This window comes from Lissotriton vulgaris, chromosome 9 (assembly GCF_964263255.1).
Source record: "Lissotriton vulgaris chromosome 9, aLisVul1.2, whole genome shotgun sequence".
In the NCBI taxonomy this organism is placed as follows: domain Eukaryota; kingdom Metazoa; phylum Chordata; class Amphibia; order Caudata; family Salamandridae; genus Lissotriton; species Lissotriton vulgaris.
Window position 1 is genome coordinate 675,613,490 of NC_141697.1, and position 144,179 is coordinate 675,757,668.

A 144,179-nucleotide genomic window follows, 5' to 3' on the forward strand; every position below is an offset into this window, starting at 1 on the left:
AAAAAGGTCCCTATCCCTTTGCCGGCAGACCCGTGGGTAAGGAAAGGCATTGCATCAACTGAAACCGAAGCATTGCCAGCGTTTGTACCTTTCAGCGACGCGCAGCCTGTTGGAGAATCCTCAGCGCAGCAGAAAGACTCTGTTGAACAATTGTCATCAAAGGACTCAAGACCAGAACACCTAACTGATCAGCAGGACGCTGTCTCTTCAACGGATCCTTTGTTCGACGAGCAGACACGTCTTGGGAAAACCCGATACTTTCTGCGATCTCGTACTAAGAACTAATAAAAGATCCTGTTTTGTTGTATTGACAACTGCATTACCCCGTTTTCCGTGATCAGTTTTGAACATTTATATTACTGTAATTATTCCTATACATATATATTAAGCTTCATTCCTTATACTTTTTGCTTCCACAGCTGAGAGACTTTGTTTTTTGCATATATATATACATATTGTGCATTGAAGGCCGTAGGGCCGCGCGCGTACTTCCTTCTGGATAGTAGGTCTTGACGCTAGGTTAAAGGCCGTCGGTTCCTGGGAACTCCTGGGGACTGACTATTGCTACACGGAACGAAGTGCGTCAAGAAACGTTGCAGACGGTCGTAGGGAATGGCATTCTCGAAGCTGAACGATTTGGAAGGAGCACAAGCTCATAGATTCAAGCTGCAACAACTCAGTCGTACCAAATGTTTTATATTCCAACTGTTTGTATTGTTTTTGACTGCTTCTGCATTATTGGCGGGTGGGGTGTATTACACGATGTCTTACTTCTTATCTTCTGCTACACCTACTCCTACTTCTGATCCTACACTTACCTCTACTGTTTCTCCTCATTCCTTTCATATGTTACCGGAACATGAGCAGGCTAGACGTGTAGAATTCCGCAACAATTCCTTCATTCAGCTCCTTCATCAGCATCAGTTAGTGGTTAACACTACTAATTGTTGGGTGTGTGGGTTGATGCCACATACTACGGATAAGGGAATTCCATATCTGGTGTTACCATATAGTTCCCAAGGGTCTGCTCGAGCATTTCAGACAATGTTTCGAAGCGCACTGGGTTTCCACCCCATTCGAGAACCACGTTCTCCCTACTCTGGTCCTACCTCGTATCAAAAACCTTTGTCAATAGCAATAGAGGATTTAGATAGCGATATCTATGATCCCTCGCTTATTCCCGAAGAAGAGGTACAAGCCTATAGGGTCCTAAGTAGAGGTGAATATAGTGCGTTCACTAGCGAAAAGCAGCTTAAAAGCTCGCCTCCAATATGGGTCGTACCCCACACTGGTAATTTTTGTCTCATGGGTCGTGGCCGAAGATCACAAGCCCGACTTGGAGCAAGTGCTTGCACTGAAAATTACATTCTGCCAATGTTCTCGTCCCCTGTGTTTCTGGCTGCCAAGGGTACATACTTTATCTGCTATGATCGTGCATATGCATGGTTGCCCGCTGACTTCATGGGCTCATGCTTCATTGCAAATCTGTTGCCTCCGACGTTCACTGTAGATGCCGATTATCACAAGACTAGAGTTGTGAGAGGCGTAATTAGCGAAAAGGATACTGCCGGTCAAGAAGCAGGAGACTTTTTCAAGGGTTTCCTCCCGTTTTGGGGACCTATGGTTAATAGTAGGAACCTGAGACAGTTGACTCGAGTGGTAGAATCGACAGCTAATATTACTGCCAGTGCCCTTGGTAATATCACCACTGAACTTCAGGCAGAGAGACTTATGACGTTACAAAACCGTATGGTTTTAGATGTCATCTTAGCAGATCGGGGTGGGGTATGTAAGGTGATCCATTCGAGCTGCTGCATTTTCATTCCGGATAACGCTCCGACTGTCTATCAAGCCATCTCGAGGTTACATAAGATCTCCGAATCCATACACGTGGATGTAGGGGATTGGACGTTACTTGGATGGTTTTGGGGCCTGATGTCGACTTGGGGTTGGAAGATTCTGATGATCATCGGAGTCGTTGTGGTGTTCCTGTTCACGTGTTGGCTTTGTGTACAGTGCGGTCCTGCCTTATGTGGCCTCTGTGCTACAACGTGTATGAGACAGCCACCTGTTACCAAGGGGACTCGATTGGACAGAGCTATGCTACAGCAACATCTCGATGGTCTGATGAATATCGAATATGATTCCGACTAGTGCTTGCCTACATGAGGGCAAAAGGAGCGTCTGAGGTTCCGTGACAATTGTAAGTGGTGTTTTCGACTCGTACGAATATGGTCGAGTCTGGTATCTAAGAACCGCAAATGACGAGTTTAATAAGTGTGCGCAGTTTCGCTGTGCTAACTTAAACCGTTCATTTGTTATGTGGGTTTTTCATCTGTACCCACGGGTTCCATCTTAGATACGGCATCCATTTTGTCTCTTGCCCTCAAGTAGCCAGCGAACGGACGCTGTCCGCTTCGCGACCCTGGGACTCCCAAGATATTTGCGGAAGACACATGTCCTTTGTAAGTGTCTTTATGACGAGGGGGATGTTACTGTAAGGCAGATGGCGCCGCTCGAGGCTCATCTTGCTGCACGGACTTATTGTCTCAGCCGTGCATCTCATTAGGCACGTCCCTTTGATGCCTGTATCTCGTGTTTCCCGATACCTCCCCTTTTACACCCTTTCCGATCTCCCCACTGTCTCCGTCTTCCTCTGCACCTGTCTTTGTTCCTATTCCGATCTGTTTTACTGCCGATTGGAATGTACTAATGTTGGGAAGATGGGTTTTTACAGTTGGGAACCGCCAAATGTTTCCGCACTTATGTTCCGGACCTTGTGTGTTTCAAAGTGACCAAAGCGACCCCTCTGGGGGATGATGGTGGGAACCGGGTTGTAAACTTTTGTGTGCCATGTTGTCTTATGGGTAAAAACTGTATAAAAGGAGCGATCCACAGAACCAATTTGAAGCAGTCTCCCCGAACTACACTCGATGTACTTCCTGTGATATCTGTGTTCCCTGCAGTAAATAAACCTTGAATCTTTGACGCCGAAGGAAGTGTCCCGTGTCTCTGTGATTCGTACGCCGGAGCAGGTTACCCACGAAGGTTTCAGGTGTTGTGCCCTGGCACCGCTGGGTCCTACAGAACCCAGTCCTTCACACCCTTGGGATTACGATGCTCGATCTCCAGCAGGATTTCCATGTTGGCCTGTCCGACATGGAGAGACTATTTGTAAAATGGGACCGTACACACCGGGTTACGTGCACATTTACTACAGAGTAAACAAGACGTTGTTTTTCAATAGACTAATTTCCACCAACTAACTTATGTTGAGTATTTCTATTTTTTTTTTTTAAGTGTGTAGTTTTTCTTAACATGTCTTATTTCATCTATACAATTTATCAAAAAAAATGTTTGCAGTTTTTTTACATATAACACATGACATTAAATTTACACTGATTAATTCATAAATAACTTATTAATTTTTAACAGTTCATGATTTCATTTCTTAAATACAGAATATATTCCCTTCAACGCGTTTCGGCCGATTGCCTTCCTCAGGAATTCTGCATTTTCTTTTTTGCATAGACAGTAGCTGTACTGCACAGGTGTGCACTGAAGCAGAATATCCAGTTCAAAGAATCAGAACGTCGGGGCGTGGCTTGGCGGGCGAAGATGGCGGCGCAGCCTTGTAGAGCTCCCGCCGGCCCGGACTTAATTTGCTCATTTATCCTGGCCCGAGCCCGCAGTTGGTACCTTGTGAGTGGCATCGGTACAGGAGGGTGTCCTGCCTTCTTCGGTGTCTTGATCCCGTGATTCCATCTTTTCTGGGACCCTGAGGCGACGGCGGCGACGTGAGGCCTAGTGACCAGCCGCGAACCGGGGACCTCGATTTTCAGGACGCGAGTGGCGGTTGCAGGCACGCTGCTGAAGGTGGCATCGACGGCGCGGATTTCGGCCCTGCAGCCTCAGTTGCCCACGGATCGCAGAGGTGCCCTGTATTCCTGTGCTGTGCCTTGGGAGGACACTTGTAGGTGACACGGCGTGGTGGAGGCCTGCCCCGCCCTGGTGAAGCCGGGGCCTCGAGTTTCGCGACACCGGGACTGCACTGGCCTGGGGGCTGCCCCTGTCACTCCTTCCTTTGAGGGCACCAGTGCCGACGTCCCGACCCGGGGCCGGAGGCCTCCTGCGCCCATAGCTGCGGACTTGCTCCCGAGGGCCTACTGAGAATCGTCGCGGGTGGTGTCCGCCCCGCCCAAGGAGAGGGCCCACTGAGCCTGAGAGCGGCCATGACCAGAGCTGGTGGAGGAGGCCCGCCTAAGCATGGCCCTATTGATAAATTTACGGGGCCCGGTGGTGGCTCCGGGGCATCTGGCGGCGGTGGCGGGCCAGGGCCGGACAATGCAACAATCCTTGCTGCCATCACCCAATCCCGGGACATGCTTGATGCTAAAATCGGGGCGGTGGGAGCGGACGTTACACTGCTGCGCCAAGACCTCCGCAATGCGGTGGAGCGGATCACTGAGACCGAATCTCGAATCTCGGTGACCGAAACGGACATTGGCGCTCTGAAGAAGAGAATGGCGGAGGTGGAGTGTATCCAAAAGACTCTAGCGGCCCGAGTGGAAGATGCTGAAGGGCGCGCACGGAGGAACAACCTCCGCTTTATCGGTTTTCCGGAGCGGTGTGAGAAGGATGGCATGGAGCGGTTTCTGACTCGATGGCTGGAGAGCTGGATCCCCGAAGGGACACTGTCCGCGTGCTTTGTGATCGAGCGAGCGCACAGGGCCTTGACTCAGCGGCCACCGGAGGGTGAGCGTCCTCGGCCTGTTATTGCTCGGCTTTTGAACTACCACGACCGCAATGTCATACTGCGGGAGGCGAGGAACAAGGGTTCGCTCACTTATGAAAACCACACCATTATGATCTTCCCGGATTATACGAAAATGGTGCAGCAACAGAGACAATCCTTTGTGGCCGCCAAAGCCAAGTTGCGGGGCCTGAAGCTCCAGTACTCTCTCCTGTACCCGGCCCACCTGCGGGTGGTATACCAGTCCCGGACGCACTTCTTTGATACGCCCGAGGAGGTATTTCGTTGGACCGACGAAGCAGTGAGACTCAGGCCGCACGCCCAACCGGGGCTGGACCCGGGCGGGTCCCAGGGATCGTCGCCGGAGCGGACAAACCGCCCAAACCGAAAAGGACGACATCAGAGGTCCAGATCGCGGAAACGGTCAGCCTCCGCTAGTGCCACACAGACCAATGGCACGAGGGATTCTGAACACTCCGATGCTGGCAGTTGAAATCTGGTGGGGCCTGGACCTTATTCCTGTCTGGTAATGTGTTGCCCTACATTGTGATGGATCGGCTGGTGAGACTGTCATATTGAGACTTGGTTCATGCCGGTCTGTATACGTCTGAGACACTCTTAGACTATGGGTGGGAATGCTGTGGGGCTCGGGAGGCGGCTTCCATGGGCCTTAGACCCTCACGAGTTGTGGGTGTAGTTGGGGGGGTGGTGAGTGTGTGATGATCGGGGTGTTGGGATCCATTGGTATGGCGGGCCCTGGGTCCTCTGTTTTGGACCCGGGACTCTCCATGCCGCGACAGATACTTCAATGTTCTCTGAGGTATAGGGGTGGGGGGAGCGGGGCGAGGGGGGGTGTTGTTCTGTTGTTGGTGTTTGGGGGGCTCGGACCGGGGGTGGACTGGTGGGTGTTGGGGCTGGGGGGGTGGGACCACACATGTTTATTGTTGCTGACTCGAGTGGATGGTGGGGTGCACCGGGGTGGCGCGGAGGGCCTGGTGGCGGGGACTGCTTTGATGATGGCTGATCGTACGTCCGTGTCTCCCAATAAGGCCATTCGTGTTGTGACGTGGAATGTGAGGGGGATCCTTGATAAAATCAAAAGTGGGGCTGTGTTGCGCTGGGGGAAAAGGGAGGCAGTAGATGTGCTGTTGCCTCAGGAGACCCATATGTTGGGCTCCAAGGTCCATAGCCTCCAGAGATTCGGCTTCCAGCAAGTGTACCATGCAGGCTTCGCGAGGGGCTCACGAGGGGTGGCTATATTGGTTCATCGCAGGGTGGCGTATGTGCATGAAAAGCAATGGATTGACCCTCAGGGCCGATATGTTTTCATTAAGGGGCTGATGGGTGCCGAGCCAGTGGTCTTTGGTAGCGTTTATGCCCCCCCCCATGCAGTGGGCCCTGTCTGAGAGACTGTTTATGTTATGGGACGAAATTCCGGATGTGCTGACTGTGGTTGGGGGTGATTGGAACGAGGTTATGGATGTGGGCTCGGACCACCAGAGACGGGTGCCTGTTGCTGTGGATCCCGCCCCTGCAGCTGCACACACTAGATTGCGTGCAACGGCGGATAGCTTGGGCTGGGTCGATGTTTGGCGCCACTTTCATCCTGCTGCGCGTGAATTCACGTATGTGTCGGCGGTGCATGGTTCCTTCTCGAGACTTGACTATCTGTTCATGCCTGGTGCCTGTTTGAGTCGTGTAAGGGACGCTGCGATACTCCCCAGGGGTCTGTCTGATCACTCCCCTGTTGTGGCTACTATAGACCTCCCCTCGAAGCGACAGCTGTTTCGTTGGCGGATGTCTTCGTGGCATCTACAGCAGCCCGAGTATGTGCATCACCTGCGTGAAGCGATTGATAATTATTGGAGAGACAACCTAGTGGAAGATGTGGATGCAATGGTGGTGTGGGAGGCGCTGAAGCCCACGATACGGGGCGTTGATATTGCTTGGTGTGCGGCTGCACGGCGGAAGCACCGAGAGGCCATTACAGCCGCCGCCGCTCGAGTGGTGGAATTGGAACAGCGTGGCCGGGATGGGGTCGGCGAGGACGTGGTACGGCAGCTCTTGCAGGCACAGCAGCTGTACGCCTCGGTCCTATATGACGAGGCCAGGCAGGCGTGGCTCGCCACGCGCAGCAGGGTTTATCAATGGGGCGACAAGTCCTGTACGATACTTCACAGGTTGTGCCAGGCGACCTTCCAGCCTCTCACGTAACCGGGTCTCACGGAGGAAGACGGTTCGGTAGTGACGAGCCCAGCCATACTTGCTGCTAGCTTTGCCCATTATTATGAGACGCAGTACGCCTCCCGGGACCACCTAGAGTCGGAGGAGATCTCTGCCTATTTCGATGACCTGCTGCCGCAGGCCGTCTCTGATGAAACTAGGACTGCGCTAGACGCCCCGCTCACGGCTGCGGAGCTCGGGAAGGCTCTGGGACAACTAAATACAGGGAAGGCACCGGGCCCGAGCGGCTACCCGTGCGAATTCTACAAAAAGTTTCACCTCCAGTTGGGGCCTCAGTATAGGCGCATGCTGGAGGCGGCGCGGGCCCGCGGGGAACTGCCGCCCGACTGGCGCCATGCCGAGATCGTAGTTTTCCTGAAGCCGGGCAGGGCGCCGGACAGGCACGACTCGTACCGGCCCATTTCTCTTTTAAATATCGAGGCCAAAATTCTGGCTAAGGCCTTGGCGAACCGACTGCTGCCCCTTATTACTGACCTGGTCCATCCTGACCAGGCCGGATTCATGCCCTGTAGGGCCACTCGCCATAATATTCGGCGGGCGCAAGCGGCGGTTGATGCCATGGGCGCTCGGGATGAGCAGGCGGCACTCCTACTGGCAGATATGGACAGGGCCTTCGACTCTGTGAGCTGGGCATACCTGTTTACCCTATTGACCCACCTTAACCTTGGCCCGGTGTTCCTGTCGTACTTGCGATTGCTGTACACCAACGTCACGGCCTCTGTCCGAGTGGCCGGGGCCACCTCCGGGCGTTTTCGAATTGGTCGGGGCACTCGGCAGGGTTGCCCATTGTCCCCATACTTGTTCGCTCTTGCAATGGAGCCCCTGGCGTCCCGAGTGAGGGCAGATGCTCAGCTACGCGGGTTTGTCTGGAATGACGACCTGGTGGATAGGATCGCACTCTATGCGGACGATGTCCTCTTCTTTCTCACCGACCTACAACGCTCGGGTCCTCGGGTTCTGGAGGTCATGCGCGTCTTTGGCGAGATCTCCGGCCTTCGACTCAACCTTCATAAGTCGACCCTGTGGGTGCTGGGCGGCGGAGTTGTGACTGACCCCTGGGCTGAGGGACTGCGGGTGGCGACGGATGGTCTGAAGTATCTAGGCATATTCCTATCGGAGTCGCGCGTTGTGGCTTGGGCTCGTGGCGTCCTGCCAGTGTGGGAACGGGTCCAGGCCGATGTCAAGACTTGGTCCAGAATGCCGCTTACTATCTTTGGAAGGTCGGCCATCTTCAAAATGGTGGCGCTTCCGCGTCTCCTGTATCAACTTCAGAATTTCCCGTACCCTATCGGCCCACAGTTGTTTCGTCAAGTTAACTCTGTGCTGGGTCGATTCCTATGGGCTGGCGGTGCGGCCAGGGTGGCGTTGAAAACGTGCTTTTTGTCTACTTATTGTGGTGGCCTGGCCACCTCTGACCTCCTCTCCTACTATCAGGCTTCCCAACTGCTTATTCTTAATGAATGGTGGTACAATGATAGGGGGGACCCGGCGTATGCCTTGGAACGGTCGCTTATGGGCGATAATACACTCCACACCATTCTGTATTCAGCTCGCCTGCGCCGCGTACTGCCGTCGGTTACCAGAGTGGTCTTTGCTGTGTGGAGCCAGGCCCTACGCCGCATGGGCTGGTGGGGCAAGTTAACAGCCGAGACGCCGCTCTGGCACAATGGTTTGCTCCCGGAGCTGGCGGCCCTGACTGGTTTTGAGGGCTGGGAAGCCATAGGTATCACGCTACTGGGCCAGGTCATGTCCGGCACTACCCTTAAATCGTTTGAGGAACTCCGCACAGAGTTCCAAATGCCTCAGTCCCAGTTCTTCCGTTACTTGCAGCTGTGCCATGCCCTCACCCCGAGCATCGCCAATCTAGACTCCCTGCCGGAGTTCAGCCCGGTTGAGGCAAAAGTGTTTATGGGGGATCTGGGGGACAGGAAGGTTTCCCGGATATACCAGACGCTGGTCATTCATTGCTCCTCTACCCTATCCTCTCTTCGGGCGGCATGGGAGGTGGATGTTGGCCCTCTTGATGAGGACGATTGGAGGGAGGCGCTAGAATCCCCACGTGGGACCGCCATTGCTGTCCGGCTCCGACTCATCCAATTTAAATACTTGCATCGGGCCTACTATACTCGTGAACGATTGTGGAGAGCTGGGTTGATAGCATCCCCGGAATGTTTGCGCTGTGGGGCGGTGCCTGGGTCCCTGATACATACTGTGTGGTCGTGTGGTCGGTTGTCTGGTTTCTGGAGGGGTGTGTGGAGTTGTCTGTCCGAGGTCCTGGGCTGGGACCTTCCAGGCACCCATCGGCTGGGATTATTGCACGTCATGGATGGCATTGGTGGGAACATTTATAAGCGCCATCTGCTGCTCTTGGGGCTTGTTGTTGCCAAGCGGGACCTGGCCCGGGCATGGAAAGCGGTGAGGGCCCCCCCCCTATCTGCGTGGAAAGCTGGGCTGGACTATTTCATGGGCCTGAAAAGGCCGATCTTTGAGGCGAGGGGCTGCCCGCGCAAACACTACAAAATTTGGAAGCGATGGGCCGACTACCGGGGTCTGTCACTGGATCCCCCAGCGGAGCGAGAGGAGGACATTTGATGGCAGAGACATTGTTGGCCCGAGGCCGCGACGCTCCAGTTGCGCTGCACCTACACCTTTTATTCTGTTGCTATATGTACACGTGTGGTTGGGGGGTGGGGGGGGAGTTTGGGTGTTGGGGGGGTCGGGTTGGGGGGTGGGGTAGGTTGGGTTTTTTTTTAATATTGAGCCTATTCTTAAGACCTGCTTGAACATTTGCTACCTATGTGATCTATTGTACCGATATTGTCGTGGTGATCTCCGGACTTGGGGGTGCCACGTTTTTATTGCTCATTTGCTCAATAAAATTGGTTGTGAAAAGAATCAGAACGTCTCTAACGGCGTCAGTGTTTCTGGATACAAAGAGGGAGATCCGATATTTTCACTCAAGGTGCACGATGTATGGGTTTGAGATAGGTTTGTAATGTTCAAAGGTGGAGGGTTTAAGTCCCGAATTCCTGCTCCTGCTTTAATACAAGGCCAAGTCTCCGTTATGATGCTGCGTTCTGATGCTGATATTTGGAGATAGTGCTTCTCAGATCATATGGCTGTATATTCGCGAGGGTCATCTGGATTTCTAGGATGTCTTGAGTTCCAGCCCTATCTGCGAAGTTCTTGAAGCGCTGTGGCTCTCTGGATACCCAATATCTTCGCCTCCTCACACCCGCCGCCTCTCGGAAAGCTGGTTAGATGTTAAAAGATGTAAACAGCATGCCGTCGGTCCTGTATCACCGCTCAGCTCTTGCCATTATATTCAACCTATGTTGTAGAGCATTGTGGCTGCTGTGCAGTATGTGGAAAATGTAGAATAAAAAAGTGTTATAATAATTTTTGCTACCAAGAAGACATTGGGTCTTATTATGATGCTCCCTGTAAGGCTCCGACCATAGGTCGGAGCTTTTCCGGGCTCCATCTCAGTTTAAGTTCCGACCACCACATTGCAATGCTGGCGTTAGGAATTTAAACTGGCCTGTCATTACGGCTGACTTCCGATGGGCTCAAAGAGCCAGTCGGCTAGTCGGAGGCCGTCCCGTAATCCCAAAGGGTGGCCCTTCCACCCTTGGGATTACGATACTCGATCTCCAGCAGGCTTTCCATGTTGGCCTGTCCGACATGGAGAGACTGTCAGAGTAAGTATGGGGGCCACTAGCAGGGCTCCCTTGCCTCTGAGGCCTGCGGTTGGGGGCCGAGGGGTCACCTATGCCCCCCTGTTCATCCCTGCTCTGTGTGACAGGCACCTCAGGTGCCTGCCACATGGTGCAGGGATGAACACAGACTCCCATTCCTCTATGGGAGCTTGTGTTATGGCCGGTTTACTGTGGCGACACAAGCTCCAATAGGGGAAAGGGAGTACGCGACTGAACATTGTTCGGTTGCATCGTGATTAGGCAGTTGGGACTGCCGACCTGAGGTCGGTCAGTCCCATTTCTGCGACATCGTAATCAACCCCCTTTTGGTACAACTGAACCACCTTAAAAAAAAATCAACATACATTTTTTTAAATCTAGTTTTGTGATTATTGTCCTACTACTCTGGCAGCTAAATTAAGATTTAATTTTTATGGTTGTGTGTTTACAGGGGCAGATTAGGTGTTATTATATTGCAGCACACATTTTCAAATAGGGAAGTGTGTTCTAATAAAAAACACATATATAATGATTAAAATCCAAAGAAAAATGGGATAGTGTGTACAATATGGACAGCAATGTTTCTTAGAAGGGCTGGTGGGGTTGGCACATAGTAAGTTCATTTTTACAACTGTAGTAACACTAATACAATCCCTTAGGGAAAACAAAGAAGCTTTGCACAAAATCAATCAGTACTTCAACAATAATTATTGTGCTGATGACTAAATAGCAATACTGTCATTTATAACGCAGTGCTTCGAATGCTTCATCCTTCTTTCCAGGGCTTTCACTGGGAGGAAAAAAACTGGGGCGGGGGGAGAGGTCTCTCAAAGGGGCGTGGCTGAAGTAATTAAGGGTGTGGCTTAAAAATACTTAGGCTAAAAATCTGTTCTTAGCTAGCATAGTGTGAAGTCCGACTGGTATTCGGCTGCTTCTGTTATTGCATCCAGATATATAATACAACATGTAACATTGCACCTACAACAAGACAGGACTATTGGCTTTGCCAATGGTTGTTATTTGCATATGATAAATAAACAAGTATTTTACAAAGTAAATGCATGCGCTATACAAACATTAATTTCCGATATTTAGGGAATTTTAATATGAAGCACTGAAGTACCGAAAAATATTTACCACCACCTAATTAGAGTTATACTTACAACCAGTCCCATTCCCATTACCAATAATCAGTGGTTGGCAGTGTAGAAGGTCCAATCGTTTATTATAACAAACAAACTCTGCCAGAGGAGCTCCTTGCGACCTAACCCCACGAGGTCCGCCAAGAACACTGCTGGCACATTGTCAGAACATCACATATATACAGTTACATTCTCGAAACCGTTACCTAAGATGGAAAAATACAAGTTGGTACAGGTTGGTGCAGAGGGAAAGACCATATATGGGAGACAAAGCGCTCTTGGTTTAGCTCAACCTAGATTAGCAAGGTCGTACGGGTGACTCCCTTCTGCTAACTTCGAGAGAGTCCTTCTGCACCCCTCCCGGAATGGGCCTATCGGGCCTCCTCCTTCTACCTATAACCTTGACAGGCCTAACGAGCAGAGACAGCAGTTTTGCAACAGTTGGGCTATTTCTCATGGGAACGACTTCGGTGTAAGAATTGAATGGGGTCTGCTAATGTAGGGCTTCGAGCGAGGCCACAAAATGGCGTCGGTCAAGTCAAGCAAGTGTAAAACGTGCAATGCAGTGTATGTTAGAACCCTAAATTACTGCAATTCGGGTGTATGCTAGTGTTTGCGTACTTGAGGTGAGTAATCTAGATACATCATGCTAATTCTTGAACATCGATTATATGCTTTACATAACCGGAAATCAATTCCGGTTCCTCAAACCCTCCTTTTAGCGTGATGTAGCTAAAGAAAAAGGGACAGAACAGAACCAGAGAAGCAGGCAGTTCTCCACGGCAAAATAGTGAAACAACTGTTTCCACCGGGAGGACATGACGAAAGCGCCCCTGGTTCCATAAAAAGCTTTTAAAGAGAAAAGACGTCATTAGACAAGGAATAGTGTTTGAGATACAGCACGCCTATCTTTCAGGACACCCAACAAACTATTGAAACCGACTGCTCATAATTAGGAGAGAAAAACGAAAAACGAAGCTAACCCTATATATCTGAGCAAAATACAACGTTTCAATAGACCCTCATTTGATCATATCCAACGGATAGTTTTAAGGGTGATCTTACTGACCCCAGAAACTCGACAGACAGAACGTAGTGTCTTGACAAAGGTGGCCCAAAATCACATGTACCACCGAAACGCGTCGACGCATTTCAAAGTATAATTCTTCAACTCGGACACCTGTGTTGACACATTAACAGACTGTGCATAACACATGGGGGTTAGATAGAGTTTGAATATACACCCAGTATTGCACAATTGGATGTCTCACTGTTGTCTGTCCCCCCTACTTGTTTCAATTTTGCTGGTCAATCTTGAACCCCATGTACTTTGACTATTTTTTCTTACTTTTTTAACTGGTTTTACTTGTGTAAAGTGGTGCTATTGTCCACTTGTTATTTTAAATATATTGTGTAAATTTAATAAATTGTAAAACATTTTTTGAAAAATTGTCTTGATTTTATGTATTGTGCTATTTGCTTTGAGTTTTAAATTGTTTAATTGTACATTCTATTCAAGGGAACACTTTCTGTCTACTGGCTAAAAAAAAAGGGAACGCTAATCTTGGAAAACCTCCTCATCAATAGCCATTAATTCGTGAATCTCCTGTTGGAGCATCTGAATCTTGGCGGAAACTGGGGCAGGGACGCACATGGTCGTTACTCTGGAAGCACAATAGGAGCAACAAGCCGGACCACATTGTATTAGGACGCAACAGGTGAAAATGACACTGGCCGCTTCACCCTATATTAACAACACTTTCCATCCCCAAGTTGTCAGAAGCCCCCAGAACCAGCCGGACAGTGACCAGGATCCATTTTCGGTATGCATTTCGGCCGCTATGCGATGCAGCTTCTGAATGGCCAAATGAACAGTGGGGGCGGAGTCTGGAATATATACACAGCAGGAGCTGCCAATCACTCGGCATGCCCCGCCTCGATCGGCCAAGATAACGTCCAAAACCATACGGTTTTGGAGCGAAACGAGCCTGGTCGCCTGAAGCTCTACCGTAATATTGGTCATGATATCATATCAGTAGTGATATTAATGACATTTTCTACTATTCTGGACAACCTTCTTATTTCTCTGCAATTAAATATAGGTCCCCAGAATGGGACCAAACCTTTGCTAAAATCTGTGAACTGCTGCAAGGAGGTGTCAGTCTGATCAACTTCCGTTGCTATGAGCTGACTACGTTGCCCATTGGGTACTGCTCTTGCTGAGTGTAGCTGGTGTGTTCTATGATAGTCGGACGGTGCTATGTATACAGGCGGGTACAGGAAGGACAGATAGCAATGCCCAGCCCAACCTCGGGGTAACCATGTGTAAGCATTTTCCCCGCATACAAAATACAAATTGGGTGGTGTCAATAATGGCGGGCTACTAAATATCTTCATGCGATAAGTGTAATTGCAGATACTGTCACCAACCTGTACATGCCCCATCCCCTGTACACAGAAATCGGAGGACGTATTTAAAATAGGAATGGGTACAATGCGTTAGCTGGTAACATTTCTAACAACAAAATGCTGGAAGTATTGGGAATCATTAAAATGGACAAAATCATAAAGTTCATCCTGCAACCAGGTACTATTCTCAACCTCAGTGTAAATATTCATAGAGGCTTCTGGATCTAACGATCCCTGTCCCTCATTACCTTCTGGGTCAAATCCCTGGTGCTTTTCAATATATGCTAGGACCATATTATAATCTTTCTCGTGTACTGTTTGGGATTTTCTACATAATGATTGTACATAACGGAAAACATTTTAAACCAGGCATCACAACTTCCTAAATAGGACAGGGGTAGCGAGAGGAACAGATCATGTTTGTGCATAACAGAAGGCAGAAGCCCACAAACCCAGCAGTCAGTAATGTTGGTAGCACTGTGCGTCTGATGGAGCATTTCTACAAATACATTTTTCGATAGGTCTGGCGATGTCGTTCTTTGTGGGGTGCTAAGGTGAACATAAAATGCTCAGGCGGTGCAACAGTAGATGGTAAAAGAGTTTGCAAAGGGTATTTATGCTCTAAATATACGAATAAGCCCATAAAAATAGCTATTATGACAGTTATAACCAACACAAAGGCTACCTTGACCCTCGTGGTCCAAGTTGAAAACATTGGTTCATAGAACGGCACGTATCGAGGTGCAATGGGATGGATGGATGGATGGATATTTGTAGAGCGCTAACATTCGCTCCGAAGGGAGCATCTTGGCGCTGTGATCTCCTGAGACCCGATCAGAGGAAGGAGGGTGGAGGGATTAGATGGCTGCTTTAGTCCAGTCGTCAGAGAGATTAAAAATCCACGTTTTAAGGTGCTTCCTAAAGGGTTTCTCCTGCGTCTGAAGTCTAAGATGCCTTGGCATACTGTTCCATGCTCTAATGGCCAGGGTACTAAGAGTTTTTCCGCCTTTGGACTTCAGGTTGAATTTGGGGGGGGTCATGAGGTTTTCTTGGGAGGATCTGAGAGTGCGACCCGGGATGTAGTGAGGGAAGCGTTTCGCCAGGTAGACTGGGCCGGATTTGTGGTAGGCTCGGAAGGCTACAACGAGAATTTTGAAGAGTATTCTCTTGTGCAATGGGAGCCAATGGAGGAATCTGAGGGCAGTGGAAATAGAGGATTTACGTGGGAGTTTTAAGACAAGACGCGCGGCAGTGTGCAAGACACTTTGTAGTTTCAGTCGGGTGGATTTCTTGGTCCCAGCCAAGAGGCCATTGCAGTAGTCCACTCGAGAGAGAATGAGGGCTACCGCAATGGTCTTTCTGGAATCGAGCGGGAGAAAGTCAAAGAACTTTCTCATGGATTTTATAATGCCAAAGCATTTACCTGCTACAGTTGTGGCATGGGAATCAAAAGAAAGATCGGAATCGAAAATGACTCCGAGGTTTCTGGCCGACGAAACTGTCTGGGGTGGGGCAGCAGAGTTGTCAGGCCACCACAGAGCGGGACAGAAGGATGCGTTCTTTCCAATGGGCAGGATCTCGGTTTTGCTGGAGTTACAGCGAAGATGGTTGGTATCCATCCATTGAAATACCGCTGTGAGGCAGCATTTAAGGTTTAGTTCAGCCGAGTTGGAATTGTCGTCGAGAGGGATGACAAGCTGGGTATCGTCGGCATAAGACGTGACAATTATGCCGAACGATTCTATGAGTGAGAGCAGGGGGATGAGGTATATGTTGAATAGAAGGGGACTTAGAATGGATCCCTGGGGTACTCCACACGAGATCTTTTTTTCTTTGGATTGAAAAGGGCCCAGTGAGATGGATTGAGACCTATCACTGAGGAAGGAGCTGATCCAGGCTAGGGCTGAGTTGGTGATGCCGATGTTCATAAGTCTGTTGAGCAGTATTGAGTGGGAAATAGTGTCGAATGCCGCCGTGAGGTCAAGAAGGATCAGGATGGCCTTCTTCCTCTGATCTTGAAGGTTTTTAATAGTGTCGGTCAGTTCGATCAGGGCGGTCTCGGTGGAATGTCTGGACCGAAAACCGGATTGCTGGGGGTGAAGTAGGTTGTGGGCATCGAGGAAGGCCTTGAGCTCTTTGTGGACTAATTGTTCCGTGATTTTGCCCAGTGCAGGTAGCAGGGTGATGGGACGGAGGTTAGTTAGATCAGAGGGGGGTTTGTTTGCCTTTTTCATCAGAGGTTTAACCACACCTCTTTTCCAGGCGAGCGGGACAGAGCCAGATTTGAGGGAGAGGTTAATTATTTCGTTAATGATGGGGTTTATTTCATCAATGATGGTGTGAAGGATCTTGGGGGGACAAGGGTCAGAGGGAGAGCCTGATTTGCATGAGAGGATCGCTTCTCTGGTTTGAATTAGGGTTACCGGAGAGAGATGAGTGAGGCAGTTTGTAGTCGGGCGAGATTTGTCAAGCTCCGAAAAGAGGATCACCGGAGGGGAGGGGGGGAAGTTGATGTGGATAGAACTAATTTTTTCCTCAAAGTAGTCGGAGATCTTGTCGCACAGCTCTTGGGACGGGGGGATCTCTGGTTGGAGGGCTTTTGGTTTAGTAAAAGACTTTACTATGGAGAAGAGGGTTTGTTGTTTTTGACTGGCGTCATTAATGGCGTTTACATAGTAGGTTCTCTTTGCTGATTTTATAGATGAGAGATAATTTTTTCTCTGGAGAATATAGTTGCTACGGTCATCGTTGTCGTATGATCTACGCCATTTGCGTTCTGCTTTCCTGCAGAGGAGGTGAGCGGCGGTAAGGTCAGGTGTGTACCAAGGGGCTTTGGTTTTCGGTTTTTTTAGGGTGTAGTCTTTTTTGTTAGGTGGACATCGTTCAGAGATTTCTTGAGAAAGCCAGTTGTTAAAGGAGACTGCATCATTATCGATGTTGCCAGAGGAAGGGGGGGCGTTAGAAGGTGAGAGGGGATGAGAGATAAGACTTGCCTGCACAGTTTTCCAATTTATGGAGTGGGTGTGCTGGCGAATTGGTTTTTTACAGTTGGAAGGGAGAACATTGAGAATGTGGAAAGGGATCAGGCTGTGATCCGACCATATTTGGGGAATGGGAGGTGAGGTGGAGATAGCTGGGAAATTAGAACAGACACCGTCCAGGGTATGCCCAAGGGAATGTGTGGGCAGCTTGACGCTTTGTTGCAGGTCAAAGATATTCAATGTCTGCAACAGGTTACTGGTGGAGGGGTCAACCGGTATTTCTAGATGCAGGTTAAAGTCGCCCAGGAGGGTGAAATGAGGGTACCGGAGTAGGAAGTGTCCAAATGCGTCATTGAGGGAGCCTAGGAATTTCGCCGCATTTCCAGGGGGGCGGTAAATCAGACCACCTGAAAAAGAGAGGGTTTGGCTAAGTTTGATGGAGAAACCTAGTCCCTCGGCCTCAGTGAGGGGGTCGAGGCAGAAGGTGTGGCAGCTGAAGGAGTTCCTCAGAATGACAGCGACACCTCCTCCTCTACCTTTCAGTCTATCCTGTCTGTGGAAGGAGTACCCTGGGGGGAGGGCGATGGCTATGTCCGGGTTACTGTCTTCAGTAAGCCAGGTCTCTGTGATCATAAGGCAGTCCAAGTTGTGGTCGATAATGAGGTCGTGGATGTCCTGACTGTGTTTACACATGGACCTGGCGTTAATCAGTCCTCCAGTGAAACAAGGTTGCTTAAGAGGAGTTGGCTGCTTGGTAGCGAAGTTAAGAATCCAACGACAATTATTACAACTGGTAGGACCGAATACATTGGAGAGATCAAGTTTGCAGGGGCAATCAGATCTGCCTTGGAGTTTGCGCAGGTCGTTGGTTGCATACCTGGTGTTTGGAGGATGTTGGGCAGGGGGTCCTGCGCCTGGCGCGGTCTTGGCGCGGACGGGCGCAGACGGGCTTGCCTTAGGCGCGCCTTCGGCGCGCAAACGGCGCTCCCGCTGCGCTCGTCCGCTGCGCTTCCTGTGCATGCACATATCTGGTTGCGGGGGGCGTGGCCTCAAGGGGGCGTGGTCCGCGAGCACGCCAGAGGGAATGGCGGCCGCTCGAGTAAACAAACAAACGCTACAGCGTTCAAGTCGGCTGTGCGTTAGGCTGGGCGGTAAGCTCTGTGTTCTCAGTGCTCATTAAAACATAGCGGATTAAAGTGACACAAATACAATTTTTAAAAGATAAGTAACCAGAAATCGTACCGCCACCTCCCGGCTTCCGCCTCAGGGGTGGGTTAGGAAATCGACGAGTGCGCTAGTGTTCAGCGTTTATGTAGGCAATGCGGGGGGCGTGGCCTCAAGGGGGCGTGGTCCGCGAGCACGCCAGAGGGAATGGCGGCCGCTCGAGTAAACAAACAAACGCTACAGCGTTCAAGTCGGCTGTGCGTTAGGCTGGGCGGTAAGCTCTGTGTTCTCAGTGCTCATTAAAACATAGCGGATTAAAGTGACACAAATACAATTTTTAAAAGATAAGTAACCAGAAATCGTACCGCCACCTCCCGGCTTCCGCCTCAGGGGTGGGTTAGGAAATCGACGAGTGCGCTAGTGTTCAGCGTTTATGTAGGCAATGCGGGGGCGTGGCCTCAAGGGGGCGTGGTCCGCGAGCACGCCAGAGGGAATGGCGACCGCTCGAGTAAACAAACAAACGCTACAGCGTTCAAGTCGGCTGTGCGTTAGGCTGGGCGGCAAGCTCTGTGTTCTCAGTGCTCATCAAAACATAGCGGACCAAAGTGACACAAATACAATTTTTAAAAGATAAGTAACCAGAAATCGTACCGCCACCTCCCGGCTTCCGCCTCAGGGGTGGGTTAGGAAAATGGGAAGTTCTTCTTCAAGTACAATACGACCAAAAGGGTACATTCCTAGCTAAAAGTCCAAAAAATAAACTCGGGCCTAGCAGTCCGTTCTGCCAGAGGGTTCTTCTCCCTGTGTCCGTCAGAGTCTCACAGGCAGACTCCTATCGTTCATCTCAAGAGAACAAAGATTTGTGGTCAGAATGATCCCATTGTACAACCTGGCCGTTCACAGGAGTCAGTCTTTCTTTCTGAACAGAGCACAGTGATCAAAGTTCCAGCTCTCAATGGGTTCAGTCCAGTGTCTCGCTCAGTACCTCAGACCTGCAGGCTAGCAAACCCTATCTATTCAATCAAGTCTTTCCTTATCTCCTAGTGGTGGGGTCTGAGGCACCGTGATGTTTTCTCGGCCGCAGGTTGTATCGCACATGACCCGGAACTTCCTGATCAGAAAACAGTACTGTAGGTATCTCTTTCTCATTAGAACTTTCGCTTGCCGGGGTATTCAAAACATGATTTAAAACAATTGCAGATTCAGTAGAGACCGGTTCACCCGATCTCGTCACTACCTCCTCTTGCCTTTGTTCGGTCTCGCAGGCGTCGGAAAAGGGTACGAATGCAGAAGCTCTCTCGGTTTCCTGTGTCAGAATTCCCCCTGGGCGTCGCTGATCATGTGGAAGTGAAAGCGGCAGCTTTTTCAGATGGGAGACGTGGATCCAATGCTTTCTCCCATCCACTTTGACAGCCGTCCGGGTGGCGAGCAGGATCTGACGTGGCTCGGACCACCTTGGAGCCAGGCTGGTGTCGCGTTCAAACTTCTTTACCAAAACCCACTGGCCGGGTTGTAGTCGATGTCCGGGGCCCTCTGGCAGAGGCTGCAGTACAGATGCTACCTGCTAATGAATAGAACGGAGATCTTTAGCCAGGGCATACAGTTAATCGATCAACATAGGATATTCTATATCAGAAAAGGATCGTGGTCTGGGCACTTCCCATATATTAGCGGGCCGGCCGAATGTTATCTCCTAAGGAGAGAGACCAGAGCGAGAATGCGGGGTAACCCGTATTGACATGAGGGCCAAGGGCAAGGTGTCAGGCCATTTCAACCCTGTGCTTTCCTGAATCTTAGCCATTTTAAGTTTTAAAATCCCGTTGTATTTTTCCACGAGCCCTGCTGATTGTGGATGTCGGGCCGCGTGGAATTTTTGCTTTATTTGCAGGCCATCACAAATATGCTTAACAAGGGCCCCATGGAAGTGTCCCCCATTGTCTGACCAGATCAAACGGGGCAAACCATATCATGGTATAAACTCTTTGAGAAGGGCCTTTGCGGTGGCCAGAGCAGTATTCTCCTTGGTAGGGTAGGCCTCAACCCATTTGCTAAAAGCGCAAACTACTACAAAAACGTACTTCAAATTGGTAACACACTCCATGTGGATATAATCCATCTGGAGTACTTCAAAAGGTAACGTTGGAGGTGCAAAGTTCCCACTCAGGACATTTTCTCCCTTCCCCGGATTGTGTTGCAAACAGACCATGCAGTATTGGACTAACCGGACAGCTGTCCTTTGTATGTTAGGGTTATTCCATACTGGGTCCAGGAGTCCACAAATACCTTTGGCTCCTACGTGGGCAGGGCCGTGGGCCAGAGTTACAACGGCCTGCATGAATGCATTGGGTAGCAACCACCTCTGTTTTTCTGTCAGCTCAACCCAACAATTGTTCTCGTCCAGTCTCCCTACTTCCTTTTCCCACTTCTCTAATTCCGCAGGGGTGGCTTCCTTCTGTAATTCTCTCACGCTTTCCATAGTATTATCAAACAATTCAGATTCTTCCACCCATCTTGCGGAGGACATCACAAACATAGCTGACATTGGGTATTGAGATGTCTGTTTGGCCACCTGATCTGCAAAAGCATTCCCTTCCCCCACTTCATCCACTATTGCCTTGTGTGCACTGCATTTGATTATGGCTAATTTCTTGGGCAGAGTGAGGGCATCCAACAATCGTAATACCAGGGGGCCGTTCTGTATTTTCTGGCCATGGGAAGTAAGGAAACCCCGCTCCCTCCACAGCCGCCCAAAACTATGGGCCACACCGAAGGCGTATTGGCTGTCTGTATAGATGTTAACTTCGAGATCTTCACTCAATTCACAGGCTCGTAGTAAAACCACTAGTTCAGCAGCTTGGGCTGACCGGTGGGGTACTCGAAATGTTTAGACTACTGTCTTCAAAGTCGTAATTGCATATGCAGCTGTTGTTGTTCCATCTGCTAATTTATTAAGACAGGACCCATCCATATATAACTCCCCCTGAGGGTCAGATAGAGGAATGTCGGTAAGGTCAATTCTTCCTTTTGTTTCTTCTTCGGTACGGTAGATGCAATCATGTGTATCATTGGTAGTTTCACTCGGAGGGAGTGGTTACAGTGTAGCTGGATTTAGTGTTGCACATCGTGTGATCGTGATGTGTGGGGCAAACAGTGCCAATTCATACCCAGTGAGGGGTGCGCTTGTGAGATGCTGTGTTTTTGTTTTATTTAGCAATGTGTCCACAGCATGCAGCACCATCACTGTCAGATTGGAATTTAGAATGAGTCCTTCCGACTGCCGGATGGCCACCTCAACAGCTGCTGTGGCCCTCAGACAGCTAGGAAGAGCTCTGGCGACATTATCCAATGTAGCTGACAAATAAGCGCAAGGTCTTTGATTACCACCAAATTCGTGCGTTAACACAGAGAGTGAGCAACCGTCGACCTCATGCATGTATAGTACAAAAGGTTTACGGTAGTCAGGAGTGCCCAAGACAGGAGCAGAACATAAAGCAGTTTTTAAAGAGTCAAAAGAGTGCTGACATTCATCCGTCCAGGGGAGGGGTTCATGCACGTCCTTAGTAGTCAGATGCAACAAAGGTTTAGCGAGAAGAGAAAAATTAGGTATCCATTGGCGACAGTAAGAAGTGATGATAAGAAAAGCACGAACTTCGCGCTGAGTGCAAGGAACAGACATATTAGAGATGGTAGTAATACGTTCAGGGGTTAGTCGCCTACCCTCCTTCGACAGTAGATGACCTAGGTAGGTTACCTCCTGTCGACAGTATTGGAACTTAGACAAGGATACCTTATTACCCTTTGCTGCCAAATGATGTAATAATTTAACAGTGGCAGCCTTGCAGCCTTCTTATGTGTCTGAAGCTATTAACAGGTCATCCACATATTGCAACAGCACGTTGCCTTCTGGCAAGGCCAGGTCGTCCAATAGAGCCTTAAGGGCTTGGCTATAGATGCTCGGACTTTCAGTATAGCCTTGAGGTGCGCGACAGAAGCGGAAGCTTCGGCCAGATAACGAGAATCCGAAGATCTGCCTGCTATCGGGATGGATAGGGATACTGAAGAAAGCATTCTTCAGGTCTATGACTGAAAAATACTGGGCAGTTGGTGGAATCATCGTGAGGATAGTGGTGATGTCCGTTACCACAGGATACTGTGGCACAACAATTTTATTAACGGCTCTGAGATCAATCACAAAACGGTAAGCATCACCATGCCCCTGTGTACCGGAGTCAGAATTCTTTTTCAAAATCGGGCGAATTGGGCTATTACAAATATTGGCAGCAGTTTCTTCCACTACCCCTTTGTCAATGAGATCTTGAATAATGGACAGCAGAGCCCGTTCACCGGCTGGTGCAATTTTATACTGTGGGATGAGTGGTAATTTCGCGCCATTCTTCAACGTAATATGAACCGGTGGGATATCCAACTTACCCACGTCCGCATCCCCAGTTGCCCATAAGGCAGCAGGTATGCCGTCAAACTCGGGGGGAAGATGTTCGTTTTTAGCAAAACATTGTTTCATGCAGTCAGTGTGGGGTTGTATCGTTAAATAAACCCCATCAGGGGAGCAATGTATTTTGGCATTCAACTTTTTTAGCATATCCAAGCCCAGAAGATTCTCCCCACAATGCGAAGTTAGTAGAAAAGGTGATTCAACAGTGGAGGGACCGATCGTAAAGGGGAGGGGTTTGGAGATGGGACTGACAACTGGGACTCCCGAGAATCCCACGGAAACATTATTTTGCCTGGACAGAGCTGCCCCTGGAACCAATGATAGTGCAACTGAACTATTCATTGCTCCTGTGTCAATTAGGAAATTCTCAGAAGTCCCCATCAATTCCCCTTTTACATAAGGTCCCTGTTGATTGACTGGGATCGACACTTGGCCCTACTCTGTCCCTGGCTGTCCTATGCGTGGACATACGCATCCTGATCCTCAAATGCGTAATCATCATGATAATATTGCCTGCCTTGGTGACCATCGAAATGATTTTGTGCAGACTTGCCTGATCCTTCCTCTCTTCGCATATCACTCCGATCGGAGCCGCCTCGTCCTCGTCCCCGCCCTCCGACTGTGCCGTTCTGGGCAAGCTACAACGGACACTGCGCTTTCCAATGTCCTTCCTCTTTACAATATGAACATTGGTTTATCCCTATCATCGGAGCCTGGCCCGTGCCTCGGCCTGCGCCCGCCCCTCTGGACAGGGGGCCCTCTGGCTCCTCTCCCCCCTCCTTGTCCTCAGACAACTTGCTGAAGCAGCACCCGAGTTTTGAGGTCTTTGGCCTTTTTCTCTACTTTATCCTTACTTTCATTTTCTCTATGTTCGTAGTACTGAGCCATACTCAAGATCAAGGAAGGGGTGGAGGTAGTCCAGGTACTTTCTGCAGCCTGTAACCGCGCAGAAATTTCCGGGGCCAAGTTCGTTACAAATCTGTTCACAAACAACCTAATTTCACCCTCCGTGGCTAAATCTTGCCCACTAAAGTCTATGAAGACTCCTTTGAATCTAGTGAAGAAGTCGGATACACTTTCATCCTTTTTCTGCCTACAAGCTGTCAGTTTATCCCAGTCAACTTTTCGCGGAGGTATCAAGGTGTGCATATATGCTATTATTTTTGCCGGCAAAGAAGTTATTTCATTCCTAGGCTTATCCCCTGGTTTACGATCTCGGTCCCAACCTCTCAATTCTTCCCGGGTCCCCCCTAGTTCAGCATGATCAGTGTCGTGGACCTGCCGCCATATATCAACGGGAACTAGTAACCCAAAGAATAACTCAACATCTGCCAGGGTCATTACGGCAGAGGCCGCAGCCTCGGTCAGTTCCTTGTAGTAGGCGGTGGGATTCTTATGGGGGTCAGGTAGTTGGGATTTCAGAGCAAGAACTTTGCTTCTTTTCCACGGAGTGTACACCCATTGCTCCTGGAACCGGGCATCTACCCGAGCCTGTGTTACTTGGTTGGCAGCATCGCATGCTTCTGGAATTTCGGTATGGTAAATAGGGTGTACCTCTCACATGGGATGTTGGGAAGTCCAATTGGGACTCTTTAAAAACATCCTGCCTCGATACTTGACCAATGTGTCGACGTTTTTATATACCTCCTGTAGATCCATGTTGAATTTATGGGTCCAATCTCGGATGTTATATAGTGTCTGAGGAGCACTTCCATCTCGGAAGCTTACTTCCCAAGCTCCTATGAGGAAATTAGACATTTGGTACAGTGCGTGTTGCTGCATCACCGGCTCTAAATCCCTAAGAGTTCTCCATATGTCGGCTACAGTATATACATTGTTCCGCATCCATTGGGCGGCCTGATCTGCTAATGCTTCCTTTTCGCCATACTCCTCAGATGCTCTAGTGAACAGTTGCTTACCGTCCAATCCTCCCGGTCCCCCTTTTGGTGTCTTTCCCGATTCTCCGGGCATTGTGCCGGCTGACTGGGAAGTCCATACGGGTCTCGGGACACTTAACAGTGCATGGGGTGATTCCAGGGCATGCCTGGGGTCAGGGACGAGGGTGGCCAGGTCTCTCACTGAGGTAGGTGGGGCACTGATATTCCCCAGAAAGGTGAGAGACCTGCGTTCCTCCGGTAGGAAGGCTTGGGGCGCAGTCACCACTTGGAGGGGTACCGCAGGATATATGCCCTGTGGAGCATACGGTGGGGGAGGTCTTTTATCTAACAAATCCTCTATTTCATCCTCTGTCTCATTCCGTGTTACATAAGTCTTATCCACCTGCAACCTAAACTGTCTATCCGCGTACTCAATATTTTTCTCGGTCTTATTTTTGTCGTGTGCAATGGCTTTTTGGTTTACAGTCTGCCCTTGCTGTATTTTCAGAAGTTTCTCAGACCGAATGCTTCTCCTCTTTGCCTCTTTCTGCCATTTGTTAAGGGTGTCAAACATAGCCTGTCTACTGCGCTTTGCAAAGAGACGTTCTTGCAAATGCTGAATCTTTTTCTCGTCAAAAGACCAAGTTTTCAGCCACTGTAATTCCACATTATCTTTGGTGTATTTTTGCCATAAGGTATTGAAAAGAAGGGGACCTATCCAGTGCTTGCAATACATATCATGGCTGGGTGTTCCTTCTGAAGGGGCTGGCTGGCTTTCGTCTAACCTCGTGCTCCCTCGGTGAACACAGCCAAAGCATAATTTACTAAAGCACGGCATTGCCTCTTTCTACCTAATTTGCGCTGAAAAGGAATCGAGAGTTATTGTTCATAACACAGAAGAATCAATGATCATTAATCATAACACTCTCATACACATGGCCATGTTTTCATTCAAAGTCACTCTTTCATCGAAAAACAAATCTTCAATTTGACATCAACAAACGGAAACACAGATATGTGCAAACAAGAGGTGGAGCCGGTCGACTCCCACCTATGGAGAACCCTTTCCAAATTTTCAAAGCTGCAAAACGTCTTCTTATAACAGTCTTGTCCTTAGACTGCCTAGAGATAGCTACACAGGTTTCTAAACCACAGACTGACCTACGGGCCATCCGACAGCATTCATGGTTCACCTCCCAAACTATTCTGGCTAAATAGGTTGGTGCAGAGGGAAAGACCATATTTGGGAGACAAAGCGCTCTTGGTTTAGCTCATCCTAGATTAGCAAGGTCGTACAGGTGACTCCCTTCTGCTAACTTCGAGAGAGTCCGCCCCGCACCCCTCCAGGAATGTGCCTATCGGGCCTCCTTCTTCTACCTATAACCTTGGCAGGCCTAACGAGCAGAGACAGCAGTTTTGCAACAGTTGGGCTATTTCTCATGGGAACGACTTCGGTGTAAGAATTGAATGGGGTCTGCTGATGTAGGGCTTCGAGCGAGGCCACAAAATGGCGTCGGTCAAGTCAAGCAAGTGTAAAACGTGCAATGCAGTGTATGTTAGAACCCTGAATTACTGCAATTCGGGTGTATGCTATTGTTTGCGTACTTGACGTGAGTAATCTAGATACATCATGCTAATTCTTGAACATCGATTGTATGCTTTACATAACCGTAAATCAATTCGGGTTCCTCAGCGCCACCGCTGGCAGGCGAGCAAGGCCATAAGTCTATAAATTGTCCCGTGCGACCTCACCTTCCTGCTATCGGTCATCTATCAAAGGCCCAGGTTGAGCACCTTGAGGCAGGGCAGCTGCGTGATGTGCTCCAAGCCGCACTTTGTGATGCGGGTGCAGCCGTACAAGTCTATCCCCATGAGCTGCGAGAGATGGTCAGCAATCAGCTCCAGCCCCTTGTCCGTGATGTGCACACACTGGCCGATGTTGAGGGTGCGCAGGCCCTGCATCTGGCGAACCATGCGATTGATGCCATTGCCGCTGATATAGCAGGAGCAGAGGGACAGCGACTTGAGCCCATCCAGCCCCTGTGCTATGTAGGCCAAATTCTGATCCCCCACCTTGTCGCAGAAGGAGACGTCGAGGCCCGACAGGCGCAGACTGCCCATCGCCAGGTGCATGACCCCCATCTCGCTGATGTGGTCGCAGGAGCGCAGGTTGAGAGCGCAGGGCCGACATGTGCGAGAGGTGCAGCAGCCCTGCGTCCGAAAATCCTCCGCAGAAGCTAAGGTTCAGCACCCGCAGCCTCTGGAAACGTGCTTGAGCGCCAAGTCGGTGAGCTTCTGGCAGTCCTGCAGGGTAAGCTGCTCCAGGCCCAGGCAGCCCTCGGCCGCACTGCGGGTAATGCTGGCCAGGTTTTTATTTTAATTTTATTTATTTTAAAAGTTTTATATAGCACTAGCTTAACCCGTAGGTATCAGAGCGCTTTACATACATCCTTGTACTCTTTCATAAAGGTCGCATAATTTGTTTTTGAGACAGCATACATTAGGATTCTAAACCAGGCTTACATGTGATCCTTGACAGAATAAAATAAATACGAGTCAAATTTATCTTAAATAACAAAATTTGAAGCGCGTAGAAATAAGCCAACCCCTAGTATTGCTGGCGCAGGACCCACTTCTTGGTACACGAAGTTGGGACCAACAGGGGGCGCTACCCATGAAAAAACACAGCGTAGCGCGCACAGTTATCTGTTATGTTATGTTATGTTATTACAATTTATAACGAGCACAGATATTCATGAGTGTCCCGGCGCGGAGCCACAGGTATGAGAGAAAAGAGGGGACCGAAAGAAAGGAGGACAGGAAGCCAAATTAGACAAACAAGTGGGTCTTCAGTTTCCTTTTAAACAGTACTGTGTCCTGAATGGAGCGAAGTTCAAGGGGAAGTGCGTTCCAGGCTGAGCTGGCCTTCACAGTAAAGGAGCTACCTCCAAGCCGCTGAAGCATGTATCGAGGAACTCGGGCCAAGCGAAGGGACTGAGAACGAAGAGCACGTGCAGGAAGATAAAAAGAGAAGCGTCTCTGCAGGTGTACAGGGCCAAGCTTATGGAGGGCACGGTGAGCCAAAACCAGAACTTTAAACCTGACTCTGTACGCCATAGGGAGCCAGTGAAGAGAACGCTGTACACTGATCCTAGACAAGATACCCAACAACAGTCTAGCCGCTGTGTTCTGCACAACCTGGAGTCGCTTTAACAAATAGGCCGGGATGCCAATGTAGAGAGCATTCGCATAGTGCAAGCAAGATAGAATCAAAGCGCAGATGACCGTCTCTTTCGCTGCTTGCGGAAGCAGTTGAAAGAAAATCCTCAGGGTTTTAAAGAGGCCAAAGCAGCAACCAGTCAGTTTATTAATGTGTGTTAATAAAGAGAGGGGCTCCTCAAACCACACCCCACATTTTTGGCAGGCTGACCCGTGGAGGATGGCAGCAATGAGTCTGGAGGCCACTAGAGTTGGTGAAAGTTAAATGGAAATTTGCCAAAGAGCAGGATCTCTGATTTTCGTTCGTTGCATTTCAGCTGGGCATCCGCCAGCCAGCTGAAGACTGGAGCGAGACAACACTGAGCAGCTGTAACATCTGTGGGCCAGTGTTGGAAACTATCCAAACAATAGCTTCGGGGAGTATCCAGCGGACAGACTTCAGACGGTACCCGGGCTCAAAATGTTGCGTATTTTGAAATAACAACTATTCTGAAATTGTATTTAAGTTAATGACGAGGATCCGCTTTAAAACACTCACATTTTGCAGTGCACATGGAAATGGCCCCTCATGTGCACAAGATCAAACAATTCAGTCAAGCGGAGAAGCCGCTGTTACACTAAGGTCCTGCCCACAATCTCAGTTTGTTCTAAAGGAGTAGCTGCGACTATCATCTGGTCTCAAACCACGCCACATACCTCTCCCTATGAAATGTAGTGGGACAGAATACTCCCCTTTACCAACACTACTTTTAAGTGAATGGGGTGCCGCCCTTGCGTGGGAATAAATCCAAAATGCAGCTGCATCATTAACCTAAAACGCTGGACTGGCACTCCTAAGTATTTATGTTTTTGAATGTATGTATTTTCCAGAGAAGTAATTACTCAATCACAACTCCCTGACCAACAAAAAGTAACGTAACGGGCGAGAGTGGATGGCCCGCCAGCACACTTTCTCCCCGCATCCTGTCAATGAACGCATCCTTTGGCTTCTCACGCAGAGCAGCATAGCAGGTGCACAAAGTCACTACTAAAGCAGCTGTGACCCGAAATCAGTGGTGGGTGTAGCTGCGCCACGCCTCACTCCCCCACACCCCAAACGAGTCGGAGGCGCCTTCCTACCTGTGATGGTCAGTATGCCGAGCATGCTTCCTCCCCGTGGTACTCCCCTCGCTTAGTGGTGGTAATCTTTCCAGAGGCACCCAATGCCAACCCTTGGTAGTGCATAGTAAGTGGTGGGTCAACCCCTCGCTCGTGCAAGCAACTTCGGGAATGGTCTGCCCTAAATGCCCCTCTAGAGTCCACTCAAGTGTTGCCCTAAGACAAGGATCCCTTGCTGCGAAGCACAAAGGTGTGTGCCAATATATGTGTGTATGAAGCCCCTACTGGTGAGGATTCCCACCCAGCCACCGTGACACAGTATCTCAGAGGTGGTATCCCTTAAAGTCTACTTTATCCGTGTCTCCCACTAACATCCGACCAAGAACACTGCTGCAAGACCTGCTTTCCTCTGTGGCTGATGAATACCAGTCCAGGACAGTAAGGCTTGATAAATTTGCCCTCTGGTGGCTACACAAGGCCACTGCCTGATCTTTAGTGTCCCTTACTTCAAGGCCAATAGGGACCAGACTAAGCATGAGCGAAAAATCCGTTCCGCTCGCGGATTTTGCGGATTTTCGTTAAATTTGCAATCCGCGAGATTCGCGAAATTCCCGCAAAATCCGCGAAAGGAACGGATTGGGTCAAAAGTTCAAGCTGACTTTTGTAACTCTTTTAGAATGGCGCCGGCAAGCTGCCAGAGCCATTCTAAAATAGTTACAAAAGTCAGCTTCAACAGGAAGCTCTAATAGATAAAGTAAAGCAGGTGCTGCTCAAATTCAGTTACACAATCATGAATCACCCCAAACTTGGGGTGATCAATGATTGTGTAACTTAATTTGACCTTCAACTGGAGCACCTGCTTTACTTTATCTATTAGTGCTTCCTGTTGAAGCTATTTCTAGCTATTTTAGAATGGCGCTGGCAGCTTGCCGGCGCCATTCTAAGTGGGGCTGAGGGCAGAAGGGCACAAAAACAAGTGGTACAGAGGGCAGATGGGCATAAAAAACGAGAGGGTGGCAGTGATTAAGCAGGCAAAAAAAAAACCTGCGAAATAGCAAAGCGCCTCGCGAACACCCGCGAACACGCAAAAATAAAAAAATCCGCAAATTTGCACGAATTCGCGAATTTTGCAGATTGCCAATTCGCAAATCCGCAAATTCGCGAATTGCCAATTCGCAAAATTCGCCCATGCTTAGACCAGACCGCATACCGACTCCAGCTCTGCTACTCTCTGGCGGGACCAGCTCATGAAGGTTTCTAAATTCAGGTTTGAAAACAGTCAAAGGAAAAACTTCAATGCACTGATATAACCTGATGCAATAAGGTGAAACGCCTTTGCATGTTAATAAAATACACTTTCTTGAATTTCAAAGGGACTTTCTGAAATTCTTAAACGTGTGTTGTAAGATGTCTTGAAGTGAAGAGCGGTGCAGGACACCTGTGCTTTTTTTATTTTTTATTTTTTACTTCAGCCGGCCTGTATATAAATAATTGCTGTTTACTTAACATCTTTATGGATGTTAGTTCTCTGCAAGGCAGGCAGCAGCCCATTGTTGCTGTTCCCTGGGGGCCGTAAGTAAAGGCCAGAAGAGCCGCAAGCCCACCCCCCGGTAGATCTTTGAATATTATTGCCCTGTAGGGACCTTTGTAGTTTAATTCTCGAGTTTAATCATCTCAAAATCTGGATTTGACGCATACATGCACAGCACGTCTTGTGCTTCAGAAGTCTGAGGGTTGAAACCCACATGCTTGGGTTTAAAGAAGTTGAGATGCTACAGAGCCTAGCATGCGGGAAAGAATTGTGTTTCAATGGCTGGAGGTTTGCACAAGCAGACTAACACGCTGACTCGAAGAGGGCTCAGAGGGTGCCAGCGTAAGGTTTTAACATTAAGAGTTGGGATACTGAGAACCAGATGGGCTGCATTTGTAACCCACCCAATGTGTGCCTGGACAGGAGATGACCGTGCGCACAACAATGACGCAGTAGACAGTTTGTTTAGTCTCTTCTCCAGCAGCTTCGTGTTGGCCCAGCAGTGCTAATGGATGACAAAGCTGGAGACCAATTCACTCCCATACAGCCGTGTCCTTCCAGAAACTGACTGCGGCCTGTAGCAGCGTCAACCCACACAGCTTCCTGTGAACGCACCCGGGGATTCTGCCAGGACCAAAGGCGCGCTCGATTTAGTTAACTTTTGGAGTCAGGCAATGAACAGTCAGCAAACACAACCCGGAGTACATAGTAAACCAGGGACCAAGTCAACCGCGTCACTTACACGCTACCCAGAGAGATTGACATTGGATGTAGACCACAAATGCACGCCGAAGGCATAAAAGTGCAACTGGAAAGCACGAGCAGCATAGCTAGAGGTACAGCGTCTTGCCAAGCGGCAGCCATCTCTGCACCCTCCGTCAGTGAACTGGCAGCAGGGAACAAACGCAGCTGGTGCTGTGTGGCATGCCAACTGTGTTTTCCTTACAGCATTAGGGCTCACCTCTTGCCAGACACCAAATGCAATTTATTCTTGATACACTGTAGGAAAATCTTGGGGCAATCACCGCTCTACAAAAACGCAAAGTCCATCTAATTAACTGGGATATCGCGACACGGATATGCTCATCCCCCATTATATCCGATACTTTGGTCTGGTTTGTCCACCGACAAAAAAACCAGACAGCAAGATCAAGAATGCAACTCACTGGGACACGAAAGCTCGGGGCAAACCATAGTGACGTTGAGCCCTAGAAACATATGTAGATGGATGGGCAGGTAAAAACAGTTGCATCTTCTACCGTTCTGCCTCAACCTGCGCTCCTGCCCACATCCAAGACGTGCCGGCATGAGCGCAGGTTGAGGCTCTTGAGGCCGCGCAGCCCCCAGGCCACCAGCAGTAGGCCCGTGTTGGTGATGTTGCTGGTGTGTAGAAAGCGGCCCGCAGGTCCCGAGTTCCGCTCACATCTGGGAGCTTGGCAGAGATCGGGAGAAGGCGAAGGTGAAAGAGGACTAGATTCTCACAGGCCCTTTCTATGCAGGGAGGATGGCACACACCATCCTCCTCTCCCGTATCGGAGCGGCGGGGATCGGGGGGACCGCCCTGGTCTGGTTGTCCTCCTTCCTGAGCGACCGCACCCAGGCTGTTCGCCTGGGTGACTTCACGGCGGACGTCCGGAAAGTTCAGTGCGGGGTTCCCCAAGGTTCCTCCCTTTCTCCTCTCTTGTTCAATCTGTACATTGCTCCCCTAATCTTCTCCCTTCAACAGATGGAGGTCGGCGTATTTAATTATGCGGACGACCTCCAGCTTGTCTTCAATCTATCTTCTCCTTCCTCTATTCTAAACTTTCAATCTGTTATGCTTCACATCAGGGACTGGATGAACCACAACCACCTTAAACTCAACCCCGACAAAACCGAGTTGGTGTTGACGGGTGGTTCATCCAGCCCCTGGTCCCCTCTTTTCTGGCCCCCTTCTCTTGGCCCTCCTCCCACCCCCGCTTCCTCAGTCAAAACACTTGGTATAAAACTTAATTCTCAACTCACCCTTCACTCCCAGGTTAGCTCTGTGGTATCTTCTTCCTTTCTTTCACTGCGCACTATACGCAGGGTGTCCCGTTTCTTCACTTTCTCTGCTCTAAAGCTCATCATCTTGGCCATGGTGGTATCCCGCCTGGACTATGGCAACGCCCTGTATGCCGGCATCCCCGCCTACAGTCTGCGTCGCCTACAACAGATCCAAAACCAGGCGGCCCGCCTGGTTTTCAAACTCCCCAAATTTCACCACTCTACCCCGCTCTTGAAATCACTTCACTGGCTCCCTGTGCGAGCCAGAATTGAATTCAAGCTTGCTTCCATCACCTTCCGGGCTCGACACGGACTCGCACCTGAGTTCATCTCCTCCGAGATTGTTTCCTATGTTCCCACCAGGGAACTTCGTTCGTCCTCCCAGTCCCTCCTCACCATCCCACGCTACCGGAGAAAGAAGTGGGGAGGCTCTAAATTTGCAACCCTCGCCCCTACCCTCTGGAACTCCCTTCCCCTTGAACTCCGCACCATCTCTCTCTACCCACAATTCCGTAAACAACTCAAGACCTATCTATTCACGAAATCTTTCGAATAATAAACTTTCCTGTTCCCCCAGCTTTTTAATTTAGGATCCCGTCAGTAATAGCGCCAAGAAACCGCAGGTATACGTGCGCTCTATAAGAAATTTAAATTCAAATTCAAATTCACAGCCCGGAGCAGTCAGGCCTCACTCTGAGCTGCCTGCAGACCGGTCCATAGCAGCGGGTGGTTAGTCCTAAACACCGAGGCTCGCCAGCAGGCTGAACTATGGAAACTCGCAGAACTCTCTGTTCCGGGACGGGGGGAGGGGGTGAGTTCAGTGCAGCGAACGATAGAGAGTTTTCTCTTTTAGAGCCCAACTTCCTGCTGGCGTAAAAGATTCCTTATCTTCTTTATGGGGCCATCTGTTGGCCCCATAAAGAAGATAAGAAAGCTTTTACGCCAGCAGTAAGTCAAGGAGCCCCGTCTGAATAGGACGGGGCGTAGAGAGAAAGGACCTCTTCTCCAATGGCTGGCCACTGTTTAGGTGGCCAGCCAATGGAGAAGAGGGGCGGGGCTTAACCCTCACTAGTGAAGAACTCCTCAAGACATAAAATCTCGCGAGCTCGACTGCGCATGTGCGCAGTACGCCACACAAGACCTAAAAACAACAGCAACGGCTTCATTGTATCGAACATTAAAAATGATTCAGTACTAAAGTTATGAGAGTGTGAAAGAACTATAATCAATGTCTTTGAATTTACATCAAAGGCAATGCCGAGGTAAAAATGGAGAGCGTGATAGGGACCCTTTTCAGCACCCCCCTTTTAGAACTGCTGGTGCAGAACACCGGCAGGACTGGCCTACTTAAAGCCCTGCTTGGAGCAAACACACCTAGATACTTTTTCATGCCTGCACAGTGAAAGCTCATTCTACTGTGAATAATCCTTTTATGTTGAGCCTCGTATTCCATAGCAATACTTCCTGTGAATAGGAACATGTGAGTCAAGGAACCCAGAGTGAGTGTGCATTTCCAGAGACACTTTTCCATGTTTTTTTTTGGGCACAAATTTGTAACTGTCGGGGGAGGGATTGAATCAAAGTAGCCGGCAAGGAGAAGCACACATTCGAGCCAGGAATACTAGGGGTACAAAGAATCACACAGGGTAGAAAGCTGCACTAGGGTGACCAACGGTCCGTAAATTTCACGGACTGCCCATTATTTGGGATCCTTGTCCGTTGTCTGTGAGCATTTCTTTCACAGATGCCTTTTGTCCACAATGTGGGGGATGACAACAAGCTGTGCTATTCCCCTGTGACAATCAGAGCCAGCTCTTACTTCTCTGAGGCTGCAGCAGCCCCTCCCCATCCCCGACCTTGCTTAGTCTTTGTACAGGCCCATTGTCATTCGGATGTGGCTGATTACCACCTAAAGATTGACAATGGGCCAAAGGTGTAGGGAAGCACCGGGGGGTGAGATACGTGTTTCATGGCCCTTCCTAACTTTGATCTGTGACTCACAGATCAGCACAGGGCTGAATAACAAACACATGAAGCAAGAATAATCCCTGTGATGCAGCTGTATGTGTGTGTGTGGGGGCGGCAGGGGGGGTGTAGAGGGGCCGTGGGTGCTGAAGTAACCAAAAGCGGCGACAGAAAGAAATTATGATAATGGTAAATCAAAAAGAAGCACAAGGTAAATATAGTGTGAAAGTGAAGGAATAATAGAATGCAAATAATGAAAGAAAGCTAGAAAGATAAACAAATATTTAGATTTAACAATGGAAGGAAAGACAAGAGGATGATCAAATGGAGAAAAAGGAAAACAAAATGAATGTGAATGTGGAATATGGAAATATGAAAAGAAAATGAAATATGAATTTAAAGAATAGAGACTAAATGAAAGGATGTACAGACAGAAAGATGGAAAGAAAATGTAATGGAGGCTGTAAAAAAGAAAGTAGGGAACTCAGGTGGATAGAAAGACATTTTTGGACCACAACAAAAAAGTCTATTGAAGTCTGGTGATTAATGTCTCTATTGGAGAGATCTGAGTTTTTACTAATCCTGGTTTTGGCTCATCATAAAGAAGCATAATGCGCCTCTAGTAAGGCACAAAGTGTAACATGCAAACATGAAGAGCAAAGTATTCATTTGTATAATAATTATAAAGACAACCCCAACCACTATGTTATGTGTTATATCCTCAGTTTGTATTTCGGGGTCACTGGAATTATGCAATTGTGCGGCTTCAACAGTTTTCGCTGAATGTATCTGAAGATTCTAATTTAAAAACAGTTTCTACCTCAAGTGGTAAAAAATAACTAAAACAGCAGTTATGTGTGGCAAAGGCCCTTTGTAAAGGTTGACTGGTCACCTTCTTTTGCATAACTATATTTGGGTATTATACGGGTACTAATGAGGGGCAACCTATGACCAGAAAGTGTTCAAATGTGCAAAAATGAGAAAATAATATGGTAATACTATGACAAAATTTGCAGCATTACGCTGCATAAATTCCCTTTTTTTGCCAAATAAATTAGTCAACCTAGCAGCATAATTTGGCCCTCCCTGCTGTATAATTCCAGTGGCTCTGCATATAGTATTGATCCTATGTGACTCCTACACCTTGTAGCCCACCCTTGTCTTAAGTAACATTTCCTATGTTTTGATTTACATGCTTATATGAGTCATTGTCTCTAAAAAATAAGTGTGTGAGCTAAAGCGCTCAACACCCTACATTGGGCTGGGCAGCACTGTAAAATAAATGACATACACATGAGCGAGGGTCTATATGGAGATGATGGGCACCCTGGGAGGGTGACAGGGAGGGAATCTGTGCAGAGGGAGGTCTTTGGTGAAGGGATGTAATGAAGGCTGAAGGCCTCTGCATCCCCTGCAGTGTGAGTGGACAACACTTCAAAGGAACCCCAAACTGTAAACAAAATATCATATAAAATACCAGTCAAAATGCAACACAAATTCTGTCCAATTTAGCTGTACTCAGCTCTGCTCCTTAAATATAAAGTTAAAGTGGTGTTATAAATACATAAAGGTGCATGTAAGATGTTGAACAATTAAGAAAGGATGCTTCCTAAGCAGCAAGCGGAGGTGTTGGGGGAAGGCGCGAGGAGATTGGAGGCAGCGCCATGTAACCACGAGTGGCAAGGAAACGGTGTAAAGAAGAAGCATTTGCAATGCAATAGGTCTTGCATTTGAGAGAGTTTGAGCTATTGGCATTGTAAATGACAATGCTTTTTATTTACGTGTTGTTTTTTTTTTTCACAACAAATTTTATTGATTGATCAGGTAAAGGCATAGATACAGTTCTCCACAATCAGGAGATCACTGCAAAATATCAGCACATGTATATCATGGTAGCCCAATCAATGAAAGAAACATTTCTCCCTTACCCCCCCACCTCCCACAACCACCCAGTAACCCCACTACCCACCCCTTATCCCTCCCTAGCCCTGTACACGCGATCACATTAAGCCTCCTGTAAGGGCTGCTCATATGCCAGGCGCCATGCGCCACTCTAGGCCTAGTGCCCATCACCCAGATCCAGATAGCCGTCAGGTTCTGCTGGGGGATCCAGAGTCAAACCCCTGTAATCAGCTCACCGTTTCCAGATATTGTAATGTTTCCGGGGGCAACCTCTGGCCTCGAACACTGGGCGCTCTAGCCCCATAAAATAATCCAGTCCAGACTTCCATGCACTCGGGGGGGGGGGCTCGCTCATTCTTCCACGCTCGTGCCAAGTCCCGCTTGGCCACCACTAGGCCCAACAGCAAAAGGTGGCGTTTGTAAATATTCCCTCCCACGCCCTCTAGCACATGAAGGAGACCCAGACGATGAGTGCGGGGGAGATCCCAGCCCAGTACTGCTGACAAATAACTCCACACACCATTCCAGAACCTAGTCAAGCCAGCACAAGACCACACAGTATGTAGCAGGGAACCTATCTCAGCTCCACAGCGCAGGCACTCCGGGTATTCAATCAGGCCTGTCTTCCACAGCCGCTCCCGTGTATAGTAAGCCCTGTGCAAATATTTGAATTGGATTAGTCGGAGTCGTACCGCAATAGCGGTCCCACGTGGGGACTCCAATGCCTCCCTCCAGTCATCCTCATCCAGGGGCCCTACGTCCTTTTCCCAGGCGTCTTTCAATGGAAGCAGGGAGGAGGAGCAGTGGGTGACCAGCGTCTGATAGATGCGGGACACCTTTTTATCCCCAAGATCTCCCATGAAAACCTTCGCTTCCACAGAGCTGAACTCCGGAAGCTACACCAACCCAACCAGGCTAGGCGCCAGTGCGTGCCAAAATCGTACATATCTGAAGAATTGAGTGTTAGGCATGTGGAATTCATCCCGTAATTCCTGGAACAACTTGAGAGTTACACCGGACATAACGTCTCCAAGCGAGGAAATCCCTATAGAGTCCCATCTGCCAAACCCCGCCAGCGAGGCCAGCGCGGGAAGCCGCCCATTATGCCACAATGGGGTCTCCGCCGTCAACCTACCCCACCAACCCATGATGCGACGCAGCGCTTGTCGCCAAACCGCAAAGACCACCTGCGTGGCAGATGGCAGCCGCCTCCGGAGCCCGGCCGAGTACAAGATTGTATGCAACGTGTTGTTCCCCATCAGCGAGCGCTCCAGAGCATATGCCGGGTCTCCTCCATCCCCATACCACCATTCATTTAAGACTAACAGATGAGAGGCCTGGTAATATGAGAGGATGTCTGATGTAGCCAGGCCACCACAATATGTAGATGTAAAGCATGTACGCAGCGCCACTCTGGCAGCACCTCCGGCCCACAAGAAGCGGCATAGGACGGAATTGACTTGCCGGAACCACCGAGGTGCGATTGGGTGAGGATGGTTCTGCAATTGATATAGGAGGCGCGGAAGGGCGACCATTTTAAAGATCGCAGACCTGCCATATATGGTAAGGGGCATTCAGGACCATGTTTTAACGTCCGTTTGGACCTTCTCCCACACCGGTAGCACGTTACGCTCCCACGAGATCGTCGCGGGCTCGGACAAGAACACTCCAAGATACAATATGCCCCCGGCCGCCACCTGCAAGGCTGACGCCCACGAGCCCGCACCTGCCCCGTCTCCCAGCACCCATAGGGTGGACTGACGCGGGTTAAGGTAGAGGCCCGATACTTCGCCAAATATACGCATTATCTCCAATACTCGGGGGCCCGATCCATGTAAGTTAGTAAGGAAAAAGAGGACGTCGTCCGCATAGAGGGCGATTCTATCAGTAAGGCCCCCATCCCATACAAAGCCCCGTAGCTGCGCATCAATGCGTACCCAAGAGGCGAGGGGCTCCATAATCAATGCAAAAAAATACGGGGACAGCCGGCAACCCTGACGGGTCCCCCGGCCGATGGTAAACCTCTCTGAGATCGCTCCGGAGACACGTACGGACGCCGTGATGTCCGTTTATAGAAGTTTGACATAGTAGATAAATACCGGGCCTAGATTAAGATGGGGCAGGAGCACAAACAGATAGGTCCAACTCACCGAGTCGAAAGCCCTGTCTATATTCGCCAAGAGCAGGGCCGCCCACTCTCCAGTGGTTCTTATCGCGTCTACGGCTGTCTACGCCCAACGAATATTGTGTTGCGTCGCCCTGCGCGGCATAAAGCCCGCCTGATACGGGTGAACTAGATCGGCTACTTACGGGAGGAGACGGTTCGCCAACGCCTTAGCCAACAGTTTAGCCTCGATATTGAGCAAAGATATAGGGCGATACGAGTCGTGACGGTCAGGGGGCCTACCCGGTTTCTGAAACACCACCACCTCAGCGTGGCGCCAGTCAGCTGGCAGCCTACCCAATTCTCGTGCTGCCTCTAGCGCAGCCCTGTAATGGGACCCCAATTGGAGATGGAATTTCTTATAAAATTCACACGGGAAGCCGCTCGGCCCGGGTGCCTTCCCTGTGTTGAGCTGCTCCAGTGCATCTCCCAGTTCCTCCGCCGTGAGGGGAAGGTCCAACGCCGCTCGCGTCTCAGTGGAGACTGCCCTCGGGGGCAGGTCGGCAATAAATTTATCAATTGCCTCAGCCGGAAGGCAATCCTGCAGTGCATACTGCTCCGCATAGTAACGGGCAAAGCTAGCTGTACGTGTTGGTTTTTAATACATAAATAAAAGGCATTGTCATTTACAAAGCCAATAGCTTAGATTCTCGCAAATGTGAGACCTATTGCATTGCAGATACTTGTTGGCAAGTGGGCGGAGAGGGGGGAGGGGAGGAGTTGTGTCTGCACGGCGCTTGTCACCGCGTCCTGTCCACCAGCTCGGGTGAAAGGGGGCGGGGGAGGTGAGGTGGCCCTTGAAGCCACATGTCCTGCCTCGGTCAAGCTTGCTGAAGAAACACCGTGACTTCAGCAAGCGGTACCTACATTTTCTTTCCTCCCTTCATTAGTTCCGCTGTGAAATGGATTACTTGAGTTGTGTTGGTGTAACACAGAGAGGGCAATCTGATTTGTCACATTTCATTGACATATTAAAGAATTTAAAACCACCTAACTAATATATTTCAGTTTGAGCTACATTGACAGTGAATGTTATGTCGATGTTTAGAGACATTTCACAAATATAAGCGGTAACTAATCATAGTAAACCAGTTTGTTGAATGAACACATTTATGCCAATGGTGTATGTATATAACTGAAATAGAAATGGAGAGTTTTTCGAGAGCTTTATGCTGAGGTAGGATCCCTGAACGGAGAAGCAAGAGGAATGTAGCAGATAAACAAACCAGAGGGATTCGAACAGTAAGCTTAGGGTATGCTCAAAAAGGCAGTGTTCCACACTTTCTTTATTTTATTGCTGACGGTTGTGGTACTGACTGATGTGGGGATCTTGGCAGTATTGACAGTCACTTGAGTAGACTGATAAACTACCGGGGTATGGAGAATGGTGGAGCATCCTCGAGCTGTAGCAACTCCTCCCAGGAGTGGCAGTCAGACAGCCTAATAGCACTGTTATTATGGATGAAAATAAAAGAGAACAGATTCACTGAATGTTTTATGTTTACCGATTGAAGCCCATGACTACAACTGACATTAAGACATTTACTAATGTATCAATACATTTAGTTATTTAACCCCTTTCATGCTCATGACGAGCTCAGCTCGTCATGCAGCACAGTGCTCGTGTGCTCATGACGAGCTGAGCTCGTCATGACCACACCCGTTTTAATTGTGGTCCAGCACAGGAGGGGAATCTTGCACGCAGCGATGTGGTTAATGACACTACACCAGTAAAAAAGAATGTTTAATGAGAATGTACTGATATATTAAAGCGTTCAATTTACTTCCCCAATATGGTGAGACATTCAGTAATGATGTGCGGTTATTTTGGTAAAGTGCCATTACACTGACAGATTAGTATATGTAGATATTTAGTGAGCTATGATGACGTAAATATTTATGATATTTGTATACTTGCAATTAAAATAAACAGCTCTTTAGTCAACTGTGCAGTTGATGAAAAATCTGAAATACCTAATCAAGGGGGAAGCCAAGATACAATGCAAGTATATCTTTCTTTAGTGAATTTATGTTGAAGTCGTTCATATATTGCTAAACACTGAGATCTAATTACCTGAAATCGTCATGGTTTAGGAATCATACATTTTAAAGGATTAAAAAGTGCAAAAGAATGGTGGGCATGACAATCAAGAGAGAGAGACAGCGAGAGAAAGAGAGAAAGAGAGACAGAGAACGCGGGAGGAGAGAGAGAGAGAGAGCGAGAAAGATCCTGGAAGTGAGACACGAATCCAAGTTCTGCTTTTACTTCCTGGGAGCTCACATGAGAGAGAGGGGGAGCAGGAGGTGAGCCCGCTGGGAGTGGTGCGCACACAGTGTGCTCTTTTTAGAAGCACATACACGTGCTTGTGGCGCGTCCCTGCGCGAGTATGTGCTTCTAAAAAGTGCTGAATGACGGCTAAAGGTCTCCTATGCAGTGCATGTGCGCTGCGTAGGCGAGACCTGAAATACGGCTCGAAATATGGAAAAATAACGTAATAAAGCAAAATAGTGGCCACAAATTGACCAGAATGTTTTCACTCATGCGCAAACACATTAGCACCACTTTACAGAGTGGGACAGTTAAAGCGTTACTTTCGTTTTCTCTTCTTTCCTGAAACAGCAGCTTTCCCTTGCTTCTGCCTTTCGTCTTCCAGGTTTGACACATTAAGGGGATGCAGTGCCTTTGCCTGAAATATGAAGGACAAAACTTCTCATGTTCAAACCCTTCGTTGAGGACACTGTGCATCTTTCGAGCTAGACTATTCTTAACCAGTTACTCAGCTCAGTGGGTAAAATAGCCAGCACCAGAGAGCTACAATGCAGGTCACAAGTTCAATTCTCAGGAATTCAGTCTTCAACCCTTAAGAGATTCATAAAACCGAGTACGACTAAGGTAGATGATATTAAGACATATTATTCTCAAAGCATTAGTAAACAAAACGTTTGTGTCCTCATTGGTAGTGGTATAAAAGACTATTGGTGTGTATCCCTGTGTCACCTTTGTCAAGATATAGATTAAGATGGTGGCCAACAACATACTGCTTTTTGGGACATGAGAGTCTATGAACATGATGAGAATGCAGAACTACAAGTTCCAGAATGCAAAGTGTTAAGGGTTAAAAAAAACTGTACTGGCCGAAGATGTCCAACTTGTTACGGGGACACTGCAGATGTACATGGGGTAAATATTGTGTGTGAGTAAATCATGCCTGGGCAGTTTGGTGTATGTGGCAGTATTACCTGCCCAGCTGTTATGCAGACACCCAATCTGCAGAACAAGTACCCCAGGGGCTTATCAGGTCACTGGCATGGCAGGGGGATTCTCGGATCTTTGAAGCAGTTTTAAAATTGAAAGCGCGCTTGGCATGCTACATGAAAGGAGAGCATGTCGTGCCTGCAGCAGGGCAAAACCCATTGAAGGAAATAGTGCTTACAACCAATTCAAACATACCCTGTTGCAACAGAAGTAAGAGGGCCCACCATGGGAGGTTTCAAAAGAAGACAAGGCAGGACTAAGTGGGGACTAACAAAGCGATGAAGGAATTGGAAGGCAGCATTTACGAATTAAAAATATCGGCAGAGAGTGGGCAGAGCTGCCTACACATCACTGACTCAATACTACATGCCTCACCATGCCAGCGCATGCGCGCTTCCCAGGCTCAACCTAAAAAGTAGTGCAGTAAAAGAAAACTTGCGGCCACTACGGAAAGGATCCATGTAGCAGGGCGATTACCAGGGCAGTAACAAAACAGATATAAGGCGGGACACATTTTCACTCTTCACCAACGCAAGCAATGGATTTTGTAAAGGTAGAACTAGCAACCTATCAAAAACTGGTAGGCTTTTTCAAAACCCACAGAAGGATTATGTCATGCCTCGCAGAGAAGGGCGTGCGCACTGCCTGTAGACTCGACCTAAAAAAGAGCTCACTGTTGATGCTACATTAATCTTTGAAGGTTAAGCTGCTTAGCTGACATCTGGAGAAGGAAATATTCACAGGACATTTAGTGCTATTTTGCTCAAGAAAAGCATTACTTACTGATAGTCCTGAACACATGAAAAAGTAGAATGGGATGCACATAGGGTCTGGCAGACCTTTCCAGGCACCCCACTGATGTCTTCTCTTTATTTAAGGGCCTTTTTAGGTCGAGCCTAGCCCAACGCGCATTTGCTGCTCAATGGAAGGCTTTTTGTAAGCACTCCCAACTCCCTAGAGCTTTTCCTGTGTGTTTAGGTTTCGCCTGGCGATCCGCTGCACAGCAGCGTTCGCACAGGCGAAGTCTTATGTTGGGACAGTATGTGGCTTTGTCCCGCCTATCTCTTCCATTGGCTAGCTCCATAAATGGAGGCTAGCCATTGGAAGAGAGATCTGTCTGTCATTGTCCGAGGCGATTTGTGGGCGTTCTGGCGATTTTTTCCCTCTCCGCTCCTTTTTTTGATGTCACGTAGAGGTGGGCCCATTGTGGGTGTTTACTCATTAGAGATGCAAGGGGAAGCGTAGAGAAAAAGGGTGCTAACATGCAAATTTGCGTGTTAGCACCCTGTTGCTGATAGGGAGATAATTTTATCTCCACTTTCTTGGCTTTTAAAGCCAAAAAAGCGGAGATAAATCCCTTGATAATATGCCCCCAGGTTCGGTCCGGTCTGGCTGTGACCGCACTTGCAGCCCAAAAGCAGACGTGCCTGGCACCCGTGCTGCACAGAAGTGCTCCCCCCACCCCGCCCCAGTTAGCGTGCGGGGCACGGACAGCCGCAGGAAGGCTGCTCTGGAATGACGGGCCAGGTAAAGCTTCGGGTGACTATGGGATCCCTGGCAACTTTTATTCTTTATGCCTGCTGAGGACAGGGGCCCAATTCGATTGGAATGAAATGCCCTGCTGCAACCCCAGGCAACACAATAGCAAAGCGCCGGCCATTACTCCTCACTGGCATCTGCCAAGGCATGGCGCTATTATCACGTCCTACGGAGGTGCCATTGTGGGATCTAAGCAAGAGAAAACAACCTCCTCCCTAAGCATGAGCGGATTTTGCGGATTGGCAATCCGCGAATTTTGCGGATTTGCGGATTCGCAATCCGCAAAATCCGCGAATTCCCGCGAATTTGCGGATTTTTTTTTTTTTGTGTTCGCCCGTGTTTCTGCCAGTTCGCGAGGGTTTTTACAATTTCGCAATTTGCGAACTTACCTGTCGGGTCGCAAGTTTTGCGAACTTGTTGTTTCTACGTGTCCAGCCTGTTTGGGACACTCTTCTTCATCACTGCCACTCTCTGTCACCACTGCCACTCTCTGACTACTCATGCCACCCTCTGGCCCACCCATGCCACCCTCTGTTTCATCACTACACCCTCTGGTTGTCCAGTGTACATTATTTTCGGCAAAGCAAAGCACACCTTCCCTGCCTCAAGTGACCTGAATTAATTTGGGGCTGATTAATGTGTCACAGAATATTTTTTTAGCTGGCACCTGCTTCCTTAGTGCGCCCTGATTAGTGATCTTTTGCACTTGCTAAGTGCTTTCATTGTTGCAAAATTAGTTACAACACCTGCCCTGCCCCAACTGACAATAATGAATTAGGGGCTGATTAATGGATTTTAACTTCCAGCCTGGCTCCTGCTTGTCTCCCTTAGCTGTAATTCAGGACCTTTGTGGCATATGTGTAACTATTCTGAGGTTCAGAGCAGGGTCACATAATAGTTTCAACTGGCAACTGAACTCTGGAGGGGCCCCTCAGGAAGCACTACAGGAAATGGCTACTAATGATGTGCCTGAACTTTTGAACCTGGTAAGTAGTTACTTTCAGTTTTGCCAAGATCGTATTTCTGCAATTTTGCACTTATTCGCGGGGCGCGAACTCACGCGAACAGTGCGAGCAGTGCGAGCAAAATCCGCTGCTCGCGGATTTGCGGATTTTGCGGGAAATTCGCAAATCTCGCGGATTGCGGATTTCCCGAAAATCCGCAAAATCCGCGAGCGGAACGGATTTTCCGCCCACGCCTACTCCTCCCCCCATGTGGAATCGACTCAGCAACCCCGTGGCTGGATGGAGTGCCGCTTGATTGGTGCGTCAGGTTTAGTGGCACTGGGGCTCAGAGGGAGCCCCTGAATGCCGAATCTTGCTATATCACAGTTTAACCAGCGGCCGAGAGAGCTGTTTCCTTGCTTGTATTAGAACCCATGACGCGCAGGCAGGAGTCATGGTATGGAGTATAGTGACCACCCCGACTCTTGTCTCTTCTAGCATGTCTGTTTCCCATCTAGATGCGCCGCCTGGTCCATTCAAATGATCAAAACCGGGACACCGCACTGGTGAACCCTGGCCTTTATTCCGCCAGTGATATCAGCGCTCTGTAGTATGAATAATTCCGGACCAGCACTTGATTTACGGCACTGACCCTCCCCCGCCGCAGCTGTCACTGGCCTATCTTCCTTCAACTGGCCCTCCACTCACCTATTATTACAGGCAAGGGGTTCTCTGCATAGTGCTTGTGTAGAGCTTACAGGGCAGTGTGGGGCACGGGCAGCACTTTGGCACTAGAGAAACATGCATTTGCAATGCAATAGGTCTCACATTTACGCAAGTTTGAGATATTGACATTGCAAATAACAATGCCTTTTATTTTTATTTTCGTTTTTAAAACATAAATAAAAAGCATTGTCATTTACAATGCCAATAGCTTAAACTTGTGTAAATGCGAGACACATTTCATTGCAAATGCTTGTTATTCTCTAGCTTTAGACGAGCTGTTTCAGTACTAAGGACCTCAGTAAGTCTTGGCTGTGGAAGACTTTAATACAGCCCTTCTCCCACTTCACTAAGCCTGTGGTTCTCCAACCCCATTTGCAGGTGGAGGGACTACTGGATTACTGTTTGCTCAGGCTCCACAGGCTCCACAGACACAGACAACTCCCATGCGTTAGGGTAATCTTTTAGTTTTTTTGTTTAGCAAACACAAACTCCCGCTTCAGTAGTTGTTTTCTCTGAGTTTAAAAACTTGCCTGCTCGGCAAACCTTCAGTGAGGTGAAGGGAGCTGTAGTGACAGGTGGGATCTGTAACTAAAGTGGTTGGTCCTCCACCAGGATAACTGAGGCCATGGCATGTGCCCATCTGGGTTTTCATGACCGTCTACCTTTCATAATCCAATTTTCTGTGGATTTTCCCCAACTACTTATAGTGTTGCATGTTTACCTACCCTTTCTATAGAACATAGGGGAAGATTTACAAGACCCCTGCGCCACTTTTGCGTCGCTTTTCCCATGTTAAAAGTGACGCAAAAGTGGCGCAAGGAGCTTGTAAATCTGCCCCATAGTTTCTAAGTTAACACAAGGTGCGGCCATCTATAATGACAAAAAAAACAGCCACTTGCATTGTGGTTGTTCCCATTATAAATGTAGACAGTGATTTGAAAAAGAAAGTTCACCCTGCAAGATTTCATGCTTTTTGTATAGAAGCATATCTGACCTTCATCTAATTCTCACTAAGAACAAAAAATAAGTCTAACTTCATGTGACTACACACCCAAAGTTCACTCTGTCACAATCTATTATACAAAAACATCATCTAACACTTAGAAGCCTTGCATGAAAAAATGCACTCTAAGGGGCATATTTACAAGCCCCAGTCGCCACAGAAACATCACTTTTTCTGAGGCCCCTGTGGCGTGAGGGGCTTCGCCTTATTCACAGGGCACCACCTTGGGGATAAGGCCCCTTTTCACGCTACACTTAATGTGAAAGGGGTGGGCAATGGGTGTTGCGGTGGGCTATCAACTTCAAAACACCCAGTGATTTTGATGTTGCCCCTTATTTAGGAGGGTGGCATAAATATGGGGAGCACCAAAATCTAAAGCAGAGAAAACCTGGTCTAAATGGCGAAATAAGGAAAAATGCTTTATTTCTCATTGTTTTTGCTGTTTCTATATGTGCTTCATTCTGCAGCACACATAGAAAGAGCAAAATGCCAAGAATGATTGTTTATGTGCAGGAAGCTGACCTTTACTGCACATAAACAATCATTGGAAAAATGACGATTTGCAACCTCTATGTGTGCTGCATTCTGCAGCACACATAGAAGTTACAAAACAAAATTACTGATTGGCAGGAATGGCCACTGTCCTGCACATAAACCATCTTCCCATGCAACGCAGGCCCCCTTGCACAATGTTGTAAGAGTGCCTGTGTTGGCGCTAGGTAGCCACATTTAGCGCCAGCGCTAAGGGAAAGGCAGGGGTGCGCCATATTCTTGTGAATATGGCGCATCCCTGCATTTGCAAACTGTTGGAACGTGGCATAAGTCTTCTGTGCTTCACTCCGACAGTTTCCTAGTAAATATGCCCCTAACTGCTTCCATGTCACCTAAGATTCTTAGAACCAGTTGTTCTCAAACAAGTACATATGACTATTTGATCACCTGGAAGTGCTATCACCTGCATTGAAAATACGGTAATTTTGATACGTCTGACTTGACAGTCCAAATGTCTGCTTAGCTTAGCATTGCCAATCCTTTCATGGACGCATAGATTGACCTTTGGCTCCTCCTCAAAGGATTATCAGCCTGATTTATCAAGCCGAAATCTGCTCGCAAAGGGCCAGATTCTGAGAATCTGGCCCTTTGCGAGCTCTATTTTTGCATTTGGGATTCATCATCCCAAATGCAAAAAACGGTAATAGCGATTTCGCAATTTAGCGAGGAATTACATTTAAGGAATCTCTATTTGAGATTCCTTAAATGCAATTCATCATCCATTGAAAAATTACAAATTCGCAATTTTGGCCCGCTATTTACTGCGAGGTCAAACCTCATGGTAAATAGCGAATACTTAGAAAAATGTTTTTAAAAGCATTTTTCTAAGTTGCATGTTGCACACACACATGTCCTTTGGACATGTGTGTGCACAACACCTGTTTCAATTTGCATTTAAGGGGTGCTACAGGGTGTCCTTTGGACACCCCTGGCACCCTTTAAATCGCTATCTTATTTGCGATTAGCTAATTGCTAATCACAAATAAGGAATACTCCCCATTCATTCCTATGGGCCTTTTGGCCCATAGGAATGAATGGGGAGTTATTCCTTATTTTGGCCCATAGGAATGAATGGGGAGTATTCCTTATTTGCGATTAGCAATTTGCTAATCGCAAATAAGGAATGTGTAGGAATCGCAATTCTTTTTGCGATTCCTCCATGAATCCCGTTTTGCGAGTCTGTTATAGCGATTCCTTATGAATCGCTATTATAGACTCGCAAAACGGGTCTTTGATGAATCAGGCCGTATGTCACTCACACTATATGAAATTGGCAGTTTGGTGTCTCATTCCACCTGTTATAGAGTACTTGCATTGCTATACATGAGCGACTATTTCACATCTGAAAGGTAAACTCAAACATTACACATACAATTTTTTTGTCATGCATACACTGTATCCTTCTGCCACTTTTTCACTGTAGCAGCCTTTTCTAATGGTTTTGTCGCCTGCCAGTGCGCTGTTTAAACATTTTCTTCTCTCCATGTTTGAAATGGAAAGTTTAAAATGTTTAAAGTGAATTTATCTCCTGCCTAATGGCTATGTTGTCTGCCTTTGAATAAGGCGTTGAGTTCCCTGGGAGACTTGTGTCTTTCGAGTTTTGATTAAAAAAAGAATCTTTAATTAATAAAAAAAACACAATGTTAATGTAGAGCAGTTTTTCCAATGTAGTATAATCCAGCAGAACACACGTGTTCGTATTTTTAATGCTAAGCAACACACAGCTGGAGTTTAACTTTAAGAACTGTGTCCGTAGACTACATTTTCCAGAAGCACTCTATCCATCTCTTACACTGTCTCACTTAGAAGAACATACTGAATGTATGGAGCATACAGCCAGAGAGTCCTCTAATTTCCCTTCATTCAATCAGCGGGGAAGAAGAGGGTTCACACTCGAGACATAGTCGACATTGAGAAGGTAGAAGGAAAAGTCCACAGTGCATGACATATGGATATTTCAAGTCTGGTGCAGCTTGGGGCACCTGGCCGATAGGGTAGGAAGACAGATCATTTTGTTTAAAGATTTAATATTTTTTGTTTGAAGACAATGTTTTCTAAAGGTATGAGTTTGAGGTAAAGGGAACCAGCACGCGGATTTTTAAAGCATACAAAAGGTTATTAGCTCTCTGATGTGGAGATCCTCGGTTATAAATTGTCATGTCTCTGCATCATACAATAGAAATCGATAAATTCCAAATGCATAGGCAGCAGACATATATGTAAAACCAAAAGGTCTGACCTTTCCTGGCTAACTCATGTGAACATAAATTGTTCATTGCTCTATTTGCACGTTGTACCTTATGAAAGTCTGGTCTTTTGATGTTGTCAATGCTTGTTTAGTGTGGTCTGCAGCATTCAGGCTTGCCAACATGCCTTGGTCAAAAGTTATATGTGGTAGTTTGAAAGAAAAAATGGTTCCTGCCCCCCTGTTTGAGAAGAAGTATCATACCCATCCTAACCAACATCAAGTCCATCATTTCAAAGTAGAAAAAGTTGGCACAAATTGAGAAAGCTGAAGATGACTCCCATATGAGGCAAGGAAACAGTTACAAATTGTCTGCATGACCCACAAAGCAATACATTACAACACACTAAGGTACTTGGCACAAAAGCGAGAATTATCTGGTGGATGCAGATCCTCTAGAAGCAACAGCACATTATTACTGAAACCACCGAAATTCTGTAGAAAGAAAACTTGCAACAGAGCCTTCTCGGGTATTGCCCTGAGAATTTAGAACTCCCTACCACCCATAGACGTCAATTCACCAAAATACTGGGGGTAGCAGAAATGGCATCATATACCCTTTGACCTTAATGATATCACAGGAATTAACATCATTGACCTTTGACCTTAAATCATCCCAAGAAGAGATGTTACATGACCCTAATTCAGATGATATCACAATAATTAACCTTGCTGAAGTTGCATAATTATTGCACAATTAATATTCTATATTCTTCTAGGAGAGAACAGAGACTGTGGGTTTCTCTCCCCTGAGAATTTTGGGAGAAAAAAATTGTTTTACTGGTGCATTTTAATGCACAATTTTCACATACATTTGCTAAAAAGTCACAGGCTTTGAAAAGACACTCACTAAATATTTAAATCCTTTCATGGCATGCTAAACCAATGAAACCTGTAAGTCCCATGAGTTCACCCAAGTATGTTTTTCAAATGTCCTCTGGAGGACCCTTATGTCAAAAAGTACCTCCATTGCTAGGATCAGCATTTTGCTATGGTGGACCCTCTTGCCCAAACATTATATGCAGTATACCAGTGCCAGAATTGTCCTAATACTGCTTCTATGGATGTCCCTTATGTCAAGGGTTATGTGCAATATATTGTGGACCACATTTTGTCATGGATGGATCCATGACATTGCCAAAGTTGTCTCGCTTATGGCAGAAAAAAATTCCAACGTGCCATCACCAACAATTTGCCACAGGTACAATGAATGCCAAGGATTTCCTCCAGTAGTCAGCAATGACATTTTGTTCATGGGTGCCTGGTGCCAACATTTACCTACAGTGTGCTAGCATTTTGCTGAGGGTATCTCATATGTAAGTATTTCCTCCAGTATTCCAGTGCCAACATTTTACCAAGGGTGCTTCTATTCGCCAAGAGGCATGCCAGGTACAACAGCGGCTTCGAAAGCATAAAAACACAGGCTCACTTACATTCACTTACTCACATTCATTCTCTCATTCACACTCACTTGCACTAATTCATTCTCACCTAGTCTCGTGCACTCACTCTCACCCAAATCACTCATCTGCACTCTCTCACTTACTCAAATTCTGACTGATTTATATTTACTCACTCAGTTTGGCACATACACAACCACAATCTCATATGCAAACATACATGCTCCATGTTAGACCTGGCACCCTTGGCGTGGGTCTCCCTTCCATTTTTTCACTGTTGCCTCCTGTGATTTTACTATGTTTTGCTGGTCTACATGCTTTGGGCACTTTGCCACTGCTATTCAGTGCCAAAGTGCAAGTGCTACCTATTGTAAATTGTTGTAGTGGATTAGTGACTCCATGATAGACTTATTTGATTTACTTGTCAGACCCAAGTACAGTGCACCATGTGTGCCTAGGGCCTTTAAATCAAATGCTGCTGGTGGGCTTGAAGCACTGGTTGTGCCACCCACAGAAGCAGCTTGTAAAGTGTCGCTCAGGCCTGCCATTGCAGAGCCTGTGTGCAGTCTGGGACTGCCATGTCGACTTGGCAAGTGCACCCACTTGCCAGTCCCTAAACCGTCCTGTTTCTGCATATTAGTCACCCCTAAGGTAGGCCCAAGGACAGGATGCATTGTATGTAAAAGGTAGGACATGCCCTGATGTGTGTGGCATGTCCTGATAGTGAATTACAGCCAACTTTGTTTTTCACAATTGCAAGGCTACCTGTTCCCATAGGTCAAAACGGGCAGTTTGATTATAAAATCTTATAATCCTAACCTACCCAGGGAACAAGGTAGGAATTCAAGTTTATTATGCCTGAATGCAGAATCTTATAATACATCTTTTAGTGAAGGTGGTTTTTACATTCTGTGTTCGAAAATACCACTTTTAGAAAGTAGGTATTTCTTGCCTAACCATCCAGCATGCCTCTGCTAGGTTTGTGTATTCCATGTCAGGTTTATGAGTGACACTGGGCTGGGGAGGACCTTGGCTCCAACAGTCTGATGGGTCAGGGCTGGGCTGAATAGGACCTGCATTGATTAGAGAGTAGGGAGCGGAGATTTCCGTTCACTGACCTGAGCCCTCATAGAATAGAGAGTAGGGGGAGGAGATTTCCTTTTAGCTACCTGGGCCAGGTCTGCTCTCAAACAATGCTGTCTCCACCTTCTGCCAGGAAGCTGCACCCAGGAGGACAGAACTGGTTTTGGCTGGGCACAGACACCCTCTGCCTTCAGAGGACAAATGATTTTGCAGTATAAATATTAGGGCCCAGACCCCAGAACTTTTGATCACTTCTGGGAATCAAGACGAACCTTTGCCAAGGAGAAGAACCAAGAAAGCTCAAGGAGGAGACTGCCCCTGTGCTGTTTGCTATTTCTGAGGTTGGCCTGCAGTGGTTACTTTATTTGCCAAGGAAAGGGGAAAAGGACTTTTGTGAACTTTTCATAATTTGAAGAAGAATCTCCAAGGGCTTGAAGTGTCAAGACTGTACCACCAGCTCCCCTGAACTCCCTTGCTGGGAAATCTACCTGCAGAGAGGTGCCTACTGTTGTTTGGGCCCTCTGAGAAGACTGCGTATTGCTGGGAACTGGAAGCGCGACACAATGAGGAGAAGCGTGTCACCGCCACAGCAGTTGCCGTTGCATCGCCGAAGAAGTGTGCCGCCGCTGCAGCTGTCCGCCGTCGCTTCACAGACGTGGCGTGTCGCATCACGGAGACGCGTGTTGCCGCCACAGAGGTCACTGTCGCATCACCGGAGAAGCGTGTCACAGGGCCTGTTGCGGCTCAGAAGTTACAGAGTTCGCCGCAATGCCGTCGGGTGTGCACACATCACATCCAACGTTGTTGCATCGCATCAAGGACGCCATTTTGTCGCATCACACTGGATCATTGCATCGTATCGAGGCACCATCTTCCCGCATCGTCACCAGGCCGCAGTAAGAAACAACACATCAACTCCCCACACAGTAAGGAAGCAGCACTTTGCCTCCCCTGCACAGCAGTAAGGAACCTACGAACCCGCTTTGAGAGTAAAGTGTCACATTTACCATCTACATTGAACTAAGCTATTTTCTACCATTTTAAAGACTTATTTTTGATTACAGTATTGTGGATTTTTATTGTTTGGTCTTGTGTTAAGTCTAGTAAAGATTACTTATTTTTCTAAACTGGTGTGGTGTCCATTTGTAGTGTTTTCACAGTGTAACTGTATGTGTTCACAAATTATTTACACACTGCCTCTGAGATAAGCCTGTCTGCTCGTGCCAAGCTACCAAAGGGGTAACCAGGGGTTATCTAGGAGTGTATCCCCCTTATCCTGACTAGAAGCAAGGGTCCCTATTTGGACAACGGTATCTACCTCTGCCAACTAGAGACCCCCATTTCTAACACTCACACATGTACACGCTTGCACACAAACTCACTCTCATCCATTTTATTTTTCTTGCCTAAGATGCCAGTGAAGTTCCAGATCTTGCTGCTCCACTTTGTATTACACTAATAGTGAATAATACACTATTATTCCCCATTAATGTAATAAAAATGAGCAGAAAACAAGGTTAGAGCCTGACTCTGATAATACAAGTCACTCTTGTGATTTTGCCACCTATGAGGCCAGGGGTTGCAAAGGCAGTGCCCGGGGTAGCAGGGGCAAGTTAGGGGTCTCAACCGCTACCCCTGGCAACTCCTAAATGATGTCCATGCTACCACCTGCAATCAAACTGATTCCCTCAACTGCATCTTAAAAAAAAGAAGTTAAATAACTACTTATGAACACATTCCTGCTTTAAGTCATACAATTCGACTCAAGATCTACACCCATGATTACCACTAGACTTTGCGACCATATCTATTGTCTTGATGACTTGTCGTAAAGACATTACCTTCTGCATTTCATGAACTTGCACACTTGATACCTCTCTTGGCTATGTTGTTGTTTGCTTTCCTGTTTTTCTTATTTCTAGGCATATGTAGAGTGCTCTGATACCCTCACAGGTCGTGTTTGCTCTATATAAAACTTAATAAATAAAAAGAAATTGTTTAGAATCCACCAAGTAGTGTGTAACCCAGCAAATTCACTCAAATATCAAACCTATTGATGCTCCTAGAGAATGCAAAGAACCTCTAATCCGCACCAAAGGGTCTAGGATCAAGGGCCATATGTATCAACATATTTCCCCATAGACACAGAATGGGCAAAACCCTTTGATACATCTGGTCCCAAATGTTTTAACATTAGGAAAACCGATTTCTCAATTATAATTCTACCTGAATTGCAATTAGGTATTCAATATCCCTAATGTATGGAACTCTTTTGAGTTTCATTTGCAGTTTCTAGTGAGTCACAAATAGACCCACCTGATGGATAATAATGAGGTAGGTAGCAATTTGCGACTCATTAGGAATCGCTACCATCACAGGGATGGTGGCCTGCAGAGGTCAGCAGACTACCATGTCTGTGATTTATTTTTATTAAAGCGATTTATTTTACAATGCAGCCAATTTTCCATAGAGGAAAATAGGATGCATTTAAAAAGAAAAAATGTGACTTTGCAGTTTCATTTTTTAAGAGTAAGCAGTGGTCCTTGGGGCCACTGCCTGCTCTAAAAAAATATTTGTTTTCCATTTTCAAAGGGGAAGGGGTCCCCTGAAGACCCCTTCCTATCTGTAAATGGGTTACCACTTCCTTTAACACCATCAGTGCTCATGACTACAGTGGTGCTGTGCTCATGACGAGCTCAGCTCCTCATGACCGTTGCGGGACGCCCACGAGGGGATAATTCCCCTGCTGTGCTGAACCTTCCACGAAAACGGGCGTGGTCATGTCGAGCTCAGCTCGTCATGAGCACAGCGCCACCGTGCAGGGTGACGAGCCGAGCTCGTCACAAGCACCGCGCGTAACACTTCCCTCAGAAAAGAGCATTGCGGCACAGCTTAGGTTTGCAAAAAAAACCACAAAAAGTCACAAGACATCTGAAACTACAGCCTGATTCATCAAGCCGAAATCGGCTCGCAAAGGGCCAGATTCCGAGAATCTGGCCCTTTGCGAGCGCTATTTTTGCATTTGGGATTCATCATCCCAAATGCAAAAATCGGTAATAGCGATTTCGCAATTTAGCGAGGAATTACATTTAAGGAATCTCTATTTGAGATTCTTTAAATGCAATTCATCATCCATTTAAAAATTGCGAATTCGCAATTTCGGCCCGCTATTTACCGCGAGGTCAAACCTCGTGGTAAATAGCGAAAACTTAGAAAAATGCTTTGAAAAGCATTTTTCTAAGTTGCATGTTGCACACACACATGTCCTTTGGACATGTGTGTGCGCAACACCTGTTTCAATTTGCATTTAAGGGGTGCTACAGGGTGTCCTTTGGACACCCCTGGCACCCTTAAAATCGCTATCTTATTTGCGATTAGCTAATTGCTAATCGCAAATAAGGAATACTCCCCATTCATTCCTATGGGCCTTTTGGCCCATAGGAATGAATGGGGAGTTATTCCTTATTTGCGATTAGCAATTTGCTAATCGCAAATAAGGAATCAGTAGGAATCGCAAAAAATATTGCTATTCTTACATGAATCCCGTTTTGCGAGTCTGGAATAGCGATTCCTTATGAATCGCTATTTCAGACTCACAAAACGTCCCAATGATGAATCAGGCTGTAGGTTCTCTATTTTTGTAAACAAACTTTATTGAGTTTTATATCGCAGTGCAAAACAAAAACATAGACTTTTCTGGTTAGATTACCACAATACTCCATAGTCACTGTCAATAATAAAAGTCAGCTGTACCTCTAACCACCATTTTTTAACTGACACCCTCCTCCCTTCCATGAGTCGCAACTGTGTACATTCATGGTGCTATGTCAGAGTCACTTGTTAAGTTAGCATTAATCCCAGGGAAAAATCATGCAGCGAACCTATAGGCCTCTCCCCGTATCAGGATATAAAGGGCTCAGATGCACATCATGGCTTTGGGTGAGTGTGCAATAACTGCTAAGAACTTGCTAAGTGGGGGCTCAGAGAAGCCAAGTTATGGATCCTTTAAGCTGGCCACTATAGTTTCCCAGGCCTGGGCCGTATCAAGTGAACCAATACCTTATCTATCCTCTCTCAGTAGTACTCCTTCATCGTACCCCATCCATCTTTTCAATTTCCACTCCCATGCAGGTAATCAGGGTTCCCCTGTGGCCGTCCAATGCCTTGTAATTTCCCTTTTTGCCAAAAGAAAGGCTAAGTCTTGAAATTTGCTGGTGACTTGGTCTTGGAGGTATGTGGAAACCAGCCCAGCAGACAATGACCTGGGGAACAGGACATTTCCTTCTCCATGACTTTGGTATCAACTTTAGGTATCTCTTCCTAGTAACTTTTCAACTTTCCAAAGCATATGTAAAATGTAATCTTCCACCTCCCCGCACTGTGGGCCTGCTGCATCTGCTGTGTAGAAGTATTTATTAATGCACCCGGGGTAAGATACATCCCATGCAATATGTAGAAGTTAATCAGTTTGAAGTGGGCATTTCTAGATATCCTGGGGATTCTTTCAACTATGGGTGCCCAGTCTCCATCTGTTATTGGGACTCCTTGATCTGCTTCACACCATTCCCGCAAGGTTTATAGTGGTTGAAGCATGTCCTCCCGCATTGCCCTAAATGGGCATGTGATAACTTTAACAGTGCCCCTGGACAGGCTAATGTATTGGCAGGCTTTGTCGGTTCTTGGTTCTGACATACCTTTCAGTGATGGTGGATGGCCACTATCATATGCTCCATGGAGCGAAAAGTAGCCCTAAGGAAGACTGAATTCTGAACAGAAGTCCTCAAAGGGGAAAAGCTCTCCCTCTTTGAATAAATTCCCAGTATTCATTGCTCCTGCCGATACCCATTCCTCCATCTTCCTTCACTCTCTGCCATAGGGTAAGACTTTCAGCATGAGCAAGTCAGGTGAGTACGGGGCTTGACTGTGTGTCTTCTGGAGACATCTGTTCCAGCATCACTGCATTACTCAGAACTCTCTGGTGTCATCTATTATAGGATGGCATGCCTTAATAACACCCCAACCAGCATGTCAAGTTCTGGGGAAAAAAGTTCCCACTATAAGGCCCTGAGACTGACCATCAAGCCACTGAGTGAACCATTGGAGCTGCTCTGCCAAATAATAAATATCAAAGTCCAGGACCGCCGCCCTCATCTGTCATCGGATGTTTTAGAATTGATAGTGAAACCCTCTTCTGGATCAACCCCCAAATAAAGGCAGTGATCAGGGAATTTAACTTAGTGAACCATGCGCTAGGGATCCAAATGGGAAGCATCACAAAGACGTACAGCAGTATAGAAAGGGACACCATCTTTAAAAATGCTACTCTTCCCACTACCAATAAGGGCAGCGTCTTCCAAAAATGTGCATTGGATCGCAATAACCAACGGTTATCCCCACATACCCCTCAAGAAGATGTGTCTGGTTGTGAAAAACCCAAACCTACAGATAAGACAGGCAATGAGGCTCCCTCTTTAGGATCTCCAGTTCTCCCGGTAGGTCGTGGTCTCTCGTAGTCGGGAACAATCTGTGTTTCTGCCATTTTACTTTTTGGCCCAAATGGGTGCTGAACTCCTCCATCATTCTCTTAGCTCCCACCAAATCATGTCCTATATAGCAAAGAAGGATCAACAAATCAGCTGCGTATAGTGCTATATGATGGTGATGTCCTCCTAGCTATATACCCAATACTAACTTCCAGTTCTGGCCAGGATGGCCCCGGGTTCCATGGCTAGCGCGAAAAGCAAGGGAGACAGGATGGAGCCCTGTCTCTTCCCTCTCTCCATGCTGCAACATTCCAATATTGTCCAGCCCATGCAACCCCTAGCCAGAGGGTCTATTTAAAGCAATCTAACACATGTCAAGAAGCCTCGCCACAATAGCATGCGTTCTGTTACCCCATACAAAAAGTACTATTTGAGGCTGTCAAAAGCTTTTTTAATATCTACGGCAAATACAGTCTCCTCCTCGCTATCATAAGCATTAGCTTCCAGCAACAATAAGAGTTGCTGTAAATTGAGCACCGTATTTCGGCATGGGATAAATACTATCCGAGCTCGGCGGCGATGGGTAGGTGACGCAGCGTGGACACAGGAATTGTGAGCCACACCAGAGGGTTCCAACCTGATGTACCAACCCGCCGAACGTTCATGTGGCAATTAATCCCTGGCCATTAGGCATAGGAAAAAGCCACAGAGGTAACAAACAACCACACTTTTGTTATTAGACACATGACACCAGCATGTTGTTGATTGATTGTAGACCCTGTTCTTATCTATCATAGGTCCTGATGAATCGTGGGCAACTGCCCAAGCGAGAAACATGTTGACCGAATCCTTTCTAATCTAATCTAGGACCACTATAGCTAATCGGCTGATACCTAGTGTGTTAGATTCACGTTTTTAATTGCAGTAGGGGACCCCCAGAATAAAGTAGTTTCCGGTAACCTCTACTACATTTTAAATCACTTCCCAGGCTACACATTACATCACCCGCACACCCGCACTTCACCATAAGGCAGTTGGATTAAAAGATCTCCGCCAAAGAGCCCCTCTCAGAGGTGAGCCCGTCGGGGATTGCGCCGCCTCCCCGACGAGGAGCAACGCCAATGATGAAGCATGACACCCATATGGGTGTGTGAGGCAAAAACATACACCAAATACATACACATACATACTTTCACCTCCGGCTACGCCAGATACACACAGTCCTTTCCTTAAGGAACAGTCCAGCAACCCATATTGTTTATCTATAAATACTGCCTGGTCAGGGTGTATCAGTTTAGTCATATATGGGAGGAGCCTAGAAGCTAAAATTATTTTCAATATTTTCTTAATCCAGATTGAACAACGACATTGGGCAAAAAGTTCTGCATTCATAAGGTGGTTTACCAGGCTTTAGGAGTCATACTACCAGGGCCTCTTGTGTGGAGCCGAGGAAGCAGCCTGTTGTTCTGGCTACAGTGTAAAGGTCCACTAATTTGGGGCCAATTCCCAAATGTAGGCGGCATAAAATTCAGCTGGGAACCCATCTGTTCCTGCGTTTTACCCTTTTCCAGTCCCATAATTACTGCTCTTACTTCCTGTATGGTGATATCCCCACCTAGCATCTCTGCCTCTTCATTTGTGAGCTATGGGAGAGGCAGTGGGGTGAGAAAGTCTTGACTCAACCCTTCATTGTGCCTTTCTCTGCTCTTATACAGGCTGGCCTGGAATAGTAACTAAAGAATTGCTGATTGATCTCCTCCTGCATATATCTTCCAAGCCCTTCCTCGTCTTTGACTTCAACTATGACAGAGACTCACTTTTTTGGGTTATCTAGCTAAGCTAGTAAAGATCCTGTGCGGACCCTCTCAGCATGGGCTCTCTCCATGTAGTGCCTGTAATTTAAGCACCGCAGCCTTTCGGGCTGAACTGCCACTCACTCTTTAGTGTCTATCAAGGTTTGGTTTAATACTGGATGTTCTGGTCTTCGTTTTTCTATGTTCCTCAATGCCTGTTCTACTGCACCCACCTCCATTAACAGAGTGTTTCTGACTGCCATCGACACCGCTATACACTGACCCCTAATCACTATCTTGAATGCATTCCACTGCAACTGAGGGGAAGATGCTGTGTCAGTATTGTCAGCAAAATATTGTACAATCTTCTCCATAATCTCCTCTTGGTACACAGGGACTTCTAGGAATTCCGTTTTTAGCTGCCAGGTAGGAATGCGTGGTTGAGTTACTTCCATCTCCTCTGTAAAGATATTGGGGTTGTGGTCTGACATGGTACAGGCCAAGTATTTCATGTTGGACTCTAGGCTATGGATGTCGGAGTGCATAGGAATGTGTCCAGCCGTATATGCAGTTCATGCAGTTGTGAAAAGAAGGAATAATCTCGGACCTTTAGGTGAGTTTGTCTCCACATATCTATTAGCCCCCATCTTGCCTGCCAGTCCGCCAAGGTATGAGCAGTCTGGTGGGCTGATGATTCCCTTTGTGGGGGGTGTGAGCGTTCCACCTGAGGGTCTGCTAAGCAGTTATAGTCTCCTCCTATAATCATTGAACGGATCAGATACAGTGCTAAAGGAACCAATAGACCTATCAAGAAAGCCTCCTGGTCTACATTGGGACGTCCACATTTATTATAGCCACATCCCGGCAGTCCAGTCTGCCGTTCAACACAGTATACCTACCCTTTGTGTCTATTAGATCCCCCTGTGTGCTGAAAGGGGTAGATCACTCAGATGTAAACCAGTGTATCTCTGGCATATTTGAGTAGGTTGCAAATTAAGTCTGACCTCTCCAAATGCTCTGGAGTGCTGTCTCCTCTTTGAATAATTGTTGAATCTCATGCAAGAGAGCAATGCGGATACCACTCCTGTTCAAGTAAGGAATACTTTATAATGTTTGGACATTGTGTGCATCCCTCTAATATTCCAGGAGAGGTCCTTGTAAGTCATGGGGGCAGCCATGTATTTAATTCCTGTTCGGTTTGGTGTTTGTCCCACCCTATAGCATTCCTCAAACTATACAAAGGTGACCCCTCGTGGGCCCTCAACATATCAGTCCCTAAGCTGCAACTCGTGGTGGCCCACCTAACCAAAAACAACTGGTACCCCAACGCCCATGCCCCAGGACAAGTGGGTGATTACCCCATCCAAAAACTTGTTACATTTGCAATTTACAATATCCCGTGGAAGTACCCACAATCTACTTTAGAGTAGGGGTGAATACAAGGCTTAGCCCCCATGGTGGTTCCACCGACCTAGTGTGTATAATCTTGGAAGCTGCCTCAGACTCAGGAAATGAGTAAGGCGTACCCCTCTACCCACATTGTATACCATTATGGACCAGATTTCTCTGTCTCAGGTACTCTCCTTTACCATCCCTTGCTAAATAATTTCAATGCATGTTTCTGGAGTTACTCTAAGGAGACCTTGTCTCGAGCCCCCAGAATTGCTAGAGCTATGATTGGAGTACGAGTCTTGTGCTTCATACTTGTCCATTGGCGACGCCATGCACACCCTTCTGCCACTCAGCGAAGCGATCGCCACCATCAGTTTCCTTCTCTCCTGTTAGGACATGGCCCTGGATGGAGCCGTTGAGGTACGAGGCCCACATGTCTTCTTTGCATCTAGGTGAGTGGAGCGTTGAGATTGGACTTTTCTGGAGACGTCTGAAAAATTCTAACAGTACTGTTCTCCACAAGAATGACCCCTTTTGCTGGGTTGGTTAAGGATGTGGCCGCAGTCCTTGTAAAACAGAAGTCGGGCCTGGAACAATGTCCCATTTACTTACGAGACCAAAGTGGAGTTATTTGACTGTATAGTACAACAATTTATCAGGAAAAAAAGACAACCAGTGCTTACCACCAGAAAAGCCTCGTAGCAACTATTAAGAACTGTGGTGGAGAGATGATGATTTGGGCCTACTTTGCAGCAATGTGGTCTAGACACTAACAATCAATAAGACCACTATGAATTTCATTCTGTACCAGGGCATTCTAGAGGAAAGTGTGAAACCATCTTTCCAAAAGCTAAAGCTTAGCCAGAAGTATTTATGAAATATGGCACTCATCCCAAACACACAATTACATTTATGGCTGAATGGGTAAAAAAGAATGAATATTCGAAGTGTGACCTTACAAGAGCAGTCCATAAATAAATGCCCTTCAAAATCAAGGAGTTTAAAGAGGAATGGGACAAAATTCCTCACAGTTGAGATGAGAGATGGATAAACTCCTAACAGAAGTATTTATTTCAAGTGTTTACTGGTAAAGTGGGTTCCATACATTACAGAATCTTAAGGCGCACTTACTTTTTCAGGCTCCTAAATTTTGTCTCATATTCATATTTAATAAAAAAAATGACACAGAGAACATTTTGGGGCTCATTAGGATGGCAGGCGGAGGCACCTCCGCGATGCTGGCGGAAAATGTCATTTTCCGCCCTCCAGCAGCAGTCCTCGCGGCCGCCATATCACAATGGGCAAACATGGCCCATCTCCTGTCCACCGCTGTGCGACGTGAACCGCCATAAAAATGCACCCACCACCATGGCGGTGAGAGCCAATACAGACCCACTGCCGTGCGGAATGACGTCCCATCCGCCGTACAAATCACGATGCCCCAAACAGCCCGTCACACCCGTGCAGAGAAACCACCCAACCGGAGATGGCGGAAGCATGACAGCGGAGCGCCAAACCAGACTCCCAGTCCCTTCCACCCGGTTCGGACCGCAATGGATCCAGCTTTGCAAGCCTTTCCTGTGCTGTACCTGATCCACTACCAGCAAATAATGGACCGTCGTGGACAACGCCGCAGGTACGCAATCACACAACTCTGGGCTGATACACGGTTCCTGGCTCCACATCAGACACTCTGGTGGAGACAGGAACACATCCCCAAGTGTACCCACACATGCCCTACCTGTCACAAAATCACCCCTCCGCAACCGGGCCACCCATCAACCACAAAATCACAGCAATGTCCCGGTCACGTCACCACAGCGGTGCAGACGCTGGAAAACCTACAAATAATGTAGTAGACAGGGCCAGCGCCAGGCATGGGCAGTCCACAATGATTCACAGGGCCTCACCTCCACCCTTCACACACTACGCCCCCACAGCCATTTGGCGACATGCTGTGGGCTCCTCCTGTGCCCCACTGTACAATTACAGGTGTACCCAGACCCTGCACCACACACACCAAACAACCAGAGAACCTGTCTTAGACAGTGGGGGTGAAGAGGAACACCCTGCACAGAAGCTCAGGGGCAGGCATTCCTCCTCCCCCACCTACCCTCCACTCATGTCAAGCAAACTGAGTCCAATCACAAAATGAAGACTCACACTGCATGTGAACAACCACTGAACTGTCCACACTGCCTGTCAAGTCACACACAAACACCCAACACTGATACCCAGACACATATTCATACCATAGGGCCGCAGCAATGGAGGACAATAAATGGGCTAGCCAAAAGTGAAGTGGACAGTGCTGGAAAGCCATGGAGCAAGCCCCAAAGCACGTGTACATCACATGCAAGAGAAGGAACATATCACACTATCCTTAGACTATCAAATCAGACATGGGTGGCACAGTGAGTAGAATCAAACCAAAGTGACCTCTGTGCAACAACTCAGGGAGACATCAAGGCAAACCATGCATAGGCACAGGAATTATAGGAAGTGTCTGAAGTCAAACAGTGATCAGCCACACATCTGTCTCAACTTACTTGACATGTGTATGTCATCAGCACAACACACATGGCTCATTGTCACACTCCCTGACTGTCAAACACAGGTTGGATCCTTCACACATGCCCCTCCTCTACTCAACTCAAACCTGCAGCACTCAACACCACACTGCAGTTGGCATTGCAGGGGTACACACACATCAACACTACTGACAAGGTCACCCCTTCACACATCATGACCACTCAAGTGCACACATTCAAATGTACCCATGTGACTAGGAAGACAGGCCATCACAAGATGACCATACATCAACACTGCTGTTCACACATAATTAAAGATTACACAGACATGATGGACCCTGGCCAGCCTGCCTGTAATGCTGTGGATAGAATTCCCCTCTGTGCTGGTAGTGCATCCTAACATGACATGTGTACAATTTAGCAAACCTGAGCATAGAATGATTAGGATAACAGTAGATCATCACAATCAACCATCATTGCACCCCAAGCCTCGGAGTCAAGAAGAACTGAAGTGCCTGTCACCTCTGGTAAACTCTGAAAAAGTGAAACAAGCACCTGGCAATGTCAAAGTGGCATACAGAGCATGTGTCACATGAAACCATAACCATACAGAAAAGTTTTTATTAAGCAAGTACACTGACAAAGCAGACAACAGGAGTAACTGTCTTTATTACAAATTACCCAGAAAGGCATCACAACTAGACAACAGCAAGGCCTGTGGCCAGTCCATAGTTCAAAGTAGGCATATGTGTGCATGAGAACCTGCACAGGGAGCGTGCATCCTAAGCGATAAACAGCAAGGCCACTGGCCAGTACAAAGAAGAATAAGGTACATGTGTGCTTGAGAAACTGCACAGGGAATGGGCATCCAAAGTGATAAACAGAAAGACCATTGGCCAGTACAAAGTAGAATTCAGTACATGTGTGCTTGATAAACTCCACAGGGAATGGGTATCCAAAGTGTTAAACAGCAAGGCCACTGGCCAGTACAAAGTAGAATAAGGTACATGTGTGCTTGATAAACTCCACAGGGAATGGGCATCCAAAGTGTTAAACAGCAAGGCCATTGGCCAGTACAAAGTAGAATAAAGTACATGTGTGCATGAGAACCTGCACAGGCAAAGGGCATCCTAAGTGAGAAACAGCAAGGCCACTGCCCAGTACAAAGTGCAAAGTAGGTACATGAGAACCTGCACAGTGAATGTGCAGCCAAAGTCACAAACAGCAAGGCCAGTGGCCAGTCCTTAGTTCAAAGTAGGCACATGTGTGCTTAAGAAACTGCACAAGGAAAGAGCATCCTAAGTGAGTAACAGCAAGGCCATTGGCCAGTACAAAGTGCAAAGTAGGTACATGGGAACCTGCACAGGAATTGGGCATCCATAGTAACAAACAGAAAGACCAATGGCCAGTCCATTGTTCAAAGTAGGCACATGTGTGCATGAGAACCTGCACAGGAAATGGGCATCCATAGTAACAAACAGCAAGGCCAGTGGCCAGTCCATAGTTCAAAGTAGGCACATGTGTGCATGAGAACCTGCACAGGGAATGGGCATCCTAAGTGAGAGAACGGGTATATGTAAGACTCACGCACTCTAGTTTATTCAATGTTGTGAATGTGGAAGAAAAGGTGGGCAGTGCGGATGGGTTAATCCTCCTGAGAGTGAGGATGTCCAATATTAAAGTAGCGCTATCCTCTAAGATAGAGGGGCGTCCCCCAATTCGCACTCAAGCAATGAAGTATTTCAATTTGTTAGTCGGTGAACAAAAGTCGATAGTTTGTAATTCGTCAATCTTTATCTTTATTTGATTTCAGTTGAATTCTATGAATACATGATGTTTTTCTTATTCCAAATCATTAACCTCTTCGCCGCTAATGACAAGGGTAACTCGTCATGGACTTTCCATTGATTTCAATGGAAATTATATGAGAAGCAGAATAATGCCTTAGCAGCCAAGTGGTTAATGTATGATTTTTGTGAAAAACGTCAGTGTGTCCTGTTGCCCAATGCATTTCGGGCTTCTGCCCTTCCTCAGGGACATTACTGCAAAATTTAAGAAAATTACCAACAATCAGTTCAAACACAGGGTTTCATATCAATATCAATAACATCACTGATGACGAAACGTCGGTGTATTGATAGTAAAGGTGAACAAAATGTGAACCATATCCATGTAGCATATGCAAGTGGTAAAAATAATGTGATAAATTAAGTAAACAGAACATCGTGTGCAACTCGTGATTACAGTGAAAGTCGAATACTGGTATAATTAATCGCACGGGTGTAGGAGGGATAAACAGCTCGCATTTGTGAATCTCGCAAAAGAGTGCTCCTCCCTTGACACTTGCAGTACGCATAAGGTACACCTGAAGTGTAACATATATGAAGCAAGTACCAAGGTGGAAATCAAAACTAGAGAAGATCTACTTAAACCCAAAACAACGGAAAACGATACCAACAGAATAGTATTTGTGTCTAAATTCTCAACAAAGAGCCACCGGATCAAGAGAATCATTCTTAAATATTGACCAATGCTCAAGTCTGAAACAGATTTTAACGGTATCTTTGAACCCATGCCACGATTTGCTTACCAACGTACTCGCAACATACAACAACTTCTCAAAACACTAAGAAGTGAGTCCAAAAAGTATAGAGGCACCTCACCTTGCTTAAATTGCGGGAATTGTAACGCCATCATAAAAGGTGACACCATCTGACATCCCCAAACGGGCATTCCTATTAAAGTGAAAGTTAATGCCACTTACAATAGTGAAAATGTCATATCCCTATTGAAATGTCCTTGCGGATTGGCTTACATTGGAAAAACTGAACGCAAAATCAGAATTTGCATAAATGAACATAAAAGCAACATCCAAACAAAAAATCAGAAATCACCAGTAGCAGATCATTTTAACATATTCAACCATAACTTCAGTCAACCTCGCTTTTGCGTACTAGAACAAATCACAGTTGATCAAGGACGTGAGAATACGAAATACTAAAACGTGAAACTTATTGGATATACCATTTAAATACTACCGGCCCTCACGGACTCAACGAGAAATTAGAATTGAGTTGCTTTCTTTGACAGATGTATTTCATAGTACAATGTTTTGATGTGTACATGGATATGACTTTAGCTAACCATAAAGTATTTTTTTTCTGTTCTTGAACCTTTACATAGGCTTTTACGTGTTTTGAAACTTTATTACAGGCTTGCACCTCTTCAGCATCATTGTTTACATTCCATATTTACATTTCGTTATTTCATCGCGGGATTTCATTGTTTCAATTTATCTCATATTTTAATTTCATTTGAAACTTCATTTGACCTCGCAGTATTCATTCGACATATTAGGCATCGGCATTTTTCCACAACACATGAGTTGACTCAAACATAATTAAACCGGGGGCGGAGCCGGACCGGCGACCAAGATCGCCGCTCGGGGTCCCGGCTCCGCCGACCTTCTTCCCTCACCGCCCGAACTAGCCGCCTGTCCCGCGCAGACACGGAGCTTCTGTATGTCGGAGGGGGAACTGAGACGCGGCGCCTGACTTTGGGGTGTTTCCGAGCTCCGGGGACGGAGATATGGTCCCCCGCATGTAGCGGCCTGCTTGATACCTGCAGCCGGGACCTCACGCTACACTGCTTCTGGCCGCCAGTTGAACAACAGCGGCCACACAGACCCGGAAGATGCCGGCTGACCGTCATGGAGGTCAGCCCGCCCCCCGACAGCTTCCTCTCAGCGCGTGACCACTGGAGCCTGATGCAAGTGTAATGAACCGTCCCTCTACACCGATCGCCCTCCCCCCCCCCCGAGCACATCACATCGGCAACAGGACACTGGAAACTGCTCTTTGTTTCCCTGGCGATACATTGTTTGATCTGCGTGCAGTTGTCCGAATCCTACGCTCCAGTTCACCAGAGCCGGTGGAGGTAAAACGTTGCTGTGGTACTTTTTGGGCTGGGGGGGCCCGTATGTGCCCTTCAGTGGTGAGTGAGGAGGGCACTCGCGTGGTGCATTAATGTTGAGGCTCTGGTGGACTACGCTCCTCTATCTGGCGGGGGCCGGCGGTTTTGATGCTCGTCTGAGCTGCGCCTAGGTGGTGATTCTTACGGAAGTGGCGCCTCGGGTACTAACTGGTCATGGCGGTGGCTGTGTGAATTAAAGACCGGGGGAAGTGATTGAATACCCCCTGTGCGCTGTAGGGTTACACTCTGGATGTGGTATGAGGATGTTCCCGGTTGCCTTTGGACCGGACGACCAACCCGAGGCCGGCACCGGCTCTGGAAGTCACTGTTTGTGGGTGCACATGCTACTGTTCCCCGTGAAGGAGCCGCGGCCGGGGGTGGAGGTGACTCTACGGTGGCTGAGAGGCGAATATGCTTATTTAAGAGACTCCCTGGTAGTTCTGCGTGGACCGACGAAAGGATAACTGGCTCCGTGTGTGAGGATGGACAGCTGCCGAGCGAACCGCGCCATGGGACATCGCAATAACTCTGGTTTCTCCCGGACTGACTTGTGTGCTCCAGTTGATACTTTGCTAGCCCGACCCTGCATTACATAAACGGTGTAATTTGTGATTCGAGTCTTGTGGGTCTGTGGGAGTCGAGGGCGCTCAGGGCGCCATTGTTGCTGCATGGGGAGATTGACATCTTTACCGTGTGGTTTGAGAAGCTGAGCGGCTACTGCTATCCTGTTTATGTGGGTGCTTCCGATGTTATGGCTCTACTTCCGTAGTAGTTGAAACGCTGTGTGGCGGTGGAGGGGGGGGGGCGGGGGGTCGGGGAACCCGTAACTGGAACCCTCCACATTTCTTCTCTCTCCTATCGTGGGGTACTAGTTAACTTCTTTCCTTTCCCCTCTTTCTTCCTATTACCTTAGTGTGGATTATTGTCTCTCTCTCTTTTCTCTTACTCTCTCTTCTATATTTCGGGTTCATATACTGGGCGACAGGCACGCTGCTAGGGGGGTAGGCCGTAGCCATACGCAGGGGTGCAGGGTGGGGGGATGTGGGAGGGGTGTTGTTGTTTTTCTTTCTTTCTTTTTCGTTTCTATGGCCTTCTTTATTTTGTTGCTCTTGGCTTGTCTTCACTTTCCTCTTTTCTCCTCCTTTTTTCGGGATCTGCGTAGAGATACTTCTCCACATGTTTTTCTTATTTCAGACAATGAGGGTGGAATTTTTAAATGCTTTGCTTACTGCGGCCTGGAACTGTCTTGGTGGGAGAACTGCATTGCTTATTGATTATCCTGGTTATGTATTGGAGCACAAATATCTTACCTACAGTATTCCTGACTGTGTATATCCTGCCTATTGAATATCCCTTGATTTGTTATGTCTTAAGTGTAATGCACCAGATCCTGTTCTTTCTATTTAAAACTAAAACGGAACCTTCTTTCATCCTGTTACCGCTACGGTAATAATGCTCTCCTGTGTTACAACCGAGTATTTGAGGAGCGGATTCTTGTACTGCAATGGACTACTTGTTCTGTTTTACCCGCTTCAGTCTTGATGGCCGACCGTGGTGGTCTTAAATGCTTTTGATTGTAACTGATTTAAGTACCAATAAAGGTTTACCAAAAAAAAAAAAACAAACATAATTAAACCACAGACTCTTCTATGTTTATTACCACGTGACACAGGACGCAACCACTACCCGTTTCGTAGTAGTCAGGTGACTCCTGACATCACATATGGTGCCATATTATTCTCAGCGTTTTGTTTTGCGCTGAACCCACACTCGCACTTTGCCGAAATCATCGTTTAGGCATTTATCCAGTAAGCTGTGATTAGAACTTCGTCATTACAAACTTTACAGGCAGTAACAGTATATATATTTATTATTATTGTTACCTTTTTGTACAGAATACCATTCAAAAAGTATTTGAAACCGAGTGACTACAGTTCTACATGTCCAAGTAAGCTTCCACGGTAACTGTTGTTTTCAGAGCGTTACTCATCACACAAGTAACTGTTAACAGAGCACGTTATTCCTTTTTTTGGTGATATGTGTTACACTTCATGTGTACCTTATGCGTACCGCGAGTGACATGGGAAGAGCACTCTTTTGCGAGAGTCACCAATGTGAGCTATTTATCCCTTATACACCCATGCGATTAATTATACCAGTATTCGACTTTCACCGTAATCACGAGTTGACCACGACGTCCTGTTTACTTAATTTATCACATTATTTTTACCACTTGCATCTGCTACATGGATATGGTCACATTTTGTTCACCTTTAATATCAATACTGCTCTGTTTCATCATCAGTGATGTTATTTATATTAATATGAAACCCTGTGTTTGATAGTTGGTAATTCTCTTAAATTTTGCAGTAATGCCCATGAGGAAGGGCAGAAGCCCGAAATGCATTGGGCAACAGGACACACTCTGAAATGTTTCACAAAAATCATGCATTAATGATTTGGATTGAGAAAAACATCATATATATATAGAATTCAACTGAAATCAAATAAGGATAAAGATTGACGAATTACAAACTATCGACTTTTGTTCACTGCCTAACTAATTGAAACACTTAATTGCTTGAGTGCGAATTGGGGGACACACCTCTATCTTAGAGGATAGCGCTACTTGAACATCCTAAGTGAGAAACAGCAAGGCCAGTGGCCAGTACAAAGTAGCATAAAGTACATGGGTGCTTGAGAAACTGCACAGGGAATGGGCATCCATAGTAACAAACAGCAAGGCCAGTGGCCAGTCCTTAGTTCAAAGTAGGCTCATGTGTGCATCAGAACCTGCACAGGGAATGGGCATCCATAACAACAAACAGCAAGGCCAGTGGCCAGTCCATAGTTCAAAGTAGGCACATGTGTGCATGAGAGCCCTCACAGGGAATGGGCATGCTAAGTGAGAAACAGCAAGGCCAGTGGCCAGCACAAAGTAGAATAAAGTCCATATGTGCTTAAGAAACAACTGCACGGGGAATGAGCATCCAAAGTGATAAACAGCAAGGGCATTGGCCAGAACAAAGTGCAAAGTAGGTACGTGAGAAAATGCACACGGAATAGGCACCCATAGTAACAAACAGCAAGGCCAGTGGTCAGTCCTTAGTTCAAAGGAGGCTCATGTGTGCATCAGAACCTGCACAGGGAATGGGCATCCATAGCAACAAACAGCAAGGCCAGTGGCCAGTCCATAGTTCAAAGTAGGCACATGTGTGCATGAGAGCCCTCACAGGGAATGGGCATGCTAAGTGAGAAACAGCAAGGCCATTGGCCAGTACAAAGTAAAATAAAGTGCATGTGTGCTTGAGAAGCAGCATCGGGAATGGGCATCCAAAGTGATAAACAGCAAGGCCATTGGCCAGTACAAAGTGCAAAGTAGGTACATGAGAACTTGCACAGGGAATGGGCCTCCATAGTAACAAACAGCAAGGCCAGAGGCCAGTCCATAGTTCAAAGTAGGCAAATGTGTGCATGAGAACCTGCACATGGAATGGACATCCTAAGTGAGAAACAGCAAGGCCAGTGGCCAGTACAAAGTAGAATGGGTACTTGAGAAACTGCACAGGGAATGGGCAGCCAAAGTGATAAACAGCAAGGCCATTGGCAAGTACGAAGTGCAAAGTAGGTACATGAGAACCTGCACAGGGAATGGTCTTCCTAAGTGAGACACAGCAAGGCCAGTGGCCAGTCCATAGTTCAAAGTAGGCACATGTGTGCATGAGAACCTGCACAGTGAATGGGTGACACTGTACATTGCCATGGGAAGCAACACCGCCAGGGGGATAACAATGGGCAGTCCAGACCCGCTGTGGGAGAGATAGGTGTGGGAGGGAGACTTAGCCTCAGACTTGGCTGTGAGTCGGACTGGGAGGTGGCTAACAGTTGGGGCCAGTTGGAGGACTGGACCTCGGAGACAGAGGACCAGCTGAGGTAGAGGCATCAGTGGCTTTGGGAGCCGGAGGGCTGCTTGAACCAGGTGGTGTGGTAGCATGTGGAGGCAGACACATGCTGCCCTGAGACACAGTGTGGGAGGGTGAATGTGGAGGTGTGCCTTTCCACTTCTTGTGGATTCGATAGTGAATACTTGTCTTGGGTGGTATGGGAAGGGGGGCAGGTACAACAGACTCACTCTCCACCACAGGTGCATCAGGTGCAGGTGGTGGCCCTCCCTGTGGGGATCTGCTGGTTCAGGTGGAACGCTTGGCCTGGTCTTGCCTTTTCCCCATCCTCTCCCTTTGACCAGGTGAACCTCCTACAGTGCCCTCCTTTCCCAGTTTCACAGGGGTGTGGGTGGGAGTTGATGTTGTGGGTGAATCTGCCTTAGAGGGATTTTTCTGCAGACTCTTAGCAGGCACCCAGCTTCACAGCAGGTAGGGCAAGTGTCTTCTTGTCTTTGGAAGACGCTTTTGGGACAGGAGTGTCCTTGGATGGGGCTGATTTTGAGGCATGTGAGCCTGAGGCCTGCTTCTTGGCTTGATAGTCCCTGAGTGTCACCTGAAGGGCTTTTGCCTTCGCGCTCCTGTGTCACTTTAGTTTGTTTGGGGATGGTGTCTGCAGTCTGGCCCGCTTGGGGTGCTGCTGTTGTGTGCTGCGTGTGGTGTACCTGGAGCCTATGGGCAGTGGTGTGTGATCACCATCGTCCGATGTAGAAACTGGCAGGGGGGTTGCCATAGGGACTGGAGCTGGACTCTGAGCCTGTGACAGCTGAATGGCTGCTGTCACTGTGGAGGACAAAGACTGGACAGTCCTGTGTAGCCCACCCACTTCTGAATGAGTGCCCTCCATGAAGGCTACTACCTGTGCCAACTTTTTGTCATGGTCTTGGAAGGCATTCTGGAGAGTTGTCTGACCCACGCACAGCTGGCGGGCGCAAAAGGTCAACCGCCTCAATACTGAGGGCAGCAGGGGAGACGGGGCAGGGGCAGCGGTGCCTGGGGGAAAGGACACTCTTCCCTTCTTACTGGTGCGAGCACATGCAGCACTAGTGGAAGTAGCTGGTAGGGCAGGCACTGGACGATGTGTGGTGGAAGAGGAGGCAGATTTCCCACTCCCTGTGCCTGCCAACATTGAGGAGTCACCGCTGGCATCAGTTGACGTTGAGATTGGTGTTTCTGAGCGTGATTCCTCAAGGACACTTCTGTCCCCCTCCGAGGCGCTGATCACAGCAGTGTCAGTGAGCTTGTGTGTAGCAGTCTTGCAAGATGCCTTACCACTGGTGTCCGTCCCCTGTCCCTCTGTGCCCTTGGGAGGTGCTCCAAGAGACAGAGATGTAAGTTCAGTTTACTGCCATACACACAAACATCATATGCAAGCAAAGCACAAAACAAGATGATGATACCACCAAGTTGCACACCACCCTGTGCAGTCACATTGTGCAACCTTAATTCAAAACTCAAAAGATGCATGCTAACATGCACACTTAGCATGATTGACCCATGTTAGAAATAGGGGTCTCGAGTTGGCAATTGCGTCAATGTCTAAATAGGGACCCTTCTTCCTAAGTCAGGGCCAGGGGGCTACCCTCTTTGACAACCCCTGCTCAACCCTGTGGTAATGTAGCACGAGCAGTTAGGCCTATCTCAGAGGCAGTGTGTGAAGCATTTATGACCATGCACAATAAGGCAGTAATGACAGCACAAAAGGACACACCTCAAGTAGGTATAGAAAAATAATATCTTTTTCTAAGGTTTAACTCAAGACTCTCAAAGCGTTTTAACATATTACAATGCACGTAAACCAATTGGGACTCAAAAAGGCAATAACGGTTTTAACAAACTACAATGCACGTAAAGCAATCAGGGCTCAAAAAGGCAATAACGTTTTCACCAGAATGTGACACAGACTGAGCTCAAGGCCAGGGCCTACGTGACCCGGTGCGCTCCAGATACCTGCAGTTGAAAGGGGACACGGCACACAGATTCTCGAAGAAGCGGAGACGGTGACTGGCAGACTCCCAGTGACCACAAGACTTGGCTGCAGGGGCCAGCAGCGTGCACCCACAATGACTCGGGCACTCTGGGACAGGCGGGCTCTCAGTGGGAGCAGTACGCGGCTGCGACGGCCAGGGCTGGTGGTGGCGATGACTCTCGTCTTGCAGCTCCGTGGTGGGCTCACAGCGGCAGCCGCTCTCTCTTAGCTGCAGCGGCCCACGTAGCGAGAACAACAATCCTTGACACTGGTGAACAAGATGCGGCACTCAGCGGCAGCAGCTCACTCTTAGCTGCCGCGGCCCACAGGCAAAATCCCAATGATGCAAAGCTGGCAAAAGTGCGGACAGTCAGCGGCACCAGCTCTCTCTTAGCTGCGGCGGCCCACAGGTTGACTCACGATGAGGCAAAGTTGGCAAAAGTGTGGGCACTCAGCGGCAGCAGCTCTATCTTAGCTGCGGCTGCCCACAGGACAAATCATGATGAGGCAAAGTTGACAAAGGTGCAGGCACTAAGTGACAGCAGCTCTCTCTTAGCTGCGGCACCCCACAGGACGGATCACGATGATTAAAAGTTGACAAAGGTGCGGGGACTCAGCAGCAGCAGCTCTCTCTTAGCTGCGGCAGCCCACAGGACAACTCACGATGATGCAAAGCTGACAAAGGTGCAGGCACTCAGTGGCAGCAGCTCTCTCTTAGCATCGGCGGCCCACAGGACAAACCACAATCTTGACCAGGCTGGCACAATGGTGTGCACTCAGCAGCTACAGCTCTCTCTTAGCTGCAGCGGCCCACACAGATTCAGCGAAGGTTCCGAAGGTTCAAATTCAGGCGGGCTCTCAGCGGTGGCAGCTCTCTTTTAGCTGCAGCAGTCCACTCAGATTCAGCAGGGGTTTGAAGGTTCAAATTCAGGTGGGCTCTCTGCGGCAGCAGCTCTCTCGTACCTGCAGGGACCCATACAGTTTCAGCTAGGGTTTTCAGTCCTCTCCTGCAAGATGGATTCCTCGCACAGGAAGTCAGACGGCTGATGGGGAGAAGTATAATGTCCCTGAGACTTCAGAAGGAGGCGCTCTCAATTCAGGCCCTCAGGTAGTTTCTTCCCCAAGCTTGGTGAAAGTTTTAAAGTCCTTTCCTCTGTTCACTTGGACAGAGTTTCGTCTTGACATCCAGAAGGAACACACTTGGACAAAGTTCCAGGGCACCGTTTTATACCTAAAAAGTCTTTGTTCTTTAAAGTCACAAATCACTCGATCCAGTCAGAACCAGCTCAGTGGGGTTGGGGAGCACTTGGTTTACGAGGGAACATCCTGCCCTTTCAGAATGAGGGGGTCTGCTATCAGATGCCCCGTGGGAGGTGGAGCCATCATTCACCTTGCCGGGCCCTGCCTTGCTCAGATCTCCCCATGCTCTGAATAGCGATCTCTCTCTCCAGCCAGGTCTGACCCAGCTGGCCCTGCTGCTCCAAAACCAGACAGCCAATACACAAAGCCTATAGTAAAGCTTAGGCAAGAAAATACTGCGTTTTCAGAAGAGGCATTTTCGAACATGGGATATATAAACGGTCCTTACTAAAAGGTGTACCTCAATGTCCTGAGCATAAATATATCAAACTCGAAGTTCCTATCAGGTTCCTGGGTTCAGATAGGATTATAGAAGGTAATCCTCAACCTGCCCATTCTAACCTATGAGAACGGGTAGCTTCTCAATAGAAACGGTGAAATGGAGGGTAACTCGCTAATAGAGCATGCTACACAGAACAATGAAGTGAAGAATAACTCGCTATTAGAACATGCTACACAGACAATAGAAAATAAATACATACGGAGGCAAGATGGCCGCCAGTGGGTTGTGAAAACAGTCGCACACTATCCCTCTCCTCTCATAACTTGATGGGGAAGGATGAACCCCCGATGCCTTGGTAATTGAAAATAGCGAAGAATCGGAGAATCCTAGCGCTTGGTGTGCAGGCGGTTTCGTGGCTGATAGACGCTCGTAGAATTGGGCTGCGAGGTGCGGCTAGTACAACTTGGACGAGTCACGCCCGGGCTGTGCTCAAAGCTGCGAGCGCTGCGAGAGAGCACTGGGAAGCAGCATGGTTTAGCTTCTGGAAGATGGCACAAAGGGGCAAATCAGAAAAGGAAAAGATGGTGCTAGCGGGAGTGGGCGCTCCTAAACCGCCAGGGACAGGCACAATACCGAAGGTGCCAGCATCGATGAAACGAGCAACTACTGGCCCACCCAGAACACAACAGAAGAAAGGGGAGAAGGCGGGGGAAAAAAAGCTGGAGGATAAATCGGCACAGATAAGTGAACCCCCGATCTCAGCTCAAGCTTCAAACAAAGAGCATAACCCATTGACACGGAATAGCAAGACAGCGGTGATTAAAGACAAGGAATTAAATTACAGGCAACCCACCGTATCGGAAGCATTTGGGCCAAAGACTGGAACACCGAGAACAATAAGAAGCTCTGTAAAACAAACAGCCAAAACCCAAGAAACAGATGCCGAGGTAGACGCAGACGCCGATAGAGACGCGAAGTCAGCTGGAGCCGTCCTCGAGGACGCAAGCGGTGTGGTTGCTGGGCAACCAGGAAGCTCTGCCGGTGCACGCTCTGCTAGTGTTACGGATAGAGGAGAGACAGAGGACGCAAGTAACAAGCAGAAACAACCGGTGAGTGGGGGGACTATGGCATCTGTAAGCAACACTCTGGAGGGGGCAGCGGGGGAGAGTAATGATCCAATGATGCATGCACTACTACAGGTCGAGGAGGAAATGGTGAAAGAACTGACTAAAGCGCAGGGTGCAAAATGGGGGAGTTTGGTGAGCCTAGACTCACAGAAAGATCGGGAAGGGGAGTTTGTTTCCGTAAATGAAGGCACAGACTCCTCCACGGCCGAGGAGGAAGGAGGAATAACTACAGATATCAGTACCGACACGGAAGGGAGCAGCGGGCCAGAGGGTAAAAATACACAGAAAAGGAGGAAACCGCAGTCAAGGAGAGGAGGTAGAGGAGAAGGCTCTTCTGGTAACTTGAATAAAACGAATAAAAAACTCTTGTGGGATTATTCAGCGACTTCCACTATATATCAGGAGGAGGATACGCAAGGAGAGGTTGTACATACAGGAGAGACAAAAGGCGGAAATCAACAGCAAGTAACAATGGATGTGCTGTATAACACATTAAAAACAATGCAAGCTGAAGCCAGAATAGAGAGTCGTAGGGCCAGGCATGACACTAAAAAACTACAAGCGGCAATAAGAAAAATGAATAAAAAATATGAGGATGTGGAAGAGAGAGTCGTGCAGGTTGAAGAAAGGACGGGCAGACTGGAGGACGAGGTCTCAGACTGGCAAACATTTAAGATGGAACAGACGAAGATAACGGAGGACTTGAATTGGAAAATGGAGGAATTTGAAAATCGCCAGAGGCGTAATAATGTGAGACTTTTCGGACTGGAGGAAGGAGTCGAGGGCCAGGACCCAAGAGGTTTTGTTATTAAGCTGTTGAGAGATGCTTTCCCGAGGCTCAATGGCAGTGGGAGATAGAGGTACAAAGAGCACATAGGTTCCCATTGATAAACAGAAAACGAAAGGACAGACAGGGTGATTTACCAAGAGCTATGCTGGTATTCTGCGGAAATTTCTTGGCCAGGCAGGAAATTATAGAAAAAGCTAGACCTGACTCGAAAAAAACAGCTCAGGGAGTAACTTTCTTTGCTCGACCAGATTTCTGCCATGTTACCGTAGAGAGGAGGTGGCGACTCAGGCAGTTAATTGCGCCCTTCCAGCGACAAGGGGCAGAGGCTTATTTAATGTACCCGGCAAAACTAAAAATGATCACAGGAGGGGTTACCAGGATGATGTTTTCAGAAATAAAAGCAGGAGAATATTTGGCAGAGCTCACAGAATTGAATAAAGAGAAAGGAAAGAACTAGCTAGGATGAAGAGAAAAAGATGCAGAAAAACATAGTTGCTAGAGGAATAGGGGGTCAAGGCAAAGGAAAGGGAGAATGAGTACACGGGGGAGAGGGAGGCGACTCTACAATACACAGCAGCCACATATAGGTCATGTATGACCTATTTGCCTGTAACAGGGGGGGCGGGAAAGGGGGGGGGTGTTGCTGGAAGGGAGGGAGAGGCGGGGGGAAGGGGGGAATGATGATATACAGGAAAAAACAGCACAACTGAACAAAAGCACAAGAAGAAATAGAAAGGAAGGAGTTTTGATAATTGTATACAATAATGAGATCAGGTTAATTTGGTTGGGTATAAGAATAGGGAAGGACAGAAATTATAAATGGCATTAAGGATTATCTCTCTAAATATATGTGGGCTGAATAATGGAGATAAAAGACAGAAAGTGGCAGCATTTTTAAGAATGTCTAAACTAGAAATAATGTGTCTGCAAGAGACACACATCCCTGGAAAAGAAATTTTTTTGTTGGAACAGATGGGGTTCGAAGTACTTGCACATACAAACCAAGAAACTAGAACTAAAGGAGTTGCCACGTTAGCTAAAAAAGGGACAGCCCACCTTAAGAGAAAAAAAGCGGACCAGGATGGAAGATGGGCCATAGTAGAGATAGAGACGGCGAGTAATTTTTTATCGAAAAAAGAAAAGTGCTATGAATTTAATGAAAGAGTAGGTCACCTTCTAGCTATTCGGACACGTCAAAATATTGCAGCAGGAGAAATAAAGGAAATCAAAGATCACTCAGGAACTATAGTTAACACCCCAGAAGGAATACAGCAGGCTTTTAAGAGTTTTTACGAAAATCTTTATAGACAGGAAACAGGCAAGAGGGATAAGGAGATTACTGACTATTTGGCAGAAATACCACATGATGTATTAAGCAATGAGGAAAAACAGAATCTAGATCTTACTCTAACGCTACAATAAGTAACGGAGGCTGTGAAGCAACTACCAGCAGGGAAGGCTACAGGTCCCGACCAAATACCAGTAGAATTTTATAAAACATTTTGGGATGTACTGGGGGTAAATATGCTGGAAATTCTTAGACAGGCACAGACAGGTAGAGCAGTTCCACAATCATGGGCAGGGGCAGATATAATAGTGATTTTAAAGAAAGACAAGCCGCCACTAGAGCCAGGGTCCTACAGACCAATCACACTGCTAAATGCAGATACAAAAATCTTTTCTAAAGCACTGGCACAAAGACTGAGTAAGGTGATCGAGGGGCTAGTTTGCACTATTCAGCATGGCTTTATCCCTGGGAAAGGAACCACTCAGCACACTAGACAGATGATCACCATTCGGGACGCAGCAGGGGTTGCAGGAGATCCTGTCGCGGCTATATTTCTCGATGCCGAGAAGGCTTTCGACAGGGTTTCCTGGGACTACCTGTGGAGGGTGATGGAGTGGTTTGGGATAGGTGAGAGATGTATCAGGGCAGTCCAGGCTCTCTATCAAGGCCCAACAGCAAGAATAAGAATTAACAGGAATTACACAAAGGTAGTTCAGATAAAACGAGGGACGAGGCAGGGTTGCCCAGCATCACCATTATTGTTTGCTCTATATTTAGACCCATTGTTAAGAAAACTTATAAATAACAATAATATCCAGCCAGTAAGGTTACACAAGTCTGACCATAAGATATTGGCATATGCAGACGATGTGGCTATAGTAACACCGAATCCAGGGAGTGCGATAGTGGAAGTTGAAAAAGAGGCGATGAATTTTGGAGTAATAGCGGGTTACTCGATTAATAAAAGCAAGACTCAGATTGTGCAGAATAGTAATACGACATATCAGGATGTTAGAGTGGTGTCAGTAGCTACATATCTGGTTGTAAAAGTCACTGCTGACTTAGATAAACTCGTAGGGCTCAATATGGAACCACTTTTACTTAAGGTTAAAAGAAACACAGAAAGGATTCATAATTTGCACTTGACACTAATGGGTAGGATAAACATGATCAAAATGATCACGTTTCCAAAATGTCTTTATATTTTCAGAGCAATACCGCTATTTTTTGAACAGATATGGTTTAGCAAAATAGAAAAAGTAATTAACAGACTGATATGGGCTCAAGGGAAGACTAGAAGGGCATTTCGCTATATGACATTACCGAGGGAGAAGGGGGGTTGGGGGGCACCGGATTTTAGATTATAATATTGGGCAGCTGTCCTACAGTATTCACAGGGGCTCCTGGGAGGAGGAGTAGAACAACTTGGTGATGGCACTAATTGTATAAATGTCTACAGAGCATTGCTAGGGGGGGAGGCAGAGAATGCTCTGCTAAACACGATTGGATTATAATTATTTCAAACATACCAGGTTCAAGACTCTGAGAGCAGTTTATAACGTTTGGAAGGCGATCGCTAAAAAGTTTGGTATAGGGAGATACAATTTCTATACTCGTTTGTATACAAATCAATCACTCCCAGGCGAAATATTCCGAGATGAAATCATGAAGGACTGGTACAACAAGGGGATTAGAAGGATAGGGGACCTACTGGACACAGAGGGAGGGGTATTATTATTTCAGGAACTGCAAAAGAAATATGGGTTATTGAACAACAGTTTTTTTAAGTATCTCCAGATAAGAAGCTTTCTCATGAACAAAAGAGGTGGATCGATAGGATTTAACCAATGCAGAATAATGGACTATCTTGGTATACAGAATTATTGCACAATCCAACAGTTATACGGAGAAATGTATTTGTTAAAAAATGATGACAGAGAGAAATATGCTGAGAAGTAGGTGGAGAAGGTGGGATCTACCATAGAGGACTTACGGATATCGATAGACTTAGGACGAACAGTGCTATGCTCTGCGACACTACAATCACAACACTACAAAACACTGTACTCCCTCTACCATACTCCGGCAAGAATTGCACAGTGGGGAGGAGTCAATGGGATTACATGCCCACGATGCGATGCAAGGGAAGCAGACATTGTTCATATGTTTGCGCAATGCCCACAACTATACACGCTAAAAGAAGCTATTGAGGGTTTTTTGGAAAACCCATTGGGAATTAAGATTAAACTAACAAATGATTTAATAATCCTAGGTGTTTCTACAGGAACACCGGACTTCTGTACAGAATGTTTATTTATGGTAACAGCGGTATACCGGATTGGAATTGCAAGGGCCTGGCTTGATAGGATGCACCCAACATTTCAAAGCTGGATTGCTAGGCTATTATCTACATATCATTTTGAGAAAGCCATATATGAAAGGAAGGGTAGAAGAGCGAGAGCATTAGGGGGAAGAATTTGGCAACCAATAGATCAATGGAAAAATAGATTAAGAGCAGAGAGGCTGGGAGATAACATATAGGTGGTGGGGGGAAAAGTTTGACATGTAAAACTGATATGCTTACTATCAAAATGTATGTTTATGATGTAAATTAGCTTGCGCTTGTATGGCATTATCTTTATTTTTACTGTGCTCTTTCCTTCTTTTCCTTTGTTTTTCTTTGGAAATTTAAGGCTGTGAAATGTATTGGAAAATTTGGAAAAATGGGGGGGGGGAAACTTTAATAAAAAGATTAAAAATAAATAAAAAAAAGAACATGCTACACAGAACTAGGCATGAAGGTTATCCTAATCCATACAGTCATCCTTACACAGAGGGTATTCGCGCTGTGGCACTGATTAGCAGTGGTACGGCACCCAGAGCATCTAAATCCAGCCAATATAAAAGATAGGAAGAGAATAGAGGGAGGGAGACCCATGCCAATGTTGCCAGGTCTAACACGCGTCCCCTCCAGCTGAAAAGTGGGGAGAACTCACCATCTCCTTGGGGGTTCTCCTCATTAAGGCAGAAAAATCTGGTCAGACCGTCAGCATTGGCGTGTTCTGTGCCAGGGCAGTGTTCCACCGTAAAATCCATACCCTGTAGGGAAATGGACCACCTGAACAATTTGGTATTCTCACCCCTCATCTACATCAACCAACTAAGGGGCCGGTGGTCTGTCTGAACCCGGAAGTGAGTCTCAAACAGGTATGGTCCCAGCTTCTTCAGCGCCCAGACCACAGCAATGCCTCACGCTCAATTGCACTCCACCTCTGTTCTTGGGAAAGTAACCTACTGCTTAGGAAGGCTACCGGTTGATCTAGTCACTCTTCATTGATCTGTGACAGAACAGCCCCTATACCATGATCTGAGGCATCTATCTGGACAACAAATTCCTTTGAAAATTCGGGTGCCCGAAGCACATGGCAGTCTTCAGGGCATCAAAAGCTTTCGACAGGTGTCAGTCCAGTAAACCTTCTTGGATGCTTTTTAGAAGTCAGCTAAGTCAAGGGTGCAACAATGTAGCTGTATCCTGTGACAAACCTCCTGTAGTACCCCGTGAGTCCTAAGAAGGCCCTCACCTGTGTCTGAGTCTTGGGGGGTTCTCACGCCAGATAGTTTCAATGTTGGGCTGAAGGGGTGCCACCTGGCAACTCCCCACCTGGTGCCCCAAATATACTACAGAACCTTGCCCAATCTGTCACTTACTGGCTTTGATTGTGAGGCCTGCTTTCCGCAGTGCTATCAATACCTCCCGGAGGTGGCTTAAGTGGTCCTCCCAAGAAGAGGTAAACACCGCAATGTCCTCCAGGTAGGCGGCACTGAAGTCTTCCAGCCCAACCAACACCCGATTGACCAACCTCTGAAAGGTGGCTGGGGCATTCTTCATTCCAAAGGGCATCACCCGGAACTGGTAGTGCCCATCAGGTGTGGAGAATGCTGATCTCTCCTTTGCAAATGTGCTGAGGTACTTGGCAGCCCCCAACCGATCTACGAGCTCATCAGCTCTGGGTATGGGGTGCTTGTCAGTCTTCGCGACTTAATTGAGGCCCTGATAGAACATGCAGAACCGAAGCTCTGGGGTGGCACCAGGTGCTGCAGCTTTTAGGACCAGGAGCACTGGGCTGGACCACGGGCTACTAGAGGACTCAATCACCCCGAGGGCAAACATTTTCTTAACCTCATCCTTGATGTAGGGCCTTACCCGGTCAGTCACTCGGTAAGCCTTGTGCTTAATGGGAGGACTGTTCCCAGCATCCACGTCATGGATACACCAATCAGTGACACTAGGCACCAGGGAGAACAGATCACTGAATTGTCCCAACAGTTGGTGGCAATCACCCTGTTTCTCAGGAGTCAGTGTGGTGGAGTGGACCCAACCCTCTACTGACCCATCTCGTTACCCTGCACCCAGGAGGTCAGGAAGGGACTCACTCTCCTCCATCCCAGCATCTGCGGCCAGAAGCATGCCCACTTCAGACCTTTCAAAGCGGGGCTTATAGCTTGCCCGTGCCTCAGTGTAACTTGGCATGCAGATCCCTGTGAGCATACCTAGGTCCCTGTGGGTGAAAAAGATGTACATCACAATATATTGTCTCAGTCACATATGGAGTCAACATAAGGGCACAACACAGATACAGACTCCACAATGTAATTAAGCAATGGCCATGAGCTTCTGCCATCCTCCATGTCATGCTTTGGTGCACAACTAATGTTGCACATTGGTGTCAGATGTGCAGTTTTCACAATTTCGAGCTCAGGCACTGCACACATTGACAATAGAACACTCAGATGAGGTACACTGCCGTTCACTGCCACGGAATGTCCCTGACTCCCCTAATGCAGCCGATGTCATAAGGCCAAAACTCAGGATGCAACGTCAAGGACCATTTCATCAATGACATGAGAAAGTACATGTATCGAAAATGCATGACAGCTGCACCCAATAGAGAGGCCACTTACAAGCCATTGCATCACACTAGCAACATCACAGAGCTCAGCACTGGCTCAGGGTTGGAATACATGCAGTCACTCACAACCAAATTCACCCTTCCCAGAATACTCACCCCCAGCTTGAAGCTGATGGGCCCTCAAACGTTCATCCATCTCTGGCTATGTCACAGCCAAGATGCGGGTCATTAGTGGTGTCATGCTCCTGCGCACCAATCTGCCAGTCCGAGGGAGCAGCCCCAGCGTCATCTCTGTCACGTTTTTGATCAGCCGGCAGATGTCATCCCACCTCTTGTGACAGTGTGTGTGCCGTCGGTTGGAGACACCCAGAGCCCGCACCTTGCGTGCAATGGCCCTCCATACAGCCGTACACTGGTGGACTTTGAGCTGCAGGCATGGGAGACAAGGAGACAAAATGTCAGTGACACTGGGTTATGTACCACTGTGTCTCAATACAGGAGCATGCACACACTCAGCACAGCTATTCAGATATGTATAGTAGAGACAATGCAGCATGACATGTAGTACATCAGCATGAGATAACCATGCCTAGATGCATGCAGGTATGAGTATGGACACAGTACCTGGCCATCTCATACACATGAAAAATACCAGCACAGAAAGCAAGATGAAGATGGCCCACATCTGCAATGCAGTACTTGAGGGAGCAAGACATTCATTACTTTGGAAATGATGTTTTGGGGCAGACTCACTGTGTCCAACACGGCACACCCCTCAATGTCCTTGGCCTGTGAATGGCTACCTGTGTCATGGAGGTCACATATAGGGACATGATCTTACAATCTCACACCCTCATCACAAGGTCTGTCTTGTGCAATACACAGGCGTAAGATAGCTAATTGAGGAATAGGGTAGCAGACAACAACCCATATATCTCACTCTGTCCATTCAGTGAGGAGTCCCTGACAAATTGGGCAGTGACTTTGCAGGCCAGAGGGGCTCACACTGCGTTCTAACGTGGCCCATCAGAACTGTCACATGCATGTACAATATGTGAGGGAAAAATGTGCCTACACATGTGAGTCAGTACACATTATGAAGAAAATGGAAGGGGGGTGTTTCAAATGTACAACAACCTGCTGTGTCATAACTGATTTTCCAACAAGAGTGTCACCCTCAGGCATTTCACTCTTGTGCATAATGCTGACATATCCATGGTGGCAATATAAAGTCAAACACACTTCCATCAGTACTCTCTGGACAGAAACTCTTTGTAATGTCACAGATGGGCCTGTGAAGAACCTTATGGACCCAAACATCCATTAGCACAGGTAATTTTTGTCCTGACTCCCACTTACTAAACTTGCTTTGTCACTGTATGGCTGCAAAAACACTGCATGTCCCTCCCATTCTGATATGCAGCCATGGAAATGTGTAAAATAGGCTACAGACCCCTTTCCCCTGAAGTCAGCATGCTAGGCAGTGTATCAAACAAACCCTCACTCTCAGGCACATACTGCAGCAGATCAACTTCATTCGAGCACTCCATGCACCCCTCTACTTGCACTCTAAAACAGTTACCATGACATCAGGAGCACCATACAGCCTCCCATACGGTGTGAGCACCTCGTCCACCAGGACCTCTAGCTCCTCTGAGGTGAAGGGATGGGCCTTGATGTTCTCAGTCCTCACCAACATTGGGTCCATGAGCCAGGAACAGCAGCAGTTGGTGGTGAAGGGTATCAGTCAGCAGTGTCTGGAAGCAGTGGAAATATGTGGCTCTCTCCCACACATATATAGCTCCCTGGGGTTGTTTCAGTGGTACTAAGCTGCAGCAATTGATGTCCAAGTCAGCTTTTTTCAAATGCATCCAATGACCCGGCCGCGTTAGCGGAGCACGCCTACCGCGATTTTCAAAATTGCATTTGGCTACCGCAATCGCGGTTCCCATTGGCTGTAAGGGCATGGGCATGGGCATTGGCGGTGACACACCGCAGGGGCCAGGCAATTGCTACTATGATCATGCATCTTACAAATGTATCCAATGACCGGCCCCGCTGTAGCAGAGCACGCCTACTGCGATTTTCAAAATTGCATTTGGCTACTGCGATTGCGGTTCCCATTGGCTGTAAGGGCATGAGCATTGGTGGTGGCACACCGCAGGGGCCAGGAGGTCGCTACTGTGATATGGCCGCCTGATATTGGTGCCCATGGCCGTGATTTTTGTGGCGGAGGACACCAACCGCCATTTTACAATGTGTATATCACTACCGCGATTGTGGTGGGCATTGGCGGTTGCACACCACAGGGGCCAGGCGGTTGCTACTGTGATTTGGCCGCCTGATATTGGTGCCCATGGCCGTGATTGTGGTGGCAGAGCACACCAACCACCATTTTACAATGTGTATATTACTACCGCGATTGCGGTGGGCATTGTCAGTGGCACACCAAAGGGCCCAGGCGGTCGTTACCGTGATTCGGCCACCTGATATTGGTGCCCATGGCCGTGATTGTAGTGGCGGAGCACACCAACCGCCACTTTACAATGTATAAATCACTACCGCGATTGCGGTGGGCATTGGCGGTGGCACACTGCAGGGGCCAGGCAGTCGCTTCTGTCATTTGGCAGCTTGATATTGGTGCCCATGGCCGTGATTGTGGTGGTGGTGCACCCTTATGCCACCTGTGGACGCATCATGCTGTGGCAGTGTCAATTGCCAGTTCTCAACATTGTACAGTAGACACATGAATTATGCCACCAGATAGTGCAGACCAGTGCTAATGTGACATTTCGACAATTGATGACTACACATGCCATGTCAATGCACAGGTTTACATGCACTTGCATGTACTCACTCACATGTCACTTATGAAATTATTGTGCATGAACACAGATCTGTGGTGTGATGGACGTTCACATTCAGGTTAAAACTGAATGGGGAAAAATCAGAAATACTCCTTCTGGGAAACCCAAATAAAATCCCCACACCCCTTCCCTGGCCACCAGGCATGGGATCTCCACCATCCCCAAAATCCGAAGTAAAAAGCCTTGGGATATGGCTGGACCAGGATCTCAGTTTTAAAACACAAGCGAGGAAAACTGCGGGAACGTGCTTCGGCCTTATGAAGATGGCACGAAAGATCCTCCATCTACTCCCCCTTCAATCCAGGAAGCTCTTGATGCAGGGGCTGGTGAACTCCAGATTGGACTATGGGAATGTCCTATATCTGGGGGCCCCAGTCTCTGTAGTCCACAGACTTCAATGTGCACAAAATGCGGCGGCAAGAATACTCACAGGAACCGCAGCGAGGAACTCTGCCAAGCCAGCCCTTAGAAGTCTGCACTGGCTGCCAGTTAAGGAACTGGTCAACTTCAAGACCCTGTGCATTGCCCATGGAATTCTGCACAATGAAGGCCCTCCCATCCTCAGGCCTCTTGTGTCCCATCAACAATCAATCAGACAACTCAGATCTAACTCCCTCTCCCTTGCAAAAGTCCCCAGAATTAGTAAGGCCAGAACAGGCGGTCGCCTGTTTTCGTACAATGCCCCCAGACTGTGGAATGCCCTCCCACTCTCCCTGAGGCAAGAACAAAACCACCTCAGATTTAGGAAAAGACTGAAGACCCTTCTCTTCCCCTGAGCATTCCCCCCATGACTTCCCACCCTCCAGGACTGCGGTCACTAGCGCCGGGATGCCCTAGGGTAGCTGTGCCCTCTACAAAACTCAAAATCAAATCAAATCAAATCAAATCACATGTGTACACATTTCAATTTGTTAGATGTTTAAACGACACACAGTAATGAGGGTCTGACCACATATTGTGCCTATTTCACTGTGTAGATTGCTGAACTCATGTCAATACTTGATCTTTGTGCACACACTGTGGACATTGTGTTGTTATTGTGTGCCCTGTCCGCATTATGCAAGAAGATGTGGCAGGGACAGCAGCTACGTTGAAGCTAGCAGTGTTGCTTTCTCACACATGTGCTGTGTCAACTACTCTCAGGGCTGGTGGCACAAGATGTTGTGATGTACCTTTTTGAATTCACATAGTCTGAATCCGTTTTGGAGGAAATCTCTGTGTGAATACTGGACATGTGTGCAACTAGTTTAGGTCAAGGTGTCCCTACAAGTGAGTTGTACTGTAAGCTGAACTGCTTTTCAAATCATTGTTGGTGCTGTCTCAGTCAACACGTAAGATGTTGGACACATCACATAGAGGGATTTAATTGACATGTGTGCCCTTTCATCTCACCTAGGAGGCAACCAAATGTGCATCGTCCATTCACAGTGCTGGCAGACATGGAGGATGAGGACATCATACGTAAATTTTATCTGGCTCGACCTACACTTCAAGACCTATGTGCTCTGTTGGAGCCCCATCTGAGGCCTCGCAGAACCTATCCGACTGTTTGACACCAATGTGTAAGGTGATGGCGGCCCTGCATTTCTTTGCTACTGGTTCATTCCAGTACACGGTGTCCACCGCAGGTGGGATGTCACAACCTATGTTCAGCATGGTGCTACTGGATGTCCTGTCCGCTATGATGACCTACAAGGACAGATACACCCATTTCCCCAGGAGGCATGAGTTGGCAGCTGTGAAGGGTGATTTTTATGTCCTTGGGCACATCCCTAATCTTCCTGGTGCCATTGACTGCACCCATATCGACCTGGTACCACCACAGGCATGTGAGCACATCTACAAGAACAGAAAGCATTTCCATTCCATTAATATGCAAGTGGTATGCCAGGCAGATATGATAATCACACATGTCTGTGCCAAATTTCCAGGATCAGCCTATGAATCCTCCATCCTGAGTAACAGCATCGTACAGTGAAAAGGAAAAATCCTTTTGGGTAAATTTCATTACAGACTAGTCATTCTTCAAACCGATTACCACACAACCAGATATTACACTCTTTCAACTTGCTCTTATAACACACCTGAAGATTGGACCATATACAGCCAGGGAAACCACTAACGCAAAGATTAAAAATTTCACATACATTTGTTAATCATATAACGGTATTCTCATCAATAAAAGTGACCAAACAATCAATGTACATGATATCTCAAAATTAATAAAACACAATACATAAAAAATTATTCGGACAATACATAAAAGGTAGAGAGTAAAAAAGCCAGCCAGATACAATATGTCTTTACAGTTTACACATCCGTCATATGACGATGTCAATAGCATGTAACTCAGCAGTTTATAATTAGTATTCTTTAGCCATGACTAGATTGGCGGATTGTGTACTAGAGTTTGGCGTCGACATATTTCGATGGGTCAATTTATAAATACATATCTTTCTCAAGAGAAGTGTATAGACTCTCTGTACTTGTTAGGTAAATTTGTAGGGTCACCTTCTTCAGTAAGGTAGACTCCCTTTTTCGTATTCTCAATAGTCTGTACCTTGGGGATATGGATTAAACCCCGGATCGATTAAAATATCCCTGTAGTATAACTTAGTGCTATATTTAGCTGGGATCCTAGTTAAAATAATGATACATCCAAAAATCCGGGGTTTCAAAAATATTGCTTGTACTGGGGGAGTTTTCCCGTATAGTCACCCCTTTAGAAGAGGACAATAATAGTTGGAAACTGATTGTCACGCTGGTTACGAATCAACTTCAATAGCGTAATTACTGTGGCAGGAGTCATGCTCACGATCCCTTTAATAATTAGGGTAGAGTTTCTTCAATCTGTAGCTGCTCCAGCGTGCGTTCTTTCCTCAAAAATTAAACAGCATCGTACCACAGCTGATGGCAAATCTGCATCCAGAGCGTGCGTGGTTTGTGGGTGAGTACGCAGAGTCAAGTAGTGCGCTGTATGTGTGACATGCTGTTCTCAGCTACTGTTTATCCTACAAAATTTGTCTGTGTATCTCACACCTAGGGGACTCTGCATATCCCAACCGGCCTTGGTTGCTGAGCCCACTGAGGAATCATAGGACCCTGGGTTATATCCGCTACAAGGATGCCCATGGCAGAACCCGTCCTGTGGTTGAGCGTACTTTTTGTTTACTTAAGCCACGATTTCGCTGCCTGGACAAGACCGGAGGTGTACTGATGTACTCTCCCCAACAGGTGCGTCAGATCGTAGTTGCATGTTGCATGCTCCACAACCTGGCCTTGCGCAAGGAGATTCCCCTGCTCCTGGGTGATGATGAGCTGCCTTGGCCACCACCTGCAAACCCACACATGTCCAGGGATGAGGATAGTGGAGAGGAGGACGGTGTCGGCCTACGTCAACAGCTCATCAACCGCTACTTCCCTTCAAGCTGCGTGAAACAGTACAACAGTGCCATTGTCTGCTAATTTTTGTTGTTGGTGAAAAGGCCTAGGTGAGCTTTGTGACTGCTGGCTATTGGCTCTGTACTGGCTGTTAATGTTTCTGGGACAGGGTAGTCATGCACAGCTATAGGATGTCTGTGTTGGTACTGTTGCTCATTGTAATGTGTGCAGATTTGAGTACCTTGTTGACAAGTGTTGTGTAATGGCTGTGATGCCATCACCTGACAAGTGAATAGTGTTCTGTTGTATTTTCCGAGGTCCCATCAGCCTCTCAATGAGTGTAGAAAATCAGTGCTCCTGGTACATTGTAAACAGAGCCAACATTATACATCCTGTGATAAACATGGAGCTGACACGAAAACATTGGTGTGTGAGGAGTGTTTATTTACAATGGGTATATGTGACAGGGAAGTGAACATTTACAAAATGGTGAAAAGGGAAACAATTATTATTATTATTATATTTATTTTTGTAGAGCGCACAGCTACCCTAAGGTTTCCCGGCGCTGAGGACGAAAATGAGCGAAATAACAAAGAGGGGAATAGTGAGCTATTGAGAACAGAGTTATTGGTTGAACAACCAAGTTTTTAGGTTCTTACGAAATTGAAGGTAACAGTCGTTCGTGCGAAGCTGAATTGGGAGGGAGTTCCATAGGGAGGGGGCCAGGTAGGAAAAAGAGCGACCACCCTGTCTAACTCGATTGATCCTGGGTATCTGGAACTTGTGTTGGGTCGAGGAACGTAAGATTCTTGGAGGGACGTATTGATGGACAAGAGAGCTCAGATAGGCAGGGGCGTTGCCAGCCTTGATTCTATGCATGAAACATAGAGCTTTAAATTTTGCTCGTTGTTCGATACGGAGCCAATGGAGACTCCGAAGACCAGATGAAGTTGGGGATTTTTTTGGTAGCATGCATATCAGCCTCACTGCATCGTTTTGCACTGTTTGCAGTTTCTTAGTGACATCTTTACATGCCTCCAGATATAAGATGTTGCCGTAGTCCAGTCTAGATGTAATTAGAGCTTGGACTACGGTTTTTAGTGTATTCTGGGGAGCATCCACCTGATTTTCTTGAGCCACTTGAGTATGGTGAAACAGGTGGCTGCCACTCTGACCGCTTGTTGTTTCATGGACAGGTGTTCATCAAAGATGACACCCAAGTTGCGAGCGGTTTTGGAGGGGGTGGGTGTAGGTCCCATCTGAGGAGGCCAATGTTGTGGGCCCCATAGGGTAGTGTGTTTTCCAAACAGAAGTAGTTCAGTCTTTCCTCCATTGAGTTTTAGTTTGTTCTCAAACATCCAATTGGCAATGTTATTAAGGCCCGAATGGAGGGAGGACGGGTTGGAGTGTGCATTCGCCGAAAGAGAATAGACAATCTGGGTGTCGTCAGCGTATCAGTAGATCGTCAACCCAGATTTTTCGGCTAAGGTGGCAAGGGGACTGATATATAAGTTAAATAGTATGGGGCTGAGTGTCAAACCCTGGGGAACCCCAAATAGTGAATTGTGAGGTTTGGAAGAGGATGTGGATGAGAAGACTTGAAAAGTTCTATCGGCGAGGAAACTTTTTAGCCATGCCAGGGCCGGTCCAGTAATGCCACAGGTTTGCAAGGTGTTAAGGAGGATGGTATGGGAGACCGTGTCAAATGCGGCACTTAGGTCGAGTAAGATGAGTGCCACGGTCTCCCCATCATCAACTTGCCGGCGTATAGTTTCGGAAACCCCAAGTAGGGTAGATTCCATAGAAAAGCCTGCCCTAAAGCCCGACTGGGATGTGTGAAGGAGGTGATTGGTTTCTGTGAAGTGAGTGAGTTGGGTGACAATATGTTTCTCCAAGATTTTGGAGAATAGGGGTAGCAGCGAAATTGGACGAAAATTAGAGGGGTCATTTGGATCTGCGGTGGCTTTCTTCAGAAGAGGTGAAACCATGGCATGTTTCCATGCCTTAGGGACTTTGGCCTCTATTAAAGAAGAGTTCAGGAGCTCTAAAATGAGTGTAAGGGAGGGGGTGTCGAGTGAAAGAAGGATTTGGGGGGGGAAAGGGGTCAAGGGGAGAGCCAGATTTAATAGTTTTTATGATTTCGTGCAATGAAGACAGGTTGAGGGGATCCCAGTTGGCTAGATAGTGAGGGGGGACACCTAAGGAAGGGTGTGAACTAGCCATTTCACAGTTGGACATGCTTACCGGGGAATTTGGGACTGATGGGGAAGAGGTTGAATCTTTGAACTCTTCATATATTTTGTCAATTTTGTTTATGAAGAATTCAGCCAGAGCATTGCACTGTGCAGAGTCCAGGGAGGGGGCTTTCGGTTGGCAAGATGAGCCAGAGAGTTCCTGGACTATTTTGAAAAGTGCTTTGGGCCGATTTTGAGCATTCTCAATGGTTGTTTTGGCAAATTCAGCTCTAGCTGATGCACAGTTAGCATGATATTTCAAGAGGGCTGCTTTATATAATGATTTTTGTGCAGGGTCATAGTGGACACGCCATCTACGCTCTAGATTTTTACAGGCTGTTTTTTCAAGTCTAAGTGCATCTGTATACCAGGGGGCCGGGGGATGAAGTGGGATTTGTTTTTTATTTTTCTGTGGAAGGAATACGTTGATGGCAGAGCTGAGCCAGTTGTGAATGGTTGTAGCTTCCTCTATGTTTGTTATATTAGTAAGGGGCCTGGTGTCGTTAAGATGAGTATTCCGCTTGGTAGTGTCCAGCTTTTTCCAGTTCCTTAATACCCTAGGTCCGGATGGGGCCTTATGAAAGATGGCCGGTCGCGGCAGTGCTATTGTAAATTCCACTAGGTAGTGGTCAGACCAGGGGATAGGTTTCGGAGGTTTACAAACAATGTTGTCTTGATTGAAGAAAATTGGATCAAGAAGTCTGCCCGCCTTATGGGTCGGACCCGCATTGTGGCGGGTGAGGTTTAGGGCAGATAGATCCGCTATAAAATTAGTACTGGTGTGACTAGAGGTGTCATTTAGATGGATGTTTAAGTCACCGACTATCAGAAAGTTTGTTGCATCTAACAGAAACGGTGCAATGAGCTTCGGAAAAGAGGCTGCCCAGATGCTGGCTGTGCCAGGAGCTCGATATATTAAAGCACCAGATAACGTAAAGTTTGGAGATAACAAGAGCTTAAAGGCTCCGGCTTCACAGTTAGGGATGTCAAGATCTATCCATTGACATGTATATATGTTTTGAAAAATGATAGCGATTCCACCTCCCTCTTTATGGATTCTGTTTTTGCTAATGTAGCTGTAATTAGCGGGCAGCGCAGCTGCTATGTCTGGACCCGAGCTATTAGTCAGCCAGGTCTCCGTGAGGAAAAGTGCAGCTGGTTGTGATGACGTGAGTAAATCAAAGATGTCCCTTTTATGTTTAGGTAGTGCCCTGCAATTCAGACTGATAAAAGAGAGGTCAATTAAGGGTGGAGTGGGAGTTATTATTTGCCGTGCCGGTGGAAAGTCGGCAATTTCCAGATCAATTTCAGAGGGTAGGGAATGACACCAAAGGTTGCAGTCAGAACATGTGAAAGGGGTATATATGCAATTAATGAACTTGCCATTAGAGCATATAGGAGGAATACATGCCAGAAGAGCCTCTTTGGAGTAGGTAATGGGGGTGCAGTTAGATGAGCCAAGGTTAGTGGCCCCTGGCCGCGTCTGGTCGCGGACGGGCGCAGACAGGCAGGACTTTGGCTTGACTTCGGCGCGACATCGGCGGGCCCGCTGCGCGCGTCCGCTGCGCGGCCGAGGACACATGGGTTAAATGGACAGGGGCGGAGTCAGCTGCAGATCGCTGATTGGTTGGGCACAGGAAGTAGAAATCACTTCCTCCGTGGTGGGCGTGGCGCCGTCCCTCCACTCAAACCAAACTTTTGGCGGTGGACCGGGGAACAAGTGCGCTTTACAAATAGTCAAGTGAGTGCTTACAAGTTTTAAAATCACAGTATTACACTTTTAAAATCGTGTGCTAATGCGTTAGTTACCAGCGCTCTAGATAGCGTAGTCTCCTGCTTGTCTCTACGCTCAGAATCAACAGAGCGAATGGTGGGAGCGGCTTAAGAGCCTGTGGGGAGTCAGCTGCAGATCGCTGATTGGTTGGGCACAGGAAGTAGCAATCACTTCCTCCGTGGTGGGCGTGGCGCCGTCCCTCCACTCAAACCAAACTTTTGGCGGTGGACCGGGGAACAAGTGCGCTTTACAAATAGTCAAGTGAGTGCTTACAAGTTTTAAAATCACAGTATTACACTTTTAAAATCGTGTGCTAATGCGTTAGTTACCAGCGCTCGAGATAGCGTAGTCTCCTGCTTGTCTCTGCACTCAGAATCAACAGAGCGAATGGTGGGAGCGGCTTAAGAGCCTGTGGGGAGTCAGCTGCAGATCGCTGATTGGTTGGGCACAGGAAGTAGCAATCACTTCCTCCATGGTGGGCGTGGCGCCGTCCCTCCACTCAAACCAAACTTTTGGCGGTGGACCGGGGAACAAGTGTGCTTTACAAATAGTCAAGTGAGTGCTTACAAGTTTTAAAATCACAGTATTACAATGAGTTGTCAGTGATGGTAGATGAGATAACTGATTAGTTTCCACATTGATGTGGTGACCCAGTCCAACAGACGCATGACATTAACCTGGCAGTGTGGGTAATGACAGTAAACAAAGTCAATGTCAAGCTGAACAGGGGTGCTATCATGGCTGGCTCCTTGACTGGCGTTTGGCTGGTGCTTTGCCACGGGATCCTCCCTGGGATTTCTTTGGACTGCCCCTTGGACATTTGGCTTGGGCGGCCTCTGCTGCGGGTTCAGCGGGGTCTGAGGACTCACCCCTATCTGTGGCCGCAGGGGAGGTGGGGGAACTGTCATCCTGCGGGCCACTGGAGGGAGGTGGAGCTGTTGTTTGGGCAGCAGGCCTGTCTCTCAGAACCCCCACAAGCTGGCCCAATAGGTCCACGATTTGGCCCATGCAGGTGTCTATGGACTTCAGCAGCAGGCGGAGCTCATGGAAATCTTCAAGAGCCTGGCCCGTGTGTTCCTGGGCTCGTTCATAGGCCCCAAGAACTCCGGCGATGTTGGCCAGGGCTTTGGTCCCAGTGTCAGGTTGGGTTTGATGCCCAGTTGCCCTCCCACCTGCCCTGCTGTCCCGGACCTGTGGTGTCACCATTCTATGCACCCGCATACTCTCCGTGCCCTCCTCAGATCGTGGGGTGGGGTGGTCATCCTCTGAGGCAGGGAGAGTGTTGCAGGCAGCACTGGTGGTGGTGGTGGTGGTGGTTGCGGGGGCTGCACAGGTCATTACAGCAGGGGTCAGCTTAGTTGTTGCTGAGGTGGGGGACGTGGGGGACAGTGGGGTCCTGGGACCTGTTGCGCCTTGGCATGCCTGATGGGCCAGCTTCTGGCTCCGCATCCCAGAAATCTAGGGAGTCAGCATCAGAGAGTCCATGTTCCGGGGATGAAGACTGGCTCTGCAGGTTGATGTTATCATCTTCTGCTGTCAGTTCTTGGTCACCTGTGGAACAGAGGGGAAATGGTCATTGGAGTGCACCCCTCAAGCTTGGTGTTAAATGTATTTTATTTGCAAGTTATACACCACACAGTTTACATTGATATCACACTGTATGTCTACACAGTACTGTATATCATGACATGATGTGGAGGTACATACATTACTTGTCCATGGTGTGGCATGTTAATAGATACCATGCGCCACGTGCAGATTTTGTGATTACAAGGATATGTTGTCATTTAACGACTAGCAGCAGAACGACGTTATGTGAGGCATCTTTGTTGATTACTCTGCATGGGAGACTTTACATCTGAGCATGAATTAGACATTGTGATCTCATGCATACCTTTGTCATGTCATGTGATTTTCTTTCTTTTTACTACAGACAATGCTTGTTTTGTTTTCATATGGGCCTTGATGCTCTGCCCCCATGGCACTTACAGATAACATTCAGTGCTGTGCATGATTGTGCCCTGAATTTCTTATACATGTGATTTGGTGAGTCACACTTTGGTTTCTGTTAGAGTTACATATGCTTAGCTGTCTGCACACTGGAAGTGGCAATTGGATCTATGTCAAGTTTGGTTGGATGTGAGGGCTGGTGTGGTCATATGGCTCTATGCCTTTAGAGAGAAATGGTGGGGTACATGCATTGTCTACTTACTTGTTCTGTGGCACATTTGGGGGGATTTTCTGACACATCTTTCTGGGGGTGTGGTAGAGTGCTCCATCTTGCTCAGCTTTGGCACAAGGGTGCCTGGTGGGGGTTGTAGTGCATGCTTCATAACCACAAAGCCCCTCCCTGTTAAGATGGTTCCCTCCCTGTGAAGTTGAGATGGGGAGGGAATAGGTTACTCATGGCTCTTGGGTAGGGGGAGTGTTCCATCCTGCTCAGGGGTGAGACAAGAGAGCATAAGATGGTTACTATACCTTTAAGTTTGTTTGGGTTTGTACAATGGCTGCCAGATGCTTCTAGCTGGGGGGAGTACTCCATCTTGCTCAGCTTTGGGACAAAGGGGACTGGTTGGAGTTGTAGTGCTGGCTGCCTATCCACAGACACCCATCCCTGTTGAGATGGCTGACTCCCTGTGGAGCAGAGGGAGGGAATGGTTACACATGGTTCTTGGGTGGGGAGTGTTCCATCATGCTCAGCTTTGGAACAAGTAGGCCTGGTGGGAGTTGTAGTGCTGCCCCCCCCCCACCCACACAAACTCCTCCCTGTGAAGATGGCTACCTACCTATAAGTTTGGTTGGGGATATACAATGGCTGCCACATGCTTCTGGCTTGGGGGAGTACTCCATCTTCCTCAACTTTAGGACAAGGGGGCCTGGTGGGAGTAGTAGTACAGGCTTTCCTCCCACACACACCCCTCCCTATTAAGATGGCTACCTACCAGTTAGTTAGAAGTGAGAAATGCAATGGCTGACACATGCGTCTGGCTGGGGGGGGGGGATGCTCCATCCTGCTCAGCTGTGGGACAAGGGTGCCTGATGGGAGTTGCAGTGCAGGCTTCCCACCCACAGACACCCCTCTCTATTAAGATGGCTACCTACCTGTTAGGTGAAGGTGACCAATTCATTGGCTGCTACTTAGTTCAGGGTGTGGAGAGTGCTCCATCCTGCTGAGCTGTGGAACAAGGGGACCTGGTAGGAGTTGTGGTGCAGTCTTCCCACCCACCAACACCCCTCTCTGTTAAGATGGCTATCTACCTGTTAGTTTGAAGGTAGCAATGCTATGGCTGCCACATGCTCCTGGGTGAGATGGAGTGCTCCATCTTGCTGAGCTATGAGACAAGGGGCCTGGTGGGAGTTGTAGTGCTGGCTGCCTATCCACAGGTACCCTCCCAGTTAAGAGGGCTTCTTCCCTATGGAGCAGATGGAGAAAATGGTTACACATGGCTCTTGGGTGGGGGGAGTGTTCCATTTCGCTCAGCTTTGATACAAGGGGGCCTGGTGGGAGTTGTAGTGCTTGCCTCCTACCCACACACACCCTTCCCTGTGAATATGACTACATACCTGTAAGTTTGGTTGGGGATGTACAATGGCTACCATATGCTGCTTTGGGACAAGGGGCCTGGTGGGAGTTGTATTTCTGGCCTCCCACCCACACACACCCCTCCCTGTTAAGATGGCTACCTACCAGTGAGTTAGAAGTGAGAAATGCAATGGCTGACACATGTGTCTGGCTGGGGGGAGTGCTTCATCCTGCTCAGCTGTGGGACACGGGTGCCTGATGGGAGTTGTAGTGCAGGCTTCCCACCCACAATACCCCTCCCAGTTAAGATGGCTACCTACCTGTTAGGTAAAGGTGATCAATGCATTGGCTGCTACTTGGTTCAGGGTACGGGGAGTGCTCCATCCTGCTGAGCTGTGGAACAAGGGGCCCTGGTGGGAGTTGTGGTGCAGTCTTCCCACCCACCAACACCACTCCCTGTTAAGATGGTTACATACCTGTTAGTTTGAAGGGAGCAATGCAATGGCTGCCACATGCTTCTGGGTGGGATGGCGTGCTCCATCTTGCGGAGCTATGGGGCAAGAGGGCCTGGTGGGAGTTGTAGTGTTGGCTGCCTATCCACAGGAACCCCTCCCTGTCAAGATGGCTTCTTTCCTGTGGAGCAGAGGGAGGGATGGTTACACATGGCTCTTCGGTGGGGGGAGTGTTCCATCTTGCTCAGCTTTGGGACAAGGGGGCCTGGTGGGAGTTGTATTTCTGGCCTCCCGCCCACACACACCCCTCCCTGTTAAGATGACTACCAACCTGTAAGTTTGGTTGGGGAGGTACAATGGCTGCCACATGCTTCTGGCTGTGGGGGAGTACTTCATCTTGCTCAGCTTTGAGACAAGGCCGCCTGGTGGGAATTGTAGTGCTGGTCACACACATCCCTCCCTGTGAAGTTGGCTACCTACCTGTAAGTTTGGTTGAGGAGGTACAATGACTGCCACATGCTTCTGGCTGGGGGGAGTACTCCATCCCTCCCAGCTTTGAGACAAGGGGGGCTGGTGGGAGTTGTATTTCTGGCCTCCCGCCCACACACACCCCTCCCTGTTAAGATGACTACCAACCTGTAAGTTTGGTTGAGGAGGTACAATGACTGCCACATGCTTCTGGCTGGGGGGAGTACTCCATCCCTCCCAGCTTTGAGACAAGGGGGGCTGGTGGGAGTTGTAGTGCAGGCTGCCTATCCACAGGCACTCTTCCACGTTGAGATGGCTGACTCCCTGTGGAGCAGAGGGAGGGAATGGTTACACATGGCTCCTGTGTGAAGGGAGTGTTCCATCCTGCTGAGCTATGGGACAGGGGGCCTGGTGGGGGTTGTAGTGCTGGCTGCCTATACACATGCAACCCAGGGAATGTTGCTAGCTACCTTTGTGGTGAATCAGAGTGAGTGAATGTTGTAACCTAGAGTCTGCAGTGGATTTATTCAATGCTTGGGTTAAACAAAGCGCTGTTGTGCCCTCCAATAAAGGTGGCAGTAAACGGGTCAGGTCATCGCCCTCTAAACCCTGGTTCTCCCACGCTCTCAGGGAACTTAAATCCGGCTGCAAAAAACTGGAGCGAGCCTGGCGCCGTGAATTCCGCCCTGATTTGAAGAGTGATCTGCGGAAGGCGCAGAAGGTTTACTATGCCGAAATTAAAGCTGCCAAAAGTAGGTACTTCTCAGAAAGGATAGAGAAGGCGGACAACAATGGCAAAGAAGTCTTTGCCATTGTTCAGAGTTTCCTTTCTCCCTGTGCTGCCTTACCAGTTCTTCCGGCCTCCGATCTCTGGTGTGAAGAACTGGCCTGCTTTTTTGATAATAAAATCATCAAAATTCAAGAGGAGCTCCAAAATTCCAGTGGGCTTCTTCGGCCCTTGTCACCCTTCGCTTGTTCTGGGGGGAAGCAATCTACTAGCCAATTTACCACCTTTGAGCCAGCTGTGCAAGCGGACGTGCAGGCCATCTTGGAGTCACTAAAGTCGGGTTCACCCTCTGACCCTTGCCCCGCCAGGGTTCTGGGGGGAGCTGCGAGCCTGGTATATCAGGAGGCCACTCAGGTGGTCAATTTGTCTCTGTCCTCTGCCTCTGTGCCACCTTGCTGGAAACAGGCGAAATTGCTTCCCCTCCTTAAGAAGCCTGGCCTGGACCCTCTAGCCACGTCCAGCTATCGTCCGATATCGCTGCTCCCGGCACTGGCGAAGGTCTGTGAAAAGGTTGTCTATAGGCAGCTGAATAATTTTATTGAGTCCTCTCAGGCCCTGCACCCGGCTCAATCGGGTTTCAGGGCGGCTTTCAGCACCGAGACGGCTCTGGTGGAAGTTTCGGAGGCCATCAGGGAGTGTCTGGACGGAGGCGGCAGAGCGGTCCTGGTTTTGCTGGACTTATCTGCCGCCTTCGATACGGTTCCCCATGCTCTGCTGCTGAATCGGTTGGCAGAGGTGGGACTGTCAGGCGCGGTTCTGGCTTGGCTGTCCTCGTTTCTGTCGGAACGGACGCAGCAAGTTTGGATGCCTCCTTACGCCTCGTCTCCCAAGAAGCTCAGCACAGGGGTCCCCCAGGGGTCGACGTTAAGCCCCCTGTTGTTTAACGTTTATATGACCCCGCTGATCTATCTGGCTGAGCAGTGGGGAGCCAAAATAATGGCGTACGCCGACGACACTCAGCTGTTGTTTACCTGGCCTAAGAATTGCCTAGATGCTAGTGTCATCTGCTCCTGTCTATCCAATGTCTTTCGGTGGCTCCTGTCAGCCCAACTTAAATGCAACGAGGACAAGACAGAGCTGTTGTTTTATGGCAACTTTCCGGCCAATTTTAAGGATCTCATTTGGCCGCCTGATTTTGCTTGTCCCAGCTCTCTTGGAGGCCCGGCCAAAAACTTGGGGGTCTGGTTCGGACAGGATCTTAAGTTTGAAGTACATCTAAAAAAACTTACGGCGACCTGTTTTGCGACCCTCAAGTCACTAAAAAGGTTCCTTCCACTGCTCCATAGGGAAGCAAAAGAGACGGTTCTGCGTGCTCTGATTCTATCAAGGCTGGATTATTCCAATGCCCTCTTTAGCGGTCTTCCTAAATATCTCATCAACCGAATGCAGATTATTCAGAATGCGGCGGTCCGACTTTTATTCCATCTCCCGAGAAGAACTAGCGCTTCTGCTCATCTCCGAAAGCTCCATTGGCTTCCAGTGGCCCATCGTATTGTGTTCAAATCTCTGGTCCTGGCCTTCCGTGCCCTGCATCAACACGGACCACAATATTTGCACAAGAGGTTCACGTTTTATTCCCCTCGCCGTGCACTCCGATCAGCTAATCTCCTTCTGATGTTTACGCCTAAAATCAGATATGTGAGATTGGGTGGTCAATCTATTTCTGTCCAAGCAGCTCGATCCTGGAATGCCCTGCCGCTCTCTTTGCGTGCGTCAGCCACACTGGCAGAATTTAAGAAGGGGTTAAAAACTCACCTTTTTAATCTCAGTATCTAGTTCCTTCCCTTCTTCCTTGGTTCGGCTCTGTTCTAGTTCACATATCGCGCCAGGATACTCTGTAGTAGCAGAGCGCGTAATAAAATCTTTTATACATACATACATACATCTGTGAGACATATGTCAGAGAGTGTGTGCTGCGCATGAAAGCATTTGGGCCTAGTAGGTGTAGCTTTGTGGTTGTGCAAGACAGTACATAGCAGTGTGGTGGTAGACATATGTTTGTACTTACCAGCCTCCACTCCCCTGGCTATCCCAGTGAAACTCTCTGGGTGTAGTATTGCACGCATCTTCTCCTACCATGCAGTTAACGTTCTTGGTTGAATAGGAGGGCCACTGCCAGTCATCTGAGCCAGCTGATGGTTCTTGTAGTTCTTGTTTCACCTGCCTCTTGAGGTCATGCCACAGCTTCATGATCTCCTTCTTGGTGCACGGGGTGGTCCCTACTGCATTGACCTTGTTGACTATCCTTCCCCACATTTGTGCTCTGGTGGCTAATGGTGTCTGTTGGACCAGGTTACCAAACAATTGTAGTTCTACTCTGATTATCTCATCTGCCATGATTGACAACTCATTGTCAGTGAATTTGGGCATTTTCTTTTATGCCATGGTGTGTGATGTGCTAATTGTTTGAGGTGCATGTGTGAGGGTGGTGGGGGTGATGTAAGTTGTTTGTGTGTGTGTTGTTGTGTTGGGGAGATGTGTGGTGGTTTGCCTCTCATTTGTGCTGTGGGGTTTAGTTCCTTCAGGGCTAGAATGTTGTAAGGGATTCTGGTCAGGGAAGGGCTGGTTTTATACTCAGCTATGTGGGTGTGTCAAAATGGAGTATTGCTGTCAGGTGTGTTGTGTGGGTTGTCCTGGGAATTGTAGTTGTCATGGGGGTGTATCCTTGGTGTGTGTTAGGTGTTTTTGGGGTCTGAGATAGTTTGGTGTGTACACTTGGTGGCCTTGTTGTGTTATTTTTTTTTGACCGCCATAAAAGTTGTGGAGCGGCCGCGGCTGTGGGTATTCAAAAGCCCGTCCGCCTGCTCTCCCATTCATCACTGTTGACGATCGCGGCGGTCGAAAACAGTGGATCGTTCCGCTGTCACATCAATGGTATCCTAATTGTATGTGTGGTCACTCCGCTGGCCTTGCGGTCGGTTTGGGTTTTTCTGCCACAAATCCGACCGCCGTGGACGGATTTTCACCTGCCCAGCCCGCTACTGGAGGTCTTTTGTGGCATCGTTCTGCCGCAGTCAGATTTGTCTGGCAGTTGATCCTAATTTGACTGCAGTTTTGCTGAGGTACCTGCTGGCGGTTAATTTCCGCTACCATGGCGGTCGGAATGGTTTTCCGACCGCCATCCTATTAGACCCCTTTGTGTTTTCATTTCCACATGAGATAAGATTTATCTACTGTTTGGACTTGGAGAGGAACAGATGAAGGTCAGTTAAGCCTTAATATTTAAAACCATAGCTTACCAAGAGCGTCTACTTGTTTTTTAACATCGCTGTATTTGCTGCTTTAATTGTATTTCTAATTCCTCTGTCCGTGGTTAATACATTCACCATTTATAAGTGCTTAAAGTTTCATTGTGAGTAGGGCAGTAGTTGCCGGCACTACCTTACTGCAATTGCAAGCCACTTCAAGTCCCTGTAAAGTGAATTGAGTTTTGTGGTAGACTTGCAAAAGGCAATCCAAATTGAGGGAACTGGAAAGGATTATTTGCATGAAGTGGAAGAAGGCAGAACACAGCCACCTCAACTCTGGTTTCTTGGATTTCCAAAACTGCATCACTGGAGCATCAACTGTAACAACGCTGCATACTGGAAAAAAACTCTAGATATCCAGTTTCACAATTAGTTGAACTTGATTTAGAAGTATTGTGAACTACAAATATATCCTCTGTGCATATACCACCCAGATGGAAAGAATATTCACTCACATGAGTCTTAAACCATAAATAACATGGATGCTGATGTCTACTACTAGGCTCAATTCTCCAATGACAGAATGTTCAGAACAGAGATTTTAATTACTAGTTGCTTTTGTACTCCTCATTTTTCCTAAAGGTTCCACAACAGCATGTCGCTATGTCAACACCAAACCCTACAAATACGTTTTTGCTTAACGAACTGAACACTGTTTATTTCAGTTTCTTTCGACAAAAATCTAGTGTACTTGTGCAACTATTACTAAATTGATAAAAACCAAGGAGGATGTTTAATATTGTAATGCACCCTTTTAGAGTATGTAGCTACATCTCTTAGTTATAGAGGTGCAGTGGTTTATCCCTCAAGGCAAAACTAAGCATGGGTTTACAGAGTTTTTCCAAATTTTCCATAGAAGCAGTTACTGTTGTCCGAGTGCCAACGCTTGAGGTGGGGATAAATATAATATGTTTTTTTCCCGAAGTGGAAAGCTAATTTTACTATCCCCAAGTAAAGTTTTGAATTTAGTTTATTCGGGAGCACAGTTTACTGGAAAAAATAAATATGAAGGAACACCAACAGAAAATGGCAAAATATCACAATGGGCTATACTGAAAGACGTTCAGGAGCCATCTTTTCAAATCTGTTTTACACTCAGCAACTGTTTGCTAAGAATTGAACGTTTGATTCAAAGTTTGGCATGTGGGCTACTTTGTCAGAAACGTGATGGATATCCCATCCCAGTTATTAAAAGGGGCACAGAATATAATGCACTTGTAATTGCTTATGATGCATTTATGATTCTAGAGCCACTGAGGAACACTTAGAGCTCATACAGATGGGTAAGACCTGGTTATTCCAAATGTGATCGAATAAAGAATCCCCACATTCTCATTTTCTGTCCGCAAACAGATACCTGCCAGGGCCCTTTTAGATCAAGGAAGTTCCAGGGCAGTAGAATCCCTTAACAAACAACCCTTAATATTAGAAAGAACCGCATCCCCCTAGAAACTCTACACCCTTGCAGCTTCATCAAAGACATAACGGTATGATCAGTAGAAACCCCAATGATTGTCCAATCCTCAAAATCCCCACAGTCATACCTAGTGAGCCACTTGCCAGACATGTCCAATACAAAAACCTATCTAACCTAGCTACTCATCCTTTTCCCATAAATCTTGTCTCCTGTTAAACCTCTGCTAGCTGTCTCACAATATTTAACTTCCTCCACCCTAATTCTTCACTCCTTTTTTATGACTTATATTAACTCACTCTAATAATTATATTTAACTCATATGAACGTAATACATCACCACTTCAAAAAAGAGAGGAAAGGCTTCAGGTTCCTTGGAGCACATGACTAACCCAATAACCAACAAATGTAGACCAATAATTTAGAACCACTGGATTAGACACTAAGGGGCTGATTCCGCTGTAGGGCGGATCGCCACCGCCGGCTTGGCTGTGGCAATCTGCCCTACTTTTCCATCCTCCCGCCACCCATTTCCCCCGCCATATTAGTATGGTGGGTGGGACCCTGGCGGACGGAAAGACCGTCTGTCGGTTTTTCACCAGTCGACTGGGCGGAAAAGGGGCTAGATATGGTGGCGGTGTCTGCTGGACACCGCCATCCATAGTAGCATGGGTGCAGGAATCAGCCTTTCCGTGGCAGAGGCATGCAGATTTTGCTGGACGGGGCCCGTTGCAGGCCCCAGGTTATTGGGGGGGGGGGGGGGGGTTTACAAGGGGGGTACCTGAGGTACCCCCCTACATTGTCATGGACAAGGTGGCAGGCACCGTGCGGTGCCTGTCACCTTGTGCATGACAATGCAGACAGTGCATTTCCAGCATTGTGGCAGGCGGTGCCACAATGCTGGGATTAGAGGATGCCACGGTGGCATCCTAATTGCAGGTGCAGGACCGCCGCACCGCTGGTGGCTGGTCCCAGCACTGCTAGGGTGGCGGGCGGACAAAAGTCCACCCGCCATCTCCATCATCCCCCTAACTTTGGGCTTCAGAGTGGCATGCTACCCACCACAAAGTGCTTCAAACCTCATCAGGCATATTCAGTCCTTTATACATACAATTGCGATACAATAATAAGGTGGACATGACATCTGTCAGGTTTTTGATGGAGTAACTCAACCACCACACTCTAAATCAGGCCGTGAGTTGGGCTTTCTCAGACAAGGATAGCTACTTTGCTCTGCGTGACGTGAACATGCTTGCACAGATTGAATCTAGGAGAGCTAGGGTATCGGTGCCACATACTTGAGAAAGATGAGCTTTTTAATCACGGGGAGCAGTCCTTTCATTGTCAGGTTGGCAGGGAAGCGCCCTGTGAGTGGTCCATGTATATGGTTGGTGACTTCAAGCTCCTATGAATTCTCAAACACAGTCACAAATACGGGTTTTCCCATGAAAAGGAGAAGGATTTAATTCCACATTTGTGACATCAACAATGGGTAGCCGATGTCTGCACACAATTTATACAAGATTTTATTGATAAAACCACTTGTATGTACCTTTATCAGTGTCAAGGTAAAACTGTATCATGTGGCGAAGAGAGCAAGATCCTCCATAACCACTTGCAAATTCTGGGAGGAAGAAGGGAGGCAAAAATGTATAAAACCTGCAGTAATGTAACAGTATCATCGTGGGTCATGCATCATTTTTACCTCCTAGGAATTGTACATTTGGAGGTAAAACACAAATGAAATGTAATTTCCGCTGTCTGGTTTTACTTCTTGATTTATCTCAGTGTTTTAAATGGACCTGGTTGTATTTAATTTAAACCTGTGATCGTCGGTGTTCTGCGTAATTTCAGTGTATTGATTGTTATGGTAATGTTTGACTTGCATTCAACGTTTTCTCTTTTTTATGTTGCCTGCTCTACCTGTGCATTTACACATAAAACTAAGGCACCATTAATTGGTGATCAACTCGTGCTCTGCAGCTGCAGAGCTCATCCACTAAGAGGATGAGTTGAGTGCTGTGTTTCACATTGTGCTATGACCTAAAGTACCTTCAAATCCATCCAAATAAAAAGGGACTTTTCAAAGTAAGCTGCAAATATGAATATAAAATGGAGCAGGAATCGACCTTAAAAGGGACTTTTCAAAGTAAGCTGCAAATATTGATATAAAATGGAGCAGGAATCGACCTAAAAAGGGACTTTTCAAAGTAAGCTGCAAATATGAATATAAAATGGAGCAGGAATCGACCTAAAAAGGGACTTTTCAAAGTAAGCTGCAAATATGAATATAAAATGGAGCAGAAATCGACCTAAAAAGGGACTTTTCAAAGTAAGCTGCAAATATTGATATAAAATGGAGCAGGAATCGACCTAAAAAGGGACTTTTCAAAGTAAGCTGCAAATATGAATATAAAATGGAGCAGGAATCGACCTAAAAAGGGACTTTTCAAAGTAAGCTGCAAATATTGATATAAAATGGAGCAGGAATCGACCTAAAAAGGGACTTTTCAAAGTAAGCTGCAAATATGAATATAAAATGGAGCAGGAATCGACCTAAAAAGGGACTTTTCAAAGTTAGCTGCAAATATGAATATAAAATGGAGCAGAAATCGACCTAAAAAGGGACTTTTCAAAGTAAGCTGCAAATATTGATATAAAATGGAGCAGGAATCGACCTAAAAAGGGACTTTTCAAAGTAAGCTGCAAATATGAATATAAAATGGAGCAGGAATCGACCTAAAAAGGGACTTTTCAAAGTTAGCTGCAAATATTGATATAAAATGGAGCAGGAATCGACCTAAAAAGGGACTTTTCAAAGTAAGCTGCAAATATTGATATAAAATGGAGCAGGAATCGACCTAAAAAGGGACTTTTCAAAGTTAGCTGCAAATATTGATATAAAATGGAGCAGGAATCGACCTAAAAAGGGACTTTTCAAAGTAAGCTGCAAATATTGATATAAAATGGAGCAGGAATCGACCTAAAAAGGGACTTTTCAAAGTAAGCTGCAAATATTGATATAAAATGGAGCAGGAATCGACCTAAAAAGGGACTTTTCAAAGTTAGCTGCAAATATTGATATAAAATGGAGCAGGAATCGACCTAAAAAGGGACTTTTCAAAGTAAGCTGCAAATATTGATATAAAATGGAGCAGGAATCGACCTAAAAAGGGACTTTTCAAAGTAAGCTGCACATATTGATATAAAATGGAGCAGGAATCGACCTGAGAACAGTGGCAAATGCCAGGGCAGAGGTCTGCAAGGGAAAGCAGTCATCTATCCAGCATTTACATTTGCATTTGGCAGGTATTGCTACACTGTCGCTCAGGGTCTGTAGAGGCGCCTGTGTGCCATAGGCCATTGCGTAAGGATGAAAATGGGCCTGCTTGAATTAGAAAATACATCACTATAAAGGGTTTGGTGCGCCCCTCAGGGCAGGGATCTGGGTGCTGGTGTCAATGCACCTGCTGCACCAATGAAAGTAGCGCCCTGCTTAGGGTACAGGAGCTTCAATGCTACAAGGAGTTGCACACTGTAACTGTGAAATGGGTGTCAGCATGCAGCGGTCTATGCGATCAACATCAGCTCTCCTCATGTTCCCAGCCTGTGCAAGCACACCCAGGCAAGCACCGTCTAAGCTAACTGACATTGACAGTTAACACTCCTGGGGTAGAATTAACATTTCATGCTTTGCAATTATAAACATTGTTGCAAAGTATTTGTCTGTATCATTGCAAGTTGGAGAGCAGAAAGGAATGAATCTTGGCTACCCCTTTCTCCTGCAACTCGCTTTCAAAATGTGTGTACTGCGATTTCCAACTGCAAATAGGAATCACAAGACGTTTCTAGGCCCTGTAAATTGAGACTTCGCTGTCACAAAATCAGTTTCACAGGTTTTGTCAATTCAATGGCGTGTGTGCATCAGGCCTAGTATCAATAGGCGGCCTAAATTCTTTGTTTTATGCAGGGCGTCAGAGATGACTTGCCAAACTCTACACCTGTTAGAAGCAACCAAAAACAAAACAAATCACTATGTCCATTTCAGTAGTTGGTTAGATGGTAATACTTCTTTGCATCATCCTCCTTAATAGGTAATGCACAACTCACAAGGCAGATGAAAAGGTTCAGTGAGTTGATAAGAAATAGACTGGGTTCAACTCACTTTGTACTGAAGGATTCTGCACTATTCTATTATTTACCCTGGCATTTGAAGCTACCAACCCTTATTAGTGTGCAGTGGAGCAATTTAGCTCCTGATTCGAAATATGCTTTACATTACAAGATGTCTGCCCCACAACTACTTTGTTCACTATTGGTACTGTTAGGTATATGGTTGCAGATGGCTCCATGTCATAAAGACAACGTTCACAGTCCTGGACCTTTAGTCAACAGACAGACAATTCTGGGAACTGCATTCTGCATTTGCTTTTGATGAAACCTATATTACTTAAACACAGGGCAATGATTTGTAAAATAAAAGTACTTGAACAACTTTACTAACAACATTATTTAGCATCTCTAGAAACGGAGCATGAGATAGTATTTCCACTTCACTCTGCTTGGTTGGAATGTGCTTCTGATGCACCATACTTTACGCTTAACCGTGGCCCAATAGTTTGAGGCTCTACTACAGTGCTGAGGAATATTATCTTATTGCCGGGCATAATTACCGAACATTGGCCCACATGCATCAAGCATTTTTGGAGTCGCAAACGGTGCGATTCCTTAAAATCGTCTGTTTGCGATTCCAAAAATGCTTTTTTGGATGCATCAAGCAATTTTAGAAATCGCAACATTTTTGCGATTTCTAAAATTGCTATTGCTTTTAAGAAATCGCAAATTTGCGATTTCTTAAAAGCAATACATGATTACTTTTAAAATTGCGAAATCGCAATTAGGGGGTCAAATTTACCGAGTGGTTGAACCACTCGGTAAATTTGCAAAAAGTGTTTAAAACGCTGAAAATGCATTTTTTTCTACATTCATGTTACGGACACACATGTCCTTAGGACATGTGTGTGTGAAACATGATGCGAAAAATACATTTTAGGGGTGCATGGGGGGTCCTTTGGACCCCCCCCTGCACCCATGAAATGCATTAACAAATTGCGATTTTCAAAGTGAAAATCGCAATTTGCTAAGGCCTTCCCATTGCTTCCTATGGGCCTTTTGGCCCATAGGAACCAATAGGAATAGCGAATTCGCAAATTGTATTTCGGTAATTTATGCGATTCGGTAAAAATTGCGATTTTTGCCGAATCGCATAAATTTACCGAAAATAATCATGCATCCCGTTTTGCGAATTCTAAAATGCGAATCGCTATTTTTCGCACTTTAGAACTCGCAAAATCCCGGGATGATGCATGTGGGCCATTGTGTTTTATTGGGTCAACAATTCACAAGAAAAGCACGTCAATCAGGATCCAGGCTTAGACCATTTGGCACATTTCACATATTTACATGAATTCAATGACCAGTGGAGGTTGAGATAGACACTTAGTCCAGTCGAATAAACGATCCAGGACTACCCTCCCAATAATTTTGGCTGTGGAGTCCAGGAGGGATATTTGGCGAAAACATTTAACGTCATGCGCATTACTTATTTTATGTTTAAATTTGTTTTATTGATTTCAGGAAAAAAAAGAAACAGTACAGATAGTACAATGCAATATTGGGTTCACAAGTAAAAGTAGCAAACATGCTGGGGGATCCACTTCGTATGACACAACAAATAACTCACACAGTTCGTAGGATCCCGTAGTCGTTCTCTCGTTGTGTCACTCCAATGAGTTGCGGCATTGAGCAATACTCATCTGTGAAGCTTAGCTAGCAAAAACAGAAAGAACAGAAACCCCCACCCAACCCCCAAACCCCCCCGCCTCCCCAACCAGTGTGCCGAACCTTGTGAGCATAGGATATTTCAAGTAAGAAGCATTCACGGTGCGTTCTCCTCGGACTCTTTGTTATCATCGTTTGTGTCTGTCAGGCGCAATAGACAGAGGTATCTAGGGCACGTAACTTCATTGAACTCTTGAGAGAGAAGTGTAAGCAGTGGCTTCCATACCGTGCAGAATGTTGCTGTAGTTTGTGTAAGTGAGCTTGGATACGTCCCATCCCTAGTGTAAACCAAAGTCTGTGCAACCAGCCCGTGTGGGTGGGCCGTGTGCTAGTCCCCCAGAAGGAAAGTATGTGCTGGGAGGCAGCCTGTATCGCAAGGCCCATTTGGCGCCCCCTATTGGATTTCAGAGGGAAAGTGAGTGCATTCGAGAGACCTAGAATGGTGTAGGGCGGAAACCGTGGGATTTCAGTGTCTGGGGAGCTATCTATATCATTGAGGACTGCGGTCCAGTACGCCTTGACTTCAGTGCATTCCCATGAGAGATGTGTTAGCGTGCCTATTTCCTGCATCCCCTCCAGCAGGACGCGCTCCAGGATGGCTTGCCCCTGTGGAGCCTCGCAGATGTGAGGTACCAATACGTGGCCAATTTCACAGCTGATTCTCTGCCTGCTGCATTCCTCGCTGTGCGGTTGGCTCTGTAATAAATCGATTGCCACTCTCGGAGTGTTCACGTTCTCCCTAACTCCTGTTCCCAGCGTCTCTGCTCAGCAGTGTGGTGTGTCTCGGGGAGAGGAGTAAGCATCTTGTATAGATCCGTGATAAGGCCTCGATCCGAGTCCTTCGTAACCAACCATTTCTCAAATGCGGTCATATGTCTACCAACAAGTGGGCTAATCGCAGGGTGCGGAAGCCAATGCCGCAGTTAAAAGTATTGAAAGAGCTGTGGCGAGGTGATGTCATACACTTCGGACACTCGGTGGATGGGATAAAGCCTTCTAAGTCGAAGAGATGTCCTGCTGATCTACAGCTGGAACCTCGCCATTGCGGGAATGCTCATAGATCCATGCCCGGGGGGAACTCGGGATTGTCCAATAGAGGAGTGAGCAGCGAAGGGAAGGTTGTGAGCTTATGCCTAGCAGCAACCGAGTCCCACACCCTTAGTATGGTGAGTGTGATGGGCGAATTCTGGAGGTATTGTGGTCTGTGCGGGGGGCGGAGGAATGGTATATTCCACAGGGATGTTTGAGCCATGGCTCTGTCTTGGAAGACGCTGTGAATCCAGCTACGTATTTATTTTAAAAAACTATTTCTTCGCGGTTTTCATTTCCAAAGTATTTTATTCATACTTGTGTTCAACTTTCATAGGTTTTCATAGAATTTCCATATATTTTCACTTCTTCATATAAATCATCACTTCTCACATTTAATCCTTCCACATTAGTCCTTCCAATGCATTTCGGCATAAAGCCTTCATCGGGGAAGTCTAAAAAGAGTAATAACAAAATAACTATGCAATCCTCCTCTGTACATTTTTATAGCATTCTCACTGACAAGTATGCAAAATAAATGATAAAAACTTGATGAGTCTAAAACAAAGTTGAATGTCTAACGTTTAAATCATTTTACGGGAAATTTCTGAAAGCGTACGTTTCTGCTGTTGTATAATTGACCGAATAAGTAGTAATTACATGATTTAACCAAGACCTGGTATAAACTACAGGCTACTGAGTGAATTGAGTGTGAGTCACTATGAGTTAATCCTAATAATCGCATTATAGATGGTAGTTATTCACTATTTGTGAACAATAGTCGAATGGGTTTACATGCTGATGTGTAGGAGATTATCAATGCCGTTATTAAGGCTCAAAAATGCGTAGCTGCCGGGCTGCGCCTCCCGTTCTTACCGTGATTCGTGTCTTAAGTTCTCCCTTCTGTTGGAGCTGTCACCATATCTGGCCATGCGCTTTAGTTGGCGTGTGACGTGTATATAGGGCGTTCCGTATAAACGGTGAAGTTTTAAAGGAACCTCACTTAAATGAGAGAACCGTGTCAATAAAGATTTCAATACCACGGTGTGGTGCATTATGGTTAAACGCATGGCCAGATAGGAACTATTACAGATGAACTCCAAGACCTGGACACACCCATGCTACAAACAGAGTTAAATGCTGTGAAGTTCCTAAGGCTACTTCATTAACAATTTAAGCACATTTATGTAAATGAAGGTAGTGACACTAGGGATAGGAAAATACAAAATTATTTATTGGAATATATATTGTTTAAAGACATTTTTTAGATCACAGAAAACTATACAACATTCTAAATACAATCACTCATCCATACACACATACTTCGTTCTAAAGGTATTTTTTATATGTCAGCATCCTAAAATGATTAAATGTCTGGGGTAACTTCCGCTAGGACATTCACCTACCAAAGTACAAAGAAGGGGGGGGTCCTAGGGGATGTTTACCGACCATACATTGCTACTACCCCTAAACATATGTATCTACCAACAATAAGTAGCAATGGGTCAAAAAAAGAAACAATAAACTAACTATCTATGTATCTGTAAGGGCGTGACCTCAAGAGTAGAGGTACAACAGCGAAATCGAACCTAGGGTACTTTCTCAAGGAGAAAAAATTTACCCATCAGATTACCGACCTGTACCACCATGCATCATTTGGTATCCTTCACTATGAAGCCGTCGCGGCCGCTGAGAGGGGGGGACTACAGCCCCCAAGAGCCTTTGCGCTGGACACCGCCTACAGGCTGCGCCCGGAGGCGCATAAGAACACAGGTCTCCCTTTGAAGAGCGGGTAACTTCCGCTAGAACATTCACCTACCAGCCTGCTTCAGTGACGCTCTTCTCCACGGGCTCCTGCCATACACCCAGGATTTCACCAGGATTTTGCCGGCTCCTCCGCTCTCTTGTTGTGGGCTCCTGCTCTTGCCCTGTTCCCTCCCCCGCCGCCAGCGACGCTACTCCATCCCGCATCGCGGCCGCTGAAAGGGGGGACTACAGCCCCCAAGAGCCTTTGCGCCAGACACCGCCTACAGCCTGCACCCGGAGGCGCGTAAGAACACCGGTCTCCCTTTGCAGAGCGGGTAACTTCCGCTAGGACATTCACCTACCAGCCTGCTTCAGTGACGCTCTTCTCCACGGGCTCCTGCCATACGCCCTGGATTTCACCAGGATTTCGCCGGTACCTCCGCTCTCTTGTTGCGGGCTCCTACTCCTGTCCTGGTCCCCCCCCCGCGGCCAGCGACGCTACTCCATCCCGCGTCGCGGCCGCTGAGAGGGGGGGACTAAAGCCCCCAAGAGCCTTTGCGCCAGAAACCGCCTACAGCCTGCGCCTGGAGGTGCATAAGAACACCGGTTTCCCTCCACGTCGCGGGACGCGCACGGGACCATACCGGGCTAAGCCCGGGCAAAGGGCGGGCCCTCTGTGGCCCTCGGAGGCAAGAGGAGGCTGGGCTGGGGCATATTATTGACATCTCCCCCCTTCTGTTCGACTGACATTGTAGGCTAAAGGTACTGTTGATATCTGACTTTGGACCTTATGCACATACTTGCTTGCTATTTTGTGTTCCATTGGTAGGTTGTGCCCGTACCTATTTAATCTCTTTTAAGCACACATATCACCTTAATATAAAGCTGATTATGCCATCAATGGGAAGGAAATCATTAATAGGGGTGTCTGTGAGGGGGACACTGGATCAATTCATTACTAGGGCGGCTACCATGCTTGAGCATGAGATAACTATCACTGAACGCCGTATCTCAACCGAGCTTCAAAATAAACGCTCATCTTTAGGTCCCCTGAAGCTAGCCACTAACCCCGTACATAACTCAGATAAGACGAGTTCCTTGTATAGTAATATTAGCACTCCCCCCAGCTAAAAGATCTCACGAATGTAACTGAACCTAACAGCCCAAATAGTAGTGAAAATTCCAGTTTGGAGTATCTCCTAGTAATAATATCTGACGAACCCCCCAAACAAGGACTTCAAAACCCTATAGCATCTAAGAAATCACATGCTCAAATACCAACAAAAGAACCCATATTAAAGAGAAAAAGGGGGGGATAGAAGACAGGGGGGTAGACAGGCGAAAATAACTAAGCCTAATGTACATCCTCCCCAAGAGCAGATCGCAGGACTTAAGCTAACCACAACAGATTTAAATTCAGGTGAGGTGACAATGTCCTCTTCCTCAATACATCAATTTATAGGAAACATAGAAGTCCTGGTAAAATCTCTACTCCTCCCAATTGTCGAAAGAATGAGAAGGATGGCTTTGCAACTCGATTCTATTGAGGCAGCCGTTAAATTAAACACAGGCCTATTAAGGGATGCACCAAACAATGCCGCTACTAAACCCATTACTACTGAAGCTGGGAGATCTAATACCAACCCCAGTAAGAGGACTAACAATTTAGAACACACACAAACACTGGTAGAGAACATTCAGATTCCAACTCCTATTAAAACAACGATAAGAGTAGAGGGCACCGAGGGAAAGGAGACCAGGCCCGCGGTAACAAAGGGTGATGTAAGGAGAACGGATCCACGAAGAACAGTGGGCTCAGTGGGGTGTGAAACTGGCTTATTAACAACACAATGTCAAAATTTAAGACCGCATCCTGAGAGTGGCAAAAGTACCAGCTCAATCGTCCAAATTGACCTTCCCCCAGAATCAGCTCCTTATGCTGCTGTTTTAACTGGGGTCCCTGAATTACCAATAGGGAAGAAGGAAGGGTACAGGGAACTCAAAAATATGGTCATTTATTTGCTTAAAAACAACAGACCGTTACCCCCTAATATTAATGGAGAAATCCTCTTTGCTAGAAGGTTGGATTGGGTGGGACAGAGACCTAAGGATTCAAAAGACGATGTCGTAATAATCAATTTTAGAGATCACAGGGTCATCTCGTATTTAAATGATTGGTATCATGAGAGTGGAGGGCCTGCGATTCAGATTTGCAGCCTAGCCTATTTTTATCCTCTATCCTTACTACTCAATCAACCTGCTTTGAATTTTCCCTACCAGAGAACTCAAGGGGCCTCTATCTTTCAAATCCTGGTTAATAATAGATTTGATGCCCTTACAGGACTAGATGGAGTAGACTGACTTAATTTTGACAATTGTCTGGAGCCACCCTTACAAGATCATAGGGATGGGTCACTTGTTCATTCACTGTCCAACTGCCCATTTGTAATCGACTCCATAGAGTCTACCTCCCCTGTTCCACTAACAGGCAGCGTAGAACCTTTTTCCTTGGCAACTAGTGAACCTACTACCTCCTTGCAATCTGTAATCCCAGGAAGTGTTATAACCTGGAATGTGGCAGGCCTGTTCTCTAAAATCAATAATGCAATTTAGCAATCATTGACCTTGACCTATGGTATTATATGCCTGCAAGAAACATGAGCTAACAAAGAACTACATCTGTTGTTTTACAAAACTTTTTTTACTCCGGCACTACCTAGCATAAGAGGAAGACATAATGGCGGTCTATGTACCTATATATCAATTACCACTGGACCCTCTAACGTTAAATGTTTTACTGACAACAATTATTATCAAATTTTAAGTACATCTTGGGGTTATTTACAAAATTTGGTGTTAGTAAATTTTTACAACAATATCCCTCCCGTACAAAGAGAGAAGGTCATTAATAATCTCCTAAAAGCCCTGATTAAAATTGAAGAACGTATGTCAGGAGCTATGGTCTTGTTGTGGTTAGGGGATTTTAATTGTTCTCTGTGCCCTCGGGCCACTCAGGGTGTCTGTGGTATGGAGGAAGAAAATCAGGGGCCCATGACTCACTTTCTCCATACAAAGTTAGGGGATTTGCTCAACAACATATTGGCCCAGTTTTGTCTCTCCTTTATAAATGAACTTTGTAACCCTCCGAAGGTATTTAGACCTACCTTCAATGGGAGGGGGTCAAACTCAATCATTGATTTTATTCTCTTCCCGACACGCTATGCTGCTATGGTGGCCAAATGGGAGACTATTGTTACTGGACTGAGTGATCACTTTCCTATTTCTGTAATACTCAACCTCAAGCAGGGTGATCTAAGTTCCAAAAATAACGTTAAATATGACTTAAATCCTATTCTTTCTGCAAAAAATGGGTTCTGTATCAAATGGGAAAAGGTGACACCCATGAATTTTATAAAAAAACTGGTCTCTAATGTGTATGGGGAATTTAAAATCTGCCTTTCACCTGAAGAGGACTCCCATGCCATTCTTGGATCATTTATTAAAATCTGTTCGACGATAAAAGAACTGTTGACTAGAACTCCACGTAATGTACCGAAGGGGTCCCAGGGCAAGTTTGATAGCAACTGTACCAAGGCACATGCTGCCCTGAAAAAAGTTTTGCATTCCTCCCCACAATCAAGACCAAACGTCCAGTTAGCAAGGCGTACCTATCGTATTGCTTTATTAAATAGGAAGAAAGAGCTTAAAGCACAGGCGTGGTCAGCTCTGCATATAGCCTCTGAGTTAAAAGACAATACGGCCTTCTGGGATGGCCGTCAATGCCCCATTTTTGCAAGCACACCAGGGTCCCTAGATAGATAATGCCATTAGTGCACAGGACTGGGTTAATCACTTCCAGGGTCTTTATAACGAAATAGCCCCTCTAGGAAGATTCCTAACCGAGCCCGCCCCATTGATGACTGAGGTAACATGTTCTTCTTTCCCACTGGCTATCCAGTTTCAACTGGAAGAAGTGATCAAGGCTCTTGCAGAAAGCCCTGTGGGTAAGGCTCCAGGGCCGGACTGCGTCCCAATTGACATCTTTAAAAGTTTAACTGACCTCTGGGCACCTTTACTTACCGGAGTACTGAACTCCGCAAATAAAATCGGCTTTGTTGCCATCTGGTCAGAGGCAGTAGTTGTCCCAAACTACAAAAAGGGTTACAGGAATGATCCTGCCTGCTACCGGCCAATCTCTTTGCTTGATGGCCTTATGAAGATCGCAGGCAGGATCATTCTTGCCCGAATGCAGGACTGGTTGGATGAACAACAGATACTTTCCAACCTCCAATATGGGTTCAGGACCGGAAGAGGGGTGGTCGAGCAGGGTCTTAATCTAGCATTAATAACATCCAAATACATTCATGCCAAAAAAAGAAATCTCTTCATAACATTTGTAGACCTCAGCTCTACATTTGATTGTGTTGACCATGAAGTACTCTGGCAAACTTTAAGGGACATTGCCCTGGACAATCAAATCCTCACTTTTATTAAAGAGCTGTATAATGGGGCGGGTGCGCGTGTCAGATACGGCAGGAGGGGGGAATGTACCGACCTGTTTCGTATCCGCAGAGGAGTAAGGCAGGGGTGCATACTTGCTCCCCTGCTTTTTACTCTATATATAAACAATATCGGGCCCATCCTTACTGGCCATTATTATGATTACCCCACAGTAAAAGGGAAGCCCATTCCCATACTCCTCTACGCCGATGACGCGGCAATTCTCTCCCAGACAAAGGTGGGCTAACAAAAAGCCGTCCAAAAATTCTCGGAATTTATGCAAAAAAGGGGTCTCCGCGTAAACGTATCAAAGACGTTTACTATGTAATGCGGACCCAAGAAACGCAGAACACCCTGTCTGATCTCACTGGATGGCAGGCGGGTAGAGCTTGCGGATAGATTTTGCTACTTGGGGGTACACTTTGAGAGAAAGGGTTCATTGAACGCAGCGGTAAATGCAAGGGCTCTGGCATTTACCAGAGCCTCTGGTGCCCTGGTAAATTTTGCCAAAAAGTTAGGGGGGAAGACCAGTACAGGAGTTGCTGCAGATCTTTAAGGCCAAATGTGTCTCTACTGGAACGTATGGGGCGGGTCTCTGGGGGATTGAGCCAGTGGAAGTCATACAACGCATTGAGAACCGGTTCTTACGGTACTTGCTGGCCGCCCCAAAGAGCACGTCAACCTATGTAATACACTCAGAAGTGGCCCTCCGGTACATTTCGGACATTATTAAATCTGCCCCAGTCCTATTATGGCACAATGTTTGGACTAATTCATGTACCAGATTAAATAGAGAGATAATAGAAGACTGCCTGGCATGTGATGGAGCTACTAATATCAAATGGTTCAGCTATGTCAAAAATTTGTTGTATGAAATTGGACATCCTGAATATTTCTCCAACCCAGTTAGTATGGAGAGTGTGTCCAGAACTGATTTAAAAAAGTCCCTTTAACAACACCTTGAGAGTAAAAGATGGCGGGAAGAAAGATCTAAGAAACCCGTCATGGAGCATGACTTGATAAGAGTTCACAAGGGCATTCAGTTGTATCTTTTGGTTGAACAACCTCTATATCATCGTATGCTCTCGACCTATTTCCGCCTGGAAACTTTTTACAGACTTGTTACTCTACCACAGTGCAATGACTGGTCAAGTGAAAAAAGAACTTGTCCCTGTGACGATGTGTCTGTTCAGTCAAATATACATTGCATTCTTTTTTGCTCTTTCTACAGTTATCCAAGGAGGAAATTGCTCAAACCTCTGCTTGTTTCATGGGGTCTGAGGTCATGTAGAGGGACATACGACAAATTAAGAATTTTAGATGATGAGTGCACCATTAGTACTGTATCCTCTTTCTTGAGAACAATTGTGAGGTACAGAAATACAATGTAAATTGAATTCTGCTTGTTTCATTTTTCGCCCCTATCAGCTAGAATGTCTACAACTCACAATGAATTTCCATATTACCTACTGGTATTTTATTACTATTTTCCTTATTTTTAACTGCGTTTTAAACAGTCTTTTTCACCTTCTTTTAATTGTGTATGTAATATGAAGAGTCTTTAGATTGATTATATTTGTTGTTTTTAAATGTGATTTTACCTGTACGCTTTTATGAATTTGTCTCTGCAATTCGAATAAAGCTTTTTGAAACTGATTAAATGTCTGACCGAAGACACACGTAAAATGAATGATTAGAACAATAGAATCTCATAGATTTCTTTAATTGAAGGGTGGTCTTTGCTTGCTCGGGGTCGCGAACATGACGATGAGGACCGCGAACAAGCAAAAAATGACCGCTGCACTACGCGTGTTCGCACTGTGCTACGTGCAGCTCGCGTAGTGCGAAGTTGTGCAAACTTTGCAAACTACGCGAGCGTAGCGTAGTGCTTCGCCCAGGGCTATAACTAACAAATGTTTTTCCCTTCACAGGTTCTACAAAATTCAACATGTAACAACATCAACGAAATAAACTTCATCAACTAAAATAGTGAATATTTTTTTTTTCAACCAAGTAAATTTGTCATTTTACAACTCAGCAAGGACAGCACTGTACTAGTCCTATGCTTAAAGACTTTGCTGTATGAATGGTTAAAGACATTGTCCTTATCTATCTCGGCATGGATAGCACTGTGCTAATCCTATGCTTAAAAACTTTGATAGAAAAACAGGCATTTGAGGTGAGCACATCTAGTGTGTCGCTGGTGTTGAGAGTGCTCTAACAGGAGCTGCTTTCCACCTAAACTTGAGAACTACCCAGAGTTCTCTCCTTCTTTTTTGCATTATAAATATATATATATATATATATATATATATATATATATATATATATATATATATATACACATATATATATTACCTACTGGCGGTCGCCAGTAGGTATATATAGTTAGGATTTTTTCCCTATGGGATTTTTGAAAATTCTATGTCTAATAACTTTGGCGTTTGTGCACGGAATTGGCTGAAATTTTCAGGAAAATGGCACATTCTGTTTCTGAGCAGCCCCTAAAAATTTGGGGGGGTTTCGTCAAGGGGGGGCTAAGAAAAAAGGGGGGTCCCAAAACGCGTTTTTAACATTGAGTTTTCCATAGGGCGGTTGGCCTTACTTTTAGCCCGAACGGCTGATTGGATTTGCATGAAACTTGGCAAAATTGTAGGGACTGTTAGCCCGATGTGCCTTTGCTAGGTCTCAATATATGTGCTCCAGTGGATTTTGAGAAATTAACGTTCAAAAAAAGATATATATCTGTGACAGCGCTCCGGTTAGCGCTCCGGTTCGCGTACTTGACGCGAAACGGAACTTTGCGAAGCGAAGCTGATTGGCTGTTCGGTGTCTGTCAACATTCTAAACAGTCCGGAGCGGCCGCCATCTTGTCTCTCGGTAGGATCGAGAGACAAGAGGAGGCCAAAACAAAGGGGGAAATTACCATAAGGGGGCATAGTGGATCCTCCTTGACCCCCTAGGTTTTATGTGGAGGTTTTAAAAGGGCCCCGCAGGGCAAATACATTTTTTATTTTTTTTTTTGCGTGGGAAGCTCCCGGTTCGCGAACCGGGAAGCGTTCTGGGGAGCGTACTATAAGGAAAAAAGAATGATAGACTTTTCAAATACTGTATGTTAATTGATTGTTGGTTTTGTTGATTATTTTTTAATTTCTTTATTTTTTAAGCAATTATTTATTATTGTGATTGTGTTTCATAATTTAATAAATTTTCTAACATTTCACTGTCTGAAATGTCATTATTTTCATTGAACATAGTTTGTAGTCTCTGAGGGTGTAAAATGTCCTCATTTTGAAGGAGGTCATCTACTGCTTGCACACATTGCAGTAGTTCTTGGTCCCAAGTTTCATCCATAAATTCAATATAATTTGGATCAATTATTTCTTGGCTGCTCTCTTGCAGGACAATTTGAAATTCAACTTTCTGTTCGCCTTCCATTTTGCCTGAAATTTGGATAAAAAAAATATATATTAGTAGAGATAGGGCACTGTTGGGATTAATTTTAGATAGGCAATTTTTTTCAGTGAATTTATCTTTGGGCAGTGTATAGTATCAGAGTGGAAGTAGGAATATAAAAAAGTGTATGTGATTTAACGTAAGTAAATTCATAATTATACAAGAGAAGCCTAACTCCATCCATAACTATAACAGAGAAGTCTATCTAAAACTATAACTACTACAGAGGGATAGTATATAACTATCAGAAAAAGTTTACCATATTAATTTATAGTGCACAATATACTTCAGTTTTAAAAATAACAACTTACCTTTACAAACAAGTTGAAGTGTTTAGTGAAAATTCAATTGCAATGTACAACAAGAAGTAGCAGTCAAAATGGCTGTGTTTCCTTCTCTTCCTTTATATATATTCAGGTATATAACCAATCAAATGTCAGGTAATAAAAGTAGAAAATGAAAGTAACATTTTCATTGGTTGTGAATTCCAACACTTCAGATGTGTTTTGTGAAGTAATTTACCTCACGGTATTTAGAGAGGTCTACAGGCTAAATGGCTAAATGGAATTTCAATCAAATTTGTGAAAATGAAAGGGATTGTTATGGAAAGGGGCGACCACTCGGTCCCCCCGAACGTATGGTGGAGTACCCCGATCCCCCCGGAAGGCCATCTTGGGCGGGGGGCGAGTCCCGGCTGGTATGCCCGAAGCGGCGTAGCCGGGGCGCGCCTTTTCCCGCCCTGTAGGGGGTTGTCCTAGACGCTGACGCCGCCGGCCACGCCCCCGGGGGGCAGGCAGAGGCGGGTTTACGCCCGCCCGAAGACGGATAAAAGGAGCAACAAGCCAAGAAAGCATCCTCTTGTTCCTGTGCTCTGAAGCTGCACCTCCCCGCTGCACGTGAGCTCGAGACGGAACGAAGAGCCAATTTTGAGCGTTGTAATCTTTCTCTTTGTCTTACAGATATCTTCGCTTGAGAATGCCGGGCAAGAAGGTCAGAAAGCGGGTCGGTACCGATCAGATGCTACGCATGCTCATAAAGGAGGTAGCCGATTTGAAGAAGCAGATGGCGGCTAAAGACGGGGAGGGAGGACCGAAGCGAGTCATCGGACCAGCTTTGCCGGGAGTAGTCCCTAGCGGGGGAGGCAAGAGGTCAAAAAAGGGGGCACTTGGGGGGGAAACCCCGGTTCCCGATACTCCACTTGAGGAGCCAACCTCGGTTCCGAAGGAGGGGCATCCGATCCCCGTGGTGGTCACCCCCGTGAACGGGGAAGATATGCCTCCCGAGTTGGCGGCGCAATTGGCAGCGTGGTTGGGGAAAGATAGTAAGGGCGCCACGGCTGACGACGCCCGGGCAGTAATGAGACAGCTGCGGGAATCCAGAGAGGCTGCGAAGGCACCATCTTCTGTTCCCCCACAGGTTCCGGCGGCTGAAAGTGCAGCAGGCCCAAGTTCGGCGGCAAGTGCAGGATCTACTTCAGGTAAGCGGCCATTGCCGATTGCGGGGGAGGGGTCTGTTCCTTCTCGAAGGGAGAAGATTGCCCAGCATGTTCCACGGGAAATTAAGGAAATGATTTGGGCGGATAAGTATGTAAACATGTTTTCATTGCTTACCGACCATTACGAGATAGAGCATGTGAAGAGCCAAAAGGAGCTCATGCATCCGAGTGTTTGGCGCGCGAAAATGGCCGCCTTTAAGGTTGACGAAAACATAGGTACTTGGGGCAGAGCGTGGGGCATTTTTACCTCCATCATGGGTGAGCGCAGGCCCGAGTTGTTGACCGAGTTGCCTATTTATCAGTCACGTATCATGGAGTATTCCCTGACGTACGGGGGCAATCAATGGTTCTGTTATGACAATCTTTTTAGAAAGGCTAAAGAGCACAACCCAGTTCTAACATGGGATTGTTTCGACTCTGTCTCGTGGCAGAAAATGGAGAGTTCAGGAATGTTAAAAGTGCCATTGTCAGGGAGTAATGGGGGTGAATCTTCCCGCCAATCCTCTGGGACACCCTTTCGGACAGGTGCAGGTAACGAACACCACTCGAAGTCGAGTGGCAACACAGGTAAAAAGGGGATTTGTTGGAATTTCAACAGGGGAAAATGTACGAGGCCCCAGGGGTCATGCAAGTTCAGACATGAATGCGGGGGGTGTGGGCAGTCATCCCATCCTGAGTCCATGTGCAGAGCCAAGACTGGTGATAACGGTGGTAAGGGAAGCGCCAAACAGGTCTGAAATAGTCCGAGGGGCGCCTTTACCTACTCCGATTGATACCATGGCAATGATTCCTTGGCTCAACGAGTACCCGGATCATGCTTCCGCTGGGGTGTTGCGGGACGGGTTTTCATATGGTTTCCGCATCCCAGTGGGGGATTTTCAGGGTGTAGCAAACTGTAAGAACCAAATGTCGGCCTTGCAGCATTCGGCGGTGGTTCAGGTAAAGATTGGGAAGGAGGTGACTCGAGGTCGTGTTGCCGGTCCATTTGATTTGCCACCGGTTGCTAACTTTGTTTGTTCCCCTCTAGGGGTGGTCCCCAAGAAGGACCCGGGTGAGTTTCGGCTAATACATAACTTGTCAGCCCCACGTGGTCTTTCCGTGAACGATGCGATAGACCCGGAAGTGTGTTCGGTGCGGTGCGCGTCTTTTGATGAGGCCGTCGCCATGTTGAATCGCCTGGGGCCCGGGGCGCTGATGGCAAAATCGGACATCGAGTCAGCGTTCCGGTTGCTCCCGGTACACCCAGACGATCAGCGTCTCCTTGGTTTTATGTTTCAGGGTCGCTATTACATGGATAGATGTATGCCAATGGGGTGCTCTATATCTTGTGCCTATTTTGAAAAATTCAGTTGTTTTCTGCAATGGGTATTCACAAGGAAAACGGGTTTTCAGCATGTTATGCATTATCTCGATGACTTTCTGTTTTTGGGGGCAGCCGGGGGTCCTGAATGTGGTAAGGCCTTACATGAATTTCGTGTCTTAATGAATCAATTTGGTGTGCCATTGGCGCCAGGTAAGACTGTGGGTCCCTCAACTTTGCTCGAGTTCCTGGGGATCGAGCTCGACTCAGTAGAAGGTTGTTTTAGATTACCCAGGGAAAAAGTGTTAAAATTTGGGACATCCCTTGAAACATGTATTCGTGCGACGAAAGTAAACCTGCATCAATTGCAACAAGTGGTGGGTCAGTTGAATTTTGCCCTGAGAGTGATGCCAATGGCCCGCCCCTTTTCCCGCTCGATTGCACAAGCCATGGTCGGCCTGAAGGAAGGACATCACCGCACGAGGCTCTCTGCAGAGGTTCGCCAGGACATGCGCATTTGGTTGGCATTTCTGGCGGATTTCAATGGTCGAATTGTCTAGAACAAACCAGCGGTGTCCTCCGAGGAGCTGGGGCTTTGGACAGATTCGGCGGGTAGTATAGGTTTTGGGGCCATATTTGGGACACAATGGTCGGCTCAAAAATGGCCGTCATGGTGGCACGAGTGCGGGCTGACGAGTAACATTGCTTTTCTCGAACTCTTCCCTATTCTGGTGGCCTTGAAAACGTGGCCGGAGGGGTTCCGGGATCACTCTGTTGTGTTCTGGTCTGATAACATGACTGTGGTTGAGTGTATCAATAGTCAGGCAGCACGTTGCAAATGGATTCTGAGACTGCTCAAAGAAATTGTGTTATTATGTATGCAGTTGAATGTGCTCTTTAGGGCAAGACATGTCCCAGGGGTACTGAACCAAGCGGCTGATGCACTTTCTCGTTTCCGTATGCAGGCCTTCTGGGGTTTTCTGCCCACAGCGGACCCGGTGGCGGCACCCTTTCCCGAAGCTCTCTGGTCTCTCGGTGCCCCGAACTACAAAACCTCGTGGGAGAGAGTTTAGCACCCAGGACAAGGAAGGCATATGAAGGGGCGTTCCGTTCCTATTGGTCCTTTTTGGGTTCTGCTAGGGGGGGGCTTTGGGGACAGGAAGAGCTTGTCGTAAAATTCTTGCTGTCTTTACATCAGGCGGGCAAATCAGTAGCTACGGCCCAGAGGCACCGGGCCACCATTTCCTTTATGGCAAAGGCTCATGGGATTCAGGACCTGACAGCGTCTTTCGTGGTGCAGAAAGCGCTACGTGGGTGGCAACGCCTTGAGGGTCGCAGAGTGGATGAGAGGCACCCGATAGGTCTGGATAGGTTGGCCCTGTTATTCTCCGTACTCCCTGCAACATGTTCATCCCAGTATGAAACTGTGTTATTCCGAGCCGCATTTGCGCTAGCATTCCATGGGGCTATGCGGGTAAGCGAACTAGTGGCAAAGAACAAGCGGGATACGATGGGGGGACTGTGCCAGGAGCACATCCGGGTCAAGGTCGAGACGATGACTGTCTCGTTTTCAGGTCAAAAACCAATCAGGGTGCGATTGGGGACTGCATAATCATTCAGAGGATTCCCGGGTCTTCCATGTGCCCTGTTGTTTGCGTAGAGGAATATTTAGCGCAGAGGGTGGCATCATGGGGGGGGACCTTGTTGAGACACGCTGACGCCACCCCACTGACGAGGTTTCAGTTCCGGCGGGTGCTTGCGATGTCAATTTCGGCCGCGGGCTTGAACCCCGGCGAGTTCGGGACCCACTCCTTTCGGATAGGGGCTGCTACTGAGGCTACAGCCAGGGGTCTGAGTGTTGAAAAAGTAAAGCGTTTGGGGCGTTGGTCCTCGAACTGTTACAAAAGGTATGTGCGGTTGCACATGTTGTGAAGCTGTAATGATGTACTCATGCTTCTTGTTTTTGTTTGGTTTTCAGTTGCGCAACCTTACGAGGCGGGGTGGACTGTGCAGCCGACCCGACACCTGGGAACCAGCGGTCAGACATCACCGGCTGCGGAAAGAGAGGTGTGGGTCGTGGGCCACTCATACGTGAGGCGTGCCGCAGACGTATTCAAGGCAGGTGACATGATTCACATGGCTGGGGAATACGGGTACAGGGTAACCTTCTACGGAAGGGGCGGGCTCTGTATTGACCAGTTTCAATCCTTTTTCGAGGGTCTGTTAGGGCGGACAAGGTCACCGCCGTCTATAATCATAGTCCATCTTGGGGGTAATGATTTGGTGACCACTGGTAGACGACTGCTTCTCGAGGCAATGCTTTCCACTGTAAGTTGGTTGGCGAGAAGAGTTCCAGGGTGCACCATTGCATGGTCCCATATGATTCCACGTAAAATGTGGCGGGGGCGATTTCGGTTTCTGCTCTGAACCACTCAGTGAAGAAAGTAAATAACAAGTTGGGTAGATTGTTTCGTTCAAGTGCACTGCATTCTATCCCGCATGGTTGTATCAAGGGGGACAGTATGTATTTGGGAGATGGGGTCCATTTGTCCCGGGTGGGGAATGAGTTACTCATAGGAGACCTCATTGCTTGGCTGAAGAGTTTAAAACATGACCTTTAGGTAGGAGTTTTGTGGGGGGTCCGGATAGCCGGTCAACTATCCGGCCTGTGGCGGTAAGGTCATGATCGGTGAGCAGTAATTGGAAGATCCCTATGGGGGGGCGTCACCCATTACGGATGGGAGCGCTCGGGGGAGGTGGCCATTGGCCCCTCAATGGGGAGGCGGTCCCTTCTAAGGATGGGCCGCCGGAAGGAACGGAAAGGCGGTCAAGGCCCCTTCCTGGATAGGAGGGGCTACGGGCCCTCCTGGGGAATTTCCCGGGGCCAGGACATCTGCGACGGCAGATGGGTAAGTTGTGTGGGGTTCGGGAGGGGGTTTACGCTACCTTTTAGACACCTCACACGAGTCCTCGGACGACCGTTAAATGGCGTCGAGTCCATTGGGGCCCCCGTCAAGTCAAAGGGAAATTGTGTAGATGCACTTGAGGTACGCCTCTGTGCGGTCGCCCCCCCTCACAAGTGAGGGGGGTATTTTCTGGTTTAGGGATCTGACACCGGTTACGACCTTGCCGTTGGCCCTTAACGTTAGGATGTACAATTTCAAGTCAAATGTTTTGTAGGATGTTAGTTCGGCTAGGAGAACCTTTGTATTAGAGATCTGTTAAGGTTAGCCAAACATCGTAATGTGGAAATGAAATTGTACATAATATGAAACTGTTATTTTAATGTTTTAATTTTGTTTCATATTTTAATAAATACGGCCGGGAGGGTCACTCCCTCCCGCCTTCCAAAAGTTCAGAACAGTTTCCAGTTTCCCATCCTTGGGGATTGCGTCGAGAGGGGGTGGCGGGTATCTCTGCCATATGGAAAGGGGCGACCACTCGGTCCCCCCGAACGTATGGTGGAGTACCCCGATCCCCCCGGGAGGCCATCTTGGGCGGGGAGCGAGTCCCGGCTGGTATGCCCGAAGCGGCGTAGCCGGGGCGCGCCTTTTCCCGCCCTGTAGGGGGTTGTCCTAGACGCTGACGCCGCCGGCCATGCCCCCGGGGGGCAGGCGGAGGCGGGTTTACGCCCGCCCGAAGACGGATAAAAGGAGCAACAAGCCAAGAAAGCATCCTCTTGTTCCTGTGCTCTGAAGCTGCACCTCCCCGCTGCACGTGAGCTCGAGACGGAACGAAGAGCCAATTTTGACCCACCCACCAGCCCCTGAGGACAGCCAGTTGTTTTGAATAAAGTTTTGATGTGGTAACTCTATTTCTTGCAGGTTGTGATGATTGTCGTGTTATTTTGAGTATGCAATAAAGAATGGTCATCTACAGTATGTTTTTTCAAATAAAGTACTTCTGCTCTAGTATTGATCAGTAATCATACGTGAAATAGTTATGGTTGTTTTGTAATTGAGTGATTTTAGTTAAATTGTCGTATTTATTTTGGTCGGGCGGTAAGGTCATGATCGGTGAGCAGTAATTGGAAGATCCCTATGGGGGGGCGTCACCCATTACGGATGGGAGCGCTCGGGGGAGGTGGCCATTGGCCCCTCAACGTGGAGGCGGTCCCTTCTAAGGATGGGCCGCCGGAAGGAAAGGAAAGGCGGTCAAGGCCCCTTCCTGGATAGGAGGGGCTACGGGCCCTCCTGGGGAATTTCCCGGGGCCAGGACATCTGCGACGGCAGATGGGTAAGTTGTGTGGGGTTCGGGAGGGGGTTTACGCTACCTTTTAGACACCTCACACGAGTCCTCGGACGACCGTTAAATGGCGTCGAGTCCATTGGGGCCCCCGTCAAGTCAAAGGGAAATTGTGTAGATGCACTTGAGGTACGCCTCTGTGCGGTCGCCCCCCCTCACAAGTGAGGGGGGTATTTTCTGGTTTAGGGATCTGACACCGGTTACGACCTTGCCGTTGGCCCTTAACGTTAGGATGTACAATTTCAAGTCAAATGTTTTGTAGGATGTTAGTTCGGCTAGGAGAACCTTTGTATTAGAGATCTGTTAAGGTTAGCCAAACATCGTAATGTGGAAATGAAATTGTACATAATATGAAACTGTTATTTTAATGTTTTAATTTTGTTTCATATTTTAATAAATACGGCCGGGAGGGTCACTCCCTCCCGCCTTCCAAAAGTTCAGAACAGTTTCCAGTTTCCCATCCTTGGGGATTGCGTCGAGAGGGGGTGGCGGGTATCTCTGCCATATGAAGTATGAGCTAATCTATATTTGGTGAGAGTGTCTCCAGTCGTTTTTCTGTAAATTACTTTCCCACCTTTTTTATTGGACCGCTTCCCGGGAAGTGTCCCGGTTCGCGAACCAGCAGCGTTACGGGAGTCCACCATTTTGTGTTTCGGTCGAATTAAGATACAAGATGGAGGGCAAATAATGTTCAGAATGGGGAGAAGGGGGCACGGTAGACGTATCTTGACCCCCTAGGTTTTCTGAGGGTGGCTGAGGAGGCCCATATGTGCGGGAAAAAAACATTTTTTTTAGAAATTTTGCGCGGTTAGCTTCCGGTTCGCGTACCGGGTAGCGCTCCGGGGAGCGTAGTTTGTTGAAAATTAGAGAAAAAAGTTAGAGTAAAATAATAATTGTGAGTGATCAGATGTAGGGTAGCTCTGAGAAGAGCTTTTGGGTTTATGGTACATTTAGGTACTTATAAGTAGGTACCAATGCACAGTCTTAAATTCAAAATGAAAATTCTGTTGCCCTCATCTGAGAAGTGAACTCCATCTCCTCTGTAGATATCTTGCATGCAGTAACGCAAATTATTGTTGTACATGGAGCCCATTCCATGGTCTCTCATGTAAGCTGAAACAGATTTGTTTACATGCTTCCTCGACTTCTCAATTTGTGGACAAAATTGGTTGGACCACCTCAATTTCTGTCTTTGGCATATATTTGAATATACCAAGGCAGTTTGAGGAAAAAGTGCCATTAATTGCTCAAAGGTGTCCTTTAAAAGCATTTCCAGACCTACCCCAGTCAAAGTGCCCAAATCATTACCTCCACAGTGCACAATTAACAGGTCAGGTTTTGGCAAATGCATAAAGGTTTTCACCAATGGTATCAATTGGTGACATTTTAATCCTCTTTGGCCCAACCACTTAATTTCCACATCTTGTAAATTGAGGTTAGGTAAATTTCTGTTCTCAGCATACCTTTGGGCCCAGTAGATGTAACTATGTCCAACAATCCAGACATAAAACATGGTGAGAGAAGGTTGTGCTGCAGTCAGATGAAGTGTGGTAATGAAAGGGCAGTTGAAACAGTAGGAGTTTGTAAAGAAAAAAAACTGTGGAGTTTCAGTGCTAATGATTCATTAGTAGTGATTGGTGGTTTTCCATTTCTGAAAACAGAAAGTTAGGGTGCATGGATGTGTTCTTTGAAAGATGTAATTTGAATGGTCAAGGAAAAAACATTTAATGAAAGATTGCACTGGATACGCAGGTGCACTGAGAGTTCAGAGTTCAATTGAAACATTGTTGTGTGAACTTGCAAACATCAGAGGTCTTTCAGGAGGTGGTTGCTAAGCAAAAAAGGCAGGGAGGGCAGAGGGGGGAAGGGTTTTGATTTGAAAAAAGTGAGGGAAGAGTTATGATTGGCTAATATGAGAGATATGTGTAATGAATATCAGCATTTCTGTGCTTTCTATAGCTGCAGCCTCTGGAGTGCATCCTCTTTGTTCTGCTGAAGACAATTTGGTGTATTTCTGAGACTGTTTTGAAACTCAAAAAGTATTTGCTAAGGTGAGAAAAGATTTATTTAATTTAGATAGAGAATAGTATGATTTAAGGAGAAAATGATGAAGAAAGCTGTGTTTTTAAAATGTTGCTTTGTCTCAAGTGATATACAAATAGATTTTGTTTCTTTGAGAAATTGTAATTGCATATTCTGTGTAGAAATCTTGCATGCAGTAACGCAAGTTATTGTTGTACATGGAGCCCATTCCATGGTCTCTCATGTAAGCTGAAACAGATATGTTGTGTTTAAAAACGATTTTTGAAAACAATTACATTTCTGGATATGTACTGCTAGAGCTTCAAAGGTTGTTTGGGCCATATTTATAAGGCATTTGAGTGTCTCTGATGTTATTTTTCCCATTTTAATTGGAGAGCTTTCTCCATGGGGCAAGTTTCTTGTAAATATGCTCCCACCTGTGCTTGGCAAATTTAGATTTTGATTATGGGAGTTACATAGCCATGTTAATAGTGACCCAAAAATGGTGCAAGGGCAATCAAAAAAACGCTTTCATGTGTCTTAAGGACATTTTAAGTCATTTCCTCTTGAATGTAGGTATACAATTGATTTATATGTTGTGTTTAAAAACGATTTTTGAAAACAATTACATTTCTGGATATGTACTGCTAGAGCTTGATAGGTTGTTTGGGCCATATTTATAAGGCATTTGAGTGTCTATGATGTTATTTTTCCCATTTTAATTGAAGAGCTTTCTCCATGGGGCAAGTTTCTTGTAAATATGCTCCCACCTGTGCTTGGCAAATTTAGTTTTTGATTATGGGAGTTACATAGCCATGTTAAAAATGACCCAAAAATGGTGCAAGGGCAATCAAAAAACGCTTTCATGTGTCTTAAGGACATTTTAAGTCATTTCCTCTTGAATGTAGGTATACAATTGATTTATATGTTGTGTTTAAAAACGTTTTTTGAAATCAATTACATTTCTGGATATGTACTGCTAGAGCTTCATAGGTTGTTTGGAGCATATTTATAAGGCATTTGAGTGTCTATGATGTTATTTTTCCCATTTTAATTGAAGAGCTTTCTCCATGGGGCAAGTTTCTTGTAAATATGCTCCCACCTGTGCTTGGCAAATTTAGATTTTGATTATGGGAGTTACATAGCCATGTTAAAAATGACCCAAAAATGGTGCAAGGGCAATCAAAAAACGCTTTCATGTGTCTTAAGGACATTTTAAGTCAATGAGGAAACACAGGTGATGTAATTCTGAAATAAGGAAAAAAAATCCACATTTTTCAATTACATTACTAGTGTTTCCTAAGTTTATGAATGACATTGTGCAGATGAAGTTTAGGTCTGACCACAGATTCAAAAGAGGTCTGCCCTTTGTTCAAGAGTGAAGTGGACATGACTTACTTCATTGGTAGGCCTTCACATGTATTATCTCCTTTGTATTCTTCAACAAGCGAAAAACTCATCTGCAACCGTGAGTAGGCCTCACCTCAAACAAACCTCTGGATAGGCCACACCTTATCGTCATCCTGAATCAATCATTTAAAATGTTAGGGAGAGATTTATGATAGGTGTATGCCTGTTTTGTACCACTGTGCGTCACTTTTGTGACGCAGTGGTGGTGCAAAAGATTTGCTATGTTAAATAATAAGTAGGGTGTTAAGTTTTTGATGACTGTTATTCATTTACTGTTTGGTAATAGTGGTTAATAACATTTTTTATTATATTTTACCACAGATTCAACTGCAGATCATTTCAAAATTTGAAAATGCCAACTAAGAATCGAATTAGAAAGGCTAGAAAACGTCAAAGACAGCAGGTTCATCTATTACTGCAGCAGTCCTCTCCCAAAAAAACTTGTCAAATCACCAAGAAAGCTCCGGGTAAGACCACGAAATCATTCATAAGAAATATTTGTAGTAAAAAAAGTATTTCTACAGAAAATGTTTCAGTCCAGAAAAAGAGAAGCAATTTAAACAGAAAGGAAAGACCAATCAAAAATGTTACTGCTAGAGCAAGAGATAACTCTGTGCATGATAGTAGAAGGAAACAACAGTTTAGGGACATTCGAAAACGAATGTTCCGCAACAGGATAATAGTTAATTTATTAAAAAATATTAAGAAAGGCCAACAGAAAGTGGCATTTTATAAGAAAAAGAAAAATGTAGAGAAAATGATTGATCATGCTTTCGAAATTAAGCGAAAGTTATTTATTTTGGTAATCAATAGAATTAGGAAACTAAACAAGGTAATTTCTGATTTCAAATCAAATAGTAGATGGAAGAGAGTAGTTTATCGAAGTAATTTTTGTGAAGTTTTTTCCGGAGAATGGATGCATAGTTCAAGTTGTGAGGCATTTTTTAATGAGGAGAGTTATTTTCAGGATAATGATTTGGTGCTTGCAGTTGACACCAGTGGTCGAGCTTATGAAGTGAAGGATGGTTGTCCAGTTGAAAAAGAAAAACTTGTGACAACAGAGATAGAAGAGGTGTTAGGTAATGAGGTTTTAGAAAGACGTCCTAAAGGTCCTGTGTACATTTGGAAGTGTAGTTCTATTTGCAGTGTGCGACAGGATTCCATCAATTTGCTTTGTGATTTTGTACGGACATTTAATAAGAAAAGTTTGAAGCAGAAAATGAAGTTGTTGCAAGAATTAGATCCTTGCAGAGTGAGACAAGTGACAGGTTTGCGTGGTCATTCACTGGCTTGTCTTTCCAGGAGAGTATGCCAGAGTGTTTTTCATCATTTCAGAATGCTAGCAGTGCATCATAATAAAGTGAGGAAATTAGTCAGAATGTTGTATTATGCTAAGAGTCCAGCAATTATGCTTAAACAATAATGTGCTGCTCTTTTGCATGGTTCTGAAATAGATGTCAAGAATATTTGTGAAGAAATTGAGTTTTGTTACTTTGGAAGTAAAGATGAGAATGTTCAAATTGACCCAGAAGTAGAGGGTAATGTTGAAGATAATGTACAGGTTTCCAGTACAGATAATTTTCAGAAGGAAATTGCCACGTTTCAGGTGAAATCAAGTGAGAGGCCTAATTTCACTTGTGTGTGTTGTCGACGCACTTATTATAAGAATCAGATTAAGTTAGTGGATTTATATGCAAAAAGTGAAAGGGAAAATAATAGTGAATGGAAGGATTTCGCAACATACTTGATGGTAGAAAATTGTTTTGATTTGGGATCGGATCAACGTGTGTGTACTTATTGTTGTAACAAATTAAACCAAAACCAGATGCCTGCTAGGGAGGTTCATAATAATCTGGAATTGGTTGAGATTCCTTCTGAATTGAAGGATTTAAATACTTATGAATCTATTTTGATTCAAAGTATCCATCCCTTTCAGGCTATTGTAAGAATGGAGCCAAAGACAGGGAAGTTGCCTCCATCAGATTTACAGAGAGGATTAAAGGGAAGAGTTGTTTATTTGCCTCTAGATTTGAACAAAAACATTAACACAATTGGAGTTGAAAAAGTGGAAGAGGAACCTCTGGTTATCTTAGTTAATGGGGTTCCGACAAAGAATAAGAAAATATGGCAAGATTTAGTGGATGTTACGAAAGTCAAAAAGGCAACATTGTATTTGAAAAAAAATAATAAGTACTATAAGAATGTATATGTTGCAGAAGAGGAAGTAAGTGATGAAGAGGATAGCGACTTGTGTGCTGGCCAAATTGAGAAAGTAGAAGCCTCTAAAAGTGAAGAAATATATGAACATTATAGTGTTCATCCTTTGCATTCCAAGGAAGTCATGGGGAATGCTATTGAGTTGTTTCAAATGAAACAAGCCAAAGGGAGTCCCATTAGTGTTTGGGAGGAAAGTTTGGAAGCTCGGTGTTTCCCACAGCTATTTCCAACAGGTCAAGGAGGAAGATATGATGAGCGACCTCATCAAATTTCTGCTTCTGAATACCGGACTTTACGATTGTATGCAGAAGATCCTAGGTTTCGTCAATGCATTCCCTATTTGTTTCATCTCCTGTTTGAAAGCGATCTGTCTGGACTGTCATATGCAGTGAACCACATCTTGAAAAGTGGTATACAGATGCGAAACATCTCGGCAAGTGACTTTATGCATAAAGTCAATGTCCAAGACAGTATTTTGGATTCTCACCTAATTAATCTCATGGCGTGTCAGCGTGGTACTAATGAGTACTGGTACCGTCGTCATGGTGATTTAAAATGCATGCTGAGGAACTTAGGAACTCCGACATGGTTCCTCACTCTGAGCTGTGCCGAGTATGGCTGGGAAGACTTACTTGAATTTCTACGAGAGGCAAATGGAAACATTGAAAACATTGAATTCAAGACACCCGGAGAACTGTGTTCTTTGGATCCAGTGAATGTATGCAGGTACTTCAATCATAGATTTGAAGCTATGATGTCTTTCATCATGAATAAGAAGAATCCACCTCTTGGAGAGGTGTTGGATTTCTTCTGGAGAAAGGAGTACCAAGCAAGAGGTGCTCCTCATATACATATGCTGCTGTGGATCAAGGATGCACCTAAATTTGGAACAGATCCGGATGACTTAGTGATGAGTTTCATAGAACAGTATTCTACGTGTGCTGTTCCAAACGCAACGGAGAAGAAAAGCCTAAGAGAACAAGTTCTACGTTTCCAAAGCCATCGTTGTAGAAAGTACTGTCGTCGTAAATTCAGAAACAAGGACAAGTTCTACACCAAATGTCGTTTCAACTTTCCACGACCGGTGATTTCTAAAGGAAGAGTGAACAGTTTGATGTCTTCTCTGTGACATAATGTGACGAGGAAATCACCCAAAAATACATACAATTTGAAAAGGAACGAAGAGTCCAAGTACATCAACGACTACAACCCAGTGATTTTGTCCATGTGGAATGCTAACATGGATATACAGTTTGTGGCTGACAACTGTATGGCTGTGGCTCGGTATGTGACATCTTACATCACCAAAAAAGAAAAGACAGAATTGAAGGATATGTGGGAGGACATTTCCCATGAAAAGAGCCTCAGTAAGAAGTTGTACAGTTTCAGTCTGAAGATGTTGTCGCATCGAGAAATTGGAGCTTACGAATGTTCTGACCGGTTGTCTTCAGCAAGTCTTTATGCTAAATCCAGGAGTATTGTTTGGGCGAGTCTTGGTCTTGCTGCAACGCGTAATCGAGTTCTGAAACCTGTGCGGGAAATTGAGTATTTGGCGGAAAAGGAGCCAAACAGTACCGACATTTTGAAGACCAACATGTTGGATACATATTATCCAAATCGAAGCAGTCATCTTGAGAATGTTTGTTTGTATGAGGTTCTACAAAATGACATATTCAAGAGGAACATCAAAGAAGATATTGAGAAAGGAGTGTTTGCTGTAATTGGAAGTGAGGGATGTCTGGTGAAGCAAAGAAAATGCCACTTGGTAAACCATCGAAAATTGAGTGGCGAATCTCCAGAAAAAAAGGAGTTTTTCTATTTAGCACTTTTGCAACTTTTCAAGCCTTGGCGTGCAGAAGAGGAACTGCTTGGAGATTTCCTCTGTTACGAAGACTCTTTCACTGCCGCCAAGGAGACCATAGAATGTCCTGCTTTTCCCAAATATCAAGAAATGTTGACTTTGGAAATCGAGCAGGTAGCAACGATTGCAGCCGAGATTGCCAGAGACAGTTCTCAGGACAGTCAGAGTTCTGTTTCATTGAGTCAGGATCCACTAGGAGGACCTATTATCGAAAATGAAGCTGCCACTGCTATGAATGAAGTGGAAAGAGCCATGGCACATGCTCAGGAGGATGCGGTTAACTTAGAAGACTTGGAAAAACAACTCAACGTTGAGCAGAGGAAAATATATGACGAAGTTACCAAGCAAATTGATCATGGATTAAGTCATGAGAAGAAAGAGTGCTCATATACGTCATTGAAGCCTGTCCGACTGTACGTGAGTGGAGAAGCGGGAACTGGAAAAAGTTTCCTTATTAAAGCAATTTCTTGTTATTTGCAGGAAAGGACTGAGTCATCGCTGTCTTGTGTTGTTACCGCTCCTACTGGACTGGCAGCACATAACATTAAAGGTATTACTTTGCATCGTCTACTGATGCTGCCAGTGGAGCATGACAACAAATTACAATACCACAAGTTATCTGGAGATGCTTGTTGTGAAGTTTCAAGAGTCTTGAGGAAAATGAAACTTCTTATCATTGACGAAGTAAGCATGGTTTCCAATGTCATGCTTGCCTTTGTGCATTTGAGAATGCAAGAAGTTCTTAAAACTGAGTATGATGTGTTATTTGGTGGCAAACACATCATTGTTTTCGGAGATCTTCTGCAGCTGACACCAGTAAAAGGACAACCTGTGTTCAAAATACTTACGCATGAAGATACCAGAAAGTGCCTGGGGAGCATTGGCAACGTCAATATATGGTTAAACTTCAATTATGCTGAACTGCATGAAAATATGCGTCAGGCAAAGGATGAAGATTACAAGAATATTCTACAAGATATTAGAATTGGAAAAGTGACCGAGCATGGGAAAGAAGCTTTACATGCACGATTACTGTCAAATTTATATCCAGAACAAGACGTTGTGCCTGAGAATATTTTTCAGAAAATTACTGAGAAGAAATCCGGAATATGTTTGATGCCAACTCTTGCAGAATGTGCCATCTTCAACAACAAAATGTTGCATTTAGAAAAGCAAGAGATTGTGAAACTGGAAGCTATTGACAGAATAGAGCATATGGGATCAACAATTATTTTGTCTGAGAATTTGAAATCAAAATTGGATTCATTAGAGAAGACAATATCTAAAACAGCGGGTTTTGAAAAGACTTTGAATGTGTGTTTAAATTGCCGAATCATTTTGAGAAGAAATTTACATGTTGAAAGAGGTCTGGTAAATGGATCAATGGGTAATGTTGTTGATTTTGAGAAATACAGAAGTAGAGATGGAATTGAATTTTTAAAAATTAAATTTGATGGCATTGAGGAAGTACAGCTAATTGGTCGTTGTTCTGCTAGGTTTTTGCTTGTTAAAGACTTATATGTTCGCCGTAAGCAGTTTCCTGTTTGCTTGGCATATGCAGTGACAATCCATAAATCGCAAGGTTTAAGTGTCGATAGTGCATTGGTGAATATTGGCAGTTCTGTGTTCAAGGAGGGTATGGCATATGTGGCATTGTCACGAGTTAGAACTTTATCGGGATTGTACTTGATTGACTGTGATGTCACAAACATTTGTGCGGATCTAGATTGTGTTAAGGAATACAATAGGTTAAGAAGAGAATATGCGCCACATTTGCCTCAATATCCTTTGTTTGAGAAACGTGTGGTAGGCCGGAAACAAAGAAATATCAGTAATAGTAGGGAGGTTGTAGAAAAAAGCCCAAAAGTCGATGAACCGAAAATTGTAAGCAGAAAGAAAATGGATTCTGTTGAAGATGTTGTCGGTTTTCAATTTGAAAACAGTCCTGGTGTCAACTGCTATGCTAATGTAGTTGTTAATGTTGTCTTTTCACTAGATACTTTAAAAGAACAGATTGTGATCAATTCTGAACAAAGTTTATGCTGTTTGTTGAATTCTGTGTTAGAGAAATGTAGCACTGATAGAACAAAAGTAGAAAGTGTGTCTGAAGTTCGTTATCTGTTAGACGAATGTTCAGGTCAAACAGACTTCTCTGAAAATATTCAGCAGGATTGTCAGGAGTTTTTAATGTATATGCTTGATGTATTGCAAGATGAGGGTGTAGATGTAGATCACCTGTTTGGGCTTTCTTATCAATGGCAGCATGACTGCGAGAACTGTAGGGTATCAAGTACTACTAGTGTAGACTCAGAAAGATTTATATATTTAACTTTGCCAGACAGTAAATCAGTGCCCTTTAATAAGCTAGTAAAAGCAGCTGATCACAACATGGAGTGTAGCCAATGTAAATCTGAAATGATGTCAACATTATTTATACGAAGATATGGCCAGTATGTCATTTTAATGTTCCAACGATGTAGGCCTGATGGAACAAAATTGACAACTTTAATAAAAAATGTTGTTGCTTCGCAGTTGTCAATATCAGGAAGGACTTTTGTAACTGCAGCAATTATCTATCATGACGGTCCTTCAACAACATCAGGACATTACACAGCTTATTTAAAGTCTAGAAACGGCTGGTCATTCTGCAACAATTCTGTTGTAACTTTCAAAAAAAAATTGCCGTATGACCTTAAAAATTCTTAACCTGGTGTTTTTCAAACCAAAATTTTAAGGAAAGAATCTCGGGATGTGTTCTAAGGAATTGCAAGAGGTTCATGGAGTAGAGGGAATGTAAGTCTGCAATGCTGTCTAGATTATTGGTTAAAACTTTTAATTATAATGTCATTTTAAAAATCCAACTATATAAACCTGATGCAAGTAAGTCTGCTTCATAGTAAGCAGTATCAGTGTCATAGGAAAAGTAGAACATGAGTGAGCAAGAAGGGTAAGATATTAGTAGTCCAGGATTGTGAAAGTAATCTTAAATGTTTTCTTTCTGAAAGTTGCGAAAATAGAAAATGACGGGATTTGCTTACAAGAATTCCAAGAGTTGTAAATCGCTCTAACATGATTTGGCTATGTGGAAACATGTGGTAGAATGTGAGAAGTCTTTTATCGTATGTAACATATTTTTCAAAACGATGGAGGTTTTCTTTCAGAAAGTGGCGGGCTGAAAATATTAATAGCACAACAGAGTGTAAGCTGTTCATAGGACATCCTTCGACGTTATGGAAAGTAAGTTAATTTTAAGGAGTTTTGAATTCAGATTTCTTATGTTGTATGGGTTTTTTAAACACAATCATTTTGATTGTGTGTTTTTTTCCCCCGCTGTTACATGATGAATACCTTCAAGTCACTGATTCTAGTGAAATGTGATACATTCTGAGAACAGCAAAAATAAACCAGTTAACATGTATAATTAATTCTCTACTTTTTGTACTTATGATATACATTTAGAAATGTGAGGTAGATATGGAGAAACTGAGGCTTCTGTAAGTGTCAAAGTTAATGCATACAGTGCTGCACTTCTGGGTACTGTTTTTTTTTAAAACCTGAATAGGTCTCACCTCAAACAAACCTCTGGAAAGGACACATCTTATTTGCATCCTGAAACAATCATTTAAAATGTTAGAGACAATTTTATGATGGCTTTACATCTCTTTTGCGCTGCCATTGCATCACTGTTGTGAGACATCAGCAGTGCAAAAGATGCACCATGTTCCAAAATAGGCCTCACTTCATCAATATCAAGATACTGTTAGTTTAAAATATATATCTTTAGGACTGTGTAGGGGACGTAGAGAAGCAGAGGCTTCTGTAAATGTCAAAGTTGTTGAAAAACTGTTTGTTCTTGAACCTTTTCCCTTGTCTTTTCTAATTTTTAAATACATGTTTTAATATTTTTGAAATGTTTGTTCTCTCTTTCACAGATTGAAAGTATGAAAAAAAATTGAAAAAGTTAACAAGAATTATAAGGTAAATGTTTTCTACTCTTTTTGTTACATTTCTATCACATTCACCTACTATAGGGCTTCAGACTATAGAGCTTTAAACAAAGATTATTTAAATGTGAAAATTTGGAGCTGTGCCCGTGGGTTTTGGTTCAATAGACCTAAAATGCGTGTGCACATTACCAAATCGCCATCTGTTTCCTCAGGCGTACTCCTCCCACACCTTTGAAGTGAAGTTTAGCTTCACTATAAACGCCCCGGCTGCTTTACATCCTCATTTTACTGTCCCCGCTCCGTCCCCTCCCCTGTCTGCCGTGTGCATTTCTCCTCCCCCCCTCCTCATAGTAACGTCACTCACACACGCAACGCCACTTACACACGCAACGCCATTCACACAAGCAACGCCACTCACACACACAACGCCAGTCACACACACAACGTCACTCACACACACTACGCCATTCACACACGCAATTCATCCACGCAATGCCACTAATCCACGCAATGCCACTCATCCACACAACACCAATAATCCACACAAGGCCAATTATCCACGCAATGCCTCTCATCCACACAACGCCACTCATCCATTTGCAAAACCAAAAGAACAAACTCTTCTATTGTGAAACCTATTGCATTTTCAATGCTTGATTCTTTCACTTCCTTATGTATTTTGTTTTCCACAATTATATCCTCTTCCTTCTTTTCTTCGGTAAATAAATCTATTAAACACCATTTCTGGTTTAGTCCCTATAGCTGTCTTTCTTTTAACATTACTCTCTGTTTTCTTCCCTTGTACTTACTCCTTTATTTTTATTTTTTTAAATTGGGGTTAGCTCCCGGTTCGCGAACCGACGAGCGAACCGGAAAGCGAACTAAAAAAAAACCAGCTTGCCAGAGTGTTACACTTTCTAGCAATTTTTGTAGACAGGGGAGGTAGTTCTGAAAAGAACTTTTTTTATGTTTTTGTTGTTTTATATATTTTTTTCTTTTTTGAACATTATTTGTTTTTTTGTATTTTTTGAACAATTTTTTGTTTTTTTTGTTTTTTTTCAAAGGGAAAGAACAAAAAGAGGCATTGAAAAGGGCTCAACAGGAGCAAAAAAAAATTATTGCTTGGGGCGTTTAGAGCATCGGTGTTTCTCAAATGCTAAATTAATTAATTTCACACTCATATTAGCGCATGAAATTAAAGTGCCACAATATAAGCAAGTAAGCTTCATATGGACAATTTTTTTTTGAATATTTGGCACTGTTTCGTGTGCCTCTGCAACTGTCAGAGAAATATCAGCAGATGTCCTGGCCACCGAAGTTGGGGGGTTCTCTTGTAGGTCACGCATCTCTGCCCGGCTATAATTTAGTGGATGCCACCTCTGCATATGTCGGTGCATCGTGTAGTTTCCATAGCTGTACTTTTTTTCAGTGCCCCTGGATAATTTATCTTGGCATATAAGGCATGTAGCATAGCGTGCATTAACTTTTTTCTCTCCTGGTGGAATAGAAAAAAACTGCCAGATAAAACTATTTTTGTAATGAGATACCCGGGGTAACTCTTTGACAAATCGTGGTGCCTCTTCTTCCTCTCCCTCTTCTGGATCCTCTTCCTCCTCTGGGTTTCCAAGGAACTGTGGAGGTGGTCCTCTCTTCCTATGAGGAGATGGTGGTGGTGGGGGTGGGGGTGCACCAGCTGAAGCTACTACTGAAGCCATTTTTTAAACAGAGTAAAATAGGTCTTCCTTTCTCAAAGTTGAAAGTCAGAGTGAGAAAAAAGGTGGGGGCTGTCATCATTTGGGAAAAAAATAGTTCTAAACCAATGAAAAGTGTTATTTTTAGGTCACATGACCTAGTCTTACATCATTAGGAAACCAAAAGTGAAATGAACCAATGAAAAGTTTTATAAACAAGTCACATGACCTGTTCCGCTCACGTTACGCGCTGCGCGCCGCGGCCCGGATCGCTTCCGGTTCGCGGTCCGGAGCACTTCCGGGAGCGCTAACGCAGCGCGTCATAAGACGCATTACGCGACAACGTGATATGTCGCGCTTCCGCGACGCGTCACGATGTTGATTTCTGATGCGGTAGTTGCGCAAACGGAACGTTTACCGGTTAGCGGACCGGGTCGCGGCATCAAATTGAGCTAACGGAAAGCTTCCCGGTTCGCGAACCAGGAGCGAACAAAAAAAATATTTTTTTAAAAATTAATCATAAACATATAAAATATATTTTGGGATTTAAAGAAAAAGACATTTTACAGCTACAGATATTAGCTTTTAAAAAACCATTGAAATTCACTGAAAAAACCATAGGTTATAGACCATATATAGTTAGGAATTAGCATTTACAAAACCATATTTTACTCACACAAAACCATTGAAATTTCATATATAGTTAGTTGCCCTAACTATATATCGCGCACCCGCAATCCACTGCTGATGATGTCACATATTACATCATTCATGACATGGTCAGTGACATCACTGATGACATCACTGATGACATCTCAAATGACATCACTGATATATATAGCCAACACAAAGATTGTCCCGCTTTAAAGAGCCAGCATTCAGGTAGGGTATGGAATTTCGTTTTAATTTTCAGGAAAAGATGAGAACAGAGTCCATGCTATTTACAAGCCTGACGCGTTTCATGCTCCCCTGAGCATTTCTTCAGAGGCTTAAGCAAACTCTGTGTGGAGCTTTCAGAGTTTTTCAATAATTTGCACCTGCTCCAGTGGGCGTTGGCCCCCCCGGGGCCTGCTGGTGCTAGTAGTTCAATAAATCTTGCTGCAGTGAGCTGCTCCCAGAGTAAAATAATACTTCAAAGTTAATACCCGAGTGGATCCGGAAAATGTTCAAACTGCTCTGCGCTGCGAATGACATAAATAATGCCGGTAAATAATCCAACACAAAGATTGTCCCACTTTAAAGAGCCAGCATTCAGGTAGGTTATGGAATTTCGTTTTAATTTTCAGGAAAACAGCATAGAAAGATGAGAACAGAGTCCATGCTATTTACAAGCCTGACCCGAGTGGATCTGGAAAATGTTCAAACGGCTCTTTGGAATTGGCAGGCAAGGTTGTTCTTCAGGATGTCATTCGCAGCGAAATTCCATAATTTAAAGAGCCAGCATAATGAATGCTGGCCTGGCTCTTTAAAGTGGGACAATCTTTGTGTTGGATATATATATATATATATAAATAAATATATATATATATATATATATATATATATATATATATATATATATATATATCTATATATATATATATATATATTACATATATATATATATATATTCAATGAAAAAACCATAGGTTATAGTCCATATATAGTTAGGAATTAGCATTTACAAAACCTTATTTTACTCGCATAAAACCATTGAAATTCCATATATAGTTAGATGCGCTAACTATATATCGCGCACCCGCAATCCACTGCTGATGATGTCACATATTACATCATTCATGACATGGTCAGTGACATCACTGATGACATCACTGATGACATCTCAAATGACATCACTGATGACATCTCAAATGACATCACTGATGACATCTCAAATGACATCACTGATGACATCACTGATGACATCTCATTTGACATTACTGATCACATCACTGATGATATCATTCATGTGATAATACGATGAACCTCTTCAGACTCTAATATAACCTTAGATACAATCAGTGTAAACAGACACTCACAGACTGTCACTCATCCATGGAGTTACTCACACACCTAGTTAGTCATGCAAAGAATCAATCACACCTCCATTTCCTCAACTATACAGTTATACAAACTTTACTTATTCAAACATATACTAACACATATTTACTCTCTTATACAATCCCTGATACAAGTTCACAATGATCCATACAGCCACTCACACATTCACTGGCTCTTATGCACAGTTATTTATATATGTCAACTCTCACATGTACTGTGTTTTACATATGTACTTACTTTGACATGTAGCACTGAGATATCCATTCACTCACCAATACACTCATGCACACAGTCAACCGCCCATACAGCTGTTTCCACATGCACTTTTGAAACCATACATCTAGTGAATCAACTGCTCACACATCTATGCACAGAGTCATACACCTCCCAGCCACCCACACACACACTCAGTCTCCCATACAAATACTTGGGCAACCAATCAATAACCCATATAGTTACTCATATAGCTACTTATCAACACATGCAACAGTTTACAGAACAACAGACATAATGATGCACAAATTAAGACAGTTTAGTCACTAACCCATGCACTCAGTGAGACACATTTAATCACTCACTCATACAGTCAGTCATGCACCTACTAAATCCTTCATCCAGACACTTATACATCCACTCATTCTTCAATATGTAAGACATATTTTAACTTTACAGAAACATACAGTCACTGGGTGTTGTCATCAGTGATGTCATCAGTGATGTCATTTGAGATGTCATCAGTGATGTCATCAGTGATGTCACTGACCATGTCATGAATGATGTAATATGTGACATCATCAGCAGTGGATTGCGGGTGCGCGATATATAGTTAGCGCATCTAACTATATATGGAATTTCAATGGTTTTATGCGAGTAAAATAAGGTTTTGTAAATGCTAATTCCTAACTATATATGGACTATAACCTATGGTTTTTTCATTGAATTTCAATGGTTTTTTGAAAGCTAATATTTCTATCTGTAAAATGTATTCTTCTTTAAATTATAAAATATATTGTACATGTTTTTTATACATTTTTTTTTTTTTTAATTTGTTCCGCTCCTAGTCCGCGAACTGGTCAGCTTCCCGTTAGCTGAATTCAAAGCCGCGACTTGGTGCGCGAGCCGCTAATCGTTCCTTAAGCGTAACTGTTACGTTATCATGACGTTTTGCGTTGTCGCGTAATACGTTATCCGACGCGCCAAGTTAGCGGACTCGGAAGCGGATTGGATAGCGGCGCAAAGCGCGAAACGTAAAGACAGCAGGTCATGTGACTCGATAATAACACTTTTCATTAGTTCATTTCACTTTTGGTTTCCTAATGATGTAATACTAGGTCATGTGATCTAAAATTAACACTTTTCATTGGTTTACAACTTTGGCTTTTCCCAAATGATGAAAACCCCTCCTTCTTTCCTCACTCTGACTTTCATCTTGGTGAGAGAAAGACCTTTGTACAATCCAGAGAAATGGCTTCTGTTGTTGCTTCTGGTAGTGTTCCCCCACCACCACCTCCACCTCCTCATGGAAAGAAAGGACCACCAACTCAACCAATCTTTCAAGAAGAGGAAGAGCAGGAAGAGGAGGAAGAGCCTGAATATTTGCCTGAGGAGCCCAGGAGGTACAACAGGAAGGAAAATTACATTTGGCAATTTTTTTAATTTCCACCAGGGCAAAAGAAAGTGAACGCCAGGTATGTCTTTTGCCGAATCTGTGATGATCGTCTTTCTAGAGGCACGGACAAAAAATATAGTTATGGGAATTTCACTATGCACAGACACATGAGCAGGTGGCACCCAAATAACTATAGTGCAGCTCAGCTTCGAGACGAACAACAGAATTCACCAGCAATAGCCAGAAGATCGATTGTGCCAGAAGTTACGGGACCTGAAGCAAGGGAGCTGATCCCAAATATTCAAATGGACATGGGGGAAGTGAAACAAGTTTGTGTGAGGTGCAATCAAATATTATGCTACCGCGAAAGTAGCATAACTCTTATAATTAGAGCCATCCAAAATCATGTATGTCCAAAACGCCCCCAAAAATAAATTCTTCTTTTTTTTGTTGCTCCTGTTGAGCCCTCTTCGATGAATCATTTTTGTTTCCCCCCTCCCCCCCAAAAAAAAAAAAATACAAAATGTTCAGAAAAAAACAAAAAAATATAAAAAATGTTCAGAAAACTAATAAAAAAAATTTAAAACAACAAAAAGAAAAAAAAAGTTCTTTTCAGAACTACCTCCCCATTATTAAAAAAAATTGGTAGAATTCTTTGAACTCTGCCAAGCTCTATTTCTATTAGTTCGCTCCCAGTTCGCACACCGGTACGCGAACTTTGAGCGCACCAAAAAAAATTTTTTTTAAAAAAGGAACAGTACGTATAAGGAAAGAAAACAGACAGCTATGTTACAAAAAAGACAGCTATAGGGAGTAAAGAAAAGATACTGTGACCCGCAATTCACTTCTGATCATGTCATATATTACATTATTTTTGACATGGTCAGTGACATCATCAGCAGTGGATTGTGAGTAACAGTTTTTTTTGTTTACGTCCTATAGCTGTCTTTTTTGTAACATAACTATCTGTTTCCTATCCTTAAACTTACTATTCCTTTTTTTAACGAGATAACAGATATGCCCACTTATTACATCATTCATAACATAGTCATTGACATCATCAGCAGTGGAATACAGGTTAAAAAAGGAGAAAACATTTACCTTATAATTCTTGTTAATTTTTAAAGAACATTTTTCATACATTCAATCTGTAAAAGAGAGAACAAACATTTCCAAAAATATTAAAACATGTATTTAAAAATTAGAAAAAAGAAGGGAAAAGGTTCAAGAAGAAACACTTTATAAACAACTTTGACACTTATAGAAACCTCTACTTCTCTACGACCCCTACACAATCCTAAATATATTTATTTTCAACAAACAGTATCTTCATGCTGATGAAATGAGGCCTATTTTGAAATATGATGCTTCTTTTGCATTGCTTATGTCTCACAATAGTGATGCCATAACAGCGCAAAAGAGATGTAAAACCATCATAAAATTGTGTCTAACATTTAAAATGATTGTTTTA